The following is a 143518-nucleotide window of genomic DNA, read 5'->3' as shown; positions in this document are numbered from 1 at the left end:
ATACGGCGAATTTCGCAATAGGGCAAGTCACGCGCGTTTATTTCCCGGTGCACATAAAAGTTCTGTTGACACTATACTGCGGTCTACTTAGCGTGCAGTAGCATTTCCCATTAAAAAAAAAAAACAGTGTACATACCTTAATTTTGAAATATTTTATTGCTGAAAAGTGCTAACCATCATCCAAGTCTTCAGTGAATCATGAATTTTTGGCCATGGAGGGCCTTGCCTTCAGTTTGTTAAAAACACAGTATTTGTGACGTGAAATAGAATAAGGCTTGTCTGTCTATAAATGTGTGTGTGGCGTGACAGTGTGTGTGCATGCATGTCATATGATCCTGCACATGCATAATCATGTATAAGATATGTTCGTGTGTGTAGTGTATCGGAAACGAACAAATGTAGATGGGAGTATCGGAGTTTGCGGGTACGTGGTATGAGATTGTATGCTAAACTTTACATGTAAAGGGACACGTAGCATGAACCTTGTGTGTGCGGCAATGTGCATGGCATGTAACTGTGTAAATGTGTGTGCCTAGGTGTGATGTTGTGTTGTAAACATGTGAATGAGGATTTTAGCATGTATATCCCAGCTAAGGACTGTAGGCTCGATAAATGTGAACTATGCTAAATTGAAAGACAAACTGTTCAATCTGAAAAAAACCCATTAGCAAACTTTTAATTTTCTCATTTCTGTTCCCCTGAATTTACTCTTCTTCCTTCCTTCCTTCCTTCCTTCCTTCCTTCCTTCCTTCCTTCCTTCCTTCTTTCCTTCCTTCCCTCCTTCCTTCCATTCATCCATCCATCTATCCATCCATCCATCTACCTACCTACCTACTTACCTACCTACCTATCATCTATCTCTATTTATCTATCTATCTATCTATCTATCTATCTATCTATCTATCTATCATCTGCCTATCCACCTCTATCCATCCACCCATCACCCATGCATCCACCCATCCATCCATCCATCCATCCAATCTACTGTCTTAAGCTGGGCATCCCAGAAAAAGAACCAAGACAGGGATTCCCATCGAGCGATGTATGGGGTGGGGAGAGGTTGACTTCCCTGGCGTTCTGGCAGAGGGCAATATCTGAAGAAAGTGAACCATTAGCAGCCAACACTCACAGCAGGCGGGGGTGGGTGCAGCTGCCCAGTAGAGGGGATCTGGGAGTGGCACCTTAGCATCTAATGTACCTTCCAGGTTATGACTCAGAATTTCTTAGACTTGATTTTGGCGGGGGAGAGGGGGACTGACGGGCTTCAATCGGGTCCAAGATCAGAGCTGGACTTCAGGATGATAGCCCCGGGGGTGTTTAGGCCGGAGTGGAGGCGGCGGGGCTGTGATGGTCTAAGAGAGATATGGGGTGTTAATGGAGTCGGTGCAGTGAAGAGGACAACAGGCTTTGCTGCGCTCCCAGGTCCTGCTGCCTGCACCCTGGGCCTCCAGGGGCCGAAAGGGCCATGGCGCCCGGCGGGGCCCCAAGCACGTGGGCACAGAGCCCGCCCCAGCCCTGCCGTCCCCTCTCCCAGCATGCAGGCAGTTCTGGCCGCCGTCAATGGCAGCATTCAGCCAGATGGGTTCCTGTCCCATGGCCACAGAAATGCCTGGTCGCACTGGGAAGGTGAGAGCCTGGCTGGGTGCGTATTTATAAACCAACGTCCCTGTCCTTGTGGTAGGCAGCGACGCAGTGCCCGCGCGGGCAATCGGCCCCGGGCCTCGGCTGCAACAGAGCCGAGGCTTGTCTGGGCCGGCGAAGGGCCGCCAGCCCGGGCCTGGCGCGGGCAGGAGCGGGGCGGCAGCCACGGCGTGAGTCTCATCCTCACTCTCTCCCCGGGCCACAGGGGAGTCCAGCGGTTCCAGGCGCATTTCTGATGTTGTCTCGTGAAACCTGAGTCCTGAATCCTGAATTATGGCCTCGCTCTGTCTGCTCGACTTGGTGACTGGAAGGAATGTGAAATGGGGTGATTCTGGCCACCCCTGCCAGTTGTAGCTCGGAGAATGTAGTGTTTGCAGTTGGGATTAGAGGCAGCTTTCATGTTGACAAACTGAAATGAGCAGGGTTCGGTTTCGCAAAATAAACTCCTCTCGCGCTGAGCTGCACGGTGGCGGCCCAGGCTGCAGACACCCCGAAATGACTCACACGGCGCTGACACCCGTGCACACGCTCTCAGACTCACGCCACACACAACGCGGCCACACGTGTGTGCATCTGAAGAGAGGTTAAGGACTCCGAATCTGGCTGGGTTTGAATCTCAGCTCCGCCACTTAATGAGTGAGCCGAAGGACCTTGGGCGGGTCACTCGGCCTCGCCTGCAAATGGGCTGCGAGAGGCCTCAATCCACGGTCCTTACCCCCAATCACCCCAATCGTGCAGGTGCCCCCCACCCCCCACCCTTAAGCCACGCTTTCGCTTTCCACAGTTTCAGTTACCCAGGGTCAACTGTGGTTCAAGCACGTGAAATGGAAAATTCCGGAAATAAACAATGAGTGTGTTTTAAATTTCCTGCGGTGCTGAGTGTCCTGACGAGATCTGGGGCCATTCTGCTCGGTCTTACCTGGGGCATGGACCTTTCCTTTGTCCGGCGTCTCTGCATTCAGACACTTCCTGCCCGTTCGTCAGTCGGGATCCGTCTGGGGTTTCAGGTCCCCTGTCGCGGTATCACAGTGCTCGTGTTCAAGTCACCCTTATTTTACTTGATAACGGCCCCCAAGCGCGAGAGGAGTGGTGCAGATGATCCAGATACGCTGCAGAGAAGCTGTAAATCGCTTCCTTTAAATGAAAATGTTATGGCGGTCTGGGGAAAACATGGTGTATACATAAGGACTGACACTGTTCGCGGTTTCAGGCACCCGCTGGGGGTCTTGGCTCGTACCCCCGGCATGAGGGGGCAGTCCCGAACCTAACTTAGTGAGCAGGAGGTGCGTGACTCTTTGCGTAAACGCTTGGAAGGGCGCCCGGCTTATGTAACTGAGTGCCACTTGAGCCGGAACAAGAAGTCCCCTCACTCACATCTGAAGGATGTTGGTGACCGCCCCACCCCAGTCCCTGGGCCTCTCTCACCTGCAGAAGATCCTCCTCTCGCTGCCCCGCGGCTGGCGAGTGGGTGAGAGGAAGCGGCCTCGGTGTTCGCTTTCGACATCTCTCTGTCTCTCTGGCTCAAGGCAGGGAAGGTCTCATGACCCCTCCAGCCCGGTCAGCTCGGCGTCACACTGAGCTTCTTTCTCATCAAGGCTGAGAGGCTCCAAACGTGGCCGCGCACTCAAAACCCGACGTGGTCCAAGCAATCTGGACACCGTGGAGGGCTCGCCAGGTTCTGGGCACCGGGCTTTCCATCCGATCCCTTGATTCTCCCCACGGAGGCCCCATTTCAGCTCCGTCTTGGAGAGAAGGAATCCAGGCTCGAGGGCCCCGGCGACCTTCCCCACGCTGCTCGGCAGCCAGATGTTAAAGCCCTGCTGCATAACAGCTCGCCAGTGCCACTCGTGGGCTTAGAGATGATTGGGGGTGGCCCTGGCATATGACCCGTTACCCGCCCCCTCCTCCCAAAGCTCCATCCACCACGCAGTGAGTGTTGCTGTGTTTTCTTTTCTGGATGACATGGGAAGAGAAGTCACGGGCGCTCGAACGTCTTGACTCTTCCCCAACATCCCTGGAGCTTCTTTTCAACAGAGAGAGAGAGAGCGAGGCTCAGCCTTGAGCTTGGACCTCGAACAGCCCCAGTAGCTGGAATGCAAAACCGCCTCCTGTTCCCGCCGCGCTCATTTTTATCATCATCCGCCGTTCACGCCGAATGACATCGCTTTTTCCATTTCTGGTGCCAATCAAAGATTTCTTGTGAAAGTAAACTCAAGTCTAAAAACCGAGTCGATTTCATGAACGATATCGAGGCGAGGAGCGGTGGAAGCAGCCTGTGGACGCGGGGGAACTGGAGGGAGGGAGGTCCTCCAGCCGCTTGAACATGGCAAAGCCTGCGTTTTGCTCTAGGGCTTCTCCAGACCCGGGTGACCTGATCCCCCTGCCTCCATGGGGACTCTGAGCACCGGTGGCCCTAAATGGACTTTGCCAGAACAGTCAGTGGGGCCGGGACCTGCCCATCGCCCTGGGAGGGCCAAGGGGCTCCTTCCACGCCCCCCGCTGGCTGGGGTGACTATCTAAACAGCCAGCCGGGCCTCCCGCCCGGAGCTGGAATCTAGAAATTCAGTAGGACATCTAGCCGGAGGGAAGGCCTGTTTCAATGGATATAGGGGGTTGCAGTACCTTCCTGAAGTAAGATTCCAAATGTGAGAAGAATAAGAAAGGGAGACACAGAGGGAGGGTCCCCTAGACACCCTCGCGACACGACATCCCCACAAACACACGCGCACACACGCGGACCCCCGCAGTCTCCTCTGGGGACCGGACCCTGGGGAGGTCCATGCAGCGACGGGGCCAGCACTCCTTGAGGCCCTTGTCCTTGCCACCACCCAAAACGAAAACCACGAGTGACGTCACTCAGGGCCTGACAGGAAAGGTATGTGCTCCATTTCAGCCTAATGACAGGGCCATCCTGGGCCTGGCCTGCCCGGCCCCGCCTCCCCCCACCTCCCTGCCCGGCCACCTTCCTGTGCCCGGCGTCTCTGGCCAGGCCGCTTCCCGGACACGGCGTCCATTAGGCCTCAATTACCTGGCAGGGCTGTGGCCTTTGAAGTGGCTGCAGAGGCCGCTGGGAGGCTATTTGTCTCTCACCTGTCACCACTTATTTTCCTGGGCTCCTGGCCTGCGGCCCGGCCATTTTTAACTAATGGGGATTAAATAATCCAGCTGTAGTACGAATGCCCACTCCCAGCCGCTGGGTCCACAGCGCAGTCATTAAGAGCTCGGCCCGGGCTGGCAGGCGCTGCCTGCGGAAGGGGCAGAGAGAGGCTGGGCAGCACATTCTGGATTTTTTTTATTGCCTCCTCATTATAGCTATTATCCACAAACACAACCGCTAATGAGAGGGCTCAGGAATTCGGGAGAGGAAGGCTTTCATTTGGGCTGGAGAAGGAAGCCGTCGTCTGCCCTGAAATAGCAATGCCATGTCTGAGGCCAGCTCCGCCCCCTCCCCAGCACCCCACGTCCCAGGGCGTACGCGGTGGGACTCGGGGCAGAAGGGGGTGGTGGGAAAGAGACCTGCAACCTCGGGTCCTGCATGCCTGGAAAAAAAAGGGGGTGCCTACGTCTCACCTATGGGGTGGCACCACTCACTGCCAACGACAAGCGCCCAGGTCTGCGTCAAGCGCTGTGGGGTGACCATGTCATTTACCGTACAAACTGGGGAGACCGCTGAAAAGGAGCACTTTTAGCAGTTTCTCCTGACAAACCATGACGGTCCTGGGCCAGGACTCGGGTGACGAAATGCGAGGCCCTCCCCTCGGGTACGAAATTTAAGGGCGTGCCAAAATATTCGATAATCGAGATTAATATTTTAACGCGCAGTTTTTAAAATCAAAATAAGTGCAAAAAAATAAAAATTCCATGATGAGCAGACTATCCGAGCTTTAAATAAAGGTCGGCTTCCGCAGGGCTGGGATTGGGGTGAAGAAAAGGGGGTTCACGCGTGCCAGTGCAGGAGCAGGGCCTGCCTTTAAAATGTTAATATTCTGTTCACCGTGAATGTTTTAACTTAATTTTGATTACTTTAAAAGATTGCGTTAGAATATCATTTAACTCAATTACTGGGCCCTCTTGTATTTTGTACCCAAGGCTAATGCTTCGTTTACCTCACCCTAATCCCAGCCCCGCCACCCAGGTTTGGACAATTAAAGTTCTATCTGACCCCAGCTCTTGCCTCTGTCTGTCTAGCCTTCCGTGCTTGGACAGACGGAACTCCTTTGTTCTGGGTCTTTCTCTCACTCCTGAGCCTCTCTTGCGGGCTCAAACTCTTGCACTGTTTTCTCATCAGACGCTACAAAGGCCAGAAACTAGAACCCCATTCTCCGAAGAGCTGGGAGGAAAATGTCAACCCAGAATTCTATATTCAGGGAAAATATCCTTCAATAATAAAGAAGAAATAGAGACATTGCGGACGACGGAATGTTAAGAAAACTTGTCTCCATTAGGCGTGTATCTCTCTCACACACACACACACACACACACATACACACACACACACACAATGCTAAAGGCCACTCTTGGGCTAGAAGGAAATGATACCCAGATATGAATCTGAATATTCACAGAGAGTGAAAAGCATCCGAAATGGTAACTCTCCGGATAAATGCATGAGACTGGGTTTCCTCTTAATTTCTTTAACACACAGAGAATCGTTTAAATCAAAAATGATAACGTTGGAGCGCGGGCTTTGTAACTACACAGACGTGGCGCACATAACAATGACGGCTTTCAGGATGGGCGGGTACAGAGGTGGCAAGGTTTTCGCATTTCTCCTTGAGTGGTACGATGTCACCCTACGTACACTCTGGAGACTGAAGGGCGTATGCTGAAATCCTAGAGCGACCACTAAAAAACGTGGTTCGGCGGGAATTTAGCGCATAGACAATAGATAGATAAAAAAAATGGAACTCTGAAAATATATTCAGATAACTCAAAGGAAAGCAGGAGGAGAGACGAGGGACCAAACCCCAAAGGTGCAAATAATAACATAAAAATGATTAAGAAAAACAACAACAGAAAAAAAAGAAAAATAATAACGGAAAAGGAATACCGCGGCAGACCTCGATTCGACCACATCCGTGCTTTCGTCAAATGTTTATGGGCTGAACACTCTAACGAAAAGGCAGATTGTCAGTAAAGTCAAATGTCATCGTAAGACCAGAGAAGAACTTGGATGGGTACAGGCCTGATATTCTCGTCGTGGGAGCCGATAGAGCTTATTAGTCGTTAAAAGATTGAAATACTTCCACGCCAGTTGCTAACCGGTGCCATGTGCCCACTCCATGCTCAGCCCTGGCCCCTTCCCCATGAACCCACACCTCTTCCAGCCGGCATCGCGATAGCTCATGCCTGGCACAGGACAGGGATCCTGGGACCCTGGTCCAGCATGGGGGCCATTGTCCATTCTAAGTTGTCATTTCCAGTGCTGCACCAGTTGGCCTCATTTTGAATATTACCCCTGGATCAATGTCAAAATTCGAAACCAAGTGTTACAAATGTCTCGCTCAGGGTCTCGCCAGCCTCAGTGTGCGATTCATTTCAGTGTTTTGCTTTTTGTGCATTTTGTAAAGAGCATCCTGAATCCCACTGGAAACGAGTTTGAAACGATAACGGTTTTATTCTTTTATTAACGACCCACTTTGCTATCTCAGGGTACACTTCGACTTAACAAAGGCAGACGGAGAAATTTCATTCCGAGGCTGGCGCACGAAAAATTTAAAAATAAAAAAATAACGCGGCAATGATCTCCAAAAGATTTAAATTGGGGAATGCATCTTGACGTGCCTCTGATTTTTTAGATGTTCTACGCTGGTGCTTTTGTGATAGCTTTTTGAATACCTAAGGCCACATAAAAGTAAAAAATTTTAGCTAGACGTGTGAAAGGCTAAGGGCGGCATAGAGCATAACCGTGTGTGCATGTGAGTGTGCACGTGTGAGTGTGTCGCAGGTGCGTGCACGTGTGTGTGTGCGTGCGCTGTCTGGGAACACATTTGGAGTGACCAGTGCTGTCTCGCGAGCCTGATCTCCTAGGTGCTCACTGCTCTGCGAAGGGGGAAGGGAGGCGACAGCCCCGTCTCTGCCTGGGGCCCCCATCTGCTCAGCCGGGAGGATGGCGTACTCCCCACCAAGCCCCGCCGGCCGTGCCCACGCCCCTTCTCGCCGGGTGGCTCTGGCGGCCCCCGGGTCTGACTGCAGGAAGGTCAGAGATGGGGTTTTAGAGACACTCGTGATTACCTCCTGGGTGACCGCCGAGGCCAGCCAGTTTGGGGCTGACACCTTTCTAAACATAGCAGAGGGGAAGGACTGACATCCCGTTCGTCACCAAAGCCACTTACTTACCCGCCCAGACAGGCCCACGCGCCAACGGGGGCCACTTATAGCCACCTTCCAAAGGTCCCAGAGTGGACACAGTACCCAGAGAGGGAGGGCGTGACCCGGAGGCCAGGAGCCCCTTGACCAGAGAGGAGTCTCTGGAGCGTGACATTTAGAGGCCGAAGGATGGGTCACTCCCCTGAATCTCTTTTGTCCCCATTGGGAAAATGGGGATATCATTGGCCCAACTTCCTAAGGAGCAGAGCCTGCTGCCGGGACTGGCCCCATCGCCGCCCTTGGCCTCTCTCCGGCTTGGGAGAGGGTCTCGGCTGAGGCAGAGGCAGTCGGGACCTGTGCACAGCTACGCGTGTGTGGAGTTGTGGTTCTGATCCAACTCCCCACACGCTGTGTATCTTCGCGTGACTCGCTGCCCCTTTCTGAGCCTGATTTCTCTGAGCCACCTTCGGTCCTTCCAGACCCATCGTGAATACTGCTTGAGCCTCTGGTGCAAATAAAACCGCTTCATTGTGAGTCTGGTTGGTCTGAACTGTAGTCTAATCGCCCCAGAACCAGCCTGGCCCTGGGGCCCCAGGAGGGCTTGGCGGCCACTTTGCAGCGAGCAGAGAAGGCCGGCTCCCTCTCTCTGGGCCGCAGTTCTCATTTTCACCAGGGGCCCCGTAGCTTCCATGCTGCCCTCAGGCTTCTGTCGATGCGAATTAACTCACTCCGAGGTGGCAGGCACTAAACGCGACTCCAGACTCAGCGCTTTCTCAAAGGGAAGCCGAAAGGGGCAACGCTTACCCAGTAGTGTGACCTAGCGTGGGGGGCACCTCGGAGGCTCACGGGGAAGATGTCTAGGAGCAGAGAAGCCCCTTCCCAGAGTTCCTCGAGTCAGAACTAACAGCCTTGTCCCCCAGCGCGTCCAAGTGAGTGTGACTCTCTCCACGGATTCCCGCCTGCCCTGTCTGCCCCAGCACCACCCGGCTGCAGGAGAGAGAGGACCCAGGGGTTTAGATACAGGCACCCCAGAGCCCCATCCTCTTGGCTGAGGGACTGCTCAGGGTGAGCATGGCACCTTCCGGTCCCGAACAGCCCCTCTGCCGTTTGCTCAGCCTCCCGGGCCTCAGGCCCTGGAGCGATGAGCAGCCCCCAAGAGGCAGCTCGCGTGGGCTTTGGCGTCGGCCTTGGCGTCAGAGAGGCCTGCATGTGCATGTCATCCCTCCCCCAAACTAGTGTGCGACTTCGGTCAAGGAGCGCCGTCGCCGAGCCTCAGTTTCCACATCCGTGGGAATGGGACGGTACTCCTCACTGCGCGGGCTCGGTTAGGAGGCTTAACCGAGCAATTCGTGCAAGGCTCCTTGCACAGAGCCTGGGGCGTGGCCGGGCCCTCAGCAGATGGACGCTTCAGTGGGGACGGTGACGAGGAGGACCAGGAGGATGGTGCTTGTCTGGAGATGGCCGGGGAGGCGGGCGGGGCCGCAGGGGTGGGGGCTGCGGGGCTCCTCTCCCTGCCAGCAGTGCTGTTTGCCATCAGCGACATCTGGCTCTCGGCCCTGGATGTGTATTAGCAGTGATTACATGTCCCTTTAAATTTTGGGAGCTGTCGCTAACGGGTGCCGAGGTTTGTTTGCACCGTTTTTTTCGGCTCCGTGCAGCCCCTGCCCCTCTCTCCTGAGAGGGGGCAGGGAAGGAGGGGCCCCTGCTCAGTGGGTTTAATTTCCATGAAAAGCGTGCTTCCCGGGAAGGAGCCCGTTTGAAGTGCTCCAGCTTGGCTGGAAACGAGTCCCAGGAGGCAGCCGCCACCTTAGACACTGGGGTCCCCCTCCCCGAGATGGGAAGGAGGAGGAGCCCTTCCCAAAGGGGGAATCAAATTGGTTGAAAATTAGGATGGAAGAAAAAAAAAAAATGACGATGAGCCTGACCTGAGGGTGAGGACAGAGCAGGGCATCCGAGCCAGACAGGCCTGGGCTCTTGTCACGTGTGGGTCGCATGCTGGCAAAGCATTGGGGGCACGTTTCTTAACCTCTCTCTGTGAAAAGGAAAAAGTCGAGCCTCCCTAGAACACACACACACATACATGCACGCGCGAGTTAGGGGCATTAAATGTGCTAGGAAATGTTGGGCCCCAAATGCAAAGGTCGATAATGTCACGACCACCCAGAACGATCATGAAACCAAGGACAAGAAGCCTCCCCCCTCGACATCCCTCTCCCGATCCCGTGGCTCCCCGTAGGGGCTCCCCACCGCGGTGCGCACACTCCCCAGCCCGGCCATCCAGCTCTGTCCACGCACCTCCGCCTCTGACAGCTGCCGCTTGGCCACCCTTGGGACCAGGGGTGCCATGTACCAGGTGTGTAGGTCACCTGCACAGGGATGCACTCAAACAAGAGACCTATGCGGGCCCCGAAAGGCTGTTTGGGAAAGAATCGCAGATTTCCGGGTACTCTGAGCGTCATCTAGAATAGGGTGCAGGCTCCGAGGAGGCACCTCCCCTTGAGCCCAGAGATGCCTCCAGACTCCTCGCCCTGTGGGGTGGGGCGGGGCGGGGCTGCAAGGTGGGCAGAGTTGGCCCTCTGAGGTACGGGGCTCAGAGCAGGGACCCTTCTTACCCAGGTCTCTGTGTAGTACTGATATCAGAAGCTGGGGTGCTTGTGGATAAATGGCTGCCACTAGTTGCCTCTGGAGGGAGTGGCGGTGGGCATAGCTATTTTGGAGGGCAGTTTGGCAGTGGCTGCTGAAATGTCAAATGCGCATACATCCTATGACCTGGAAATTACAACTCTTCAAGGCCACTCCAGGAAAACACACCACCTCGTCTAAAGAGGTGTGTGCAGAGATGTTTCACGATGTAAATACTGAAAAGCTAGAAACAAACTAAGTGTCCGCTGGGGGCAGAGGGGCTATCTAATGAAGCCAGGCCACGGAACGCTGTGCAGTCATCGAAAAGAATAACGTAGTCCCACGTGTCTCACGAGGGACAATCGCGAAGACGTAGTTGGACGGGCAGAAGCATAGCACTTCGAGATGATTTATAGCAAAATCAAACAAAACACCGCCACATATTTCTAGAGGTACGCGCACACGTATGTAAACACAGAGAAACATGGCTGGACATGGTATCGACATGTGATACCAGAGGTTGCCTCTAGAGAACGGAGTAGGGGACCAGGAACTTAAAACTCATCTCTAATGTGTGTGTCCCCTCCGCATGGAGTCACGTGCTCCTCGCGTAATTAAAATCCAATCTAAACTTTAGCTGAACGAGCCACGTAAGCTCTCCATCTTTTCATTGTTAGAGACAGCGACTGTTTCCAAAGCATTTCTCACCCAGAGTTTGTCAGTCAGCAGGGCCAAGAGAGCCCCATTTTACAGACGGGAAAAACAAACTTCGGTACAGATATTGATCAAGAGCCTTCAAACCCCTTCCGGGGAAGACGTGACTCAGGAGCGATCCATCTAATTTCCTTAATGAGGTGGATGAAAAGAAACTCACGCCCTTCTTATCATCTCGCTCCTCAGCTGACGAAGTAGGATCATCTGAGCGTCCTGCCTCTGCGATGGCCTCTGCCCGAGACCCCCACCTCACTCTACTCGTTTTCATTGTTTCCAGCATAGCTCACGCTCACCTCCTCCAGGAAGCCAACCTTGCTGCCCCAACCCAATCCATCCACCTCTCCTTCCTCTGCTGCTTCTCGTTTTGTTAGAACTGGCCCTGTGTATCCACAGAGGTATTTATCATATACCTACGATATGCTGCCTGCCAGCAAAAATAAATAAACAAATTAATTAATTAATTAATTAAATGTACGTGGAATATTTAGGAAACAGCTAAGTGTTAAACAACGTGGTATTGAGAACAAGTTAGTCAAAAGCGTATTTGAAAAACCTCGCCAGTCCAAAATATGACTCTAAAGCATGGTCTCCTCGTCCGTACCTTTTTTCTTTACGGAAGAGTCGCAGGAGACACTGCTCAAGGCTTCATGACTCTTACCCGACGAACAATTCTAACAATCATAATGATGTGGTTTTCGAATCTAGAGAAATAACACAAATTGGGACGGGGACGGAGGTGGCGTCTCAGCGGCACGGGCGTCAGGAAGCAGCAGTGACAGCCCACATCCTGACAGGAAAATGAGAGAGACACGAAACGGAGGCCTGAAAACACGGCGTCCCTCCCTTGGGACAGTCGGTGTGCGGACAAACGGCCTTCCCCCAGCCGGGCGGGTCCGGAACACGGTCTCAGGGCACCGGTGCAGGCGACAATAACTAGTGTTCGGGTCTAAGTCACCCTTGCTAGAAGGTTCAATAATACTCTGAGTTCTCAAAGAAAATAGGGCCATGTATGATTTATTTCAGAACATGTTTTTTAAAAAGGAAAACAGTCCCATAAAAAAAACAAAACTAGAAAAAATTTAAATAAGTAAAAGTTATTTATAGAAAGGGGAACTTTCAATTACCTAAAAATTTAAATATCTGGGAAAGCTCTGTTGCCCCACGAATCTGGGTAACCGAGGCAGGACAGGTTACAGCCGGTCATTCACGAATCGGAGTCTATTTCTGTCCTCTGTTGGCTCCCTCCCTCCCATGTTCTGTGCCTGCCCTGGCGGACGGATGACCCTCGCACAAGAGACGATGTCACCCACCTGAGCACAGCTGGGAACCGACTTCGCATTCCTGACGGGCCCTGAACCTCGCATACAGCTCTGGTTCTAAGACTCAGATCGGGTAAGAGCGAGCTGGGAGAAAAAAGCATCTGAAATAGGCGAAGATAAGCCAGACTGTCAGGCATCCGCGCTCTGAATTAAATAGAGCCTGACAGGAGGCGAGTATGCGGACGTGAGAGAGAGCGAGGGGCGGACATCGAGACTCCGCGTCTTCGAATGTCAGAAAGTCTCAAACCCGCTGAGAACATCCGGACTCGACGTGGCCCGAAAGGCTTCATTTGGTTTGCGGGCTGCAATCATTTGCTAATGTCTGTTGGGGGAAGAAGAAGTCAGATCCAGACTCCATGAGAAAGCCTTCCGTGAGTGATTGGCCATCCATTATTGATGTCTGCCACAGGTGCGGAAGGAGAGCGGGGGAGTGAGCCTGCCCGAGACTGGCCATCTCTGCTCTTCCCCGATGCCTTTATCATACAGATGAAACAGGAATGGTCCAAAGAAGAGAGAAAGTTGCCAGCAAGAAGGAAGGAGATGGCTTGGAATGATGTCGTCTAGTCTGACAGCCGCCTGAGAGTACTGAGCCCTTGAAATGCAGTTGGCCCAAATTAAGACGCATAATCATAAAATACACATTGCATTTTGAAGACTTCGTATGAAAAACAGAATGTAAAGTATCTCATCAACATCGATATTGATTACATGTTGAAATGATAATCGTTTGGACGTGCCAAGTTGAATAAACTATATTAACAAACTAATTCCACCTTTTTCATTTACTTCTTTAAAAGTATAGCTACTAGCGAATTTAAAATTAAGACATGGCTCACATCACATTTCCATTAAACGGGGCCATTTCAGAACAAAGCAGAGGAGCTCTCGCAGGCAAAAAGGGGCGGCCTTTGAAGGACTCATCATCTTAATCTAGCAGGTCGTCCTCAAGGAGGGCAAGAGCCAAGATCGTTTGGTAAATCCATGGATCACGGCCTGATTTTATCTCCTTGCGATGATTAAAATATTGGGACAAATTGGCAGACCACCTTGGAAGTTCAAGTCACTTCCATGTCCCCGGCCCACACTGTCTTACCTACTTCAGTCCCTTCTACGTCTCAGTCACCTGTGCTTGCTTACCTCTGTTAATTGTTTCATCTTACCCAGAGAAGGAGGGCACCTCGCAGGTCCATCCTACAGCTGAGCCAAGAGGCCAGGTAATCTGCCAAGGTCACAAAAGACAGGAGCTGGTATGCCTTTCACCATGTGGGTGGGAGGGACAAGGAACGCCTTAGCGGGTGTCTATTTTTAGGGCCAGGCCGGGCCAAAGACTTGGAATCGTTCTTCTGGAAAGCTCTGGATGGAATGCAGCCTCACAATAAACCATAATCAAAACCGGGCTTTGCTAGGCAGGGGAAGAGGGGCCCCCTCGTGTTTGCCCTTAATTCAGACTTCCCTCGGGAGGAAGCGGGGCCGTGGCTGGGCCTGCCTACCGTGGGTGACGCTGCAGGGCACAAGCTCTGGGTGACTCTCTCTGGGCCTCGATGTCCCTGCTCCCGCCGCGAGGAGGGTCGAGGTGATTTTATTCAACCCCCGCAGCCTCTCCAATTCCAAAACACCTGCTCTGCGTCAAAGCCATTGACTCGGGGCCGCTCGATAGGCTCAGATCTGAGGATGATAGAATGAAGAGAGCAGAAAGCTGAGAATAGCCTCGGTGACGACACCCAGCTGTCCTGGTCCTGGGACCCCATGTTCCTCAGAACCGCTGCACATGGCCATGCAGGTTGCAGCAGAGTGTCCCTAACAAAGCCGACGGGAGAAGAGCCGCGGCCTCGACTTCACTGTCAGCCGAGCGCCTGGTACGCAGCCGCACCGGCCCTGGGGAAGGTGTACCTCTCTGAGGATCACAAAGACGCCGTGCAAGACAGCGGAAGGGTCCTTGTATTCCCCTCTGGGGCACGTCCACTCTCAAAATGACTCCACCCACCCTTTCTGGTCAATGCTCAGTCGATTGGATTTAATGCGCACTCATGGAATTGGTACACCTTGTGGCCTGAGGCCAGAGGGAGCGTGAGCATCAGCCGTGGCCGTGGGGCGAAGGTAGCCCAGGGTGCGGGGACGGGAGCAAGGGACACACGCGGGTTTGTGTGTGGAAGCCAGGGAACCAGGCCGGTGACCAAGGGACGATCTCTGGACCTGGGCTTGGACAGATTCATGGTCCAGCTCCCCATGCAGTTTCGGATAAGAGGTGACTGTGCCCATCCGGGCGCTTTCTCTTCCTGAGCCTGTTTTTTCACCTATCAAATGAGGTTCGTGCCCTCGGGGCCCCGCTGAGGGTCAGTAGGAAGGTGGACGTGACGGCACATGGTGGGTCACAGAGCAGAGTCACGGCCCGCCCTGCGGCCCCCCGGATGTCTCAGCCCACCCTGTGGCCTGGCTTCGCGCACACAAGCCACCTTTTTTTTGTCCCTCGGGACCTTCCCACTCTGCATAAGCCCTGCAGCACAGCCCACCTGCAAAGCTCGTCTGGAGGATGAGAAGACCTGGGGCCAGGGGAGGGCGAGGCACACTCTTCAAGTAATCAAAGGAACTTGAGGGCCTCCTTCGCCACTCAAGGTGGCCCAGCCGTGGGGGAATTTGAGAAGGCTGAGGCTTGGTTCTCGCTGTTTGGGAGCTGGCCCAGCTGAGGGGTCAGAGATTGGGCCTCAGAAACCTGCAGACAGGATGGCCTGGAGGCGGAGCTCCGGGGGGCTGCCACCACTGCCCACACCCCAATGCTGCGCAGCCCCTGGGGAGATGGGTGTCGCCAGGCCAGGCCAGGCCACCCCCGATGTCCCAGTCTGTGGACGTGTCCGTGACCTTCAGGCTCTACCCATGGTAACCGAGCCCTTGGCCCACTCCAGTGATCCCTTTGTCCATTGTGCCCGGGCTGATGAGGCGTGACCATGCCCATCTGGGCACGACTCGGAGGCCCAGGGAGGCCCCAGCTCTCCGAGTCAAGGCCAAGAGCAGGCGAGTGCTGTCTGAGTTTTAATCAGCTGCCATCTGAGGCGCTCGGATCATATGGATCATGCAAGGTGACGGCTGACCCAGCCACTTTCTGTAATTGGGATCAAGTACCCTCTTGGTGTCTGGAGAGGAGACTCTGGGGCACAAAAGGCCTGCCAAGGTCTGGCCTCTCCGCTCCCTGGGAGGATAGGGGACCTAGGCCACCTCCACTAGCAGGAACCCTAGCCCCCTCCCCCACCTGAAGCCCAGCGTGCCCTCCCCGCCTTAGCTGCCAGGCCCACAAGCTGGAGGGGTTGTGGGAGGGAGGAGCCGGGAGCCCACTTCTCCCCTGCACAAGGCAGGCCTTCCCTTTCCATAGGCCTCGCCGGCCACCTCTGGCACTCTTGGCCCAGATAGCAGCCCAAGTCAGAGAGAGCTGTGGCTCCATCCCTCCTGGCCCCAGCCTCCCAGAGCCTCAGCTTTTATATCTGCAAAATGGGCATCTTTGGGTCCCCCAGCTTGTGTGGCTGAGAGGATTAAAAGAGATGATGGCTATCTATTATATGTCCGGCTCAATAAATGCCAGCCTCCCCCCCCCCCCACCAAATCCCCTCCTGCGTGACATGAGGAGAATAGTGCCAACCCACTCAACTCCCTAGCGTAGCAAAGGGTGTTCATGTGCTTTGCTAGCTCTAAAATGCTATGCAAATATTTTATTATTATTATTATTACATCAATAATGAAAATTGACATTAATAACAATAGCCAACTGTATGTGCTAAATAAACACTTTTCCTTGCATTGTCTACTCGAATCCTCACGTTAATGCCATCCAGTGGGTGCGGTTGTTATTCCCACTTTACAGATGGAGAAACTGAGGCATAGACAAGTCGAGGGTGATGGAGCAGCCCAGATCTTAAGCGGGATCTGACTCGCTCCAGAGCCGGCTGAGTCCTGTGGTCCTCGTTAGCAGGGCGCCATCTTTTACCTAGGCGCCAGCCCCATGCTCAGGGCTCCCACTGTAGATGAAGCTACGCTTCGTCCCGGAGGGCCCGGTTCAGCCCAGGCGCCATGCACTGTCCCCTTACGGTGTGCGTCTCAGAGTCTGTACACCAAGGTGCTGGCAGGTGGAGAGCAAGTCAGTCCTGAGCGGGCCACGGTGGTCCCGGCTTCCACCAGCACCCGCCGCCTGGACTCCCTCTCATTCCCTGCTCCGTGGGCTGAGAGCCAGCCGTACCCACCACGCTCCCCACCTCCCACCGTCGCATGAGGTGGAGCTGGGTCGAATGGTGTTCGGCACGGTTTGGGGGAATGAATCTTTTCCCCACGAATACCACACCCCACCCGCTCCGCCTGGCATCCGCTGTGCCTGGAAGGATGCAAAGGCTTTTAGCATTTTACAGATGCTGAAAACTTAGTGGAAAAAAAAAAAAAAGTCATGTAGGTGAGAAAGCCCAGGGCATTTTGGGGGGGCTGGTGAGGTCCGGAGGGGGATGTAATGTGAGATGAGGCTGGAGCCTAACGGCTCAGAATGCTAAAGACCTCGCATGCTGCACAAAAGCGTTCGCCTCCACTCTGTGCAGGAGCGTTGGGAAGTCACGGAAGGGAGACTAACGGAGACGCCTTTTAGGAAAGTCACTTGGGCTGCGGCGATGAGGATTCGTCCATCCCTTGCACAGACATTGACCGTGCACCGACACCGTTCCAGGCTCTGGGGACCGAACGGTCGAGAAGGCCACCAGCGTCCGTGGCCCAGACGGAGTTCACATCCCAAGGGCAGAGCCCACCCCACAGTGGGGCGAATGGCGGGGAGGGTCAGAAAGGCTCTCAGGGGAGTTCCGTTCCCTTCCCGCTTCCCCGTTTCCTCCTTCCCAGCTCAAGCGGCGTCACCCTCCGCCTGGCCCTGCAGATGGCAGACTCTGCTCCTGAGACGGGTCCCGCCCTACGCAGGCAGCTTCCAGACGCTCTGAGCCTCACAGGAATGCCGACCCCGGGCCTATGCCCCCGGCTCTTCCCCTAACCTGCTCCATCCTTTCTTGTCCGTGACCAGCTCTTTCTTGCCAGCATCTTTTTTTTTTTTTTAATTGTGGTAAAATACATATAATATAAAATTTACCATTTTAGTTATTTTTAAGGGTCCAGTTCGGTAGCGTCAAGTACATTCACATTGCCGTGCAACCCACCTCCAGAACTTTTTCGTACCCTTTAAACAACAACTCTCCGTCCCCTCCTCGTCCTTGGCCCTGGCAACCAGCAGTCTCTTTTCGGTCTCCGTGAGCTTGACTAGCTCTTGGTACCCCAGAGAAGCAGAATCACACAGTAATGGTCTTTTAGCGACTGGCCAAGTTTCATCCCCTCTGTCGAACATGCGAGAACGCCTTTCCTTTTTAGGAACGAACAATATCCCACGTGCACCTTCCTCCCAGTGTGACCACCAAAAACATCTCCAACATCGCGAATGTCCCCTGGCGGGGGCGGGGCGGGGGAGGGGGGGCACTGTGCAGAATCACCCCGGCTGAGACCCACCGCTGTGGCCAGAGCACCCTCTGTCACGTGCTGCCGTGGACACCGATGTTATTTATACAGCAAAACCATATATACTCGAACTAAAGCCGACTCGGGACCCCAAGGTCAAGAACGTTTGTTGAAAGCGGCATTGACCGAGGCCCGGGTCTGTCCAGCGGGGGCTCTGCTGATGTCTCCTCTGGGGCTGCACTTGGAAATGGACTTGACGACCAAGACCGTGCACAAGACTGCAGGGGGCAGCTTTGGCCTTCAGAACGAAGCCCGCTTTGCAGGGGCCGGGCACGCAAACTGCCGCTGCTCTGTGCTAATTACGAACGGGTATGAATTATTCCTCCCCGCTCGTGAGAGCGGGTCTTCGTCACAGCCTCTGCTGCTCCCTGTGTGAGCTGAGATGAAGACGCCTGAATTTCGGGGGCCTTTTTAACAAGGAGGTTTATTTCCATACCCGCGACCAAGTCAGTGAGTCAGTTACGCCTCGGGAATAGGGCTGTCTCCGAGGCGGGGTGCAGAGAGGTGGAAACTGCAGGTCGGGCAGTGGGGGGAGTGTGGGCGGGACTGGCCGTGGTGGCCGTCTCGAGTCCCATGGACCTTTGCACCGGCTCGGGCTTCACACGCATGCTCAGTGCCGAGAAGTGCGGTTCTCACAGGAGCCTCCGAATTCCCGTTTCTGGCCCGTGTTTCTCAGCGTTAAGAAATCTATACAGCTGTTCAAACCAATTACCTGAGGTTTAACTTCATCAGATCCCGGGGTTGCCGCCGGCCCCGTCTGCACCGTGCAGACCACGGGGTGGCCTCCCCTTTCCCTGAACCCTGGGCCACCGAATCGCCAGAGCCAGACGCTCTGGGCTGGGCCACCACCACAGGCGTTTGTCATCCAAACACGCCCAGGCCCTCCGAGTGTCCCCCGGATGAAGGATGACACAGAGTCGTATCTCACGTTGCACTTCAGCAACCAACTGGGTGGATGGGCCAGCAGTCGGTCTCCAGGCAGATTCAGCCACTGGTTATGAAGTCCTTGGGAGAGGCAGGGGACTCTGCCCCATGGGACACGGAGCAGAGCGGAAGGGGCACTGGAGCTGGGGAGGCTGGAGTCGAACCCCAAAGGGGCCGTTTATTAAGGTTGCGTATAGCTCAGGGCTTACGAGCACTGACTCCTATGGCTCTGGGTTCGAACCCTGTGTGGCTTTGGGCAGGTCTACACCTCAGAGTCTTCATCTGTAAGCGGAGCTAAAGAAAGGCCTCATCTCATAGGGCCCTCGCGAGGAATCTGTGAGTTTACGCGTGGAAAGTACAGGGATGCTCGCTGGCAGTTCAAAGGGCACCGTGTGAGTCTTTCTTTCTTACAGCAACGCAGCCTCCCGCAAGTCCCTGGAAGGCCACCGAGGCTCAGTGGCCTTCCAGGGACTTGCAGGAGGAGAAAGGGAGAATCAGAGGAGACGGCACATCTGACGTGTCAAGTCCGGCCCCTGGCATATAGCAGGCATGCAGCCATTGGCGGGAGGCATGTTTACGCAGTCCACAAAACCACGTCCCCAGCTTCTAATTCCTCTTCACGGCCATCGCGTCGTTTCCTCTCTCCCTTCTGCGTCGGAGGAGCCGAGGGATGCTTGGGGCTCGTACTCACTCCTTTCGATAGAAGTGTCTGTGCGATAGGATGACCACCCGTCAGATCAGTACACTGAGTGAGCCCAGAGGTTGCTGCCACTTCCCACCCTCTTCTTGGCATTTACCGATCTGGTGACAATTTCCATGGGAAGCGATTATGGATGTTGAGCAGATCATTACAGGATGGCTCCGTCTTCCTCTTCCAGCTGTGCAAATGTCACTGCTGGTTTCCCATCCCTGAGCGCAGTGAGTTATCGGGAGACACTCAAGCTCATCGCTGGGGCAGGGATGGTGCCTTCTGATTAGTACCGAGAGGCCCCTTCTGGGGCGTGGCTCAGTCTCTAACTCGCAGAGTGACCCTGGGCAAGTACTTAATCTCTCTGGGTTTCGGTCTCCTCAGAGAGGTACTAGATAGTGTGAGATCCCCGTGTGAGATCCCCAGCACTGTGTTACGACTTTCAGGAGTCAAAACAAAGTGAGGGCGTGACCCCTCCCCTGTCATTCAGAAGAGGGCGAGCTGGTCTGGAACTCACGGGATGTGGGTTTTTGCCCAGGTCGTGTGACCTCAGACAAGCCACCCCACCTGCCCAGACCTTGTATTGCACATCTGTAAAGTAGGCATTACACACATGAATCAGTTGTTTGTGTTCCTAGCTATTTATACTCCGCCTGCTTCCAAAAAGGATTTGAGACAGCTTGTAATCAGACGCTGTGAAAATAGACATGGAAAATCAAAGACTATGAGGAAGGAGGAGGAAGAGGCAAATATACCGGCCACATGGCTCAACATAGTTTCGGTGGTCAGTCTGACCCTTTTTGCCTTGTGTCCCAGGAAGCTCGGCGCTAAATTTATTTTTCCGGAGTTACACAGTCCAGACAATTACCTGTTCAAAGGAAATCCACTCTTTACCAGTTGTTCAAGAAGCACAACCTTTTTCCCAGAATTAAAGTCTGAAAAGAATCAACAAAGATACCAAACCTCAGAAAATGTTCTATAAATGTCAGTCTTTACATTGAATCAGTCAACGGCCATTCATTGCACAAGATGCTGTGTGTTGAGAAAATTAGGGCAACAGGGCGAACCAAGCTAACAAAGTCGCTGCCCTCGCAAAGTGTATTTTGGTGAAGGAAAACACACGATATGTAATAAACAACACCAAGTAAATAAACAAGAAAAGATGAGAAAACGTGTAACTCTGAAAATGATAGGGTAGGGGTGGAGAGGGGGTGACGTTACCTTGGAAGGTAAAAAAAAAAAAAAAAAAAAAAAGCATCTTTGTGGAGCCGAGAGTGGAATGGCAAGAGAACAGAAGCCTCGGAAACGTTCGCAGAGAGACAATAATATTCCAAGCAGAGGGAGCAGCAAGCGCACATGTCCCGGGGGCCGGGGAAGAGCCTGGCGCTTTGCAGGAAAGGAACGCGGAGTGGCCAAGCACAAGGCGAGGAAGGCAGGGGTAGCAGATGAGAGAGGAGGAGCCAGACCACAGACGTCAGGGGTTCTCCCTCTGGGCCATGCACTAGGATCACACCGGAGCGGTTCACACCTTACCAGTTCACACCTTACTGCCCTCCGGGCCGCATCCTTAGGGATTCTGATGTAATCGGCCAGGCCGCGGTCCAGACCAAGCTCTCCCAGGTGATTGCACAGAGCACCAGCATGAGAACCAGTGGCCCGGGGCCTCCGTGGACCGTTGCAAGATGTCCACCCAATGCGATGGAATTCACGGGACGATTTTGAAAGTCTTCTTTGCTGCCGGGTGGAGTACGGATCTAAAGGAGGGCACGAGCGGATGAAGGAAGCAGGCGTGCTTAGGGAGCCATGGGTGTGCAGGGAAAAAGCATTTTTAGGGCCTCCTCTGTCTACATAAATAATTTGAGTCTTGCCAAAGCAATGAGTCGGCACCATTCAGGTGGCCAGAATCCGCGAGATGCCGTGAGGGAAATACCGCACTGGCTAGCAGGGGTCATGTGCTTGCCACGTCACCCTCCCGGAACTGCGGCCAGGCCGTGTGCCTCGGGACGGCCCCGTAGGTTTGCGTTGCGGCCAGGCCGTGGGCCTCGGGACGGCCCCATAGGTTTGCATTCCGCAGCGCCTTGGGGCATCTGGTCTACCCAATGTATTTGCTGGGATAGAGGATCGGAAGTGGCATCGAAACAAGTCCTTGTCTGGGCTCTGGGTGCCCAGTGGCCCCGCTGGCCCCAGCTGCTTCCAGCCACTAGAAAGGGACTTTGACTTACAAACTCATAAGAAAGTTACCCCAAAGCGTAGGAGCCACTGGGGTCCAGAGCCCAGGACAGGTCTGAGGATGTCACCGGGAGACAGTACAGGTACTGCGGGGGTGAGGTGATGGCAGCCGGGGGGAGGGGGGTGGCAGCGCAGAGAGAAAAAGGGACCGATCCGGGGATCTAGAATATCCTGAGAGGCAGAGCTGTCCTTGCAAGCAGAAGTGATGACGACCGTGGTCATCGGGACTGTCGACAGCTACTTGGCTTTCTGGTTTGGGGACACGTGATAGAATCCTACTTCTTTGCCATTCCGGACTGGCACGTGGCCTTTTCGAAGGCTCGAGTCAGTGAAATGGGGGAGAAGCGACATGTCACTTTGACCGGGAGTTTTAAAACGGCTCACGACATTCCGGACAGACACGGCCCCGCCCTACCGTGCGCACGGCGCGGGAGTGGAAAGTCGGCCGTGCCGTGGGCAGCCTCCGAGCTTGGGGTCTGGAGGGGTGTTCGTCACTGCGGCATCACCAAGCTTTTCCTGACTCATGCGGTGACTCCTGAGTGGCCGAGGCCGGGCTTTCTCCCACCGTTTCCTCTTCTCCTTGGCCCACTGGGTGGGGTGGGAGGCCTTTCCAGCCTTATCTGGGGCACAGAAGACGATGCCAGCCCCCGTGGTCAGCCGTTTTCCGGGCCTTCGGACCCGGGAATGAAATCGGGCAGGCAGAGAAATGTGCGTGGCCCTCACTCCGCAGCCTGGCCAGCCCGGGCTCCCGCGCCCCACCCTGGCTGTGGGTTCATTAGATGAAAGTGCTATCACCTGTCAGACAAACTGCTAGAACTGTGATAAATTAATGATCAAATGGTACAGTCGGCGCGGCTACTGTACTGCCTCGGCTGGTTACAAGCCTGGCCGGGCGCTTAAAAAATGCAGCCGGCATTAAAAAAAAATCAGGCGTTAAAGGAAAATGTCACCAGGCTTTTCAAAAAGGATCTGTTTTAAAATGACCATAGACGGCTCGGTTTCGGGGTCTTTATTTGATTCTCGTTCTTTGTATTTTGCTTTATCGCTCACAAGGAAGAAGGGGTGAGGCGTGGGGAGCGGGCAGCGGGGAGGCTGGAATGCCTGATGATCCCCACCAGCCTCCAGCCCTGCGGGGAACTCGGCCCCTCCTGACAAACACGGAGAGATTCTTCCCGGGGCCCAGCCGGCATGAGCATCTCTCCAGTGGTTACTGTACGAATATAGCAGTTACAGTTATGCGGTTCTAGGGTCTTTGTTTTCCTCTTTTATCCGTTCATCCTTTTAGCTCCACTAGGGCGATGGAGATATCCCCGTGTGTCAGGTAAGAAAACTGACGCTCGAAAAGGGACCGTGGTCAACACTCTTTGGGTGCTGGCTGTGTGCGTGTCATAGGTGGCATCTCACCCAAAGGCCACCAGAGTCTTGAGCGGGCACTAACATGACCTCCATTTTAGGGGAGCGGAAAGGGAGGATCAGAGAGGTTAAGGGACTTGCCCACAGCCACACAGCCAATCGGCGGTAAAAAAAAAAAAAAAGAAGGATTCCACAAATGTTTCAGGCTCCCGGAACCCTGGAATCTCATCCCCGAGGGCCTCTGGGGGCTATTTCCAAAAAAGAAAGAGGGAAAGGCTGCTCTCGACGTGAGAGAGTCTACGGCTGGACTCCCGATCACGCCGGATGCTTGCTACGTGAATGCATAGGCGTCCCCTGTTGGCCAGCCCCGCCTGGCCCTTCTTCCTACGGTTTTATGAGCTTAATTTATTCTTTTTAATATAAAATCTCATTACCTGAACATGATACCACCACTTTCTCTTTATCTTTGATATGAGAACAGAGAGAAACCTAAATCAAGCCTTTAAATAAAGTCTATAATCATGTTGCACTATCACCGGCTTTTCAAATTTCTAAACAAAATTAAGTCCAAATACCTTGAGGAGAGTAGCGAAGGGGAGGGGGAGATGGAGACACCCCCCCCTCTCCCCACACATGGCTCTCCCGGGCAGCCACAGGGGATGCAGTTACTCGGGGAGTAGAACCTCACCTGCCTGACGCTAGGCTCCTGCTACTTTCTGGCTCCATGGCCCAGGTCTGGAGAGGGGATCAGGAGAAGTCCACCCCACAACTGTGTGTGCCCGGGATTGATCTCAAAAAGCCATTATTAGCCTCCCCTTGATGTATTTTTCAAGGCACTTCCTATCCAGCATTAATTTTCATAAAGGGGAAATCGACAATCAGTTTAAAGAAATACGGTCAGGGGTTTTGATTCCCTGAAAGCTTGGGGTGGAAAAGTTGAGGCCAACGGGATTGTGGGGGGGTGAGGGGTGGGGTGGTCTTGGAGGCTGAGGGTGGCAAGACTTCCTGGGAGAAGGAGCTTCTTCCCAGCCTCGGATTTGTACGGGCGAAGAAGGGGCCGTTGCCCCAAACTGAGGAAGGTTAATTCCGAAAAGAGCTGTATTCCGAGTTTCTGAGAGGCGCGGAAGGGAAGAGGCAGTGAGCCCCACGAGTTCCTGCAGCTGCTCGGAAGGCCCGGGGGAGAGGGGCCACGGCTTCTTGGGAGATCGCCGGGTCCCATGTGCTCGCTTACGTGGGAGGAGCGACCAGGCCCCCCAGAGCTGGCCACCTGTCGAGGGTCCCACCGATTCCACCAATGTTGGTCACAAAAGCAGAAAAATGTCACAGAGGAAAACAAAGAAAAAAAGCAGTTCGGACTGAAGGTTTGACTGTGTACCAGGACACGGAGGTTTAGGCTTCAGCTCTGCTGCCTGCCTGTCGAATAACCCTGGGCAAGGCATGTCAGTGCTCTCTGGGCATACCTCAGTTTCCCCACCTGTGAGACTGGGACAAACATTCCCCACCGCACATAAATTTAAAATAACCTACGGGGAAGTGTCCAGCCCTGTGTCCACACGAAGGATAAGTAGTAACTGCTGTTACGTCTGAGCACAAAGAGCTGGATTCCGTCTCCCTTTTCTTCAGCACATCGCTTATCTCGGGACATGGTTGAAGCCTCCTCTCTTCCAGGAAGCCCTCCTTGATTGTTTGGAATGAAACTAAAACATCCGTGATTCGACTCGGACCGTGGTTTCCATTTGTGACCTTGGGAAAGTCATTTACTCTCTGGTGGCCCAGTTTCTTTTCTACGAAATGGGAACTTTTCAAAATCCCTGCTTCATAGTTACTGTCCAGAGTAGCGTTAATTGACGGTCACGAGCTTAGAAAAGTGCCAGATACACAGCCAATCTCAACAAGGGGTTAACTAAGAATCTTATCAACATTATCACCATCCTCTCCAAAGCAGGCCAGATGCCCATGGCGGTGTATGCCTGTGGGCGTACGTGTGTGTGTGTGGGTTTATGTTAGTCTCATACAGGCGATGCTTCCATTGACGCATAAGGTACAAACAGACATGCAAACATCTCAAAATGCACGGCTCCAAGGACTTTCCCAAAGTGAACACACCTGTATAACCAGCTTCCAGATCAAGACGCACAAAGGATAAATGATAACTTGGAAAAAAAGTCCCTGTGCCCTCTCACAGAAAATGGCAGCCTCCTGGAGGCCACACCGGAGTAGACGGAAGATGCCAGGAAGATGGACGATGTTACAACAAGCACCTTAGCACGTGGGCGGCTGGACCAGGCCGAAAGGGACCAGGCAATGGAAGCCCTGGCTCGCGTTCCCCGGGGACAGAACCCACAGATCTAGGCTCTGTCTCCAGTTGGCTGTGAGACTATCCCTTCCTGTCTCTAGGCCTCGATTTCCGCCCCCCCCCCTTGAGATGGCTGAGATAACTTCTTACATCTCTAAGGATGTATTTAGTCATTCATTTTCTTAAATATTCATCGAGCACCTGTTATGGGCCAGACACTGTTCTAGGAGCTTGAGATACAGCAGTAAACAAAACTGATACCCATCCCTGTCCTTTCAAACTCTACATGCTAGCAGGAGGAAGTGGATAATAAATAATAGAAAGAACAAAGAAGTAATTACGTATGAGTCCAGGGGAGTGCCCCGGCCAGAAGGCAAATGGCAGCTGCCCGTCACGACCGTCTTTCTTCTCCGGTTCCCATGAGTCTGTGTCATGCCGGGCCACAAGTGGCTTCAAAACTGATTTTCCCGAACCCCGTTCCCTGGAGGGTGAGCATCACAGTCTCTCCCAAAGCAGACACAGGTGCCGGGAGGGATTTTGCCACCTGTACGTGCTCTTGCCATTTGTCCGAATGAGGACGGAACGTTTCAGACACACAAAAGGGAGCATAATAGACATGAACGACCCCGACCCCAGCGTGTGAAATAGAGTCGAAGCTCCCTATGTCCGTCCCTGACGGCGCGGAGGCTGGATTTATCCTGACGGGAGCCATGCCCCCACCCCCTCCGCTCGGTGGATGCGAAAGAGCCGGTTCCCCACATCCCCGCTCGCCTGCCACTTTCCTGAAGACGAGCACCTTGCCGTAGGGGTCCCCTGCTTTCTGTCCAGAGAAAGAGCTCATCACACGCACGGAGGCCTTGGAGAACGTTCTCCCTGCAGGATAAAAACCCCACTGCCTCCCTCCCCCGCGGGCAGGAGCTGGTGAAAACGAGCCAAGCTGGGCAGATGTGGGCTTTTGCTCCGACCCAGTCTGGGTAAAAGAGGAGATAAAAAAGCTGGTGGATGGGGGACAAGTCAGTGGAAACCGGAAAGGGCCGACCTTGAGTATCTTAGGGAGGAGCTCGCTGACAAAAATGACCCTTAAGTAACAGGATCAGGGGTGATCTTCCAAACATTTAATGAGCACACTTCACAGGGCCCACCAGGCTTCCTGGAGTGCATTCTGGGTGGCCCACGCTGGGTCAGGCTCTCCCTTCTCCTTGCTCAAATTGTGGGAAATCGGGGATCTTAAGACCTAGAGCTGCAAGGTGGGAAGGTGCACGGGGCCTTGAGGAAGCAGCTACCTGCCAGCCGGTTGAGTGTATTTTAATATTTTAACAAGCAGTGAGACCTGGGCTAGAACAGCAGAAAGAGACGTGCGTGGGCCCTGGTTGCAAAGAGCTAACGATGGCCTCGGAGAAAGAACTTCGATGCAGGATGCGTACTTGGGTCCATCCTGAGTTTTGAGGGTCCTGCTTCATTCAAAGCACAGAGAAAAGGCAGTTTTCTAAGCATGGGAAGCCATGTCAAGTGTGGAAGGGGCCCCGACTGTACAAGGATACCCCACAAATGGATGTGTTGGAAACATAGAACGTTTTCTTTACAAACTGTCATTAGTTGCCACAATTTCTAAATGGAGCTGAACTTCCAGCTTCTCTTAGAAAATCAGAAGATAGGGCGGCTAAGCCCAGGGCCAGCCCTATGGAGTGTCTGGAGCAGGGTAGGGGCTGCTTCCCCTGATGGCGTGCACCCTTCAGGTCCCCCCAAGTCCTCTGCAGCCCACTCTACTTGTCTGTGTTTCTTGCCGGACCCTAAGTTTGCCACCCATGAGAAAACAGAAAGAGCAGAGGATTCGAAGCCGGAAGATCTGGGCTAATGTCTTCACTCGCCCTTCCCGAGCTTACGCGATCTCCTAAAATCTCAGCCACCCCGTTTGCAAAACGCAGGTCGCAATAATTTCTTCTTCAAGGGTGGTCGTGAGGATCAAATACGATTGCTCAAGTCGCCGACAGACGGGGCCGCCCGGAGGTAAAGAGCAGATGCATCAGAATCGGACTGCCTCGCAGTCCAGGATTTGTTGCCGCCAGGCTGCATGACCTTGGACAACGCCCTTGACCTTCCTGTGTCTCATTTTTCTCATTCGTAAAATGGGTGTGAAAAACGATCGACCTGACAGGTTGCTGTGAGGATTCTGCAGCGAACACGTGGGAATCGCTTAGCCTGGCGCGACATCACGTGCGCTCGATAAACGTGCATTATTATTACTATCGCTTCTGTACAACTTCCTCGTTGCGTGTGGCTAAAACTTACAGCCCTGGGTCGGGGCGGGAGACCTGTCTGAGGAATATCATAAGAGCAGTCTTTTTCTTTTCACCCAGAATATTATCATAAGGGAGGATAAAGTTTTTTAAGGTGGAAGATTTTGCTTTAAAATAATATTGAGGTCGACGATATAAAAGTCAGTCAATCAATAATAATTATGTTCAATTGGACTCTTTGGGAAGAATTTTTACACAATTTCTCAAAATGCTTCAGGAATCAGAAAGCCTTCTGGTGTAACTGCTGTCCATTCAACCTTTAGACATCTTCCCAGGACGTCCCCCTGCTGTGAGAAGCTATATATTGGGGACAAAGAGAAAGAAACCATCAACTTGGGCAGCTTCAGCGAGGCCAGAGCTCTTCTAGAAAGCTGCTGGACTGTGTGCTCAGACCGCTCTTTTGCTCACGGCAGTAACGTGACGATGTCTCTCGGATTCTGCAACAAAAACGAGCTCTCTCCCCTGCCCAGAGCAATCCGAAGAGAAGACATCTTCGTGGCCCACCTCGCATGGGTGTGAAATGAACAGGATGACACGGGCGGGGCAGGCAGCCTGGGAACCAATCACACGCTTCCCTCCGTGACGACGCCTCTTCCCCCAGGGTCTCAGGCCTCCTGCCTCGCCGAGGCCCCTCTTCCCAGCAGGCCGGGCCTGCAGCGGGTGCTTCTGGAGTCCAGCCAGGGGCCTCCCAGTCTCCACGTGCTTTATGCTTTCTTTAAAGCACTCCAGTGCCGGCAGCAAGACCATGACCATTCTTGCCTTGGGGAAGACAAGCAGAGACCTACACCAGCTCCAGGAGATCCGAACAGGGAAAATGTAAGATGCCAGAGGAACAGGAAATGGGGCATATGTTTAATAGGCCCAGTTTGTGGCAGCAACAGGAAGAATTTTCTGGGCGCTTGGGGCACAAGGGCCGAGGGAGCAAGCTGGCTCAGGGAGTGACGATGCTCCAGGCTTGAGGGAGGAGGGAGAAGAAGGTAAAGAGCGGTGAGCTCAGAAAGGCACTTGGGTCATTCACTGGGCACCAACTCTCGGGCGCACGCACTGGGTTCAGCAGGTCTGGGGCCCAAGTTTCGACATTTCCAGCAAGCTCCCAGGTGCCGCTGGTATCACGGGTGTGAAAACCGCACTCTGAGAGACGGGGCTTGTCTTGAAGCATCAGTTGCACAGTTTTTACTTAGACCGTGCCTTTATTTGGAGAGGTTGTAGGGTGTCTGCTAGAAACTATCGAGGGGCTGCAACCCATGACTTCCTCTGCCTTCAGAGTGGAGAAAAAAAAAAAAAAAAAAATATATATATATATATATATATATATATATATATATATATATATATACATACACACAGCCACTTGAGCTGCTTGCAGCCCCGGAAGGCCTCCACGCTCTGGTACTCTTGGGCGTTCGCACACGCTCTTCTCTCCACATGGAACCCCAACCCCCAACTCCCTGCGTGCTAAGAATCTCTGCTTTCCGATTTCAATGTGGATGACTCTTCATCCAGGAAGCCTTCCCTGACTGCGATGGTTAATTTTATGTGTCAACCTAACTGGACCATAAGATGCCCAGATATTTGGTCAAACATTATTCCGGATCTGCCTGGGAGGGTGTTCGGGATGATACAAACATTTCCATCAGGAGACTGAGTCAAACAGATGGCCCTCCCTGGGGGGCGGGCAGGCCTTGTCCAGTCCTGAGTAAAACGAACAGACTGACACTCTTGTGAGTAACAGGCAACTCTTCCTGCTTGGCGGTTCTTCCATCTGGGGCACCAGTGCTTTTCCTGCATTCGAACTTGAACTGAAAAAATGGGGCCTTTCTCGGATCTTGAGCCTGTCACGGCTTTCAGACTAGAACCACACCGTCGGCTCTCCTGGGTTTCCATTTTGCTGCCTGCGAATCTTTGGACTTGTCAGCTCCCATTATCGAGTGAGCCAATTTTCTTATAGTAAATCTCATTTTGTCTGTCTGCCTGTCTGTCTCTGTCTCTGTCTCTCTGTCTCTCTCTCTCTCTCTCTGTCTCTCTCTCTCTCTCTCTCTCATTCTCCCTCTTCTCATTCTATTGGTTCTTTTTCTCTGGAGAACCTTGACTAATGCACTGACCCACCCAAGATTTTTTCTCTTATTTCTGTGGTTCTTGTATTTTCATCTTATACCGGTAAAAATACGTTAGTTTTACTTTAGAGCGGCGCCACCCAGTAAGATAACCAGGAAGTATAAAATACACATCAGATTTTGAAGACTTAGTATGAAAAAAAAATGTAAGAAATCTTATTTATAGTTCATTGTATTGATTAGCTATTGAAATCATATTAACTTTGACCTATTGGGTTAAATCAAATATGTTATTAAAATTAATTTGACCTGTTTTTTCTTTCTAGTGTAATTACTAATAAATATGATATTACATGTATGACTTATGTTTATATTTCTTTTAAACAGTGCTACTCCAGGGCAGGGCACAAAGTGAAAAGTCCAGAACAAACGATGCTGAAAATGCTGTAAGTTACCAGAATCTTCTAAGATCCAGAAGTTGAAGTCCCTCAACAGAGTTTCATCATCAAATATATCTTAGGGCTAAGCTAAGCAAACTATGGCCAGCGGGCTGAATCTAGCCACAGCCTGCTTTTTTTAAATAAAATTTTTCTGGAACAGAGCCACACGTACTCCTTCATCTACAGCTGTCCCCGTGTGACAATGGAAGAGTCGAGTAGTTGTTACAAGATCATCCGACCCGCACAACTTAAAATATTTACATCTGACCCTTTATGAAGAAGTTTGCCAACCCCGGGTCCAAAGCAGAAGGCTCGAGCCTGCGTCTCCGGGAGGCAGGGAGGCCAGCGTTGGGCGCCACTCCACGGCCCATTACCTGGTGCCTCTGAGCGTGTTTCTGTGGGCCTCTGAGCCTCAGTTCAGCTGTCTGCAAAATGGGATAGTTTTCACAGTTACTTCATGGGCTGCTGTGAGAATTAAGCGACATAATACATCTGAAGTAGCTTGTACCCAAATAATAATCATTGTGTCCTACGTGTCTTTGTTTTTTGTTCGTTCGCTTATTATGCCGAGTTAGGGGGCCCTGCCCTGGGCCTCCGCAGGCCTCTGCGGGGTTGTCTCTCTGTAAGATATTTCTCTGCTCCCCCGGCTGTCTCCTCGCCCAGACTGTGAGTTCTCCAAAGGCATAAGAGTCTGCATCTTCTTGCCTCTTACAATCACAAAAACAGGTGGCGGGGAGTGCTTGCTGGCTCCCCCCGGCCGAGGCCCCTCGCCGCTCACTCCTCTCGCTGTGTGGGCAGCTGAGAGGGGCCTTCCCTGAAGGAACCGGGTGAGAATGTGGGGTCCCTGAGACCTACCCCGCATCGCATCCTAGTGGCGCCCCCATTTGGCCCTGGGGGCTATGCGACCTTGAGCGACTGGGGAGCCCGTCTCTCCCTACAGCGCTTTGCCAGACCTGTCCCGTCGGGTGGTTTCCATCCCAGCTCCCTCCAGGGTGCCTCTGAGTCATCTAGGAGCCCAAAGCCGGTGTCCAGATGGGACGGAAGCCTATTTTTACCCACTATTGATCTCTCTTGACCAGAAACCATCATTACCCGGGTGTGAAAAGGCAGCTCCCAATGGCAGGAACCTCTTGGCCTCTCTGACTGATGGGTGCTGAGCAAATTGCTCCAAGTCACCGGGCGAGAAAACCAAAATAACTTTACGAGACAGTCGTGCGGGCCCAGCCCTGTTGGGGCTCTCGGAAAAAGCTAACTTGGACCCTTTCTAACATTACCCACAGCTTTTCTTGATTTCTCTTTTTTGAAACAAAGATGAAGCTAGCCTCTAATTGATCTGTGTCTGCAGCTCTTGGCTCTGCCTGCAGCTGGACAGAGGTGCAGAGCCTTTGGCAGGGTCAGGCCTGGAGGACACTCTTCCTCATGGGGCCCTCTGTGGCCTAGGGCTCTGGGCTCACAAGGAATCGCAGTGACCTCTATTTACCAAAGGACAGCTGGGGCCAAGGAAGAGGGTGCTGTCTTGTCCTATTTCACATTAAAGCCGAGGCCCCCCTCCCCGTCTAATATCTCGAAAAACAATCCTGCTCTTCTGAGTGGACGAGGGAACAAGCTCGCCTCTTACTCACCCAGAACCAGCAGGCGTCAGCAGTGGGGATGCACCTACGCCCTCACCCATAATGCCGGGGGCAAAGGCTTGGGAGCTGGGCAGCCCGAGTCCAGCCCCGTGGTGCGCTGGTAAACACTTAACAACCAACTGTCTGGGGGGATGGGAGGCACCCAGATTCCTGGCATTTGCTGATTCCTGCGGTGTGAATATTACGGCTCTGGCTGATTCCGAGGCATCAACGTGACTAAATGCAGAGTCGGGGAAAGAGGCGCACAGCCAGGTCGCAAGCCATGACATGCTCCAGGGCGCCGCGGGCTCCAGCTCAGCCACGTCCTGCTCTGCGGCCACAGACGAGTTACTCGACCTCTCTGTGCCTCAGTTTCCTGCCAAATGGGAACAATAATGGTGCCTATTTCTTAGGATTATTGTAAAATTTAAATGATAAATTCCTGGGAAACTTTTAGAGCTGGGCCTGGTACATAGTAGGCACTCAGTAAATGCCGGGTGTCATTACGGTCACTGAGTTTATTGTTATTATGAAGTTCATAACTCGGCGGACAAGGCAGCGCTCGTGCTCACATATGTGACTTAGAGACGGGTCCAAGAGAGTGAATCCCTACCTTGTAAAAGGCCAGGTGAGGAGAGGTAGGCACTGAGGGGAACAATCCCCGAGGCTGCCTGGAGGAGGTGAGAAGAGAAAAAGAAGTGAGCAGGAAACCGAGGACCAAGACACAGAGAGAGGGACATGCGAGGGCTCAGGGATGATGACGGGAGGCCAGGGGATGAGAGTGCAGCTCGGAGCGCGGGCCCGGGCCCACCCTTCGTGTGGCATGCCGGAGCGTGGGCCGAGCCTCCTGGGGCTCCCGACGGCCCGGCCAGAGGGGAAGTCCGGGCCAGGGCTGGTCTGGAGCAGGGCACCAGACCCCTGACAGGCTCTCCAGCAGACAACGTAGTAGAGAACTGGCCTGAGCAACAGACATCGGACCCCCCGAAGCCCGGAGCTTTCAGAAGTGCCTCTCTCTATGCCTGCCGACCCAGCAGAGCCCGGCTGCCCTGACTCAGTAATTGCAAGTGATAATTATTGAGTGCGCACAAAGGCCTGGCTTGTTTTCTCCAGCGGGTGGGGGCCCGGGTGGCTTTGTTTGGGCCAGGAATTGTCGTGGGGCCTCTGTTTAGCCAGTGCTGTCTCCTGTTTGTTAACATTCCTCACTAACTCTGGCTCCTCCGGGGCTGGCGAAGAGGGAGGAAGGCGGCGCGGGGGCCCTCCAGCCTCCGCGGCCCCGCCGCCAGCTCCCGCCGCCCCTGGGAACGCCGGGCCCTGCTTTCCTCTCACCAGACCCACCGGGGACAGGAACATGGGGCAGATGGCGGACAGGCCCAGAAAGCACCCAGCTCACCTGGCAGGTGCAAGGCCCACATCCCGGGCAATTGCCTTAAACACGGGGCCTTTCTCGTTACCCGCCGTGGGTTGAAAACAGTCATTAGCTGTCACTTTCTATGGCGGCCTTCTCTTTCTTTGGGGGCAGAGGGGATAATTACACACCCGGGCCCTTCACTATCTTGCACGGCCCCCAGGACAAACGCTACCTAGGTCCTCTCGGCACTCGGAGCCCCTTCCCACCCAGCACTTACACGGCCGACAAATGAATGTTTTTGCCTGTCCTCGGTTCACATAAATAGCCACAAATTCCTATAATTAACTACAGTAAGCCAGGCTGGGATTAAAACAAAGACGGGCTTGTTTATGGGATGTTCTGAAACGAGCAATTTTCAACATCACAGTGTCAACTGCTGTCTCTGTCTTTGTTAAGCAAGGCATCGGGGTGAGGGGGGCGGGCAGGCCTGAACGGTGAGGGCCGCGGCCGGGAGCTGGAAGGCGGGGCGGGCACGATCGCGTCCACGGGTCGTCGGGCCCCTAAGACTCCAAGACTCCCTCGATCTCTAGTGGCAGACAGCAGAGCCGAATACAAGCAAGGGGACACCCTCTCCTCTCCCCAGGTGATGGGGTTCGAGGGCCCCCCCCCCCAGAATGGCTTCTTCTCTCACTGTCGGCAAAAGCATCTCCTTCTACTCATTCCCAAAATTCTCACCATTAGGTATTCAAGTGAGCCAGGGCTTTAGAGACCATCTGGCCCAAAGCTTCCCTCTCCAGATGGGGAGACCGAGTCCCCGAGAGGCTGACAGAGCTAACTGCTCAGGGCTCCTCGGTGACCGGATGACCAAGTGGGACTCAAACCCAGGTCATCTCGTTACTAGGAGGGCCGGCACACCAGGGCCCTTTCTTATAGCCTGCGAGCCAAGAAGAGTGTTTCCATTTTTAACTGGTCGGGGGAAAAAAAACAAAAACAAAAAACCGAAAAGGAGAAGAATACGACATGGCTTGTGAAAATTAAATGGCATCTAAGTGTCCATAAAGTGAAAGTGTTGCCAGGACACAGACTCTCGTCCATTTCCATGCGTTTGAGCTGCAAAGGCAGAGCCAAGAGGTACCAGAGACCACGTGGCCCACAAAGCTTAAAACATGTGCTGTCCGACCCCTTACAGAAAGAGCCTGCCGATCCCTGCACTAACACATCATACGCGGCTCTACTTTTAAAAACAAAATAAAGAACAAAGGTTTTCAAGGGTTTTTTTTTTTTTTTCTGTTGCATGATACTCTTTCTTGACACCAAATCTTGGGCAGACACTCGGTGCGCAAAGCTCATCATGGGACCTGTTCTGCTCCGTTAAGCCGGGTCGGGGTGGGGCGGGTAGGAACCCCAAGGAGACAGGGGACTCCCTGAGTGGGTGTAAGAGTGTCCGAAACGCCCAGGTGGAAGTAGGGTGTCCTGCCAAGGCCTCGCCATCACCCCGGAGCAGCGGGGTGTCTTTAGGCCTGCATTACAATCCTCAGAGGGGGAGCGGGGTCCCTGGCGGGCCCTGAGAGAGGAAACTGCCCGGAGACCTTTTAGATAGGGTGGCCTTGCTCCACAAACACTGAGGAGAATAGATGGGACGATGGCATGTCCCTTACGGAGCTGACGTTCCAGTAGGAGAGACAGAGAATGAAGAGACTAAGGAATTGATGTTAAATAGCTACTTGTCACAAGGGAGAGAAATTAAGGGTTGAGAAGAGACAAGCGTGTAACACTCGATAAAGGAGGAACGGGAGTAACGTTTGAGCAGGGAATGAATGAAAAAACATAAAAGAGAGACAAACCTAGGTTTCAGGCAGGGCTGGCGCAGGCTGGCCCGCAAAGGTCGCTAGGTAGAAGCTTCCGGGAACTCGAGAGAGAGAGGCAGATGGGGCATTGAAAAGTGACCTTGAAAACCTAGAGGTTTGAGCTGGGCAAGGAGTGAGGGGCGGTCACCCCTACAGACGCTACTTTAAAAACCTGCGTCCCATTCCTATGATCTTAGCCAGACCCCTGGAGGAAAACCCCAAAGCACAGATACTTGTCCCTGTTGGCAAGATTGGGCATCCAAAGACGTCAGCGGAGAGGGCCCCAGAACCCAGGTCCCTTGACTCCGGGCAGAGGGTGGGCTACTGGAGGCCGCGGGCAGGGGTTCAAGGTCACGCCCTGCCGCAGCGTCATGGGGAGACAGGCGCCCAACCCCCGCTATTTTTATTTGTTGCTCTTGATGATTTGCCATCACGGTGCTGCCATAAAAGCCACACGGAGCGTGGCAGGGTGACAAAGCTCGTAAAAAGTCAAGAAGGTGTTTAATAGCTACCGGGTGGTGATGAGGCTCCTGCAGGGGCTGCCTCCTGGGCCAAGAAGCCAAGCGGCTGCAAACGCATTAGCCGGGGCCCCGGTCAAAACCAAGGAAAGGCACGGAGCATGCGCAAGGGGGGCCACGCGGGCCGGCGGGACGCTGCCCGGGGAGGCCTCTGTGACCTCTGCTGCCACCTCTGAAAAACGGGGGTGAATGGAGGGATGACAATACCACCTGTCAGGGGTGCCGCGAATTGCGAATGAGGTGACACGCGTGAAGCCCTTTTACACACTGATGAAGGAAAAAAAAATGCAAGCGCTGCGAACGATAGCGCTAACGGAGGGGGGCGGGGCAGGGCGACGAGAGCGCGCGGGCGCGCTGAGGGACGGTCACGACCTACGTGCGCGTCAGGGGCCCCGTGAAGCAACGGGCTGTATGTGCAGAAATTAAGACAGGGCCTCTGGGCCCAGGCTGCCTGGGTTCAGATCCCAGCGCTGACCCCTAAGGGCCATGCGATTGGGGCCAAGTTGCTTCATTTCTCAGGATCTCAGTTTCGTCACCTATAAAATGGAGATAATCATGGGTCTTACTTTTCAGGGTGTCTGCCAGAATGGCCTGTTACATAAATAAAGCAGTTAGAAAGTGCTTGGTTCGTGGCTCTGATCAGGGAGCCTCTCTCGGCTGCGGGTTCTGAAATCACGAGATAGCCGGCGGCATGGGAAGGCTCGTTCTCAGGGGTGGCTGGGCCCGGCTGGGCCTGGCTGGGCCTGGCTGGGGGAACTTGGCACTGGGGACCTTGCCGAGTGGCGATCTTGCTTCCTGATTCTCCCTCTCTGGCTTCTCACCACCCAGCAGAAGTCCAGAACGGGTCAGATCTGCTGTAAACCACGGTTGTCTTCTTCATCCAGCTATTTGCAAATGTTGAATTCGCTGAGCTCCAGGCGTGAGCTTAGGTGCAGAGGACGCAGTGGGGGGCCGGGAGCCGGCTGGTCCGGGGAGCCGACTTCCCGTGGGGAGGGCAAGAGGTGCATCTGTGAACAGATACACGATGTCCCACCAGCAGCGACGGGGGCTCTCAAGAAAACCACAGCAGCTAGGGAGCCGGTGACTGGGCCGGGGTGGCCAGCGGAGGTCTCCGAGGAGGGCACAGCCCAGCACACATGCCCTCTCTCCCGATCTGTATGACAGATGGGACAGGAAAACCTGGGCAAGACGTTCTCTCTGGTCCCCTTGCCTGCCTTGCTGCCGCCTTTTAGGGGGGGCAGTCCTGTTCCAGACTCTGAGGCGCCCCTCCCTGGGGAGCCCGGGGGCCAGCCACAGGCAGGCACCTGGGTCCTCTGAACCGCCGCTGGAATCAGCCCTGAGGAGAACTACTTTTTTTTTTTTTTCGGACCAAAGGTACAATTAACAGCCTCCGCTTGGGCCTCGCCCAACCCCAGGACCTCTGCTCACGCCTGACTGACCAGCAGGAGGGAGGGGACCCTCCCAGTACCCCTCAGTCAACTGCCAGGGCTATTTTGGTGACTGTTATTTGGGCAAGGAGTGGGCTAGTGGCTTGTGGGAAGGACAGAAGGAGGGAAGATGCTAAAAATACTGAGGCCAGCCTGAAGCGACTGGCCTCTACCCTCTCTCGGGCCTGGCCTCCCTTCCTGGACGAGAGGAGTCTGGTCCTCGTTCTGTCCTAGGGACAGGCTTCTGAGGGCTCATATCAGCCCAGGAGCTCTTTTCATTGTGGCTAACGTTAGTCACGGCCACCATTAGTCAGGAGGTCCCAGGGGGACTCGGTGACCTGCTGAGGACAGAACACTGGCAGCTGTGAGTGGAGCAAAGGCCAGCCAGTCGGAGCGGCGTCCTGCCGGGCATACAGTTTAGGAGGAATCTGCCAGGCCTTCCCCACCTGCGCCCCTCCTCCACACAGCCAAACCCCACGAGCCAAGGCCACCTCGCCCCGGACGGCAGACGGAAGACCCCAGTCGTCTGCGGTCTCCCTCTGCCCTCCGCCTTCTCGTCTGCTAGGCCGGCGGGCCCAGAGGACCAGGAGCAGAGCACTCCTCCAAACCCCGGGTCCGTCCCACCTCGATCTCGCGTGGTCTCGGACACGTCACCCAACTTCCCGGCCTCGGATCTCTGGCTGGGACCACCTTGTAAACAGCTACCTGGGTGAATCCCCACGGCATCTTCCAGCTGGGAGGTCCAAGGGAACAGGGTGTGTGGTGTCTTCAGCTTGAAGGTCTCCCGCACGAGTGAGCCCGCCTGAACCAGGGAGATGGGGTGGGGGAGGGGTGGGGCGCGTCAGGGGAGGGGCCCTAAGGGGCCCCTGACGTTGGACCTCGTCATTCATTCATTGACCCACCTGTTCCTTCATTCAGTCATTCCTTCAATGCTGTTCAAGCAAGCTCCATCGACACCTAAGCATTCTTCCAGGCGCTGCCAACTTAACGGGGAACAAAGCGAAGCCCCGCGTACGTGTGCGCGTGTGTTTACGTGTATCTGTGTAGGTGCGCGTGTGTGGGTGCATGTGTGTGCGTGCGTGTGTCCGTGAGAGAGAGATTGTGTAGAGGGCTGGGAATGCTGACCAGCGGAGGTCATAACTGATCCAGAACTTCAAGGACGTGAGAGCGTGAGGCACTCAGATACCTGGGGAAGGGAGAGCACCCCGGGGAGGCCGCAAAGAACGCAGGTGCCGAGCGGCCGGGGTGCCTGGACGGGCGCGAGGAAAGGCCTCAGCACCCTCCCTCCGCCATGCTGCCGTCGCAGGTCCTGGGCGCCGAGGTGGCCCCGGCCCACCCCAGCACCCTCTCCCCGGGGCGGCCCTCTCTCCCCTGCGAGCCCCTGGTGAACCTTCGCCCTACAATTACCATCCTCTGCCCAGGGCTATTTCCTGCAGACTTGTAAATAGAACCTCTTTCAGCTCCACACACATTATGGTTTGTCTAAAACGGTGTCAAAGGAGCCAATTTTCCTGAACGGGGACCATTGACGAGAGGTAAAGTTTACAGAGGACTCCCGCAGGACCGGGGTCTGAAGGAGTCGAAGACAACAAGGGCCTGGGGCTGACGCAAGGGACAGCCGAACGGACAGGGGCGGACCTGGGGCTTCTCTCAGGGTGGGTTTTCTTTGGGACATAGACATACGGTGGCCGGTCCCCAACCCGGCCGGAGTTATCAGGGAGGCCCCAGTTCAGACGCAGCGCCTGGTCTTCGGCCTGCCTCTGCCAGCCACTCTCTCCTTCCCTCTGGGCCCGTTTACCCTTTGTGAGCAGATGACAATGACTCTTGACCATGCCGGCAGTGACAAGCCGCAGCCACTTTGCGGAAGTGAAGGTGGTTTATTATCGGAGAGAGGCAAGAAGTGCGAGGAAAAGGTGAGGTGGTCCCGAGGCTTGCCCACTCTCCACACCAGCCGCTAGTGACCGTCTAGGCCCGTAGGACGTGAGCAAACTGAGAAATAGCGCCCGCTCCTGGCAGACGCAGCCCACAGGCACGGCGTCTGGTCGGGTGGAAGGCAGGCCGGACTGGGGTCTCCCTGTGAAGTGGGGGGTTATTACCTCCATATGCTACAGATGAAGAAACTGAAGCCCAGAAGGACATCGCACATTTAATGCTCAAAGTCCCACATTGGATAAGTAGCAGAGGCCCCACTTGACCCCAAAGCACTTGAGTCTTCCACATTCTAGATGCTTCTCAGTCCTGGCCCTGCTCTGCTTGCTTTTGCAAGTCCTGGGCAGGGCCCTCTGAGCGGGAACCTCTATGGACCGTGACCTTTCCGCGGCCCCAGAGGGGCGTCCCGTGCCAGCTCTACAGCTCTAGCCCTTCCCAGGGCCCAGGCCTGAACCCTACATGACAGATGCTGCCCATGTTGGCCCAACTTCCTGCTTCACTTATGCTACTATGAATAAAGGTTCAGAGAGCATTTTAGGAACCAAAACCACCTAGTAATCTTCCTGGCCTTTTTTTTTTTTTTTTGCCCCCCCCCTAACAAAACAAAAAGCTAGAACAGATGTTCAAGGAACACTCTAGCTAGAAAAACACACTCAGTTGGATGATATAAAAAATGGCCGAAGAAACAGAGGTCCAGAATGGGGTTCTGGACCCAGATGTACCTCTAAGTCGTTCAACTTCTCTGAGCCTCAGTTTCTTCACTCACCGGATGAAAAAAGTGTTAATATCCACCCTGTCGATATCCCATGGGCCTGAAGGAACGGCTTGGGTGGGAGCCAGACACAGTGCTTAAGAACGCGGGTTTCAAGATCAAGCTGACCTGGGTTCGAGTTCTCAGCTCCGCCATTTCTGGCGACATGGTCTCTGGCATCCGAGAGTCTCCTCTGTGGGTCAGCGTCTCTAGCAGCAAAATAGAATGAGCGCTCCTTGCCCTGTCTGTCTTCCAGGACGTGTGTAGGGGGTATAATGGATCCCAGGGTTTTTCTCCTCCTTCTGGAGATTTCCAGTTGCTAAAGGATTTTTTTATATATATATTTAAAAGGTAAAATTGCGACTCACGCGTAAACATAAAACGAACACGCACCGAAGGTTATTATTTAACTCGTTAGTTAACGAGACAGCTAGGAAGATACTACCATTATTCGAAGGAGAATTTAAAGAACCCATATCCATAGGCAATCAAGAAAGCCGAAATGAATTTAGAAAAAGACGCAGAAATAATCTACCCGCACAGCATGAATCAATTGCATTCCCGCCAAACACGATTCATTTGCATGCCTACAGAAAAAAAGAATCATTTGAAATAGTATTCGTTTTCTACAACTTTCGGAGATGTTAAATAGCTCTGAGACTAAAGAATGTGGAAACAATCCAGGAGGATGAGCTAGGCAGGCCACACAGCAATTTTTTTCTACCCATTTCAAAGCCTTTCATAAGTATTCCTGACACGGTTATGGTTTCTCTGTCCCCCTGCCATCCAAAACAGAGTAGCAAAGAAGCACGTGTCGCTTGAGCCCCTCAAATCGAGGTGGCAGAAAACGTTCATTTCAGGTACCGACTTTAGTTCATCTGAAGCACCTGCCAAGAGTGTGGAATGGAGAAGCTTCCGTAGCCTCTTAGCGTGGCTCTCCATAATGCATGGCTCATAGGACATGCCTCTCCATAATGCATTCTTGTGTGATGGTTAATTTTGTGTCGATTTGGCTAGACTCTGGCGACCAGTTGTTTAGTCAAACGCTAGCCTAATCCTTTCTGTAGAGATATTTTTTAGTTGTGATTAACATTTATAGTCAATTGACTTTAAGTAAAGTAGGTGACCCTTCACGACGTGGATGGGCCTCATCCAATCAGTTGGAAATCTTAAGAACAAAGACTGGAGTTTCTCAAAGAAGGAATTCTGCCTCCAGATCGCCACGTAGAAATTCTGTGAGTTTTCAGCCTTTGGATTCAAGACTGCAGCAGCAGCTCTTACCTGGATCTCCAGTCTGCCAGCTCTCCCTGTGAACTGAGACCTGCCAGCCCCCACAATCATGTGAGCAAAGTTGTTAAAATAAATCTCTCTGTAGATAGATGAAAGATAGGTAGGTAGTTAAATGATAGATAGATAGATAGATAGATAGATAGATAGATAGATAGATCTTCATCAAACAAGGGATATAGGTAGATATAGATATAGATGAGATGAGAGAGGGAGGGAGGAAGAAAGAGAGAGAGAGAGAGAGAGATACAGAACAGACACATATATAGATATAGATAGGAACTAATACGTATAGCATTAGTATATATAGAGTGATATATGTGTACACTCAATTTCAGCCCAAATAGCTTGGCAAGGAGCCCCGGGCTGGAAATGTTCAGGAACCTCTAGGAAGCACTTGGTTCTCAAAATGTGAAACCAGAATTGAGCTCCGAACACCCAATGATTGCTGCTTCGTTTGAAGAAAACATGAGTTTAATTATGCAACCTCCGCCTGCTTCCAGTCGCATCCCCTCCCCCCACATCATCCTGTGGGGAGCAACCGTGAGCCTTGCAGTACACCCTGGCGTTTTCCTGAGCCACCTGTCTTATAAGCCACTTCATCTGCCTCCAGATGAGATGCTCGCTTCTCAAGCGAAGATGGGCAGAGCCCCCAAGGCAGAGAGTAGAGTCCCTCTCCTGTAACCTGCGCGGCCCCCCACAGGCCTGGGGATACACATTGCTCCTGCGAGCGGCTTTAAAGCCTTAAGACGACTTTTTGGAATAGGAGCTCAACAGCTTCCTGAGCATCTGTCATCTTGTCGACCTCCCTGGCTGTTGGGGGGAATTCGAGACACTGTGACTTTTTCAATTTAAATATTCAGAATGCCTCACTGTTCAAGTTGGGAGACTCTGAAGTGGAAATGTGCCTGGCACTCAGAACAGCCTCTTACTCAGGTGGCTCTGAAAACTTGTGCTCCAGCCACCAAGACATGACACGTTTCCTGTCGGCCCTGCTTGCCGGTTCTAAAGCCTCTGTCTTCTCAGGCATGTGAGTCGCTGGAGGAGGCATGGGATTCAGGATGACTAGGCTGGGATTTGAGTCCTACATCTGAATTCTTCTAGCTGTCTGACTTTGAGCAAGGTCCCCAAACTCCCTGTGCCAGAGTTCTTTGTTGTATAAAAAGGAGATAACAGTGATTGTAATTCCTACCCCACTAAGCGTATCAGTCAAGACAGGCTAGACCATGCTGCATAACAAATAACTTCACACTTTCAGTGGTTTAAAACAAGAAGGATTGCTTTGCTCACTCAAGCAACATGTCCATCACATGCTGGCACAGAGCTCAGCTCCACGCCCTCCTCATTCACATCGGTTGACAGAGGCACCCTCTGGAATGTCACTGGCCACCAGGACAGGGTGAAGGGAAAGTGGAGAATCGGGAATTAACTCTGAAGTGCTTCCACCCAGAAGTGATGCTTTCATTGGTCTGGGCAAGTCACAAAACCACATCTAGCTGTAAGGGGAGAAGGAAGAGCCATGCCTCTGTGTGTCTGGAAGGCAGGGGGAAGAGGGAGACTAGAAATGTTGTCGAGCAGGACTCAATCTACCACACCCACGTCTGATGAAGAGCACGTGAGAGAATCCCTTAGATCATAGCAGATCTCAGGCTGTGAGGAGCTTCCGCATTTCTAACTGTTCTCAGACTATTCTGGCCACTGGGATGACCACCTTATAACTGAGAAACTGCCACACATTCCAATGTCACATCTACTTTTGTGTTTATAATCACATTGGTGTCAGGAAGTCCAGCTGTAATCACCAAGAGGCAAGAAGAAAAAAAAAGAGATAGTCTTAATATGAAAAGATACAGCAGTGCCAAATAAGAACTAATTGGCAAATGTACTATGGATTGTTTCTAGAATTCAAGAGAGCAGTAGTGAAGCAGTCAGCACTATATTCTTATTTCAAGCAATGATCTGGTTTTGATAAAACAATATTACTCTTCCTCTTAAATATTTATATTTTAAAATTTGAGCATAAATATTTTTAAGTTTGAACGTTACTATTTTTGTCTAAGTTTATATTGAATTCATCAACGTGTTAGGATCACATACCTGTATAAGGGCTATAAGATAGTTTTGTGTGTTTATTTTACAGGGGATACTTACTGACCTTTTTGTCACCCGGCATTCGAACACTCTTCCTAGGATAGAGAAATCCCATTTTATGAATCGGGGTCTACTTCTGAATGGAGAAGCTGAAAACACCAGCAATCTGCTTTCCCAGGCTCCCTTGCAGCTGTAGACAAATCACATGACCTGAGTCCACCAATCAAATGCACTCTTACCAGACTCATTGGAAACTTCTGATGGAAAAAAGGAGCGAGGCTACGTGGAACCCTGTCCTGTCAGAGGAAGTTGGTGGCCGTGGTAGCTGCTGTACCTGAGCACAGCACAGGTGGTGTCTGAATAAACAGCTCTGGCATCCACGACAGCTGTGGTCCCACGCCGGGCTCTGTAGGACCAGTTACACCACTTGATTAGGTGATACGAGGCCTCCATCCTTTTCCTCTAGTCTTTAGGGAGAGTCTATTAGCCACTCTACAGACTTCCACGAATATGTTTTTTCTGCTTATATTAAGCACTATTGTTTTCTGTTGTTTGCAACATGCATATAAATACTGAAGTGACATTAAATTAAAAGTAATCTGTGTCAAACCTCAGCATCCACAAAGCAGTACCTCATCCTAAAAGAATTGAAAAGACTGAAGACAGGGGAAGGAACTTGCCAGTGGGTGAGTACAGCGTCCAGACCAAGGACCCATATTTCTTGCCTTTGGTCTCTAAATGTCTTCCAATGGAGCAGCCCAGCTGGGGCAGTACTGGCCTTCTCCAGGCCTGTGGCATCTGTGTGAAGGGGTGTTGGGAGGAAGCTTGAGGCATAAACAGGGAGCTGATAATGGAATCTAGTTAAACATCTCACCCCAGCAGCTGTTCCCCCCAAGCATCCTGGCAAGGGACACCCCAAGACTGAGCGCTAGGATTGCTGGCCACAGGCCCAAGATCAAGCAGGGCATGGGGGCGAGCCCTTGCCCCTGCAGCCAACAGACAATCACCTCGCAGTCCACATCTCTCCTGTAAACAAGCTGCTGTGCCTGAGAGAACATGATAATAGCAGGCCCTGCCATCCTGCCCTCTCCCTGTGTCGGGGAAGGTCTGCAATTACCGTCTTAACCGACTCAGATATGGCTCAAAAAGGGCATGCATTTCCCGACGCTGTATACAATTTCTGCAAACTTTCTCCTCCTCTCCTTCTTTGAGGGCTGAAAGCTCCCACTCCCTCCTCCCATCCGCACCCCTCCAACTTCTGCAAGGCCAATGATAAGACATGATCAGGAGAACATCGCTGTGGAGTCTTCCTCACCCATAACTCACATCCGTGGCCGCCAACGTAGTTAAGCTGGAGGCTTGAGAAGTAGGTACAGAAAGGTCTCCATTAATGGTCCCAGCCAGACCTTCACTGTGCCTGGAATTTTTCCATCAAAGAGGCAATCCTTTGGTAAAGCATGGCTCTCATCAAGTTCCTGTTTTACAATGCTTATCTCTGGGGACACCAAAGAGACTTCTTCAGAGAAAGCCAATGGTTCAGATTCCTTAAAAAGCATATACCGAAAAGCATATCTGCCCAGGCATGAGCTGGGTGACAAGGGCTAGGTTGGTCTGGACGTGCCCGCCCTGGGTCTCCGAAAAGCAGCTCTTGGCACCCACCGCTCACTGTGATGACACAGGCCCAGATGGTTTCATGGAGATGCTGAAGAATGAGGAGAGAGGGTGGGAAGTAGAACAAGCTGGAGCCATGACTTCTGAACTCTACAGAAATCTACTGATAGCGCCCAAACAGGACTCAGGATTAGGCATTTCTCTTTGTGTTTTAGCTTCTTCATCTCTAAAATAGAGATGATGATTCTACCAATCAGGACAAGCCAGGTTATCCTGCAGGAACAAACAACCCCAAAAGCTCAGTGGCTTCCAACGACACAGGTTAATTTCTCCCTCATACTCCAAGTCCGCTGTGGGTTGACTAGGCGTTCTGCTCATTGAATTCAGAGCAGCTACCAACTCAAGTGTTGCTGGTTGATGAACCGGAGGGGAAAATCATGATGGAGATCTTGGACCCGCAGTCAGTCATGCTCTGACCTATAAATAACATGCGTCACTTCTGTCCACACTCATTGGCCAGAACTAGACTCCCGCTACATCCAACCACAAGGGCCCAGGAAGTGCAGTCCCACCACGTGTCCTGGAGAGGAAGAGCCGGAAATATTTGGCGAACAGCATCAGCGCTTACCGCAATACCTGTGGGACGTACGTGGAGGATTGATGAGACAATTAAACGAATTAATGTGTAACAAGTTCCATCTAAGTAGAGGCCACTCTTGCCATGATGATGATGATGGTGGTGATGTCTATCATTAGTAGAATATTAAAATAAGACTCACGTGACCTATCAATGAAGGAATACTCACTGTTTTGAATTGTTATTAAAATGATATTCAAAAATTTGGTGCGATGTCAAGAAGGGCCAGGCCTAGCTCTGCCACCAATCGCTGTGTGATCTAATGAAAGATGGTGTCTGTCTCTGAGTTTCTAATTCCTCTTTTGTACAATAGGGGTCTTGGGTTCGATATCCAGGACCAAGCTTGAGGGGTAGGTACAGTATAAATAAAAGGAGTTAAGGCACTGACTTTGGCTCACCCCCGCTAGTGAGGGTAGCGTACACCCCTTGGTGCTGAGCCCAGGAAAATCTTCGACTTCGGAGCTGTCTGCATCAGGCTCATGAATCTCAATCCCTAAATTATGGGTGACAGTGGCTTCTTAAAGAGGAAATGAATTGTTGCAACACAATCCAGCCATGTTGTATCGATATGATTAGCTAGTTATCCATGGAGTGCAGTAATTTGCTTTGATTTTTAAGTATCCGTTAGCAGCCAAGTCCTAATGAGGCGGCTCTAAATTGATTAGATACTCCAAGATACAGCACGGTTCACAGATTGTTTCAGAAAACTGTCAAGATCCTGAGACTGGCATTTCATTGGATTTAATGATTGCTGGAGAAGGTGTGCATCCCAGCCAGATACAATCACATTTGTCAGCATGATCCTTTTAAGCACAATTCAATTAAAGTGTTATTCTCTAATTTTATTAGAACCGGAGCCCAGAGCTAATGCAAGCTCCCGTTATTTCGTCAGGAGGGAAGTGTGCACAATTTAATTTCCCTAATTGGAGTTTAGTGATCTAACATGCTTTTCATATCTTAATTCTTGGGATAATCTCCGGTTTTTGCACCTGCTACAATTCCTTTAATGGAAACGAGGAATTAGATGCAACGGTTACGCCTGGCTTGGAATCACTGGGTCACATCTGCCTCATTGAGGGGAATTTGCACATCTGGATCCTTTGCTTTGACCTGATTCTTTCACACCGATCTTGGCCTTGCCTCGGATGAGGAGCCTCTCTAGCCCAGACAGGATCAGCGTTTCCAACCAGGCTTGCAGTCTGAAGGTGGTGGAAAGATTGTGGGCTAGCCTTGGCTCTTGGTTCCATCAGGCATCCATCCATTCATTCATTCACTCATTACGGAGCGGATGACGGTTACGTGCCGGGCACGTGTTAGGTGCTGAGGGTACGAACACGAGCAAATCAGACATGGCCTTCGACACCAGGGAGCTTAGCGACAGCTGAGAGAGGGGATGATGAGAGAGTCACTGTGTAAGTAACGAAACAATGGCCATTGTGATAAAAGACAGGAAGGGAAAGAACTGTGTAGAAGAGACCTTATCCTACCCCAGGCTTAGTCGTTGGGAGGGCCTCTGAGGAGTTAAGCCAAGACTCTAAGGCGTTTTCATGACCCGAAGATCTTGGACAAGGACCAAGGGAAGTACTGTGAAGACCTCGGGCAGGACCCTCTCTCTGGCCACAGCGCCCAGCCCCCTGCCCCAGACAAGTCTAACCCTTTCGGTCTTGGGCAGCGCCCCAAGGTGAGAAGAAGCTTGGGACATTTGTGGAGCCAGTGTGTCATTTCATTCAAAAGAGGTAGAAATGTCAAGAAATTAGGTTACAGAGGCCGATAGGGGAACAGATCCCACAGAGACCTCTGGGTCTCCGTTTACTCCTGTTTTCCCGATGTCCCAAGCTGGGTGACAAATTATAAGACCATCGTCAAGATGGGGTGGAATATTTATTACTGACATTGTCTAGAATTGCTAGTGCATGGCAATAAAAAAAAAAAAGAGAGAAACCTTTACTGGGTTTATTGTTTGACCTTCCCTCCCCCAGGGCAGGCTGCTCTCTCCCGTGGTCCCCTGCCGACCTCGCTTGTAGCTTTAAATTTTATCCTATGAGCAAAGGAAAGTGAGAAGACCATGAATGTAGCTGGCACTGCCCTGTTCCTCCCAACAGTCCCTGGTAGGTACTAGGTATGACGTTTCTGCTGTTAAAGACCTCGCTGATAGCAACTCTGCCTCTAGTCGAAGAACTGCGCTAAGACCAAATGGCACCCAGCAAGCCCCCACCCCCGCCTCTTCCCACGAGCACCCACACTCCACAGAGTCCTGCTCTTGATGTTACTATGACGATAAGAAAAAATAGCTAAAATGTATGTATTGAGCTCTGTGCGTTCAGCCCTTCTGTGCATTATCTCATTTAATCCTTTCCGTGGCCATAGGAGGGCGCTGTGATTATATCTTTTATACACATGGGAACACTAGGGCTCGAGAGGTAAGTACTTTGCACAAGGTCGTCAGCCAGCAAAAGAGGATTCGAAGCCAGGTTAGCTGTTCCTTAGCCACCAGAGCGAATTGCCTGACATCATAAGGCTTCTCCCCACTGCCAACCATGAGGCACTGGGTTTCAGAGCCTCATCCAGGCCCGGATGGATGTCTAGTCCTGTGGACCCCGCACGCCCCTCCTAAGCTCTAGTCTGGCCTAAGCCAGTCTGGCCCCCAGCCAGCATTCAATGGCAAGATGCTCGGGGCCTCCCTCATTCCAGGACCTGGCTTGGGGACATCAGCTGGTTCTGGTCTCTGTAGAGATATAACAGCCCAGCAGTGGTCACGGCTAGATGACATGCAAGGCAGCTCCTCGCTGGTCAGAAATAGCTTCCCATTACACTCAGAATCAAACCCCGAGTTCTTCCCGTGGTGCACAAGGTTCTGGAAAATCTGGCCCCATCCTCTAATACGCTCCTCTTCATGTGCTCCAGCTACTCTGGATTTCTTTCTGTTCCTCCCTTTCCACTTTGTACCTTCGAACTGGCTGAACCTTCCTTCTGGAACATTCTCCACGCCTCCCTCCCACATCTTTTTTCAATCTGAGCTCCAATGTCAAGCTTTCTCTGGCCAGCCACTCTAAAATATTGCTCCGCCCTATCCATCAGTTCTCTTTTTCTTATAGCACTTCTCACTATCTAAAATTACATGATATAAAAAAATAATAATAAATACAATAAAATAAAATGACATGCTATATGTGTTTATTTGCTTATTTATTATCTCTCTCCACTGACCAGAATGTATTTCTATTAGGGCAGTCCAAGTCTGTCTTATTTACTACTTTATTCAGTACCTACTACAATGCCTGGTACATAGTAGACGATCAATAAATATTTGTTGGATATTTATAATATAAGTAGATGGATGGCTGGCTGGCTGGTTGGATGGATGGATGGATGCATGGATGGATGGATGGTTGGATGGATGGTTGGTTGGATGGATGGGAGAATAGATGGACAGATATCACACAAGGAGTAGCTGCAGAATCATAGACCATCAGGCCTAGAATGATCCTCAGAAAAACAAGCCTCTCCTCTTTCAGAAAAATCAGCTGAAGTCCTAAGACCAGAGTAGACTCATCCAACTCTGGAAAACTAGGTCATGAAATTGCCTTTGATTTTGAACAAAACAAAAACAAACAAACAAACAAACAAACAAACAAAAAAGTGCTGAATCATTAGAGGAAACCTAACCGATAAAGTAGAAAGAGCACCAGACTGGGATTCAAGCCATTTTGCCAAACGGACTCCACGCCCATTCGGATAGCCGGCCCTTTATTCCGTAATCAACTGGCTTGTGTCCCAGGTGACCATCCCCAACCGTGGCCGCGTGGCCGGATCCATTGAGTGCCCAGTGGCCTGCCTTACAGACACGCGCCAATCGACCCCATCCCCCTCCGCAGGGTCCGGCCCAGGAAACACCAGGAGAAGGAGGCGGTGGCAGAACCGCTGGGCCATGACGCGGATCAGAACTGCTGACCAACACCTGTGCACTGGCCGGCTTCACCCAGCCTTCAGAATCAAAGCCGAGAACTGGAATCGGTCGCTCAAGTCACGTGAATTTCCAGATATCTATCTTTCCCTGAGACGTCGGAAACTCAGACGACGCTGGGCCCACGTGTCCCGTGGGTAACAGTCGGCTGGCCCTGAACAGCGGCTGCCTCTTGTCCCTCGAAGCCCATCCGGGAAAACAAAACCCACTTCAAGAATTCAGCAGGGAACTGGAATTTAGTTCAGCTACTTAGCTACAGAGTCGTTAGAAGGGGCGGTGGTGGGGGGGGAGGCAGTGGTTGTATTATAAGCAGGTGAAGTATCTGAGGCGCAGAGAGTAACTTGTCCAAGGTCACACAGCTCACAAGTGGCGGAGCTTGGCTTCGAACATCCAAAGCCCGGCTTTAGAATCTTTGTTTTTAATATGCATTAGGTCATTTCGCTTCCCAGCGCTTGTGATGCACGTACCATGAGTATCTGCACGGCGGAGATAGGAAAACCGGGATCTAAAGGGGAAAAGCGATTTGCCCACGGTTTCAGCCTTGTTAGCAGCAGCTCGCAGGCTCGTTCCATTTGGGTCCAGGCCAGACAGCACGTCCCATCCACCCCGCCTGGGTGAACACATAAGATGGCAGACGCAGACGATAACTCACACTGCACGTGTACTCGCAACGAGTCAGTCACCGTTCTAAGTGCCTGGCGAGTATTAGCGCATCCTTACGTGAACCCTGCAAAGGAGATGTGCCTTACCTACCCCCTCATACAGATGAGGACACTGATCCCAGAGAGCTTGCTCAGATCACACAGCTGGGAACTGGTACAGTCTGGTGCCGGAGCCCGTCTGCGTTTCTGCCTTGTCTCCTGGCCAGGGACCCTTCTTCAGCCTGACGGGCATTGAACACTATGCAAGCATATTACCTAGGTATAGCAGAAGGCAGCTGGAGAAACGGCGGCCTCCCCGACTCTGACCAGCACCAAATGAATAGTCAAATGCTCTCTAATGGAGCCCAGATCCGGGACGGGGAGCTACCCTCAGCTGGGACAGCGAGGACCAGAAAATGAGCCGCTCCTGGGGGAAGCTCTCCCGAGACTGGGCTCTCACTAATGCAAACCCACAGAAGGTGCCCGACAAAAGATGCTGCTGATGGAGGAGGTGAGCTCCTTGCTCTGCACGGGGGGCTCTCACTGTCAGAAACCATTAGGGGTCAAGTTTGTGTGTGAGCCTGGCTGGAAGCTGAGGCAGGGAGAGTAGGAAGAAGAGCGGGGGGGGGGGGGGGTCTATTAAAACAGAAACAGAAGCAGACAGAGAGGAGGGAGGGCGAGAGAGATTGGGAAAGAAGAGGAAAAGAGGAGAGAGACATATTGAAGCAATTGGGGGGAAAAAAGTAAAAGGAGAGAGGATAATTTTGAGTGAGCACTTCCCCTCCAATACTCCTCACCCAATCCTCGTTTCTCCCCCCTGCCCCCCCCCCCCGAAGTCGATGATTAAGTTATCTTAGAGACTACAAACAGAACGAGACTGGAGGCTCGGAAAATGATTTAGGGAGATAACGAAATCATTGTCTCCATGAACGTTGACTAAATAAAATGATTCTTTCCAACATTTTCTTCCTACGATGGGCCCCGGTGGTGAGGGACGGGAAGGGGGACCAGGTCACAGGCCGGCTGGCGGGATTACCTCTCCGTGTCCCTCACGGGTGGCGAAGATTCATTTCATCTCATCATCTAAGTGTCTAAGTCTCCTGGCCAGGTAAGTGCTCACGACAGTGAAAAATGACGAGTGGCTCCAGAAAGTCCAGGTGCTGGTGCCCAGGATGCCAGGGAGCCCAGCACCCCACCCCCGCCCCCCGCCCCCCGCGAGACACCAGCAATGTCTGCAGCCCTTTGCCTCAGTTTTAGGGCAGGGGCCTCTGCTGCCTTCCTGGACCCCAGAGAAAGAGAGGTTCACCCCTAATTATGCTCCCGCTTCAGCAAAGCTGGGTAGGGGGGGTCAAGGGTTAGGATGCTGCTGAGTTTCCTTGATTCAGGCCGAAAGGTGAGCCGTCCCCTCAGAAGGGCGACTTTGGATAACACACTTTCCTCGATGATTCTGAAGCCTCAGTTCAGAGCTCCTTGCTAGGACACCTCGCTAGAGATGAGCAGGCCCCATGAAAGACTTTGCAGATGGTACCTGGTGGGTTTTCTTTCGTCTTTGTATTTTGTAGCAACAGTGCTGAAGCTACATAGTGTCACCGTGTGCGCTGTGGTCTCCTGCTTGGGTGTGGCTTCTTCTTACCTTCTTTCCTTCCTTCCTTCCTTCCTTCCTTCCTTCCTTCCTTCCTTCCTTCCTTCCTTCCTTCCCTCCTTCTTCCCTTCCTTCCTTCCTTCTTTCTTTCCTTCTTTCCTTCCTTCCTTCCTTCCTTCCTTCCTTCCTTCCTTCCTTCCCTTCTCCTTTCCTCTCTCACTCCCTGTTTTTCTTATTTCAACAAATCTTGTTCTAAGCTCTGAGAATATAGCAGCGAACAAGACAAACAAGGTCCCTGCCCTCATGTAATTCACATTCTATAAAGAAATAATGGACAATAGACAAACAAACCTACGAACTGCAATACTATAAATATTGTCATGCATTATGAAAAAAAATGGGCAAGGGTCATGGGATGGGGCAGGGTGGGCATGGGCCACCGTGAGGCTGGATAGCCAGGGAAGGTGTCTCTGGGGGCGGGCGGGGGGGGGGGGTCTGCGAGCAGATGAGAGTGGGAGGAGGTGAGGTCAGGACGAGAGGACGTGTGGTCAGATCAGCCAGGACCCCGAGTTACTCTGGGTGAGATGGGAGCTGCCTGACTGCTCTGTGGGGAATGAGCATCGAGCTAATAATCCAGGTGATAGGTGGGCCAGGTGGAAGCAGTAGAAATGGTAAAACTGGGGTGTGGGGGAGGAATTACTGTTGTATTTTGAAGGTAGAGCTGGCTGGATTTGCTGAGGAACAGGAGAAAGTATAGAGTTATCCTCGGCTGGTGTCAGGGTGAGAGCAGGGTGAACAGAATGCAGGGCTCTACCTGGGAGCGCAGACGAGGGACCCCCCACCCCCCGAGGCACAGCCGGGGGCAGCTGAGGCAGACGTGGACCCACCTCCCAGAGCTCCCTGGTGGCCTGCGGAGTTAGAAGGCTCTCCTCACAGAACACTGACTCTTGCCGTCCCTGCCGGGTGCCTCTCTGCAAAGTGTTATCACCCCCTTTTTGCACAGGGGCGGGGGGGGGAGGAATGCCTCGATTTCCATCGATCCATCCTGAATCGATGCTTTTAAAAAATCTCACGCACATTTGGCTTAAGAGCCAAAGCATGCATTTTATGTTTTGACATGGTGTCATCGATCGGAGGCACGCGTGTGCGTGTGCATGTGTGTGTGTGTGTGTGTGTGTGTGCGCGCGCGCGCGCGCGCCACCTGCCAGAGCCCCCTGCCCACCCTGGCGGCTGGCCTGGTCGCAGTGCGTCCTTAATGGCCTTGCCCCTGCCTGCACCTTTCATGCCTCCCCTGGCCCTCAGCGAGGGGCCCTTTCTCAGGGTTTTTGAAAGGATCGATAAGGTGCCGAGGCCTCCTGCTGCTGCCTGTCACTCACACTCCGCCATACCATAAATTATGAATCTGCCTCTCTCTCTCTCTCTCTCTCCCTGGCTCTAATTTCTATTGCATTCGTCAATGGCTCTGCGACGGTTGACTCTTCGCGGCCTCAGAGGCGGGGGTGCAGTTGAACTTTAGCGAGGACGCGGGTGAGGGTGGAAGGCGTAGGAAGAGGGACCGTGTTGGGGGAGAGGGAGGCAGCAGCCACTGGCTCTGAACGGAGGACAAGGAAGGGAGAGGAAGGGCTTCGGGCTGGGTGTCAGCAGGGAGGAACAGCGTCCTGTGGTCCTGGGGCTTCCTCAGCTGGTGGAGGTGAAGCAGACCCCAGCTTCTCAGCTTAGGAACAAGGAGGATATTTCTGAGGGGAGGGGAGAATGAATTGGGCATAAAATGTCATCTGTTGAGCACCCCCTTCCGCCACCCCCCATCTCCTCCCGCTCTGGCTTTTAGGACAACAAGGAACCTTGTTCGGGCTTGGCAAGCCAAGGGGGGTGCGGATGGTGGGCGCAGCATCCGTCTGGTGGGAAGTGGGCTTTTCTCACGCGGGAACCTTGGCTATTGAGTGACGCCTTGGAAGAGCCGTGGGCTGGAAGGCTGGAGGCCCAGACTCTGGCCCTCATTTGCCCTGTGACTAGCAGACCAGCCAGTTCTCACGCCTCAGAGGTATAGCTGGAAGACCCAAGTAGCCGACACTTGCAACAGCGAAAAAATTGTTAAAAGCACCTACTAGGTGCTGTCTTGGCTCGCGTTCACCACAACCTGAGGACGATCACAGCCCTGATTTATTGATGAGCAAGCCGAGGCCAGAGGTGTTAAGTCAGTTGGTCAAGGTCAGACGTCTACAAGAGAGGGAGATTTGAACCCAGGCCTATCCAGCTCCGGAAGCTGTGCTCCTAGTCATTGCCCTGCTCCTCTCTCTGTTCCTCTCTCGGTTTGAGGCCCGGTCCTGCTCCCTAATGCTGTGATTCTCTTAGAATCTGTTCCCATGGCCTTCGGGCTCTCACCTCTCTACTATGATTCTCACCTTCCTGCTATGACCTCAGGGTCTCCCCCAGCTACACTCTAACCAGGCCCCTCCTCCCTGCACCTTCTCTCCGGGTCCCTCCATCTACAAAACCACCCTGCTCTCTGGTCTCTTGACACGTCAGTGGTGACTAATGGATTGGGATGTTTTCCCTGCCTCGTGTAGTTTTACAGTCAAACATAGACAAAGACCGAAGCCAGAAGTTCCGAGTTATAACCTCTGCCTTGCAGTGTGACCGAGAGCAAATCCCTTCCTCCTTTACGACCTCGATTTTCTCACCTGTAGAATGGGTATGAGGTAACGCGTGTTTTACGCGCCACGTAACAGGGATGGGGAGGTGGGAGAGAAATGGGGTCATTCTCCAAGACCAAAGTAGATAAGGAAGGAGGAAGTATCCAAAGCTCTAAAACATCATGCACGGGACACAGATCGGTCCAATTATTTGTGCAAATGTGAAAGTGCTTTACTCCTACCCCAGGGAATAAGACTCAGACACGCGCTCTGGGTGACGTTGGAGGGGAAACTAAAAGACTGTCTAGCTCTGCAGCTACAATGACCTCCGACTACCGGTCTTAGGGCTCCACTGAGGCCTGCCTGGGCAGCCCTTTGGACAATGTTTTTAGGTTGGGGACAATCATAGTCTCCCCTACTCCCATTCCATTGAAGCGAGTGGATCTCGATGAGACTAAAAACTAGCACATGGACAGAGCCCCCAAACCTACCAGGCTCAGAGCTGGTCTTCTAGAGAGGAGGGGTCCCCAGCCCTGAGCAGAGAACCAAGCAGAGGGATTCATTCCTTCACTACTCATTCATACATTCATTTGCACGTGAATAAGTTAGTGACTTGGTCCACAGCAGGTGCTAAGGAAGTGCATGTCTTTACCATTCATTCATTTTTTCCGCTCAGTCACAGGGTTGGTCTGCACCACTCCCGGGGGGGCGGGGCATCCACAGGTGTGCAGACATCCTGTTCACTCTCTCTCTGAAGCCAGACACTGGCCAGCACCTTTGGGCTTCACAGGTGAATAGCAGAGTCCCCCCCCTCCTCAAGGAACTCACATTCTGTAGCAGAGGAGATGACGATGTCTATAAACATACTGTAAAAAGCAAGAAATACCCCCTACGAGAAAAAAGTAGAAAGAGGAGGAAGGCCTTCAGGGCTCATGCAGGCAAAGCGCATCAGGGAAGCATCAGAGGTGGAGAGATCCACGAAGGCCTGCCCCACCTGCAGAGGGCAGCAGCGACCCGTCTCCGGACCGTGGCGTTTGTCCAGCAATGCAGGGCCAGGGTTATAAAATCCTCTGACTTTCTGTTTAGAGAAGCTGGAAATCCAAATTATTTTGCAATATTTTGCGATTTTTAAAAACATAGCACTGGTCCATCAAAAGGACTACCAGTTTGCAACTCTGGTTTAAGCTTTACAGGAAGAAATCGATTCCTCCCCAGGGAAGGCTTCACGGTGGTGTTGGAGCCTGAGCTTGAACACTAGGTAAGATTGACATTTGAGATGGGAAAGAAAGGATTGATAGGGACCTTTGAGAGAATCTCGTCCATCTATCCCATTTCCCGGATTAGGAAATGAAGGCCTGGCCCCTCAGGGACTAGTTCCTTTTGGTTGCTAATTAATAGAGGACAAGAAAATAGGGAAGAGTTTGGAATAGTGGGTTGGAGACAAATTGTGGAGAACCTTGAATGCCAGACTAAGGAATTCGGGTCGAAATAAGCAGGCATGCCTAAGAGCGCATGTTTCTGAGTGCTCACTGTGTGCCAGGCTCCATACCCCATTTCGTTTAATCCTCACAATACGATCACTATCGTCCCCTTTTTACAGATGAGAACACTGAGGCTTGGCTTAGCAAAGTTAAGAAGCTTGCCAAGTTTATACAGCTGGTGAATGGCAGAGCAGGTCCTCCGATCCAGGCCTTTCTGACCCCCGAATTGACCACCATGTTACCCTGCAAGAGAAAAACTGAAGCGGTGGATTTTCTAAAGATGTTCTATTGCCCGGACGTATTTTTAAATTCTCTAACTCGTTGACTCCTGTTTCGTTTTATTGACTTGAAGATTGAGTTTCCACATTTCTCGAGAAGTCTCTCCCCTCCCCTTTTAAAACACAGCTGTCTTTTAGGGCGGGGAGGAGGAGTGTTTTAAACAGGAGTTGTTTAACTAATTGCCAATTATCTCTGAATAGGGTATGGTTTCCAACAGCTGTAGGGGATTTTGGTCTCCATCCACTGCCTGCTGTTGCTGGTACTTGGAGTGCGTTGAGATATTCTTGGCCTCTTGCTTCAAAGAGACAAACCAGTGTCCCACCCCCTCCTCCATTCTCGAAGACTTGCTTTTATATGGACTAGCTGGCTTAGGGCATTGATTGTTTCTGACTAGAAGAAGATGGATAAAGAGGATCTCTCTCTCTCTCTCCGTGCGTGCCCCGCCCCGCATTTGTTGGGGCCGAATTATCCCTCAGGACTTGGTCCCACGCTGTCATTTCCCAGTGCATTTTCACATCTCCCTCTGTGGATGGATGGGTTTTGCTCAAATGTGAGAGCAGACCTTGCCTGCTTCCTCCCAAACCTAGCAGAAAGCGCAAAAGAAATTCTAGGATGAGATGCCAGAAGACCCCAATGCAGATGGGTGATGTTAATTGCCCCTCCTGGCTCTGTCTGTTGGATTCCTGGGAACAGGCCGAGGGGCAAACCTTTGTAAATGTTAATCTCCTTATGCTTAAGATATCACACTGTCTTTGATGTTCTCAAACATGTTGACTCCTATCTGGGTTGAGAGTGTGTGGCCCAGACAGGCCGAATGCTTGTTTTGTCTTTCGTCTTCCTCCAGGAGGGCTCAGTGATAATGTATTCACCTCCAGCTGAAATGGCACAGTCCTTCTTCAAGGCGAGGTTGTTGTGGGCAGGGGGGGCGGGATGCAGGATGCACCTAGGCCCGCTCCACTCCCGTCCCCCGAAAACCAAACTTACTACGAATTATTTTCTCACCCGAGTCCCGCTGGGTTCAAGTAGATGACCCTGTTACGAGCTCCTCCTGCCGATACAGGGGGAAAAAAAGATTCTTAAAAGTCCATGTGTATTTCTATGATTAAGGTAATGCTATTTGGTGAAACAAATAAAGCCAAAACAAACAAACAAACAAAATGTATAGTGGCTCAGACACAGCGCGAGTTGATCTATCCCTGATGTCAAGCCCAAAATGGAGGCTCTCGAATGGAGGCGGCTTTCCTCCAAATGATGATTCAGGAACGCAGATTCATTGTCTTGCGGTCCTTTTATCTTCAACAGCGGTTGCCAAGGTCTCTGTGTTCCTCAGCAGCAAACTGTGGAAGGAGAAAGAGAGGGTGGGGAGCGCTCCCCTATGTCTTAACTGCAGGTACCTGGAGATAGCATGTCGCTTCCTATCTGATTTCATTGGCAAGAACTAGTCACGTGACCCCATCTGGAAGAGGGGCTGGGAAACGCTGTCCTGGTTCGCGGTCCTGGTTCGTAGCTGCTCCCCACTGACGACCTGGCCTACAAAAGTGGGGGCAGGCTCCTTTGGTGGACAGTCGGCCTCTCTGCCACGCACTTGAGCTGTGAGAAAACAGCTGTGATATAGAAGGAAGAGAAAGCCGTTGAGTTGGAGCTGAAGGGTGTGGATTTGAGTTTCAGAGTCTGGCTATGTCCTTTGGGGTAAGTCACTTCACCTCGCTGAGCCTTGGTTTCCTGATCTGTAAAACGGAGGGGACGCAGAGTGGGAAGAGATAATAAAGGTGACCGTTACGTACTATCCAACATTCTACCCGTGGTGGCCCACTAATTTTGGATGGTACAGTATTTTAGGGAAAACGTGATGCAGTTGATGATTTATGTGGATTTTAACTCCCCCCCCAAAAAAAAAAAAAAAAACATTTGAAAGAACTAGCAGTACCAGGTCTGCATTCCTGTATGGTGACTATCAGCTAGAGCTGAATGGAGAAAAGAGGGAAATCCCACACAGGTCCCACCAGCCCCATACGACCTGCTTTGTGCCTATCGACGTGGCCTTTCTGGCCCTCGTCAGCAGGCAGGTTTGTGATGCCTGAGCCATCCCATCTATCTTAAGGATGGTGACCACGCTCGAGCTTCAGGGATGTTTTACTTCTACTTTTCTGCTTTTCAAAGGACTTAGTCATTGCCAAGCCTCCACTTTAGCTGCAGAATCTTGTGTATTGGCTTAATTAGCCGATCAGCTCTAGAAATTGATTATTAACGATTAAGGCCAATGTAATTTTTTTAATGCTTGATTTTTTTTTTTCTTTAAATCTTGGCAGAGCATTACGTAATGAATACCATAGCACGATGTTCAGGATCTTGTTAACTTTCATAAGATAATGAGTGGGAACTCCTGGAGAAGGTTTTATTCCAGAACTCAGAGCCCTGTGAGTCCAGTAATATGATTAGGAAGTGGGCCCGCCGAGGCCAGTGCTGGGGAGGATGACTGACTGACGGCTAGGATTGATTGGCACTGGAGGCGATGCCAGGGGCGTGGCTTTGTCGGGGCAGGCTGGTTATCTCCTGCCAATATACACTTGGACATCACTGGGAAGGCAGGAGATGGACAATAATGGATGCCTTCTAACAGTCTGTTGACAGAAGATAAGTTAAGAAACAGAGTCATGACTACTGGGCAGAGCATGGCAGAAATGAGAGGGAGAGAGAGAGAGGAAGGGCGAAAGGAGGAGAAGGAGGAGGCAGGAGAGGAGGAGGAGAGGAAGAGGGAGGGGGAGGGGGAGGAGTGTAAAGAGAAGAATAATTTTGGTTATATTATTCAGGGTAGACTAAGGCGTGCTGTTATATAACAAATTACCCACAATCTCAATGGCTTGAAACAACAAAGGTTTTATTTCTTGCTCACGGTACATATCCATTGAGGGTCAGCAGGGGTCTCTGCTCCACGTCGTCCTCAGTCTGGGACCCAGGCTGACGGCGCCTCCATCATCTGAAACATCATTATGGGAGGGAAAGAGAGGAAGTGGTGAATCAGGCACTGACTTCGGAAGGGCCCCCCCTGGAAATGACACGTCTCACTTCCATGCACATTTCATTGGCAAAGGAAGTCAGTGAGGAAGCACAATCCCACCGCAGGCCCGGGAGGGGAAAAACTGGAAAGTTTGTGAACGGCCTTCACATCTACCTCTCAGAAGACTCCAGGGTTTGGGGTCTGGAAAGGATGTGCACTAATTGGGACTCTTTGGGTTACAAAAATAGAAGGTGAAATTCAAAGTACCCAAAGAAAAGGGAATTTATTGACTCACAAAACCAAAAGTCTGGCAGTGACTCTGTCTGTCTTCAGGCAAAGCTTAATCCGAGGGTTCGAAGTCTCTAGGATCTGGTCTCTTCTCATCTTTCAACTCTGTTCCCGTCCATGTGGACTTCATTCTCGGGTTTTATAGTCCCAGGGTTCATGTTCAATGGGAAGAGGAAGCCTCTAACTCTCCTCAATTTTAATAAACATCCTAAGTCTCAATCTCATTGGACCAAACTGGGTAATGTGCACGTTCCTGAACCAATCACTGTATTCAGGGGGATGGGCAATGGGCCAGACCTAAATAGTCTAGCCCTAGCATCAGAACTGAATTAGTTTCATCAAAAGCATATAAACTCAGAGTAGGAGAGAGATGGTTCCTGAGGAAAATTAGGGATGCTGGACTAGAATAACTGTCCGAAAGTATACACAAATAAAATTACACTTGTCCACTATAAGATGTAGAGGTGCTCCAACCTGGTTTTCCAAGTGTTGTTTTGTAGATGTGATTCAGGGTCTGCCTGCGAAGCTAAGATGGGGTTCCTGCACTCTTCAATCTCCCTTTTGATTAAAGCAGTTGTGCTTTGTTTGTTATAATATATTAAAATTCCACGTAAGATAACTTCAGAACCAGAATGAGAGAGAGAAGAAGAGAAAGAGGGAGAGGGAGCAATCTTTTGCTAAAAGAAAAAAAGAAAAAGAAAAGGATGAGGTGGGGATTAAACATCATTGATCTTTAATCTCACCACCTCATTTTGCAAGATTCAGAAAGATTCGTAGATGTCTCCTTATATCCCATTGGCCAGAAGTGGTCACATGAGCACCTAGCTGCAAGGGAGGCTGGGGAAGTGGGCATCTGGCAAAGGGGAATGGAGGGATCTCAACGGGCCTAGACACAAATGGTTCGTCCCCTAAGGCTGGGCACATTGCCATCCCAAAAGAGAAGGAAGGCAATGGCTCTCAAAGAGCTGTTTTAAGATTAGGGTTGAGCCTCATGCCTTTGTTTATTCCTCCATCGGCCTATGAAATTTGCCTGCAATGATCTCCTTCAGGCCTCACAATAATCCTACAAAACACTGACTCATACATTGGTTTTTAAAGCATCCACTTAGAATGGACTCTTATCACCATGATCGTGTCCCAATTTACGGATGGAGAAACTGAACCTCAGAGGTGAATCAAATACCTACGGGACTTTGCTTACCCCTTACTTTATACCTTTGGCACAGATTGGGGCAAAGCACTGGGGGAGGAGGGAGTTTTAAGCATCTACCTTTTACTATGTAGGCGTCGACTGTAGAAAAGTGTGGGGAGAGAGTGAAAACAGGCATGCCGGCCAGAGGGAATAAAACGGGCGAAGGCCCAGAGGCAAAATAGTACATAGAAATTGCACTATTTTATAGGGTTAGAGCACGAAGTTTGAAAGAGCATCATACTTGGGAGTCCAGGTCAGAATGATGCAGAGCTTCGAATGACATAGAGGGGAATGAGGGGAGGCTTTGATTTTTATCATTCTCCTGCTCTACAACCTCCCATAGCTCCCCCGGCTACTGTCCCCTGGCTAAAATGGACACAGCGTGTAGACGGAAAGATCGGGGGAGAGCCTGGAGACAGAGAGGCCCATTAGGAGGCTGATGCCCCTCAAGAGGGAGAGGACAAGAGCCTGGCGGGGAGGAGAGGAAGGAAGAGCAGGCGCTCAGGGGCAGGGTTTTGCGGGATGCACCCCGCTCCCGGCCCGCATCCTACAGCTCGCGTCGCATTGAGGATCTCCGCTTTCCCGCAGCTGATGCCTAAAGCAGCAAAGAGCGGCCGGCACCATCTGGGTCCAGAGAATGGGAATCAGACATTTTCAGGTTCACGTCCCACTTGGACACCTACTTACACACGTAAACCTTTCAGGGCCTCGGTTTTTTTCATTTGTAAAATAAGGATAATAACAGCACCTACTCCATAAGTCCGATGAGACTCTACTGAGGTCATGTACGTAAAACCTTTAGTACAATAACTGGCACGTACTAAGAGACCAATAAGGTAGCTACAATGAGTGATAACAAAATCACGGAAGTTTAGATAATATGTTGACCCATGAACTGCATGATTGGGAGATTTTGGTTAAGGACCGGGTGTCGGCATGCTTGGACATCACTTATTTTACCCCCAAAGTGGCAACGCGGGCCTCACAACTAAGAAATGTCAGATGAAACAGATTCCATCCAACGCGATTCGAGACGTTACGGAAAAATAAACAAGTAAGTCATGAACCATCATTGCTCCTGCTCTTGCTAATTATAAAGTGATGAGATACAGAGAGAGCATATCATAAATACTACACACATACTTCCCGTGATTGAAGTACTAATCGCTATGAAAAAAAAAAAAAAGAAAGAAAAGGAAAGAAAAACATATTCTCCCTCCACAAGCCCCCACTCGCGCAAAAGAAATCCACGGTGTCACCTCTAGAGGTTTTCATCATTCAGCAGTTTTTGGAAAGAGTGATTGATGTAATTAAAGTTATTGGTAAAGAAAGACTCAGTTACCAAGGAACAGATGCGTCAGCAGAAAGTTTTAAGTAATGAAATGATGTTCCAAGGAGCGATTTTTAAAATAAGCTTTTTTTTTTTTTTTTTGAACTTTACACATCTTAACCATCGCCGGTCAGCAAAAAGATGTAAAATAATTAAGAGCTGGGGGAAAACGCACTACGCAATTTTAGAAATCCTCAGTTGGGGTCATTTTTGAGAAGACGAAACCGTATTTATTGAGTAACAATGATAAGAGGTTATATTTACGGCGAGTCACACGTGTTCTTCGGCGGGCTTTGCTGACGTTATCTCATTCAATCTTCACCCGCTGAGGTAGATGCTATTATTCTTCCTGTTTTATAAAGTGAGGGCACTAAATTTCAGAGAGGTTAAGAAACCTGCCCAAGAAACCTGCCCAGGACAGCACAGCATGAACGGCACGGATGGGAATGAAACCCAGGCAGCCGGGCACTGGAACCCACCTTCTCCATCACCAAGGGGCCTGGGCCTCTCTGTCTAGATTTCGTGGTCTTTTAATCTGGCTCACTAAGGACACTTCGAGATAACAGGTTGCGGTCAGAATTTGAACTCATATCCATCTGCCCCCAGAGCTGTTTGTTTCAAAGTTCATATTTCTGTGGGAAGAAACAAACAGGAACATAGGCTTGGGGGGGGCGGGGTCCATTCATTTGTTTTCATCTCCACCGACATGTAGGGAACGGTCAGGACACTCCGGGGCTTTGCATCGTGCGTTGGTGCCGCAAAGCCGGGGCAGGGACACAGTCGGGAGGACGTGCCACAGCTGCTTGACAGACGACAAAGGCTCAGACCAGAGCAGGGGAGGGAGGCGGTGGAACGAGACCTCTCAAGAGGACCCGTGGGACTTGGGGAGCGAGCGCATACGGGGCGTGGGTGAAAGAGAGGCGTCGGCCCGTTTCTACTGGGCGATCGGATGAAGGAGGGCCAGAGAAACGGATCTGGAGTCAGAGTTGGAGTCGGGGAATGGCTAGCAATGGGGAGAAGGCGACCTCGGCTGGGACGTTTTGAATTGGAGTTGCTTGTGGTCCTTCCAGCTGGAGATGCACGTCAGGTGGTCAGACGCGTGGCCTAGAGCAGGGGTGAGAGCCGGGGCCGGATGCAGGCCGGGGACGCGGCAGGACCACTAAGGGGTCACGGCAGGCCTTCTGGGGCTGGGGCAGGCGGTGGGAACCGCTGGGGTAGATACCTCTTAAAGGGAGGTAGCATCTGCCCCATCAAGCCTACTAACCCCTTCCCCAAGCTGTTCTCAGAACTAGAGACCCCTACAGGGAAGGGAGAAGGGCCAGAGTCCTTTGTGGTGTCAAAGAGCGGACTGGGCAGCGGGGCTTGGCCTCTCACCCCGAAGAGCGACCCAGAGACAGGCAAAAGGCCCCGGGCCTTGCAGAACCAGCGGGCCGGAGAGAACAAGAGCCCGGCGGGTTTGCGAGGGTTCTCCAGTTTCCGTCCTGCCTCCCTAGCAGCACGCACACACGCCCCAAGATGGGGATTAGAGGGCAAAGGGTCATTAAGAAAGGGGCGCACGGGCAGCAGGGTGGGGACAGCCAGCCCCGCCTTCGTCACCAACCAGCTGTGTGACCTTCCGCAAGTTGCTTTACCTCTCAAGGCCTCAGTTTCCATAGAGGTAAAATGAACAGTTACTATTTCCCAAAGTGTGGTAAGTGCATCTTTGGGGAGGGACACGTGATGACTTGAAATGGGGGTGAAGAGATGCTCGTGCGGCCCACAGAAGTCAGGAGGCAGCCGGCAAAGCAGAAGGGAAAGGGGTTGGGGAGATCCCTAGGAGCGACGGGAGACATTGAAAGCTGCCAGTCACTTTCGAAGCCCAGGGGGCCAAGACTGTCAAGTAATTATTTTGTTTTTTATAATTATCATCTATTGATGGCAAGTGCCACTAGTTTCTTAGTTACAGTAGAGGTATAAATATTCCTTTCAATATAAGTAAATGGTGACAAAATTCGAAGGAAATCATTCTGTATATCGTCTCAACAGTGGAGGCCATGACAAGGATTTGGAGGGTGAGCCCGGATGAATAAATTTGGAGGAGCACTGAGTAAAGCGAGGGCTTATTTCTTGCAGTGTCAAGGCATATGGAGGTTTTTAGACATTCCTACATGTTCTAGGATCTGTCAGGCGTTTACCAGATTAAAAGGGAAAATTAAAAAGAAAAAAGGGAGTAAGAAAGAAAGAAAAAAAAAAATCTGAGAGCAAAACAAGTCCACCAACCAAAATAAACCAGGCTGACAATTTTTCTACCACATTTTTCAAGAGAGCAAAGAGGTGGTGTTTATTCCAAATGAGCCCTTTTCTCTAAGTTGCCACTAATCCACTCTTTTATGTCATCCAGGAAAATCGGCCCTCAGCGACCAAAGAACATCTGCACATAGGCGTCTTTGGAAAAAAAAAGAGCCACAGGGTTTGGATTTAGATGCTGGCTACAAATAGAGGGCAAACAAAACAAACAAACAAACAAAAAAACCTTGTGGTTTGGATCTAAAAAAAAAAAAAAGAAAAAAAAAAGGTCTCAGAAATGACAACTGTCTGGTTAGTCTGATGTCAGCCCGTGTTAGCTGGGCCGGTGTCTGGGCTGCTCAGGAACTGTGAGGATATTTGGAATCCAAGGCGAACAGATGTCTCACTCTGCTTGAGAGATGTCAAGACGCTGCTCCTAAGGGCCTGTGGGTTCCCTTGGGGACAAAGCCACTGATAGTTTTATAGAAAAAAAAATTCCCCGAGATGACAACCATATAGACAACACAAGCAAGCAGTCAAGAAAAGGATGAGGGGAAAAAAAAAAAAAAAAGTCACGCTGAGATATGAAAAAAGAAAAGGCAGGAAGGAAGGAAGGAAAAGAAATTCAAATAAATGCACGGAAGACCCATAACTCGGAAACTGGTCCCCGAGTCAAACCTTCGTTAAAAGGAGTTGCTCTATGAAATGATGGGACGTTGATTTCTGCTTGTATTAGGCGAGATAAACTGCGGGTGGGTGAAGGGTCCCTTCCGGCAGGAGAACCGAGCACATCATCTCTTTGAAGCGCGATTGTGGAGGGAGGCACAGGCTCCCTGGCAGGCGTGGCAGCCCCAGTGCCTCCTCGCCTCTGACCGGCTCGGAGAGATGGCACGCTCCTCGCTTCCCCCTCATCTGTACTTCACACACGGAGTCCCGAGGAAGCGGCCATGCTCCAGCCGCGTTCCAGGAGGCCTAAGATGTTTCTCAGCCCGGCCTAAAAATATCTCCCTTGACAGCCTGTCACAGTGTCTGAAATTCCACCATTATAAATTCATTCCTCTCTGTTAAGGCATTTTGTTTCCAAGACTTCTCTGTTAAAATAGAGATATCCCAGAGAACTTAGCTTGCGTGAGGCAGAGGGAGAAAGCCTAGGAGTCAGGAGGCCTGGGTTTCTGGTTCGGTTCTGCTGATAAACTCCCTGAGTGAGCATGAGAAAGTCGCTTTTCACTTCCTGAACCCCAGTTTCTCCACTGATTAAAAAAAGGAAGGAAGGAAGGGAGGGAGGGAGGGAAGGAGGGAGGGAAGGAGGGAGAGAGAGAGAGAGAGAGAGAGAGAGAGAGAGAGAGAGAAAGAGAGAGAGAGAGAGAGAGAGAGAAAGAAAGAAAGAAAGAAAGAAAGAAAGAAAGAAAGAAAGAAAGAAAGAAAGAAAAAATGATTGACAGTTATAAAAGGAAGACGCAGTGGTCAGAGCTCTCTGGTGTCGGGAGGAAGGATCTGTTCACTGCAGGTTTTGCTCTGGGTGCTGTGAACTTTGCCACTGAATGCCCAGCGTGTCCTCTAGAGCAGGGGTCCCTAATATTTTTGGCACCAGGGACTGGTGCTCCTATGATCTGGGGTGATCTGGGGTAGAGCTGAGATGGTGATGCTAGCACTCAGGAGTGGCTGCAAATATGGAAGAAGCTTCACTCGCTCACCTGGCCCAATGCCGCTCACCTACTGCTTTACCGGTTGGTGGCCCAGTACCTGTCTGCAGCCTGGGGGTTGGGGGATCCCTGCTCTACAGAAACTCCTTTGGGCCAAAGGGCTTAGGGTCAAATCGATGGATATCTTACTTCTCCCCTTTCTGAAAAAAATAATCCTGCTTCTCTCTTATTGTTTGATATCTCAGCAAATAGCAATCCCCAAGCTCCTGGGTGCTCGGGCTCAAACCTTTGGAGGCAGCCAGACTCCCCTCCTCTCATCCCTCACACCCAATCCATCGGCAAAGCCTGTTGCCTCTCCCTTCAAAATACAGTCTGAATCTGACCACTGCTCCTCACCTCTCTGGCTACCTCCCTGGTCCAAGGCAGCATTACCTGCTCCTGGATTCACCATCAGCCTTCTAACTGGTTATAGCTTCCACACTTGTCCTCCCAGAGTCTCGGCTCCTCACACCTGCGGTGACTTTTAAAACATAAATTAGGTCCCGCCACCACCTCAAATCCCTCCCCCTCTTCTTCCCTGTCTCGCTCTCATCATGAAACTCAAACATCTCATGGCGACCTACAAGGACCTATAACCTGAACCTGGCTTTGCTCTAGCCTCATCTTCCCCCACAAAGATCTCCTTGCAGTTGCTCGAAACTGCTTCCACCTCGGGATTTTTGCACTTGCTACTTCCTCTGCCCAGAACTCTCCCCGCTCCATCCCCAGAGATCTTTACAGCCTAGTCTCTAATTTCTTTCAGGTCTCTGCTCAAATGCTACTTTCTAAGGGACACTTCCCAGACTGCCCTTGTTAGTTAAACAAACACGCTCCCTTCCATATCCTTGCTCTCCTTAATTTTTCTCCTAACGCTCATCACTGGGACATTGTGACAAACCATTGTTACTTTCTGTCTCCTCTCTAAAATGTAAGCTCCGGGAGGACAGGGCCTTTGTTTTGTTCATGGCTGCATTAGCAGCACCTAGAACAGGGAGGCCAGCCTCAGCATGCCACTGCAGAGGTCAGTGCCAAGGGCTTTCCTATGCTCTGTTTCAGCAGGGCAGGATGTGCTGCAGGGTCAAAGGCAGAGCGGACTGTTGGGAGATCTAGGTGAGCCTGCGTGGGGGGAGTGAGGTAGGCAGGGGACGTAAAGAATTCCAGCTGAATTGATAAGTTCATGGGCTTCAGGTTCTGGATTGAGAGCAGAGGAAGCAGCTAAAAGGCCGCTGTGGGCAGATTCCACAAGGCAGGAGCCTGCAGACAAAAGGGGGTTATAAGCTGAGGTGTTCTGGACTGTCCTGGGAACTAACCTGAAATTCAATTCTCCTCCAAGTCAGGTCCAGTCCATTCCCCAAAGCTCAGCTCTGATCAGGTCATTCCCCGGTGTAAGTGCCTTCCCAGGCTCCCCGTGTCCCCCTCCCCCCTCAAGCCCCAGGCTGTGGTACAAGGCCAGAGAAAGTGGTGAAGAGGTAGGGAGGAGGAGGGGCGTGCTGAGGAATGTCAGCTATGCTGGTAGAATGGTCACCAAGTCAGAACCTCAAGCCTCACTCCCCTGCCCTTACCCAGGCCTTGGCTAGTGAAGTCTTCAGAGAGCAAGACCCTAATAACCATACTGAAGGACAACTATATGCCACCCACTAGAATCCTCACAAAACCAGGGTCCCTTTTTACAGGTGAGACCACTGAGGTTCAGAGAAGCCATTTGATCTGCTGAAGACGCACAGCTCGGTAAGTTGCAGAGGTAGGACTGAGCCACCAAGGCCCAAGCGCGCAACCAGGAAGCCGTAACGCCTCTGGACAACAGACCACACCTCCTTCTTCACGCTGCCTGCGCTGCCCTGGTCACACCGGAGTCCCCGCTTCTTTGAGGCCTAGTCTGGCGAGACTGCCGCCCTGCCCTGCGCCTGCAGCTAAGGCGGCCCTGGCCTCGCCCCAGGTCTGCAGCCGGCCTGCAGGGGGCGATGGTGGCACGACTGGAGCCTGCGCCCCAAATCAGGGCGGACCAGCAGAAGGCAGTAAGGTCAAGGAAAGCGCCCAGGGCCAGAACCCCGCGGTAGAGGAAACCCCTTTCGGGCGCTGAGCCCCGGGAGGCCGAACCCCAGCTGTGTTGAGCGCCGCCGCCAGGCTGCGGGTGCGGACCGGAGCTCTCCAGCCCTTGTTTGAGGAGCGGCGGCCAATAAATTCATTAATCATCATTTTATGCCTCATCAAACCCCCTCCAAACCCCTCCATGGGAGTTACACAAATTAGCCCCTGAAAAGACAGTAATTTCAGTTTAGCGAGGTAAGTGCTTTCTGATGGGCTCAGCGCACAGAGCTCTCCTGACAAGCCAATCCATCAGCGCGCTGGGGACGGGGCGCGGCCCGGCCGCCCAGCCCAGCCAGGCCTCGCCCGGCGCGGCCCTGCCCAGCCCCGCCCAGCCTTGCCTCCAGGGGCTCCTGGGCGAGGGTCTCCGCCTAGGGCGCTCCCTTTGGCCCGCTCCTTTGCACCCATCCTCAGGCTTTCTCGCCCGGCCTCTTGCCCTCGCCCACCCCGATCTCCTCTCCAGCCCTTAGAAGAGGGAAAACCGAGGCCCAAAATCGGGGAACGAACTTGAGGGTGAGGACGCGCTGGCGCTGAAGTTGTGAACTCTAGCCCGGGCGAGGGAAGAGCTAGGAAGCCCTTTCTCCTCCTAAGGTCTGGATGTTGAGGTTCCGCGACCCCTCGAAATGATCGAAGGGCCGTGTGTATCGCGTGCGTACATCATTGGGGGTACGGGGTAACCGACAGTTTCTCCCCGATTCGGAAAGAAATCCCAGACTCCAAAGGAGAGCCATCTGGGGAAAGATGGAGGTCCTTCCGCTTGCAGGGCGGAGCTGGGGCGCCCCGTCCTTTTCGTGGCCCTCGCTGCTTTTGCTCTGAACCCGCCACCTGGAGTGAAAGTCGACGCTTGGGAACAGCAGCAAGAAAGAATTTTCTATCGAATGGGCCTGGGGTATGCCTCCAGCATGGGGAGGTTGAGTAAGAAAGAAGAAAACAAGCCGGAGAATGTGTGATGAGAGGCGGGGTGTTTGCAGGCGCGAAGCCCACGCCGCACCTTCTCACGTTCGCGTCCTGGTGCCACAGAAGGTCCCACGGGGATCCTACCCGGCGGGCAGGGCCCATGTAAAGGAGGTTGACCAGGACCCGCAGCTGCGGCCGAGCGGACGGGCCAGCGCTCTGCAGCTCTCGCGGGGAGCTGGAGCGCCGCGCGCCGCGCCTTCATTAGCTTCCCCTCCACGCGGCGCTGCATGCTTCGGAAAATAAGTTAGCAAACGGGGAGCCGTTTATCTCTTTTATCTTGGGGCCTGATCCAATTAAATAAGTGCACATTTACATTTGCATCCATCAGGCGGGAGCGCTGAGAGCCCGAGGTTTGCTCGGAGCAAATAAAAGCAGATTTCACTGGGGAAAGTGGCGTCTGGGCGCGCCGGGCTCCACCGGGCGCCGGAAACGAGCGCAGCCGGACCGGGCCGGCGGCCTGGGAGATCCAGGGCTGGGGCCTGCAGCCAACAGGAGGTCAGAGACCCCCAACGGCCCCGAGGGCCTGGCCACAGCAGTGGGTGCAGCAGGAGCTGCAGCCCGGCCCTAGAGGCGATCCCCAGTTAGGCCACAACCTGGGCCCCGCCTTGGGCGCGGGACCCAAGTCGCATTTCGCGCGCAAACGAAAAGGAGACCAACTCTAGCCTGGTCACAAAGGGGGATCCGCGGGGTGGGTCTAGGGACAGTCCCGCAGCTTTAGCCAGTTTGCGGGGAGAACAGGCGGCAAAGTCTTAGCCAGGCCCGATTTTCCGCCTGTTCGGCGGCGTAGTGGCGAGGGAGGCGAAAAGCCGCGCGGAAGGCGCTTCCGCGTCGCGCAGTGATATCCCCGCGTTAGGGGGAGACGGGTTGGTATTACCCGTTAGCGCTTCTGGGGAGGCGGGGGAAGGGGGACGCCCAGGTGAGCGCCTCCTGCCTCGCCACTTTAAAGGTCTGGTCGATACAGGAGGGTTTGAAGCATCGGAGGTTAGTTTTGCTTTGTTGTTGTTGTTATTGTTGTTGTTGTCCTTGTCCTATAGATGGCCAACACACAGGCCAAAAGACAGAAACGATCTTTGGGGGCAAGGTTGCATGGTAGACCCCAGATATGCCAAGCCGCAAATTAAACAAAACTGCACGGTTCCAGAGCCCTGGCCAGCAGAAACACAAGTGCATGCACCTGAAGCCGAGCGGGAACACCTGGGCAGTGCGGGAGCTGCTCGGGGCCGCGGCCCCCACCCTCAGGCTATTTCGGCCGCGGGCACATTTCTCAATAGCCTGCCGCATGGTTTCCAGGACTGTGCGCAAGTCGTGGCGCGAATCCGTAGGGTTAAAACCGTTTCGGTCGCAGATCCTGCTCTCCAAATCCCCAATGCTAAGTACGTCCTGGGTCCCGGGCAGCGGTGAGCGAGGTGGTGCGGCAGTTAAAGTTCGACCTGCTTGGGGTTCAGAGCAAAGGCCCAGTGGCGGGTAGTGGGGCACAGACCCGTGTCACCTAACTCCTCCTCTCGGCGAATGGCGTGGCGCTCGGGGACCAGTAGGCGGCGCCCTTCCTAAACTGCATCAGCGTCGAGCTCCCTCTGGGGAGCCCAATCACATTCCTTTCACTTTGGGCTTTTTGCAAAGCACTATTTCGTGCCTCCGCCGAGTTGGCAGCTGGGATAGTTGTGGGAGACAGGTGGGCTGGGAGGCATGACCCGTTATGAAACCTCACGCTCAACACCCCCACCCCCGCCCCAACCTTCCATCTTCCGAGAGCTGCGCACATCGCCGGGAATGGGAGACCCCCGAGGGGTTGGTAAACCAGGAGACCTCGGTATAGGCCCGGCACCCAGGCTGGGGAGCAACACTCTGAGCAGAGGACTTTGGGAAGAAAAGGCCTCTCTTCCCGCCGCGTCCCCTCAACGCCGGCGTACGTGCCCTCGGGTATTGACTGGGCTGTTCGCTCCGCACCCCCAAATCCCAGGAACTGATTCCGCCCCGCACAGAGGGGCGAGGGAAGGAACCCAGCCTGTGTCCGGTTTGCGCTGTCTAGGAGGCTGATTGCATAGACCCTACTTCTATTGCCAGGGATTCAGCGCCTCCTAGTCCCTAAGTGCCAAGCTAGGCGCTCCTTGGGGGCCGGAACCCGTGCAGCCAAGCGCAGGTGGCGAATGCCCCCGCAGCTCCAGCACCGAGGTGTCTTAGGCGCTGTTTGGAGCCACTTTCACGGCCCAATCCAAGCCTGCGAACAAACCCGGATCCTTGCGTTCGCCGGAAGTTTTTCTCCAGCTCCTCCAAGGCGCATCGCCTTCCACACTGCCCAAGAGGCGGTCCAGTGGAGGCTGGAGAGGCTTAGGACCATACAGACACGCAACTACTTCTGGGAGTAAAAGCCAGAGACATTTCCTAAGTGCCCGAACCTCCATCTGCCCGGCAGGCCGCCCCCAAACTGGAAAGACTCTAGACACTAGAGAAACCACTGGCCACCGAAAACCCAGCTCTGCAAAGGAGAAACCCCTTACTTAATTGAGGCTTGTACTGAAGATGCATTACGCAAAGAAAACCGAAGACCCTGCAGAGGCCAAGGGCAGGGGGGATGTGGGGAGGGGGCAGTGACTAGGGCACCAGCCTCCCAGCCTCTGGCGGTTTCGCTCCCCAGTCGGGAGGCTCCTTGCAGAGCCCCACGTTGGGGAGAAACGCCGCGGGCTCCCGGGTGCGCGGTTCCTGTTCCCAGGCAGCGCCGCGGGCGTTCGCCTTCCATTCCGAGCCTCTGCAATCAAACTGGTGAGGCCCGCGCCGCGCCATTTGCATACTCCCGGGAGCAAGGAGGCCTGTAATTTTCTTTTTAAAATCTTTGGGCAGGGTTTACGGCCAGTGCTTCCAAAACCCCGCAGAGTTGATGGCGTCCTTAAACTCTCTCTTTAAGAGAAGGGGACTGGTCTATTCTTCTGACTTTTTTAGAAGACAAGGTGACTCCTGGGGCTGCATATTGAACGGGGGGTAGGGGGGGCGGGAAAGCTGACTGTGAACCAGGCTGTTGCGGGGGGCGGGGGGAGGGCTGGGGCGCGGGGATGGGCGTAGGGCAAGTCATCTCTGGAATTCAATTGTTTAAAAAATCATTTATAATTAAAAGGACAAAATAAAATACGACCGTCTCATGCATATTTAAGCCTTCACACTTCCAGCTTTGAAACCATTTTCCCTGCGTGAATTTTCTCACTAATTTGATCTCTGAAGTGGACTGCTGTTCGGAAAACAAAACAAAACAAAACATCTGGACAATGCAGCTTTCAAACTCGTTTAAATGCGAATAAGCAAAGGAGCCCCGTTGCAGCTTTAAAAAAAAAAAAAAAGGAAAAGGAAAAACTCCGATGAAAGTTTGGGGGTATATTTTTTAAAAGAGCAAGTAGGGTTAAAGTTGTCGAGTAGAAATGCAAATAAGTGCATTTTGATTTAGCCTAATTAAACCGATGTTATGTGCAAACACATTCTTTCTACACTCAGGTTTGGGCTTAACAGAGCAAATTAATTCCCCCCGCTGGACTAGGTTTTTGTAGTAAACCCTCCCTCTTCCCCGGTGACCGAAAACTCCCCACGAAGCCAAACGCGTCCCCGGCTGCACCTCTTCCGCGCAAAAGGAAGACACGAGCGCCCACAGTGTCGGCGCGCCTGGGTGCAGGGCGGTGTCTCCTCCTGTTTGGGGATTGAGAAGCATCCTGACCTTTCATTTCGAGATTAAATATGCGGGATTAAAATGAGAAAAAGAAAACCTCAAAACTATTTTTTTTTTTTTTTTTTTTTGGAGCTACTCGGACGCTCGAATCTGAGCCGGGAGAAGTGCTAAAGCGACGACAAGCCTGACCGAGTCCACAGCGGCCTCATTATCTAGGCAAATTTCCTTGAACTTTTGAAGGCCACTTGTCCAAAACGGGGCCCGCGGTGAGGGGCGGGGTGTGCTCTCCGGGTCCTTTCAGGGCTCCCCTCGCTTCCCCCAGGAGCCTGCGGCGCTCCCTCCCCCACTTCCACTCTCTCTCTCTCCAACCTCCGACGCTGCAGAGTGCAGGCTTGAAATTCAGGACAAGTGTGACACCTACCTGTGAAAGGGGGGAACCGTCCCCTCGCCAGTTCCGCGGTGCCGACCCCGCGGCTGCACCGGCATCTACGGGGCCGCCTACTAACCCGCACGGCCGCGGATGGAACACTTACTAATTTAATCAATCCCACGGAGAGATCAATGCCCGATTTTGAAGGGGTAGAGAAGACGGTGGGTTGGGAAGGCCTTCTCCTTGGCACCCCCTAACGCTCCCCGCCCGCATTAGCCCACAGCACCTTTGAAATAGTAATAAGGACTAAATCCGGCATAAAATCGAACTCATTAGCAAAGTTCACCAGCTGATTGCTTTGCATAAAACACGACACTGATTGGAAGTAATTAGGTTAAGCGGTGTAGCTTGGGTGGTGCCTGTCTCTAGCTGCCTTTGCCATCTTTCCCCGCTTCTGGGCATCCACTTGGGTCTCTCTCCTCCTTCCTCCAGGGTCCAATCTCCCCCAACGGCCCGCATCAGTGATCCAAACTTGCATTTGGGGCAGGGCCAGATTCCCCCCACCCCCGGGATTGCAACCTAATTATGAATCCCCCGGCTCACTGAGGTTCTGTGAAACCTTTCATTTCCCTACTTCGAAAAAAAAGTTGCAGTTTGCACCTTTTGTCCAAGGCAATGGACAGTTTATTGAGGCTTCTAAAAAGTAATGAGTGGCTCTGATTCTGTTAAAATCTCTTTTAATTAAATATTTCGCATTTTACAAAGGCGGCTGCAGTTTCACTTTTTAAATCTAAGAGTATAACCTGTTTCCTTTCTGTAATAATACTTTATAGTTCATACCCAGAAAAATCAATAGGTGTAAAAAAATTAAATTAAACTTGTATTTTTAAACTATGAAACAGTTTTGGGGGAAACACAAATGTATATATTTATATTACAAAAAAAACATTAAATGCCTGTACAGGTGTCTTAATTTCATAATTTACTTCAAAGATATTGAATTATCAATTTAAATACAAAATGCTACATTAAATATACAGAATAAGATTTAATACAAATCCTTTTTTTTTTTTCTTTTCTGTTGGTTAAGACATTTTTTGTGTATGGAGATGTTTGTGTTTTTATGTTATCCATCTCCATGAACTATAAACTTTTTAATAGAAGGGGTAGGTTTTTTTTTTTCTCTCTCTCTCTCTCTTGTTGATGGAAAAATAACTGCCAAGGCCATGTTTTTTAATAAATTAGCGAAGTCCGGGACCGACGCAGCCCGCGTTAAATGTCGGACATACCTTTCTTCAATTCATAGGGAGAGTCTTTGCACAGGTCTAGCTGGGACTGGCTCCGCAACATTTTCGGGTCTTTAGCCAAAGCGTCCGCTCGGTTCAACACGGTCTGGTTTAATCCATTGAAATGCGAGCCCGGACCGGTGGTGGGGCCCGGCCCGGGCCCCGGGTGGCCGTGGAGGTGTCCGAAGGAGCCATAGTTCGTGTAGCCCGGATAGAAGGGCGCAGTGTAGTAGAGAGGCCGGGACAAGACCGTCCCGCCGGGAAAGGGGCACTGCGCCGAGGGCGAGCGCGATGGGGCCGGGGCCGGCGACGCGCGGCTGCCTCCTAGAGCTTGCCCGGCTACGGGCCCGGGGCACGGCGGGCACGGAGAGCCCTCGCTCCCGCCGCCCCCGTCCTTGACCTTGTCCGAGGATGTGGCGATCTCTGCCAGAGACCACAGTTTGGGCTTGGCGAGCACCGCCTGCGGTGGCGGCGGCGGCGGCGGCGAGTGTATGACCGAGGGCCCGCCGGGACCCGGGGGCAGCTCTCCCGCGGCCGGGTGCGGGCCCGGAGCCGGCGCGCCCGCGGGGTAGTGAGGGCCCGGGTCCTCGGCCAGCCGCGCCACGGCTGGCCCCACCGGGGAGGGCCCGCTGGCACGCGGGGGCCCGGGCAGCGCGTCGAGACGGCCCTCGGATGACGGCTCCTTAAAATCGGAGTCGCTGAGGCTGCCTTCGGTCTCCTTGCCGGCGGGAGTGGGCGGCCCCTGCAGCCGCTCGCAGCCCGGAGCCGCCTTCGGTTCCGCTCCTCCTGCGGGCGAAACCCAGGCAATCAGAGGCGCAGAGGCCGCGCGGCGGGGTCCAGGTCCCCCACCGCAGCGGCAAAGACCCCGGCCCCCAACCCCCAGGTCCGGTGCTCCCGCTCTCTAGATCCCCCTTTTCTTTCTTACTCCTGCTCAACACATCCTTGCCCACGTCCACCAACCTGCTTCGGGGCCCTCAGGGTCTCCCTTGTCCTCGGGCTTGGGGGGCTCATCCTCGTCGTTCTTCTCCAGGTCAATGTTCTCCTCCTCTTCCTCGTCCTCGCTGCGGTTCCTCGGAGTCCACGTCATCTTGTTCTCCTTCTTGAGGCGCCGGCGCGCGTTGGCAAACCAGGTGGACACCTGGGTGAGGGTCATCTTGGTGATGATGGCCAGCATGATCTTCTCGCCCTTGGTGGGGTAGGGGTTCTTGCGGTGCTCGTTGAGCCAGGCCTTGAGTGTAGCGGTGGCGTCTCGCGTGGCGTTCTTTCGGTACGCGGGGTCCCCGTACGGGTACGAGCCCAGGGGCGCTGCGTACGGGTGGTACCCCAAGGAGCCCGCCATGCCGGGTGTATGGTCATAGGGAGAGCCCTGCAGGGAACAGGTAGAAAGAAGGTGAGAGTGGGCCGTGGTCCCCACTGCCACCTGGGAGGCCGCAGCACACTTTCACTGCGACCCGGGGTCTGCGGGCGGCGAGGCCCGAACTCCGGCTTCTGCTGGACTAGGACTGGCGGGCTCAGACCCAAGGGCAACCCCTCCCCCTACTCAGAAGGCAGCTGGGGCGCCAACTCCTGAGTCCGGTCCTTCGGGGGTGCTTGAAGCCGTCCTGGCCTCGGCGGCACCCTGTAGGCCCCAGTCTGCCCGGGCACGTCGGTCCCCCGTGCACGGACGCGACCACCGTGGCCAGGCCCTCCACTCAGAGAGAGGCCCGGGCGCGGCGGCGACTCTGCGCTCCGCGCCCGGGTGGCTCCACTTTAGGCGCAAGAGAAAGAGCGTGGAAAGCAAAGGCATTTTCTCCACTCCAAAGAAAGGCAAACGAAAAGTTAAACCTTGCCACAGCACTCCCGCCCTTCCAAAAATGGTATCCCAAGCCGAAGCCACGACGCTTTTCCAGAAAGTGCACCCGGCCGAAAAATCCCGGATGCACCGCAGCTCGGCCGACTTTTCAGAAATTTAATACCTCCAAATCGGATTGCGAAGATAGGATTACGGATTTGCAACATTTTGGAGGACTAATTAAAAGCGAAGCCAAACACATTTACATAGATTTCGCACTCTTCTGCTCACATTTCGGGTCTCTTTCTTTAGAACTACTTTTCCGAAATTGCCGAACTAAAAAATAAAATAAAAATCGCAAGGCGGCCTGGAGCTCACGTTTGAACCAAAGGCTGCTCTTTAATTGCAGCGACCTCTCCCCCCAAAACACTTTCCGCCAGCTCGGCGATCGTAGCCGGACGCGGCTCTGAGCTTCTCCGAGTCACTCCGGAGCCCCAGGCCCGGGCGAAGCCGAGCGAGACAATCGCCCAAGTTTGCAGCGGCCGCGAAGCTTGGCGCGGCCAGTCCGCGGTGGCGCCGAGGCCGGGGTTCTCGCAGCCCCCGCCCGCCGCGCGCGGCCCCAGCTGCCCTCGCCCGCCGCGGCTCCTGCTCACTCACCACGTACGAAGAGAAGGCGGCTGCCGCGGCCGCCGCGGGGTCGGCGCCGTACTGGAGGTGCGAGTTGTAGCCCGGCGAGGGCGCCGTGAAGGCGGTGGAGCCGGCGTAGGGCGAGAACGCGGAGCCCGACGACGAGCGGCCGAGCTCATCCGTGCGGGGCCCCGAGATGACGCTGGTGCTGTACGCGGGGCACGAGTAGAGCGCCAGCGAGGCGGACGGCTGGTACAAGTAGCCCTGCGGGTAGGACATGGCCACACACGGGCATGGGGCGCGCCGCGCCGCGGCCGCCAACGAGCCGGGCGGCGCCCTGCGAGGGCGAGCGGGCGGGCACCTGGCCTCCGGCCGCCCCGGGCCGCCGCTCCTCGGGCCCCGGCTCCCGGGCCCCGGCTCCCCGGCTCCGGCTCGCGGCGCCTCCTCGCTGGCTTCCCGCGCGTCTCCGGCTGTGACCGCCGAGACCGCTCCTCTGCGCGTCTCACTCGCCCCGGCTGGGTAACCCCCCCTCCTTTGCTGCTTTCTCTTTTCCCCCTCGCTCTTTGCACTGGGGGGCTCTGCTTTTGGCTTCGCAAAGGTCCTGCCAAGATGCTAAGTTGGAAATTGAGGATTCTGACGCCTTGTGCGCGCCTGAAGCTCCTCCTTCCCAGGGTGTAGTCGGTGGTTGGACTGGCAGGAGCCTCTGGGCGGCCGCAGCCAACCCGGCCGCCAGGCGCGCCTCGCCCTCTCCCTCTTCCTCCCGGCTCCCTCTCCCGCTCGCTGGCGCTCCCCTCGCCCCTCCCTAGCGCCCGCCTCTCCTCCGCGGCCCTCCTCTACCCCTCCCCTTTTTCTGCCCCCTCCCTTCGCCCGTCTCTCTCTCTCTCCCTCTCTCTGACTCTAGAGCGCCGGCCCCAGGATGACAATCATATCCAAGGCGCGCCGATCTCTTCCAACTTTCCTCCTCTGCTAAGTCCGTGTGCAACGCCGGTTCCGACGCACCGTGGGCCCTGGTGGCTGGTCCGGCCGTCCCTAAGCACAAAAGGAACGAGGCGCGAACGCTCTGCTATCTCTTCGCCACAGTATATCGAGTAGTTAGCGGATTTCTTACTCGCCAGGAGGCCGGGCGCTGAGGCGGATCGCCTCCCACCCGCCCCTGGCTTCTCCCTCAAGTCAGCGAGTTGAGGACCCGTAATGAAAGTCGCTGGGAGAGCCAGATGAATACCGCCGTCCAGGGCGCAGGGAGTCCGGGATTCCTGTCCCTCTCCGCCAGCAGCAGCAGCAGCAGCAGCAGGTGGGCGAGGGATAGGCCTTGGACAACTACACGTAAAGGACCCGGCCTTCTTTCCACCAACTCCCCGCCAGACGGCGAGGGAGAAGACACTGGGGGCCCAGGACGTGTCAGGGTAGCCTTTCGCTAGAGTGGCGGTAGTGGGTAAGAGCTACAGGACAGAGAAGCGTCTACACTGGAGTAGGTCTCCGGACCCCACTCCCTCCACCCAATGCCTCGTTGCTGGGTTCTCAGCGCTTTCCGTCCGCAGCTCGCCCCGCCAGGCCCGGGGCGGCGGCGGACGGCGCGAGTCCCCTTCCCCTTCGCACGCGCTTTCGCACCCGCCGCTGCGCCACTGTAAACACTCCGCAGGGCAGTGCCCAACCCAACTACTGTTTGTTCAGCGAGGCGCTGGCAAGGCAGACACACACAACTGAGTCACAGGCGGAGCCCTTTGCCCACGACGGCCCCACAGAGCAAGAAACAGACCCTCTGCGCGCCTCTCCACCCCGAGTTGCTGCTACAGGCGCACGCGATCTCGGGGACAGACAGGGGCGCTGGTGAACCAGGACAAGGGCTGGCACGTTGTCGGGCACTGCGCTGGAGCTCGGTCTATCCGGGACTTTGTGCCCCTGGATAACGGGGTCACGGGCAAGCCGAGGCACGACTGTACACAAAGTGCCCCGCGGTGACTTTGACGGGCGAGGTACACTATTTCCTAAGACCCGGCCCCCGCACACCGGCCGGCGCGGCACCCCCGTACACGCAGGGCGGCGCGGCTCGGCGCATGCGCGCTGGCTCCTCCCCGCAGGCCCCGCCCCTCGAGCGGACCTTCCCCGAGACCCTCTCGGTCCTCACGGCCCTGTCCCCGCTGCCTTCACCTCTAATTGGACTCTGGCCTCCGTTGACTCCGCCCCCCGAGGACGTGAGCCGCCTTCCCTCCGAGTCACGGCGCCGAGAGGGGGGGCTGGGCGGGGCGTCGGCGCACTATTGTCATGGAGACGGGAAGCCGGTGGCAGCGGCGGCGGGTACAGCCCCGCCGAGGTGGCTGCGAGCCCCACCGAGACCGAGGCGAGGCCGCGCGGCCCGGACGGCCCGAGGAGGAGGGAGCGCGCAGCCGGCCGGCGGCGGCCTCTCGGGCGGCGGCGGAGCGGCGTCCTCCGGCGCGCGTGCTCGGCCCGGGGGGTCGGGGGGCGGCGGCTCGCCGCGTCCCCCAGCGCCCCGCTCCGTCGGCTCCCGCCTTTCGCGGCCCCTCCGCTCCGCAGCGACCGCCCCAGGCTCCGCCCGCTGCCGCCGCAGCCCCTCGCGGTAACGGTCGGTAGCGGCCCGCGCGCGCCGCCCGCCGGGAGCTCGCGGCGGCCACGAGGGAGCGTCCGCGGCCCGCGCGGCGGCCGAGAGGTGAGCCCCGCGTGCCGCGCCCCGCCGCGGCCGTGCGTCTCGCCCCTCGAGCCGCGGCCGTGCCCCCTCGCGGGCCGGTCGGACGCGGCGGGGCGCCCCGCCTGCCCTCGGTGTCGCGGCCCGCGGGCGGGCGGGCGCGCGCGTGGGCGTGGGCGTGTCCGCGGCATCCACGCGCGGCGGCTGCATGCTCGGCCGGCGTCCAGGATGCCGATTCCCGAACGGAACCGTGGAGGTTTGTGCCACCGAGCATCTGAGTTTGTCACCGGCATCCTCATATCATCCCGCCACTCTGGGCCGCTGGCTGTCCACCCTCCCCCCCCCCCCGCTTTTTTCTTCCACCTCCTTTTCTTTTACTGTCTTTTTTTTTTTTTTTTTGGTCTCAAGACGGGAGAATCCTGAAAGATTGAAGCATTCAGAATTTATGGTTCTGTTGCTGTGGTTGTCACCTCCGCTCTACGTCAAATTTAAGGCTCATTTTTTTAAGGATGTCTCTATTTTCTGCTTTATTTGCACGTTGATGGCTCTGCAGCGCGGCTGGCCACGGCCGCCGGGCGTCAGAGATTCACTTGTGTTAATATGTGGAAGGGAAGAGCTGGTCATTGGCAGGCGCGAGGATTTCAGATCGCACCCGGCCGGGTTTTCTCCGCTTTCATATGAAAGCGTTCACGGTTGTTTTGTTTTGTTTTCTTTTTTTTTTCTTTTTGGTAAACATGAGGTTTTAACTTTTTATCTTGTGGTGGTGACGATAGTTTCTCCTCTCCCCACTTTTCCCTCCTTTGTTATCAGCTTTCCCGTCTGGGGACCCGCTTGCTTGTTAGTACTAGTTTCCCTGGGCTCTTGTCACTGAAGCTTTCTCCCCCAGCAGAGGTGGCAGCTAGCCATCTACCTCTTATTTCAGGTTACCAAGACGACTCATTTGCGGGGAGGGAGCTAACTATTGCACTTGTATCTTTCTGAGCATTTTCAATTAGACTAGGAATGGGTATGCCCTGATCGTTTTTAACGTCGGGCTTTTAAAATTCTAATTTTAAAAGTTCATGAGGATTTATTGGTTTCTCGTGTCTGCACGGATCCAGCTATGCATAACTCTTAAAATTTAAAACTTTAAAGTAAGACCCACAGCTGTATTGCTAAGAAATGGCAGAAGAGCTTGCTCTTCAAGTTTTGGCTGTACAGTTGTCATTGTTTAAATCAAGTGCAAAAGAGGTTATTCCTGTTTATTTAGTGTAATAACTGTTTACAGTTAAAACTTTAAAGACTCATAAAAGTAGGTCTGCTGTATTTTAAAGATCTCATCATTCTTGAGGGAGAGACACAACACTGACACTAGGAAAGGCAACAGATTGCTTCTGTCATATCGCTTTGCTGTTTTGGAGTGTACTTAAAGGATTATGATTGATAAGGCTGTCTTTCCAGAGAATGTTGACACAGGTGTGCATCGTTATCTTAATTAAGATCCTGAGAAAATGTTGTCTATAAAATGGTGACATAAGAAGGGCGGCATATTTTTGTACAGTTTTGCTTTTGGAGAATTTAATTGCACTTGAAACCTGTCTTTGAGCTTCCAGATTTTGTGAGCACTTTGGCAACAGAAGTTGTAGAGAGAAATGATAGTTTAACGTTAGGTGTTCTGGCATGTCCTAATACTACTTGTGGCTTTTTTGGCCATGCCTTTGTCGGCTTTCTTTGTGCTCTTTGTGGAATAATGGTTACTAATTTAGAAAGAAAAGCATAAATAGAGCAGTATATTAAACACATTTATTAGTGTTCAGAATATATAGAGGAAGGCATGCTTGATGTGCAGAAACAGGAGTATGATAAAAAAAAGGTAAATATATTACAAATGTTTGCCACTTCGTTTTTTTGGGAAACAGTCTCCTAGAATATTTTAATGATCTAAAACAATTTCTTTTTTTCATATCATCAGCTACTTAGCTACATTGCTTGTGGAATGCCTTGTTTTTCCAGACATAGAAAAAAAGGCTGTTTTCTTTCTTCCAAAATATCGTTCTGCAAATTTGAATTGATGAGCAAGTGAATAGTGCATTTAGCCTCTATTAGATTAAGGATATGAATCATAACCTGGGTGACCACTTAATTAATATTGCTGTCTTTGACTTCAAATCTCTGAATGCAAAAACAATGGCAAACGGATGCCGTTCATCATATTACACTTGGCTTACCCAGCACCTAATACCCTTTAACATAAGTATTGCATTATGATCCTCCCGCCCCCTTTGTAGATCATGATTTCCTGGAAGCTGGCTGTCCATCAGTCTGTATGTAAGATGTGTGACTGTTTTTCTTTAATATTAAAACTCATTGTAGAAAGAGGAAATGAAAGTGGAGGAGGCCATAGGCATATGATCGGAGAAGCCAGGTGTAGAGTCACAGCTCATTCGTGACTCCAAGGATAATTAGCTGGCTAGAATTACATGGTAAACTAAAATCAAAGAAAGACTTATTTAGATTTGTTTGTTGAAACTAAAACAAGAGCAATAATTTCGAGATAAATGCTTTACTGATCCTCCAACTCCCCCATCAGAATTTTTTTTCTGACAGCTAAGATCAGCTTCCCCGTGCTATTATCCATGTACTATTTTCAAATTCGATATGCTATGTTAAAAGAAATGAAGTAGCAATGTGAACTAATAACCTATCATGTATTTTAATGAATAACACTAATAATTAATATATTTTTGCATTATAGGAATCTTAGCAAAATTTTAAATGTTCTTCAGTTGATAACGTGCAAGTGAATGAAATCATGTCATCGAATGAATTATAGATTATGAAAACTGTCATTCTGGAATAATGTTTTAACTGAGATAGCAGAGCCTGTTTTGTGTTAATAGTGCCATACCTTTGTATATTTCCCTTCAGTTTTGACATTGTACTGGATTCTGGATTCTTGACTTCTTTTTAGTATAATTGTTATCTGTTTTATAGAAAATAATTGTTCTTAATAGAATAGCAGCTGATGCAACTCTAAGAAGATGTAAAATCTCGGAATTATTTTTCTTGCTCAGTAATGACTGGTTTGCTTTTATAGCACTACTGTGAAGTGTGATTCCTATGCTTTATTTCTGCATAAATCTGCAATATTTTTATAGCTCGAGTATACTTGAGCACCAGTTTAGCTTGGTAAATTAACTTAGATGCTTCAAAATTGAAAACCAGTATATTGTAATGTAGTTTGAGTTTAAGTCTTTATTAGTGAGGGTGCACCTAACATTTGTTCAGGAGAAGGGAATATAATTTTCTCCTGCAATTGTCATTTATGTAATCCATTTTTCTAGCCTTTTCTCAGGCTAATTATATCCCACACCTTGATACAACCCTTTTTATTTTTTATTTTTTATTTTTAACCGTAATATGGAGTGATACCTTGGAGAAAATTAGATAAGATATTCATATCTAATATCTCAAAAGTATTTAACTGGCCTTCTGTGTTTCCTTAAACAGAATCATTTCCATTTTCTGTGCAGGTGATAAATATGATGCTTCCGTAACACATTCGGATGTTTTCAGCTCAGTTGACTTCTGAACTATGGGGTTCCTCCAAATGTTGACGGAACTTTGTCCTTGCGCATCGCCAGGCTCATCGGCAAGTGAGTGTCTGCAGTGTGCCTGTGTGTGGAGTAAACCTCAAATAGCATCGCTGTTAGTTTCACCAAAGTGTTTATATTGATAACAGGGACTAAGCACAGAATGTAGGGAATGTCACTTGGAGCTTTTGGTTATTAAAATTTTACTAATGCATTAAACAAAGCCTCAGTAAATGGAAAAATGTTTGATTCATGAAAATACCCTGAATAATTTATTTTTAATGATATCACTGGATAGTGAAATTTTTAAAGTTGGTGCTTTTCATAAAAATTAAGACTAAGGTTATGATCTTTTCTAGAAATTGAATTGTTATTTAAAGGAAATAATCTGTTTATACCAAATTACAATTTTTGGTTATTTTCATTGCCCAGTTCTTTTCAGAATAAATTTAGTGGGAGTATCACCTCCAGTCACGAGCACTAAACTCTGTTAATGACAAAGAAGATACAGTCGTGTGTACAACTCGTCATTTCTCATCAGAATTGGGGCTGCTGAATGTAAGCAGGTGAGAGAAGCTATGAGAAAAAATTGTTTTGTGGAACATTTGTGTTGTGGATCGGGGAGAGCAAGGAGCTGCATTTAATGATAGAGAACATTTTGTTAAGTCGAAAAGGGTGGTCTGTGACCAAAAAAAAAAAAGCTAATTTTACAGAAGGCAGTGGAGACTGAAATAGAAGAAATGCTTCTCTGTGAATACTTCCAAAGGCATTAAAGTGAATCTTACTACGAAGTACATAATTGTTCTTGAATAGCACACTCGCCTTCCTCTGTCACTAATGATGTCTTGTGGAGGCGGGCTTTCGTGTACGACCGAGAGTGGAAGCATACAGTGAATTAGCAAATACGCAGCACGGATATAAAGAAAATGTGAAGCAGCGAGCAATCCGATTTCTCTTTGTTCGTCTTTAAGGTTAGGGCGTTTTTTGTTTTTCTTTTTTTAAACCAGGTATAAAGTTATTGCATTTAAAAGATAAGAGGATTGGTTTTTTTTTTTTTTTTTGCTCTCGAGGGTAAATATAAGAAAAACCAAAACATATATGTGAATCGGTTGTCGTATATCTGTTGTCAGCCAAAATTTACTATTAAGATGTATATGTCATGTATATTCATGGTATTCAAATGTATTAAAACTCATAGCCTTTTATATAAAATAGGTATGGGGGGGAGTGGAAGGTTCCCCACTCTTTTGAGAATATGAAGAAAATGTGGCCTTTCAGCAGTACTAGGTTACGCTTGATTAATTGAGAAGGTTGTACTAAATGTTCTCTGGTGGAAATAGGCAGAGTATCCTCTTTGAGGAATGTATCGTTCAGGAATAAAATCAATTGAAATATCGGTAATTAAATTGTAATTCCGTGAAGGAAGGAAGTGATAGGAAAGATGAAGCTAACTATTGCTGTTTTTCTTTTTAAGACTCTACAGTTCATAATGGAGCTACTGTACTGGCTGTTGGAAGGAGGAGATTCCGAAGATAGGGAGGTAATATTATCTCTTTTAAAAGAATACTTTCCTCTGTAATCCTAAGCCTTTATTACATATAAGAACTTTATCTAGTAGACAGCAATTTCTTTACATTCGAGATATGAAAATGATCTGATTTTTCCGCGCTAAGGTTTCGAGCTGCTCCTCTTAGAGCTGGGGGTTGTGTTGGGAGAGCTGAGAAATCTCATCTAGGCATACTCAGCACCCTTAAAATAGCGTCTTTCTGAGAATTCGCTCTGTGATGGTTGCCTGCACAGTTCTAGTGAATGTCATTTCACTTTGTGCTTGATGTGCGTGCATTTAGCAGGTTGCTGAGCCGTCCTCATTTATCTCCCAGTCTTTGTTACCTCCTCTGGGGGAATGCTCTCTTCTGCAGGCCGATTTATTGCCAGCCACGACCAAACTCCGAGTGGGAGACGTGGTGGCTGACAACGGGTTCCAGAGCTCTGCCAGGGAGTCAGCGGGTCCAGCCCCTGCCGCCCGGTGCACCGCAGGCCAGGGGCTCACGCGCACGGGGTCTGTTCCTCGTTCACAGCTCTAAGTCCCTTTCCATTTTTCGCGTAATCCTGGGCTGCGGGTCATGCTTTCCTTTTCTTCTCATTAGGTTGGCTTACTGCTCACTTTGCAGCTGTCGCAGGGATTCAGATGGAACGGAGGGCTCCGTGTTATTCTGGATATCTTCGGTAATTTATTCGCATGCTGTTTCATTTTCAAAAACCTGATGTCGGTGTTAAAAGGTTGAATCCAAGAGTCTTGAAGAATAAAAGTAATGTTTATTTTGAATCAATAAGAAAAGCTGTCTTCTAAAGCTAGATCGCAACATTGAATATGCAGGTTACATTAAAAACCTAAAACCCTTTTATAAAAGACTAGTTACTACATCTAAGAATGTTTGTTTATGCAGGGTTGATTGTATAATGGCATTTATGGGTTTTTTTTTTCCTTTTCAAGAAAAATCATATACTTTTCTAGTCACCAAAACTATCTACTCCCTGAACTCTATCTGCGGAGGAATATTAGTACAAAATAAAGGGCTTCGTGGTGGCTAATTATATAATTAGGAAATTGGTAAGCAATGCGATAGAATTAATTTCTTCTATTAGAGGAGCTGGTATGCATTTAAAAACAAAAATCTTCAGGAAAAGACTCTTTAATCTTTAAATCAAATGATGTGGTTAACACAACAGGAAGGGGAAATAATACCAGTCTCAGATTCTTCGATTCAAGCCTAGGTGGAAGGCTGTAAACAGCTGAAGAAGCCATTAAAATGTAGCCTAGAAAAAAAATGGTGGTATCAAAGTGATTACTTGAAAAGCAGTTTACGTTTGCAAAACAATCCAATATTATGACCTTGACCAACTTTTTACACCTCATATACTTGGGCTATCACTCCAGCTTTTAGAACATCACTCTGTGGTGTAGCGTGTGTATGGAATGCAAGGGTATTTTTGAATCGACCGATAAGTCTTACTGGCCATCTTAAAATATGCTATAATATTACAAAGTTGAAATTTAATATTTCTTAATAGAAGGAAAATATAAAATTTAATATCTGGGCAACTGAGACCTTTCGACCTACTTTAAAAGTATAGTCTTGACATCTCTGACACTATTTTTTGTCTTTGTTCTATAGATCCAATTATGGGCATTCCATAATCCAGATGTCCCATTTATTAACTCCAAATTTTATTCTCTAGAATAGACTTTTAAAACAATAGGTAGACATGCGTTAAGGAGTAAAATTTTGAGTCATGTGCTAATTTAGTAAGCATTAGTACCTAGAAAAGCAGCCTTGATGAATTTAGAACTCTGACAGGGGGTAGGTAAACCAGTTTTCAGCTGGATTTTTCTAATGCAGCAGCCATTTAAATTAAATGTTTGTTAACATAATAGTGATGGCATTTCTCCTCCTCCTCCTTGTGGTTTTGTCCAACTAGATGTTACAGTGGCAGTTGCACTGACTGTTAAGTGTTTAAATGATGACACCATTATGTGAAGTGATTTTGAAATGAGAGATTCCAGCCAAGAATTACATCTGCTCCCATCTCCTTCACATCATACTCTCTGGCAGTACAGATGATGATTGATTTGTTTGTGACAGATTGCAGGAAACAGTCATTGATTTTTCAATATTTTACCTTAAAATTATTTACAGTTGTAACCATGGGGAGGTATTTCCATGGGCTGTCAGCCCCTGAAAGACTAGGATAATATTCCCTGCTCTCTGACAAGACAAATTACCTGTAATGAGTGCAGTAGCTGAAGGGTATACTTTTATTTTAAAATATGTCAATAACCCCAGTGACTAAACGAATATTGATTTAGCATAATGAAGCCTGAGTAATGTGAAAATGAGCTTTTTCAAGGAGCATGGTAAAGACTTTCTTTTTAGCTGGTTCTAAGAAGCTTTTCATTCTTTTCAACTAGCTAGTGGAGATAAGGAGTTTTATATGCAAACCATCAGGAATGATAGTGTTGTTTGTGATAACCAGGGTCCAGATATTTTGCCCTTGTTTTTATTGATTCTTTTTCAAATTTTATTTGGCATCTTACTTTTAGCCATAGAATAGCTATTGATTTCCTCGATGTTATCTTTAACCTACTTAATATTTTTACAATTTCAACATATTTTGCATTAGAATTTTCGGTAATGAATATTAAAATATAACTATATATACAGTCATTCGTAGGTGACATAATAATTATCCTAAGACATTTCAAATGGGTTATTGTAGTATTGAATGTGCCGTATTTTATGGTAGAATAATTCCCAGTCCCCGGACATCAGATTGCTTTCAGTGGGAATGAAGATTAATTTACTTAAGTCCTGATGTTGTAGGCATCGGTGCGTGCTTTCATTTTTGTCAGACTTCTACCCCCTTTTTAAATGTAATTCTCACCTTTTTATGGATTAAGATCTCAATACATAATCAGGTCTTTCAAACGAATGATAGCAGAGACGGATATAGCTTTATTTTATAGTCCATCAAGGAGCCTGAAGATTTTATGCCCGAATAAGCATCTCCATATCTCACTTGGCGAGGGGAGAAGAGTAATATATGGCAGAAAAGTAAGTGTTTGAACAAGATGTCAAACTGATATTTCATGGGGACCTAGCACGTTTTATGATGACTAATAGTGATACAATCTTATTAAAAGCGATAGGTAAAACCCCTTTAGAAATTAAAAATTAGTTATGATTCAGAGGAAATTCAGATGGCTCTTTGAGAGTCCTCGTCCTCTCGTAGCATGGCATTGGAAATGTTGCAACGTAAACATAGCTTTTAATGGAAAAAGGGCTCGACTCTAGAACAAAAATTTATTTTATTTATTTTTCCCAGGTATTTGTCTGGGACACCAACAGTCTCTGTCACTCATCTCACTGTGTCTTGCAACAAACTAGATGCTTTATAAAATCGTGGTCCCATGGTTTCAGATGGCGTAAGATTTTATTTTTCCACCACCCCTCCCCCAAAATTCTTTCTCTTTTTCTATTAAAAAGACTTTTGAGAATAGAAATATGAGGGATGTACCATCATCACGTATAAAACTGGTAGTCCAAATTCTCCAACGATTAATTTGGTTTCTGGTTTTTTAAGTCGGTGTAGTAGTCATAGAGTGTATCTGTGGATATGGCATATCTAGAGACATGCCTTCCAGGAGAAACATGGATATAGAGTTTTTGAGAGTTATTTTTAAATAAAGCATATTTTCTTCAGATAAATTATGCAAGGAAAACATCTATATTTAGTTTATTTTGGAATAGAATAATAGATGTATTATGGTCAGAACCTTTACTTAGTTTAAAGCTGTATGTTCATTTTACAGTACATGTGTAGAACTATTTGTGAATTATATCTAATAAATATGTAGATAAAGTAAACCTTTTTCTGGGGAAATTCTCTTTCAGATATTATGCCCTTCTCCGTCTCTTTTCTCCCCTTGAAAAAAAAATAACCTGCCCTTGTTCTCCTTTAGGGAAAAACTTTATGCAATGTTTTTAAATCATGCAAGTCATTGCCTGGGGCTGGATAAAACATTTAGTTTTCGAAAAGGTGAAAATACCCTGGTTTTAAAATTTTTTCATGGATTTGTATCTATTAAGATAAACAGTTTACTTTGCTACAGTACATACCAATCTACTTAATTTTTTTTTTTTTTTCAGAATTCATTTTACTGTGTTTGGTCTCATGCTCTAGGATAACTTAATATAGGAACAAATTAGCATATAATTCTATTTCCCATGTGACCTCACCAGTTGCAGAATTGTAGTACTACTTTTAGTGGGCAGTTTGATAGTTTATGTAGACTGTAGCATTGTTTGCAAATGTTCAGTACATCCTGACTCATGGGTCGTCCAATATGTTTAAAAGAAAATAGGAAATACTCACCCCTGCTACAAAGTTATCGAAATGCCTCCTAAAGGTAGCATTTTTAATTAGTGTACATAATCAATTAGTGATTTGTCTTCTCCCAAGCATAAAGCAGCATGGCAAAGTTAAGTGCAGTTGGCGAAGTGTAGGGTATTAGGGATTGATGGCGACAGTGATCGTGACAACTAAATGGATTTTTTTTCTCTTTCAGATTCAGCTGTCAGTCTTTGAAATTTCCTGTGGTCTGTTCAATCTAGATGCAAAGGACGTGGAAAAATCAAGTGCTCAAGTGGTTTAAATGTTTTGGATGTTCCTATTTATGGACTACAGTATTTTTCTAATTAAAATCCTCAGTTGTCCTTCCGAAGAAGGTTTGCGCTCCTTGATCGCCAGTTTTATTTGAAATGCTTAGCGTTGTAGAGTATCAGCAAACATTTTCTGTTTCAATCAAAGTTTAGAAGAAAATCAACTTTATATGTTGACTTTTTTTCTAAAATGGCTTTATTGGGTTGAATGAATGTTCAGACCTGAAAAAGAGGTCTCAAAAAAATGCCTTTCTCCATCATAGTTCTTCTGGCAATCTATTGTCATTAGAGTAGGTTTAACATTTCTTTCTAATGTGACCTTATTATGTTTTGGGGAGAAAAAAGACTTGAAACATGTCCATATATATTTTAATTATATTAGTCCTCTGGAATAGAACATTTTCTCCTCAGCAAGTGTATTAGCTCAACTCGTGTGCAAGAAACAGTTGCCTTGACTGGCTGGGCGTTTGCTGTGTGCTTGAACGTTTGATTTACGTAAAGCAGGTCGACACTCAGTTTTCACAGAGTTCTTACATTTGAGGAGCCTGAATAATCATGACTTGCCCTGCCATCCGAAGTGCCTCGTTGTGGCCTTCGTGGTGACGGTAGGAAAACAGGATTCCTGTGGCAGGCGGGCGTCCGGCCCCTGTGGCGTGAACACTGCGAAGGGGTGTGTCTGACAGGACGGGCCTCTGCCGGGAGTGGGGGACTGGGGGGATCCGCAGGTGCCCATACCACTCGCCGGAACTGCCGGGGCTTCAGAGCTGCGAGTAACCCAGTCCGCGCTTCATCTGCTCCTGTAGCTTTTACAAAGAGTCCAAGTGCCGTGATGACTTCTTAAGCTCCGATCTCAATACGGCAGAGTCAGTTTACTACACTAGAGTATTTCTTTCGTATTTTAATCTTAAATGCTGTGCTTTGAGATAATTGCAGATTTCACGTGCCGTCGGACTGCATCATGGAGCGTTCCTTTGCCCCCTTTTCCGGTCGCCCCAGTAGCGGCCTCTTACGGCGTGTGGTTCAGTACCACGGCCTGGACGCCGGCTCCCCTTCGCCACAGGGTCTCTCGCGCCCGTCGGCGTCGTCCTCACTTCTCTCCTCGCCCCTCCCTTAGCCCTGCCGGCCATGGTCTGTTCTCCATTTCTATAATATTGTCTTTTCGAGAATGTTACATAAATGGAATCATAGAGTATATAACCTTCTAGGATTGGCTTTTCTCACTCGGCATCATTTTCTGGAGATTCAGCGTGCATGTATCGATGATTTGTTCTTTTTTCTTGTTGGGTAGCATTCTGTGGTGTGATTGGCCTGTGGTTGGTTTAACCATCACCAGTTGGGACAAGTTTCCAGTTTTGACTATTACAGATAAAACTGCTGTAAGCATTTGTTTACGGGTTTTTGTGTGAACATAAGTTCACACTTGCCTGGGATAAATGCCCAGGAGTGCAATTGTGGTTCATATGATAATTATATAGAGTAGTATTTCTTTTTAAGACTAGAAGTGATTTCATGTGTGTGGAAGGGAAGACAAGGAGGACTTCTGCATTTTTGTGGGGTTTTTGCTTTAACTGGATTTGTTTAGGATCTTAAATCATGCACACTCTCATAAATCATTTGTAGCCAGATACCAAACAATCATTTTCTTATTTTTAGAGAAATACCTCTTTAAAAATCACTTCTTTTGCAGGGGCGGGGGTCGGGGGGTGCCTATGTAAAGGAGTAAAGGTGGACATACTGTAGAAAGAGGTTGCAAAGCTGACAGGTTGCTTGGAGAGACTTGGGAGGAATTTTCCAAGTGTTCACAGAGACTTGACATTCAAGTATCTGTTGTAATCATTTCTGAATTTATAGACGCTTTAGCTTTTGTTGCTATCATCTTCCCTGCAGTTTTTATTTATAGAATTAATGGATTATCTTTATAATTTGTGATCAGTGGTGTTGCATTTAATGCTTATTTAATTCAACTGTATGTATTTAGTAGGAAGAAGAAAAATGAAGTATTTTTCCTTAGTACATAGCTCCTAAAAATGCAGCTATTTTAACAGGGCATTTAATGCAAGAAACAGCTCTATTCTAAATCCCGGCAGAAATTATATGGTTAAATTGAACTTGCTGAGATAGGGGTGTGTATAAAATCGTTTATGCTATATTTTTGGAGAGACCCACAGAAAGAATATTCAACAATAATTTTTACTCTGATCTTCCACCACATATATTGGCTTTAAAATTAATGGAAGATGTAGCTTCAATATTTTTTTTTTTTAAAGAAACATTGGATGTGGTTAACTGGTTATAGTGATCCTTCTAATAAAAGTCAGTGTTATAAATCTGTAACTTTTCTGAGTGCAGCGCCAGGCTCGGGGGACCCATTTTTCAATGCTAGTAACTATAGTCTCGTCTTCAGCCCATTATGGTCATGACTGTAGTGACACAAATGACATAAGATAACACAAAATCCCTGCCCTTTAAAGTGACCTGGGCGAAAGCCGGTGTGCACATGTGGAATCTTCACGTACCAGTAGTCATTTCTCCTCAAGCAGCCGTTGAAGCACCTCGTTATCTAGCACTTCTAGGCACTGGGAACCTAACAGTAATCTAGCCAATCCGTCTGTTCTCTTAGCATGGTTCTCACAGTGTTTACCTTGGGCAGGGGAGACAGGGGGAAAGCAGAAGGAAACAGATAGAGACCAGCGTGATTATGCCCTGCTGGAAATTAAGAGCCTTCAAAATCCTAGGGAACGAGGAGAGCTAAACGGCTGAGCAGGCCTCACAGAGCACGGCGGGCTTGATTCTGAAGGCGCTGAGATGTGCTGAGGCCGAGGGCATCAGGCAGGGGGCGGGCAGCGAGCCGGGATGCGGTTTGTTGGAAGTGGGGTGGAATCTGCTCTGGCTAGAGTTTCCTGGGGTGTCGAAGGGGTATGTCACTGCCCCAAAGTATATTTAAAGCTTCCTATGTTTTAGGAACTCATCAGAAATGAAGCATGCTTTTTCAGAAAGAGTAATGTTTGAATTTAAATATGTGAGTTTGAATGAAAAAACAAGTGGATGCTCATTCTCCTAAAACTAGGGCTTGGAGGTATCTTCTGGGTTATGATGTTCGATCTGTTTGTGTGTGGAAACCAAAATGTTATTTTCCTTCTTTTATGTTAAGTAAGGAATGTGATATTTTATACTTTTCTGGTATATTAAATGCATCATCTTTAACACTATAATACTTTAAAATTTTTAGTTTATTTTAGGGTTAAAATAGTGAAAGAACTTAAAGTTCTTATGGAAGAACTCCAAAATTAAAACAGCAAGATCACATATAGATAAAAAGTTACATAAAGAATGCATCTGTAAGATTACATAGAGGGCTGATGACTTTACGAAGAAACTATATTGAGCGACCTAAGAAAATACAGGCATTTCTGTGCATTACTTTTTAAAAGTATTCAAGGTGGTAAGACAGCTAAGCGCTTTTCCTAAATATGCATCTACTTTTAGGTGGCTAAACTAGGAAGCTGTATATGACTGAGGTCCCTTTATCTTGGGAACTTGGAAAAAGGAAGAGCTATAGGGTCTATTAGTGTTTCTTTAAATGTACATAAATCATAGATTCCAACAGTGTGATTATGAAAGGCATTAAGACACTCAGGATTTCGTACGCCTGATACTGGTTCCAGCGTCCCCAGTGCGGACGCCAAAATGAGCCGTGTGCTATGAAAGGGCTACATTAGGTCAGTGACTTGAGAGTTCTGAGTATGTACAATGGCCAGGCATTGTGGAATCATCTTGTAATACTGTTTATCTAGCAGTTAAAGAAAAAAATAAAAGAAAGAGAAACAGTGTAATTTTAGACAGTTTAAAAAAATTTTTTACAAATACTGCAAATCATAGGTTGGTTACCACTAGACTTCCTGACTCTGGCGTGATTGCTGTATTCTCTGTGTATTCTTTTAAAATACCAGGCACTTTATAATTTTGTCTGTAATTGTTTATATATATTTTTCCACAAAATGTTTTTAGAACAACTTACTGCTAAACTACCCTACCCTACTTGTCATCTTTAGACTTTGTGCATGAATATACTAAAATGCCAGTTGCAAACACATTGGTAGACTACTTAATTTTTTTCCAGGAATTTTCTTATTCAAAATACCTTTCAAACTTAATGCATAAAAATAGCAGGCCACTTCCACTTCTCAGACTCTCGAAGCTATTTTAGAAGACTTGTTTTGCATGTGAAGAAAGTAAGTCCCAGGAAGATGAAATGACTTGCTAGTAAGTGATGATCCGATGCTTTTGCCTCCAAAGCAAGTGCTCCCAACTTCAAGATGCATGTACCCACTTCCAGAAATTCAGTTTACAGGCAGTTGGATCACAACCATATTCTTGGTAATAGTTTTACCAAGACTATGGTAGGAATTAACATCTACACTCATCTGTACATGTCATAAACATTTTGGCACTGAATATGGGTATAAGTAGCAAGTTAAAGTGTGTTAATCTCAGAACTGAATTTTAACCAATAGAATTCATTATCATTTATGCATACCTACTGTGTTTTAACATTGTGATAAATCCAGGGAGTCAAATATGAATGCAACGTAATTCCTGAATACGAGAAAGTGGGCACCAGGCCCAGGCCTGGAGAGAAAATGGTGAACGGCATGCAGTGTTTGCCCTCGTGGAGCTTGGAGCTTAGCGTCGACTGGAGAGAGAGGTATAAACAGGCCACTTCAGCACAGCATGGTGAGAGGGGAAGGCCAGGTACTGTGGGACCATAGGGGAGCTGTCCGTAACCGGGCCTGACAGGCTGGGCAAGGTCCAAGAAGGCTTCCTGGAGGAGAGGGGCTTTGGGGTGAGCCCTGAGGAAGAGAGCTCCAGGCAGGGAGAGCAAAAACAAAAGGCAAGGCCCAGCATGGTGCACTGGGGGTCAGTGAGTGGTCTGAGAGGAGCAGAGATGGGAAAGAGAGATGACAGCAACGGGCCAGGCCGTGGAGGGCGTTTCATGCGCCTGACAGAGGAGCTCACCCTTTGTTGTACGTTCGCCTGATTCAGGTCTGGGTGATTCAGCTCTGTGTTCTAGAGAGACCCCTTTTGGTGATGGCGTGGGACGTGCACTGGAGGCCAACACGATTCGATGGCGCAAATCCAGTGAGGTGGTTTCTGCCAGCAGTCGTCCAGGTGAGAGCGTAGTTGCCTGAGCTGAGAGAGTGGCCAATGGCCAGAAGAAAGAGAGAGGTCAATGGCTTGATGGACACTAAGATGCTGGAAGTAAAAGGACTCGGTGACCCGTTGCATACGAGGGTAGAGGAAAAGCATGTCAACGGCGGCTTCCGGAGAGCTCCAGTGGGCAGGTGTTTTGAGACGGAACCGAGGGGAAGCGGGACGAGAGGGGAGACGGTCCAGGGCGAGCCAGCCGAGCCGTTGGCTTCAGGTGCTAGTCGGACGTCCAGGGCCCTGGGACTCACAGTCCAGTAGCAGGCAGGGAGCACCACCTGTTCCTTCATCGCGGTGTGAAGTTTATTCTCTCAGAGGCTGGATTTCTCAAAAAATGTGTGTGTGTGTGTGTGTGTGTGTGTTTAATTACGTGATATGGTTGTAATGGTCCTGTGAAAAGCAAGTCGTCAGAGATGAGCTCTTCACTATGACTGCACGGTGTTTGTTTTGAAAAAGATGATGTTCAAAAGTAGGTAAGGTAAGGAAGGCGAGTGTTCCTAGTTATCTATCGTTATCCCCTGAACGTTTCAATGAATTAAGTGTACTCAATTTCACTTGTGCACAGAAATTTAAAGATAGGGGCACAACATTTCCAAGAAAAACACCGAAGAGTATTTTTGTTTTTAGAAACTGGATGAGTGTGGATTACAGCATATGCTTGAGTAATTAGTGTGTAATGTTATCTGGATCTTGTTACCTCAGACGTGCACTCCACAAGCACTTACTCAGCACCTACCAGACACGGTACCGCAGCGCTGGCCGTGGGGTGGGGGCCACCGTTCCGTGGGCGTGACCCCTCCGCCCCAGAGTTTATAGTCTAGCCGGTGGGTTAGAAATCCTGAAGGGGGCTCTTTAGGGCCCCCGACTCTTGCTTTCGCTGGCCGCCTCCCTCGGGGAACCCCCAAAGCCTGCTGCTCCCTGGGGCCCTGCCTTTCACGGCGGCATTGCTCCCTCGCCTGAGCCCTGGCCTTGGACTTTCAGCTGTCTGCTGGGGCAGCCCCCGGTGCCCCTGCTTCGTCCTCCCTGCCCAGCCCCGCTGCTCGTCCGGCCTCCTCGACATTTCGTCTTGCGTCATGGCCTTGCTCTTGCCCCAGCTACCAAGTCAGGTCCGCGTTACTCTCCTGGCTTCTCTCAGATCAGGTCAGTCCCACCTTTGAAAACCTCCCCAATCTCACACCGTTCCCACTATGAGAGGTACTTGGGGACATAGGGTTGAGGAGTCAGGGTCTTTGTACCTAGAAAGGCCACAGTCCACGGTAAGTGTGCTTCAGGGACCGTGGCGGACCACAGACTTTTCAAATAGATGTCGTTTTTAGAGCAGTTTTAGTTCGAGTGGAACGCCCAGAGATCTCCATGTCCCCCCACGCCCACACATGCACAGCCTCCCCCATATCAGCACCCCCACCAGATGGCACATTGTTACAACTGATGCGCCTGCAGTGACGCGTCATCGTCACCCGGAGTCCACGGTGGGCGTCAGGGTTCACCCCGAGTGTTGTTCATTCCGTGGGTTTGCACGATTGTGTGATGACATTTATCCACTGTTACGGGACCACACAGAAGAGTTCCACTGCTCTAAAAACCCTCCGTGCTCCACCTCTGCATCCCCCCGTCCCACCAACCACTGGCAGCCACTGATCTTGGGTCTCCATGGTTTTGCCTTTTCCAAAATGTCACGTAATTGGAATCACGTGGCCTTTAGCCTTTTCAGACCGGATTCTTTCACAGGAATGTGCATTGAAGGTTCCTCCATGTCTTTTCATGGCTCAGTAGTTCATTTCTGTTTCGGGCTGAGTACTGTTCCATCGTCTGGATGTGCTGCAGTTTATCCATTCACATAAGAAGGCCATCTTGGTTGCTTCAGAGTTTTGGCAATTATAAATACGGCTGCTGTTGACGGGTCTTTGTATGGATAAAAGTTGTAAATGCATTTGGGCAAAAACCAAGCAGCATGATCACTAAGTCATATAGACTTTGTTGTTTACAGTTCAATATATATAACTACTTATTTCTTTGTTTCTCCTTGTCAGTTGTTCAGAAAGGTATTAGAATCTCCCACTGTGATTATGGATTTATCACATAAGCATATGTAAGCTTGTCTGTGTGTATATTCACACACTCACACAAGCATCCATAACCAGATACATTGTTCCTCTTACTGTTATTTTGAACAAACTGTCAGATCAATTAAAAAGAAGTTATTTTACCTTTGCTTACTCCTTTTCCTGTGTTTATCTTTTATGTAAATCTGAGTTTCTGGATGGCATCATTTTTCTTTAAAGAACTTCTTTTAACATTTCTTGCAAGACAGGTCTACTATCAACAAATTCTCAATTTTTGCTTTTCCAGGAAAGGTTTCACTTCTCCACTTTTGAAGGATAATTTTTTAGGAAACGGAAAACTGGATTGATTAGTTTTTTCTCTGCTAGGTATTTCTCTCCACTCTCTCCTGCTTGCGTGATTCTGAAAAGTCGGATGCCATTCTTATCTTTGTTCCTTTCTAAGTAAAGTGTTTTTCTTCTTTTATTTATTTATTTTTTTTCAAGACTTTATCTTTGCTTTTCCATTATTTAATATGGTATACCTACGTGTAGGGTCCCTCCTCCCACCCCCTCCCCCCCTTGGCCTATGTCCTGTTCTTGTTCTCAGTCTACTGTATCTGTGGTTTGGTTACCTGACATTAATTTGGGGACATTCTCAGTCATTATTGCTCCAAAGATTTTTTCTGTTCCTTGTACTTCTGGTAGTCTCCTTATGCATACGTGCACCTTTTGTAGTTCTCCCACAGCTCTAGAATATTCTATTCTGTTTTTCTCAGTCTTTTTTTAGTTGTAGAGGTTTCTACTGAGACATCCTCAAGCTCAGAGATTCTTTTCTCAGCCATGTCCAGTCTACTAATAAGCCTATCAAAGGCATTCTCAATTCGTTACGGTGTTTTTTTTTTTTTTTTTTTTATCTCTTGCATTTCTTTTTCGATTCTTAGAATTTCCATTTCTCTGCTTATATTACCTATTAGTTCTTGGATACTGTCTACTTTAGCCATTAGAGTTCTCATCACATTAATCAAAGTTGATTGAAATTCCTGGTCTAAGATTTTCAACATCTCTGTCATATCTGAATCTGGTTCTGATGCTTTGTCTCTTCAGATTGCTTTTCGCCTTTTAGTTTTATTTTGTTTTGCGTTGTAATTTTTCTCTTGGCATCCAGACATGGTGTCCTGTGTAAAAGGGACTGTCACAAATAGGCCTTAGTGATGCGATGGGGCGCGGTGGGCGGGGAGGCCTCAGTAGCCCTGTGATCAGGTCTCAGTCGTCTCCGAGTGGGCCTGTGCGTCTTGCCCGAACTTCAAAAGCGCTTCTCAGTCACCCGGCCCCCGTAGGTGGCACAGGATGCCTCGAGTGGGCGGGAGCTGCATGTTTCCCTTCCTCTACGTGCAAGGCCAGGGCCAGCTGGAAGTGGGTATTTTCTCTCCGGCCATTTAGGCTCTAATAAAACCCCAGCAGATTAGGCGCTGTTAAAATAGTTTCCTCTGAGAGTGTGTCTTGCTAAGAAGAACAGAATGCTCTGGAACTCTTCACAGTGATTCCTTCACCCCTCCTCCTGCCGGAGCCTCAGAAACGCGAGGGGATTTTTCTCTGATAATCACTGTGAGAAGCTGGTTGAACTCCAGGAGGGGAAACTCACAGAAGTGTGGGGAACTCCCTGTGACAGCCCCTCCCCGAGTTCCTGACTCTCCGAGCATCCAGCAATCTGTGAGTTACTGTAGGTTCCTCTGCCGAGCCCCGGGCCCATGAGGGTTAATCGATCCTCTGGATTCACCTGTCTGTCCAGTCTGTGGGGCAGTGGTTTGCTCTGCAACCCCGCTTCTCTTACAGACCTAAGATTTGTTGATTTTTCAGTTTGTTCAGCTTTTTACTTGTCACTAGTGTGGAACGATGACTTCCACACTCCTTATGTGTCAGACCAGAAACTGGAAGTCCACAAACTTTTATTTTTTATCGGCCCCTTTCAAGATAAGTATCAAAAATAAGGGAACGCATTTAGAAACTCGTAAAGCAATTTGACATTGCCGTGATATCCAGGGGCACGCCTTTGTATTTTACAAAAATATTAGTCTGTAGAAGATTGGGATTTAGAAACAAAACAACAACGATTGGTCCTGCACTGCAGATGGATGCAGAAGCATGGGTCTAGGAGGCCGTCAGGGAATTGATGACCCGGGGCGGGAACGATGCCATTTTTGCAGTTGTCCAGAAAGTACCCTGAGTTCCTTGGGGAAAAGGGTCAAACTGCCTGGGGTGTGTAGGGGAGCGTGATGAGGGGTTTCAGTACACCTGAGGGGGAGGGCACAGACCCCTCTCCCCCCCTCGGCCTCCCCCAGCCATCAGAACGATGTCATACCCTCACCCTCCTGCCTAACGCCTCGACCTGTCGGCGCGGTCCACAGGGCCCCTCCCCACCCGTCAGCGGACTCCCCCAGCTGCGTATCCGACCGCCCCAGCTCACGCAGCCTTCTCTCGGCAGCCGGCTTTCCGAGGGGTCACGCCGGTGTGCGCGGCCGCCTCCGTCCCTGCGCGTCTCCTGCCTCTTCTCTTCAGAAGGCCCGCCCTCCTCTCACCCCTTCCCGGTGAAGCCCCACATCCTTTACCATCCTCTTCGGGGCTTTCCTGTGCTTGACGTCAAGCGCACAGGTAGGGCAGGCCTAGGTGCTCATCAGCGCTGAGTGAGGGTGACGCTGGGCAGTGAACTTACATTTAGTCACGCCTCTGATAACTTCATGGCCCTGTGTCTTCACTGGGCATCTCACAACCGGAAAGCGGGATGCATTTTAGACCCATAGTTGGAAGGAATTAACCAAATAACAGTGAAAGCAGCATCTGGACAGCTCAGGGTTGGGGGAGAGCGCGGCGGGGGCCCCCGGGGGCAGAGGCAGAGTCCTGGGATTTCCGTGCTTCTCGGAGCCCCGCTAAAGCCGAGCGTGGCAGACTTCTCCGCAAAGCCGAGTGGTGAATATTTTAGGCTTTGTGGGCCAGACAGTGTCTGTCACAACTATTTTGTCATTGCCACGCAAAAGCAGCCTTCGACAAGTGGGTGTGGCTGTGTTCCAGTGACACTTTTTATAAAAGTGTTCCAGTAACATTGTGAAAGCAGGCCGCAGGCCGGATTTAGCCCACAGGCTGCCGTCTGCCAAACACTGTTCAAAAGGTAGAGAATGCACCCCTTCTTCTGCCCTGTCTCTAAATAGCCTTTCAGAGGCCTTGCTAAGTTTACCTTTAGAGTTTCTAAATCCCTGGATTTTTCCCCTCTAAAATAGCATAAACACTGAGTAATCTGTCCCTACTTGCCAATCAGTTGCAGAGGCCTGAAACCTGGAGCGCGAGAGGCACGGCGCGCACCAAACGGGGTGTCAGTGCTTGTAGAATTAATCCCGAACCCGGGTCTTTATGAGACAGACAGATGAGGTTCTCACACGCCACTCGGAGGAATAAAACCTTGCCGTCAGGTGCGTTCGCACTGTCGGCGGTGTCTGCCTGGGCTTTGGTGGGCCGCGTGAACTCCGGATGTAGAGTTAAGCTTTTCATAAAGGGGTACCAGTGTCCAGGGTCTGGTGTACCGTCCAGGAGTCACACCCAGGGCGAACTGGCAAAGGTGATTAACACTGAGCGGTTGACAGAGTGGCAGTGCATCAATTCAACCTGTGGACAGTAAAGGCAAAAAAGGCCTGCCTCTGTGGTCATGTGCTCTATAAAATGCCCAAACCGAATAGCCATGTAAATTAAAATCTAAACGGGGTCGCTGAAACCCTGCCATAACCAGCACCAGGGAAGGAGGCGAAGAAGACTTGCTAATAATACACGTAGCCTCTGTCACCTTCCTCTGCTCCAAAGGGCTCCATGGAGGTCACGCTGCCACCCTGTTTCTCCAAGTCACAAATGAGGACATCTTTTGTCTCCCTGACTAACTGGGGCCACCTAGTAGCGGCGCTAGAGCCAGGGGAGCAGTGAGGCTGGCCTCTGACTTTGTCCTTGTCATCTCCTGGTGCTACTTTGAGTGTCTTCAGATGAGCCACGATGTCCTCTGTGAGCTGACCGGAGCTGCAGCTTTCGCCGCAGATGCGGCGGTCAGCGTGTGCTTTGTAGCTGTCCGTGAGGGGCTGTCCTGTAAAATCTCACACTCTTTCTCACCCCTTTTCCTTATGTCTTACATCTCTAAGCACCACTGCCCCCCAAAAGCTAGTGATATTCCTGATATCCCCCGTCTCTTATTTATATGACATCCAGGTCCCTTGTAAGTTGTACAGTTGAACAATTTGAGCACCTACTACGTCTTTATGATGTGAAACCAAACAAGAATGGTGTAGGATATTACCTAATCATCACACAGATGCCTAAGCTAGGTTCGTGTTCCTGTAGCCTCTTCTCATGAGTGTAGTGTATTCTTTGGATTTTATCAAAAGTGTATAAATGAGCAATTTTATGCCTCTTTTCTCGCCACTTACCTTTGGACGTTTAGTTTTCCATTTCGAAGGCCCATTTTGAATAAATTCATTGCCAGTTTTGAAGAGGACTCGTTTTAGTTTCTTCTAACGTTATATACTTTCATCCTTGAATTATTTACTTTGGGTTTGTTTGGTGACCTATTTTGTCACTTCATGACACATGTATTTTCAGTGGAGATGCGTAGGCTAAGCTATATTTATTTATGCCACATTATGGTGCATTAACCACAAAACTGTCTACAGTAAAACCATGATGATCTGGAATCCTCAGGGAGCGGGCTATTCAAGATAGCCAAGTTTTTAAGAATTAGCATTAACCGTTTGTGATAGAAACCTTCTAAAAAAGGATCACACTTTTTCCTCTTACCTGGAAAACCACAGAGTCTCATTGAACTTTGATCAGAACTCATGGTCACCATTGAGGATTACACTGTATAGTTCAGCTCCCATTAAAGGACTTGGGTGTTTTGTTTGAGTTTTTTGTTTTTTAATTCTCATTGACATTTCTTAAAATAGTTCTGTTTCTTCAGTTGCTATCAACCAGATCCTCACTGCGCTACCTGTAACCCTCCCTCTGCCCTTCAAACCGCTGTTACACATCTGTGGCCTTGGAGACCAGGCGAGGATGTCATCTGGCAGGCAGGCAGGCGTGAGAAAGGGCTCCCCCGCGCCCAGGAACGACCCGGGAAGGGGCAGCTGTGTACCAGCCTGGGAGCAAATCTTGTCTCCCTGAAAAGCCTTGTTCTCTGCGTTTTAGCCAGACTGGGTGACCTGACGAGGGAAGCCTGCTTGACGACTCGCCTCAACTCGCTCTTACTTCACAGAGCTCTGCAGACGCTCAGTCCAGCCCGGGATAGGGAGCCTGGGCCTTGTGTCTGGGAAATGAGGCAACTAATTGAACATTCCTTCATGCCCACACACAACAAAAAGCAGATTGAAAACAGTCCTCATCTTAAGATCACAGTTTATGAAATGATGCCTATATCTTGCTAATTTATCCTAGTGTTTTTCCTTTTTTGAATAAATCTCTAAACATATGTTCTTTTGGCTTGTAATTTATTGGAACTAAAGCTAAAATGTTAATTCTAAAAATAGCATCTCTGGCCAGAACCGTGGAGTCCTTAATGATTCATTGTGATTCTAATTTTATTTTTTAATGCACATTATTACGAATGAGTTTTTTCTACTGTAAGTTTTTCGTACAGTAACACAATGCAGAATTCATTGTTGACGCCGGCAGGCGAGGGTGAGACCGGAGCTTTGGGTCGCTTGCCTGCCCATGGTTCTTTTGGCTTCTCCAATGTTTCCATTGTATTTTCCTATTGGGTCTTTAGAACAACCCAGTAGTTATATTATTCCGCACGTCAGGACCAGGAGACCAGAGGTTCAGAGGTATCCAGGGACTTGCCCGAGGTCACACCGTTGTTAGTGTTCTCGGGATCGGGCCCACATCCTCTGCTTCCGAGACCGATGGGTCTCCCCGACTAGCTCCTCAGTAGTCATTGGTATGTAACAGGGGCGACTTAGTACTCGATGTGCAGACACATTAGTTCTCGGTTTGCAGACTGGGGCTGCTGACTCCTCTGAGAACAGGAAGTGGCAGATCTTGCAGAGAGAGAGGAGGGGAGTTTGACTGGCACGTGATCCCGGAGGGAAGAAGTCTGTCGTCTTCCACTCTCAGCGATCCTGTTACTGCCGGAGGCAGGTGGAGGTGGCCTGTTGGGATCTGAGGATCAATAGATCAGTTGGGTACAATAATTTGGGGATCCTCAGACCGAATATAGTGGCTTTAATTATGTTGACCTTAAACAAATAGCCAGATATTTCTCCAACAAAAAAAGTTTATTTGGGAAAAACAAAGAATTGCAATGCAGGCCGTGCATTCTGAGGGTGAACCACACACAGGTCCAGCGAGACAAAGGAGAGCGATGCTCTTTGGTGGCCTTGGGAGGGGCTGTTATAAACGGAGAGCCCATTGGAGGGAACTAGAAGTTTGAAGTGTAGCGATTTGCAGCGCCTGAGTAATGGCAGCCTCCCCTGGGCTGAGCTGTTACTGGGGTAAGGGGAATCTTTTCTCCACCCCCAGCCGGGGTAGCAATGTGGTATCACTTCCTGTGTGTTGTATTGAATGTAGTATTGCATTCCTTGGAAACGCAGGGCACTTCCTGTTGAGCTCAGTAGTGTGTGTCGAGTGACACGTGTGTGAGACTTCTCCCGACTCCATTTCCAATGAGGTTTCTGTTTATTAATTTTCACATTTCCCCTTTCTGATCAAGATCTTTCTCCAAAAAGTGGATGATTGAGAGAGTTTTTTTCTGGATTCAGTGGCCTTTTGCCCTCGATGCCAGGAAGGTCCTTTTGTGGGTGCCATGTCCCATGTTGGAGGAGAGGCGCACAGACTGGAAACCTGCCGTGGTCCCGTCTGAGTAACGAGAGGGGGCGGGAGGGAGCGCTCACAGGCGTCGTCCATCTGAAGTCTGTAGCTTGGAATAGTGAATCCAGCAAAGGTGAACTCGGAACTGAAATAATTAAACAAAAGCTTTGAGAAGACAATGCAGGGATAAAATATGAAGCAATTAAACAGTCTTGCCATCTCAGAAGAAATTGTTTGGAACAAAATGTGTTACCAGTATTACAGCCTGGAGGTTGTAAAATCAGAAACTGTGACTTTGGATAAGAATCTCGTCAGGGACTAGTGTAGATGTAAGAGAGACTGAATTTTCACCCTTCTGATTGGCCTGGTCCGAACAGCTTGGGAAAGCTGCCGCCTCATCAGGCGTCATCTGCTTCCGTTTGGGGAATTGGGGGAAATGCTCACTCTCAGGTCTCCAGACGGTGTCTGATCCCGTCAGGCTCAGGGGATTGCCATAAGTGTCTATGTGACTCCAGGAGTCTCTTCCCTGCAGGGGTGGCACGGCGTTGGCTAGCAGGACCTGGTCAGGGCCTTGCCAGCGCGGTTGGGGGGAGCCCTTCTGGGGGTGTCTTTTCCCACAGACACAATCCCCAGCTTGCTTGAGGTCTTCACAGCACCGAGTGCACCGTGGAGAGGTCGCTCTACCAGAACACGGGGAATCTTGGTGGAAGCAGTTGGGCCTTTACAGGACTGAAGTATATGCCCTTTTATCAGCTGCGGATCAAAGAGGCAGGGGCCAGGGCATTGGGCGCCCTGGGACTGTCTCAAGGGTGAGAGTTTGAATTATGAAGCGGGCGGAGCTGAGGTTTGGGAGAACCAACGGCTATGCTTTTGGCTAAGGTACTTAGACAGTATCTGCAGATTTTGTCAGTTGAATCTTTATAATGCCTTTAGCATGTCTGACTAACCCTGAGGAGTGAGGGTGGTAAACGGCAGTGAACGTGTCGTGACTGGTCGAGAAGCACAGGCTCGTCCAAGTGCCTGATGGGCCAAACGGGTTTCCTGATCACTGTGGAGTCCAGCGCGGCTGGCCAGGCAGGGAGAGTCTTCTCCAAAAGGACTTTAGCCACAGAAGAGCCAGTAGCCTGTCTACGAGAGAAAGCTGCAATCCGGTGAGAGAACACACAGACCAGGACTAAAACATATCTGCCCATGAGCTGGGGGAAAGTGGATGAAATCCATTAGCCAAACCTCGAGTGGTCCGCCAGGCAATTAACACAGTTTCCCCCGCAGTGTGGATGCGTGGTGCCGTCATTTCATCGGGACTGGTGTGACGCGAGCGCAGTATTAGGGGCGGGAGTTAGAGTCGTAGGTGGCACTGCTGGGTAGGGGTGTTGTTTGGCCCGGCCCAGAGCTTTCTCTTTTCAGCAAACCGACGGCTGCTGGATTTCCAATCCCGGTCTTCCTTTTCTGAGGCCAATCGTTGGGCGCCTCCAGCCAGGTGTTCTAAGTGACTGCTGTGGGTCCCTCTGAGGGCAGCTTTCCTCCATGGCGTATCAGCAGGGCGTTTTCCCTTCGGTCCCAGACAGTCACGTTCAGGATGCTCCGGGCTCTTAATAATAGCTGAGCAGCAGGTGAAAGTCTTGCATCCGATCATTCCCGAACACAAAACAATATCTGTACCATTCATATCCAAAGCATAGATTTCCTTTGTTGTTACTTTTAGATTTTAGAATATAACTGTTCTTTGGGATGGGAAAAAAATAGTCTTTGGCAAAAATAATTTGCATAACTAGATTTAATGTCCTTTAGAAGTTTTATGGCTTTTCGTTTTAAGAATTTTTGTTAATAGGCTATGTTAAGCCGATGATTTTGAAGGTCTGTTAAGATGTCACATTGCATATAGAATAACATTTAAATAAACCTTAAACAAACGCATGCTTTTCTTTTTATTTATGTGTGTGTGTGTGTGTGTGTGTGTGTGTGTGTGTGTATTTGCTAATGGACTGAAGATTGTTTCCTGAGAAGTCTAAAATGTTTGAAGTACAATTCTAAAATGTTTTTGTTATTTAGTTTGGTTTTTAAAAAATCAGAGATTTAGGTGGATCTATTTATATGAACAGACTGGTACTATCAAGTTAATCTTGTCATTAAAATTCATTTCTCAAAGATGTTGCTAAAATCTTAGAAATAGTAAAACTCTAAACCCTAAAAATGTGTATGGAGATAATTAAATTTCCCCTATTATTTTTGTCCTTTTCTCCCAGAGTGATTAATTTCACTTCCTGTGTCTTGTTCCATGAGCCATAATGCTTTCGCCGAGATTCCTAATTCAGTGAAACCTGTTTAGGGGATCATCTCTGTTAGGAAGACAGCTGCCGAAAAGGCATCCACTTTCCGAGCATGGATTTTAGATTATGACCAATCAAGACGCGGAGCTGTAAGAACACCTGTCAGAGACGTTTTTCTACAAGGAGATGGTCTCTTTAATCAGATTTCATTGCACTTCAGAAAAAGGTTCATTTTTAAATGTGGGTAAAATAGCATCTGCTTTTATAATTCATCTTCACCATACTTTTAAAGGGGAAAAACCCATTTAGAGCTTATTTATGACATTGTTCTATGGTAAAGGGAGAAATTACAACGGTGTTTAAAAAGGAAGGATTTTCCCAGATGTTTAATTTATAACTTTGTTGGGAAAGAAATGTAAAACTTTATTTTCGAACTTTTTTACATGAGTGGAATTAATGATAGGAACTCTGACGGCAAACTTTTAAAATGTTTAAATCGTGAATACATGTAATGAATGAAACCTAGTAAATTTTCCTCTGTTGAAATTTGTTGCACTTATCTGGGAACAGCACCAAGTATTATTGATACTGACTGGTGTTTAGAGAAACTACACTCGACTTTCAACTCTGCTCTAATTCGAGGTGCAGTTAAGTACATAAAACACAGGTACTTTCTCAGATCTGCAGACTATATTGAGAGTAACTGTTAGAGGACAAACTTCATTTCGCAAACCGTAATTTAATGGCGTAACAGTGTGCAGACCAGAATATCCGTTAATTTTCAAAACATTTTATTCTACCCCAATTAGCTCAGGTCCTGGAGGGCAAAATGACAAGAGGTTACTCATTCACTATGTATTTAATTAATTGAAAAATGCTCAAATTGCTTTTACAGTTGTTATTAAAAAGTAGAATCAGTGTTGCCAGTGCTCAACCATAATTGGAACCCCAGGGAATTAAATATTTAGCATTAGTAATGTAACAGCACTTAGGACACAAATTTCTATTTTCGTAATGAAAGCTATACACCGTGAGTGCAAGCGGCCGAAACGACAGCTGTGACAAGTGAAACGGCCTGGGATATTTCAATAAGACACCTCATTGGACAGCGAGTCTTACCACATTACTGGCTCGTAAGAGATCTGCAAGTTTAATTCCCCACAGAAAGCCGTTACCCAAGTATTTAGATTTCTAATTGCACGCAGGATGAACAGTTGGGCAAATGTCTTGCCGTTAAGTGGCTGAAACGTATAGTGCTTTCTAAATAATCCTATATAAGTTCATGCCTTTGTCAATTTAAAAATAGCGGGACTGTCAGGGAATAAAGATCTTGTTTGTTTTAAGTTTAATTACATTTTAAGCATAAATGCTTTCAGTGTTACAATGAGAAAAGTTGGATATTGGGCTCTAATGAGCTGCGGTGGTAGACGGCTGGAGACCCTAAGGGATTCCCTTCGTAAATTAACTGGATAAAAGTACTTGGTTAGGATACGGTTGATGGCTGAGCTGTTCTTAAAACCCAGTTATAGAGCTGTCTCTCACTCCTGTTTTCATTCTAAACAGCCCTGTAGAGACTTTCACAGCCGCCTGTTACAACTGTTCAGCTTGTCAAAATGTATTATATTACTCCACTAATAAATAGTATTAAAGGGTATTCGACTTCATTTCTCGTTTTCAGAGGGGATCAGGTTGATCAACACAACTGGCTTAGGTCGGCCTTATTTTAATTTGTTTATGTCATCTAAGCAGTATTGAAGTGCTACAATTTGAATTTCGAGCACATTTTTCTTGGAGATAGAAAACTTGCAAAATGTTATGGACAGTGAAAACAATTAATGGAGGCTATTTATTGTAGACACTTTGTCCTTGAAAGATATATGACTGACATTTTTAGCCCACATTCAAAATATTTGAAAAACCATAGCTAGACTGACATTTTTCAAAGGATAACTAGACCAATTTCTTTACCAATCATTCTTGAAAAAAAAAAATAGTTATAGAACAAATTGACTTTTAAATTTTCTTTTGCTTACCATTGTCTCTCTGTCAGTTTTTTGGGAATTTATTCTAACAGATCACGATTTCTATTTTTTTTTTAGTAATTTTTAGAACAATGCACGCTTATGTTAAAAGAGGAAACGAGATGTTTATTTGATAAACTCCCCCTTTTACCCTCTCACCCATCACACTTCCTGATCCTTTGATCACCTTTGCAAACAATTTGATGACATATCAAACATTCATAATATGTTCCGTGCATATTATACACATGCACATACAGATATATATTTATGTGCATATATTACATTATCGTATTTAAAGAACATACTTCGGATATTTCTGTAGATGTCTGTGACTTGCTTTATTCCCCACTTCATTTATCAAAGGCATCTTACTATATTGATGCCCAGATCTTCCTCATTCTTTTTAATAGCTAATTTTGGAGGTAAAAAATTAATTTATTGCCTGCTGATGTCATTTCAGGTTATTTCTAGTTTTTTTGTTGTGTCAAATAATGTTACAAGGGACTCTGAGTGTGCCTAGGTGTGCGTGTGCAGCATGTATGTGTGCACGTGTCGTAATAAAGGATGGAACTAACATTTATTGGGTGATTACTCTATGCCAGGGATTATGTGAAGCACCACATATATTAAATCACCCCATCTTTGCAACAAAGAGTTAGGATGTGTTATAATCCCTACTTTACATGTAGGGACCCTGAGGCACAGAGAGTTTAAGTAACTTGCCCACGTCTATAGGGGAGTAATCAGCCAAGCTCAGCCCCACATCGAGGAGTGGCATGCTAGAGTTCTTAACCCACACTTCGTGCCTGCACAGATACCTTTTTCTTGCAATTCGCCTTTCCTGATTGAGTGTGAATGTGTTTTCGTATATTTATTGCCATTACATTTCTTCTGAGAAGTGGCCTGTTCAGGTCTTTTGCTCATTTTCTTGTAGTGTTTTCTTCCGATCAAATTACAAAAGATCTCTTTTGACTTTGTTATACTTTATCGAATATTTTTTCTGTTGCTTGTCTTTTTACATTGTTTTGTTTTACTATTACCAAATTTAGCTTTATGGATGGAAGCATAAAGAAGCCTTTCACCATTCCAACGTTGCAAGTATGTTTTCCTACATTTTCTTCTATTAATTTTGTTGCAAGTTTTAATCTTTAACCCATATGGGATTTATTTGGGTGTATGGTGTGAAAAAAAGGTCAAACCTTATATTTCCAGTAATATCCACAGGTTCTTTTTATAAATTGTTACTTTATTTCTCCGTGGTTTAAAAATATGGCCTTTGTCCAATACTATATTCCATCTATACTGGATTGCCAGTTCTTCAGAATATTCCATTTTTCTAATCCTGCAATATAACACTTTTTATAATTATAACATAAATGTAAGTTTAAATATTTAAAATTTTGAAAATATCTATTAAATACTCAATCTTACATTATAAAAGCAATACATATTTATGTTAACAAATACAAATATTCTAGAAAGGTATAAAGTTGTGGTAAGGGGAGATGCCCAAATCCTAACTTCCAGAACCTGTGAATGTGCCCCATTACTTGGCAAAGGGAAATTCAGGTTGCAGATGGAATTAAAGTCACTAATCAGCTAACCTTAAAATTGTGAGAGATTATCCTGGATTATCCAGGTGAGCCCAGTGTAATCGCAGAGTTTTTAAATGTGCAAGAGGCAGGCAGCAGAGTCTCAGAGCGAAGGCACATGAGAAAGGGTCCGCCGAGCATGGCTGTCTGCGGGCTTTGCAGCGTGAGCCAAGGATGGCCGCCACCACTAGATGCTGGAAGAGTCAGGAAACAGATTCTCCTCTAACACCCCCTGGAGAGAAGAAAGCTCTGCTGACTGACACCTTGGTTTTTGCCCAGTGAGACCCAGTTTGGACTTCTGGACTCCAAAACTGTGAGAAAATAAATTTGTGTTTTTTATACTGCCAAGTTTGCGGTAGTTTATTACAGCAGTAATAGAAAACTATTACAAAGGTGAAAAGTAAAAATTCTTCTCCATCTTCTACTGCCCTGTCTAGACCCCCACCTTCCAGGTCCAGTCCCAACAGTTTATGACTCTGAGCAGACTCTGTCGCTGTGTTATTGCTGTTCCTCCGTGTGGGGAAGGAGGCCCTCTGCAGAGTTGTGACTGCGGAAATTTTTATAGGATGTTTTGATATAGTATAGTATATTTAGACTTTGAAAAGTCAAGTCTCTTTATTTTACAAAAGGAATTTTAACCTCTTACATGTTTGCTTTTTCAAGTGAGCAGTTGACTCAGTGTGCAGATTCTGTCTTAAAATTCCTTGGAGATTTCTGTTGGGAATACAGTGAATTTATAGATTAATTTGGGGGAAGGGAATGAACATCTTTATGTGATATCTCAGAATAATAGTTGCTAAATATTTGTTGAATGGATGAATGTGTACTTTGTTTTGTTTTTGGAGAAGAGAAAGGAGTGAATATTTGATTATTTTCTGAATATTTTGTATTTTCTTAAAATGATCCATTTCATTTAGATTTTCAATTTATCATTGTAAAGTTCTACATAATATTTTCATTTAAAAATCTTCCCCATGTCTGTAATTATGTCACTTTCTTAAACTAAATATGATTTACTTTGATCTCTCCACTTTATTTCTTTCCGGGCTTGCCAGAGTTTTATTTTATTAATTTTTGCATACAAAAAGATTTTAATTTAATCGTTATGTTCTTTTTTTTCAATTGTTCAATGTTCCTTTCATCTTAATTCTTCCTTTTACTTAGTTTTACTTTACATGAGTGACTTTTGCTTGGATCTTGTAGCTAAATGCCTAATTTGTTTATTTTTATTATCTCTCTTGATAATAAGTATTTTTAGGCTATAAATGATCCTCTGTTTTGGCTTTGTCTAGTAGTTGCATATATATTGCTTTTATTGTCTTTTATAACTGAATAGTCCATAATTTTACATTTTTATTGTTTCCTAACCAAGGAGTTATTGTGAAAAGAGCATTTTTTAAAAACAAAATGGTTGGCTCAATCCCAGGTTTTGGCACACACACACACAAAAGTGCTTAGAGCAATTTTGTTGTTGTTTGGGAGCAGTTGCAGGTAAAGAAGAGAGAGCTATCCATTTATTTGTTGTTTATTTCTTGTTTGTTTGTTTTATATATAGCTAAAGAACGAAGCCTGTATGATTTCCACCTGGGGTAATACATTGAGATTTCCTTTGTAGTCAAACACTGTTAATTTTTGTAAACATCCACGCATGTTTAAAACGAAAGCATATTTTCTCCTTAGGAAAAATATCTTAAGTCTGGTTGTTAAATCAGCCTTGCTAATTGTGTTTTCAAAGACTCTACATTCTTATTTTCCACATACCTCACCTGTCAGTCTCTGAGAGCTGTGGTTTTCAGAAGTTCTCCTATATCCTCAATAATTTACTTATAAATTTGGATGCTGTTTTTTTCCATGGAGTAAAGGTTTAATTGTACTGTATATCTTCTTGGTGGATTGCACCGTTAATCGATGTAAAATCTCTCTCTGTGTTTCCGTTGATTACACAGGGGAACCTTCGCCTCGGGGTGACACTCCTTCCTGGGTTAGGCTCATGGCCAGAGCCGCCTTGTGATTTTCTTGTCTTTCTTTTATTTCTGTGTAAAAATGTTTATTTACACTAACGTTTAGAATACTGGAAAGAAAGACAGGCAGAAAAAGATAAAATAGAAAGAGAGGAACAGAAAGGGAAGAGAGAAAAGGAAAGAAGGAGAGCCTGATGACTTTCTCTCCTTCGCAATGTCAGCGGGTCCGGCACCGTTTCGGGTTCGTCCTCCTTGCTCCCGCGCTGCCCCGTCCGGTCCGCGAGCAGCGCCCCCCCACGTCCGTTTCTCCTGTCTGACAGCAATTAATCGTCCGCGGCACACGCTGCAGCCCCAACTCATCGTGCGCGGGGGCGACCGTGGGCTCCGCGGAAGCAGCTGGGGCGCGGGGGAGCAGAGGGGGCCTGGCCGGTGACGCCGAGGCCCTGGCTCTTACTGTCCGCGGGGCTCGCTAGGGGGCCGCCGAGGGCACCTGCCGTGCCGAATTCGGCGCTCTGGCGCCTCACCTGGTCCCGGCCCTGCCAGCAGAGGCCGTTGTTCTCCAGGTAGGCCTTTCTTAAAAGATCACGCATCACTCACTCTGGGTTCCGTATTTGTCATCAGGGCCACGAAATGCTTACCGCTGAAGCATCTCAGAGGGAGTGGTTTTGGGTGAGCCGTGGGAGGAAAAGAATATGTCCGGGGAGAAGGAGGCTAGTTCGAATTACTTAACTGCCTAACCGTCATTCGTGTACAACTTAGACCTTCTGCACCTACTGAATCCCGAGGAGCAGAGCCATGGAGGGACCGGCTGTGGACGAAGCAGGTAAGCTTTTCCTGGTCTCCCACTCCGCTTTCCGACCGCTAGTCCTCACGCCCTCTCTTTGCCTGGGACTCTCGTCTGCTCCTTTGGATCTGAGCTTAACTGTCACCTCCTCAGGGGGCCCTGGCGGTTCTCCGTGTTCTCCGTCGCGCATCGCCTCTACTCTCCGGGCTGCGAGTTTTGTCTTTTACCACTCCTAACTCGAAGTTTGGCACCCGCTTGCTACATATTTGTTGGCTGAATAAAGAAGGCTAACCAAAGCGGGGCTAGATTGTTCTAGATTGGAGGAAGTGTGGCGTTTTCCTTCTGTCTGCCCTGGAGGGAGCCGCCATCACAAACACCTTGGTTGCTTCGTAATGTGCCAGGTCCATGCTGTTTTATGAAGGAGCGAGATCGGGATCCATGCGGAGAGGAAAGTTCTGTCTGCTCTCACTCCCCCTACCGCCCCCCCCCCCATCTGTGTTCCGGCTGTGATGACTTAGACTCAGTCCCTCGTGGAGAAAAGCTTGGAGATCGGTGGTCCGGGGCCGGCAGCGGATGTTAATGACAAGCGCTCGCGTTGACTGGACGTTCACTCCGTGCCAGGAACCACATTGCGTGCGTCACACGCGTGACCTCATTTAATCCCCATAAAGTGGGTAGACGTTCCCCATGAGTTCTCCTTCTACAAGTGAGGAAACCGAGGCCCAGAGGAGACCGAGTTCGTGGGATTCGCGAACGAGAGAACAGGGACTCGGACCCAGGTCCATGGGATGCCGAAGTCACACCCTCCCGTGTTCTGTGGGGGCCCGTCCCTCTGCAGCACTACAGAGCCGCTGGCTGGGGGCACGACGCCTCCGAGGAAGAAGAAGAGATAGAAGTCCCCTCTCTGGTCCCGCTCCGGTGGCACTAAAGGGCACACGTCAGTCCGATGGGCCACCGGATGAGTGAGCGCTGCCATTCTGCTGTTGGCCGCTCACACGGAGCAGTAGGGGGCTCTACCCTGCAGCTCCCCGAGGCACAGGGGAGCACGGAAGCCGGCCCCCCGACCGCCTTCGTTTGGCAAATGCACCCAGCCCTCTCTGTCCACAGGCTAAAGGAAGCTGTGCTCTGGAGAAACTTAAATAAGTACAGCGCTTGGCCTGAGAAAGACACGTTGCGGACCTCTTCTGGCATGTGTCTCCCTCTGACTTCTAATTAGTGTAAAACAGCTACTGTTCGAGTGGCCGGCTTTCCTGTCCCCCGTGCCACCGGGCTTTGTGTCAGACGCAGTGCGCGGCCCCCTCCCCCCCCCCCCCCCGCCCCAGCCTGAAATCGCAGACTCGTGGGACAATGCGGGCTAAAAACAGCAGGACGTGGTTCCAAGATTTACGGCACAATGTAAATTTGCTAAACAATACAGAATCCTATCTCGCTGCCCACCCCAAGCTCATCCACTCCCACGGTTCCTTAGGTCTGAAAACGATTCGGGGTCACGGGGAATACCATCGAAGTCAGTAGTAGATTTCACATCCCAGCGATGTTTTCGTAGCTGCCACATGCGGCCCCGCGTTAAGTAGCTGAACATTTCTGCTCGCTGCCCGCCAGTCAGCCCTCGCCTCCTAGGGCGCGCCTTCTGACTTCAAACGGCGTTCCATGGGGTCGCAGGGGAAAGGAAATGTGGGAGGGGGTTACCACTCTGGCTGCCCAAATCCGTTTTCCGTCTTCGTGCCTTCTGGTTATTAGAACCGTGCAGGAGACGGAAGTGCAAAGGAACTGGGGGGGGGGGGGCGGAGTTCTTCAGTTAAGGTGCTAGAAACCCGATATTTGCATGAGAACTTGCATTCTCTTAGCAGCGACATTTTTAAAGCCTAACGAAATGTTATTTCAGTTGGGAAGGAAGGTCCGTAGATCAGACGTGCATGGGATGCCGAATCAGTTAAGGAAATCCTTGTTCTATGTAAAAGCTCGTCTCTGCATTTCTTAGGAAAAAAGCAGTCACTCCGAGTGTTTTTCATAGTATGACAATTCTGCTGGTGGCGGGCAAAGCCAGCCTGAGAACACGCTGCTTACAGATGGCATAGGAAACGCGCCGTTTACAGACCCTCACTGTGCATAGCTGGAAAGCGTGAGTGAGGCTGGAGTAGGTTTCAGCTGGCCGGGCACCCCCGATCTGGGAGATCGTAACAGCCTGTCAAATTTTTAATTTTTTTCTTTTGCTTATTGGACTTCCTAAGAGCTCGCAGAGTTCTTTAAAGTCTTCTAGATAGTTTTCTCTACAGAAAATAGACCAACATAATCCTTATTTTGTCCTCCTTCATATTTCGAATAAAATTTTAAAGAAATATCATGAATTGTTTTTAATTCGCAAACTTTTGGCAGAGTTTTCAGCACAGTACAATAGGTTACTAGAGGAACCAATTCACTCCAACCAACTCAATAGAGATGTTAGCATAAATGAATAGTAAATAATAGGCTAATATTTATTTTAAAATGTAACCAACGAGTCAACATATTTATTGCCCTTCGCCGGGTGTGTAGCACTGTGTGCCGGAAACTGTAGGCCTCCCATGTTTAGGAGGAAATGACCAACTTAGGACATCGAAGCCCCTCCTCTGCTCTCCCACTGCGGTGGTCATACTGAGTCTCGACTCCCACTTGGGTACGGTTTTCCTGGAGAAGCAGGGGTGCCCCCCGTGTGCCGAGCTCGGCTTGAGCCAATCTCTGTCTCACTCTGTTTCTGTCGCTCTCCCTTCCTAGCCCACGGGAGGGACTGTGGTTGTTCTTGAGCTGGAGATTTCTCTGTGTGAGGCCAACTGACCCCTTTGGGGCTTCGACCCCGATTCTTGGACTTCGCACCTTTCTTTAGACACCTGGGCTTGGCACTTCGGTTGCGAATGCTATCTGCCAATCCTTGGCCATGGCTTTCCCCAGTGGGGCCATAGTGGGAGGAGGCTTGCTGGGCGCTGCCTCAGCACTGGCTCACTGAAGTTTGGGCATTACGGGACCAATTTGTCCCTCCTCGCATTCCAGGGGACAGCTCAGTGGGCAGCACACCTCCAAGCTAGCCTACTCCACAGTAAAATGCAATTATCAGGAGTTTCACGGTGCCTAGAGATTGAGAAGCTATTGATCCAAATGTGTGAGCTACAACCCCATTTTTTGATGATAACCAGAAGGCTGCCATAGTGGCTTTTGGGGGGAACCTTGACTTCCTCTGAAAATCTGTGATTTTTAGGGTTAGTAAGCTCAAATTTTAGAGTAATACGAAAAGTGATTCAGCTGATAGACTTTGTTAGCTCAACAGAATGTTTTCCTTACGTTCTTAAATAAGAAAGCTTAAATGTCACAAGAAGTACATCCATAAAGAAAAACATTTTCTTTTTCGTGACTCCAGAATTGCTGACTTACGGTATTGAAATACATCCAATATGGACAACAGCCTGAATCTCTGATGGGCCTTACACTTAAAAGATGAGCATCAGAGGGGCCCATCAGCCAATTTCCAGATCCTGAAATAGTAACCAGGTCGCACACTTACCCTGTTCTTCTCCCCCCAAGGTCAAACCAACATTCCTCATCTGTTCGGCACTCTTTTCTGAGCCCAGACGTGTCATCGGAACCTTTCCCGACATAAGAGTTCAAGTTGAGTGATTGGAATGGGCCCTCGAGATGACATTCGTGTGCCCATCTGACCCGCAGGGATGTTTCAGTGTTGTGCTTTTTTGGGGTCTATGCGGGTTTAGGTTTGGCTAGTCCCTCTCCCTTCTGTTGTGACATTTGTGTATGACTGTCGAGACGGGGTCAGTTTCCAGCCTCATCCATGTGTCCTGATGGCTGCCAGGAAGGAAAAGAGCTTCCCTAAGTCACACTCAGTTTAACGTCCCAGTACGATGCGGTAGAATAGTGACTGACCCTTAACCAGTGTTAACCCCGTTAGTTTGAAAGGTGAACCTTACTCAGACTTTTGATTTTCAGTATCATGAAAGCTCTATTGATTGGAAAAGAAGAATGTTTCCGATTGTATTTTAATACATGTGTAAATGATTAAATACAGATTGTGTTTAATACCTTAGGGTATATGTCTTTTAAGCCAAAATAAAGGCCGTGTGTGTGTGTGTGTGTGTGTGTGTGTGTGTGTGTATTTACAACTGGACTAATAGTGAAACCATTTATTGAGCACATACTATTTGCCAGATACTATGCTAATTATTTTAAATATATCTGTATTAGTTTCCATAACAAAATATGACAAACTGAATCACTGAAACAACAGACATTTTTTCACACCTCTGGAGACTGAAAGTCCAAGGTCAAGGTACTGTCAGGTCTGGGTTCTCGCGAGGCCTCGCTCTTTGGCTCGTAGGTGGCTACCTTCTCCCTCTCTCCCCACAAGGTCTTTCCTCTGAGTGTGCACATCCCTGGTGTCTCCTGGGTGCCCGGATCCCCTCTTCTCATAAGGACACCAGTCAGATTGGATTAGGGCCCACCCTAAAGCATCATTTTAACTTGATCACTTCTTTAAGGCCCCATCTCCACCCACAGTCGCATTCTGAGGTACTGGGGGTTAAGCCTTCAACAGATGAACGAGGAGGGGGACACAGTTCCGCTCATTACAGTGTTGGAGACTCAGAATTTTCAAAATAATGATACCATCATTATCTCCATTTAAGGTATAGAGAAACAGGTTCACAGAAGCTGAGTCATTTGCCCGTTGACCTTCATGTAGCAAGCCTAGCATACCATTCACATGCTCCGTATTTCTTACCCAGCTGTGTATGTCAGAGATATCGTTTAGTTTACGGGGTGAGTTTTAAAAGGCCCACTAAAATGTCTGGGTTCTTTTCAAAGGAAATGTATGTAGCGAGATTGTCAATGGTGCTTCTGCTACTTACCAGCTGTTTGACCTCCAGCAGGTTACTTCACCTCTCTGGCCCTTGATTTTCTCATCTATAAAATAGGGATATTAATAGGACCTCCCTAAGAGGGCTTTTATGAGGAGGATGTGAGATGCTCTACGTAAAGTCTTTATAACAAACAACGGCTGTACATAGAGGGTATTAAATCTATGTTAATAGCTAGTATTCTATATGATTAGTATTCTGAGAAGGACGCATCTTCATAATGGGACAAAGCGGTCATGATCATTTCATTTTAACATCCGAAAGTGTTATTACATGCTGGTTATTTGGATCTATGTGTTATCACAGTTTAAAGTATCGTTTTCAGTGTGTTATGTCATTTTACGTTGGCAACATGTCAGGGGCTGGTGTAATATGTCAAAGTGATTGAATTCGTTGGCCGTGTGTCACAAATATGACACAGCACCGAGAATCAGAGACCAACACCGCCTGCTGTTAACACATGTTGGTCATACCAGAGGAATTTCCTTGGAGTCAGGTGACACGCCGAGCTCTCGTAGCAAGCAGCTGAACTGTTTTCTGGAGAGTCCTGAAAGACCGTATAGAGTTGTCGATCATTATTTCCCCAAAACTACTTTTCAAATGGCCGACTACAAAACGGCTCCGTAATTACTCTATAATGCAGAGGCCTATGCGGGGCAAATAGGGTAATGCAGAATGAGGTCCAGGAGAACCTAAATGCTGGGAAGGGGCTTATCTTCCCAAGCAACGCCTTTGTGCTCCTGCTCATCTTTTTTTTTTTTTTTTTTTTTTTTTAAAGAAAAACAAACTGAAGTCAAATGAACTGAATAAAGGAATTAAAATGCATTGTCTATTCTTAGATTCGGTAGGCTACTGGAGGATCTGGATGCTTGGTTATCACTCTGTGAAGGTTGCTTTTTTACTTAGAGAAAATCATTGAAATAAATGGTCTAACGTAGATAAATCGTTTAGATAAAAAAAGACGCTGCTTGTCCCCAGACCTTGAGGTAGCCAGGCTCTAAGATACAACAGAGCTCGCTGACACTTCCCGCTTCTCCTCTGGGCTTATGATCCGACAGCACTTAAGCGTGCGTATGCACATGCTTTGTGTATGTCTCTATATTTCTGCTTCCTAGAACATTCATTGAGAAATAGGCCATTGTTATAGAAACCACAGTGAACTTCATGGGTACAAAGGCAGAGCATTGACAAATTGATACTTTCTTGCTTTGTCATGCCCGATTTAAGGAAATGAACCCAAAACAGGTTATATGAATTGGAAATTGACTTCGATCACATTTAAATTGTTCTCTTTTAAAATATTAGCAACCGAGTGTGTAAACCAATATTTATTTTCTAATCAAAGGTATGCAGAAAATGGTTTATAAATGAAAGAAATGAAGGAACAATGCTTCGAAATGTTTCTAGTAATAGAAATGGAAATAGGATATTTTACTTCTTTAAATGGCAGACACAGGCCTCGAGTGCAATTCATCCTGCTCTGGGAAGAGGAAATTGTATGAAAAACTGACCATTATATGAAAGTCCGAGGCCAGAACCTCTCTGCCAGTGATCATAGTAAATATAATTCAGTGGAAAAAGTTGAAGATCAGCTACGTTAAGGGAGAATCTATTAACAGAATAATTGCATAGAGAAGACCGCTTAAGAAAAGCTCCGAAATTCCATTATCTCGACTGTCACTCGACACTCTGAGTTGTCTCGGTGCTGCATGTTTTCATGAATTACCCAGGCTGTTTGTTTTTCCTTTATCAGTCATCACCCTGTCAACTGGGCCATTCATAACAACTTTTGGCAGCTCATCAGGGGAGTTCAGAGCTTGAATAGGACCCTATCAGCTCTCACACCTCATTGTGTGAAACTGTTTACCAGCATTGCCTTTTTCTGTAAATATTACAAGCGGAGCCCTGAAAGGAAGGATGTGTGAAAACAAAATGGCCTAACCTCGCAGCAGTCGGCTGAGCCGGCGGATCTGGGCTGGCCGAGAACTGGCAGGTCCTTGTGTTTCATTTATTCCACTGAATAATACCTAGTCGCTGGTCTTCAAGTGTTGAGTTTGCCCGTTAATGAGACAGCATGTAATGCGACCTAACATTTGTGTCAGTTTGGCGAAAGTGAGACTTTGTAATTAGGGAGTACAGATTGGGTTTCTGTCGCAGTCCTACTCTCGAATGCACACTTTTCCAGCACGTTGCCACACTTGATGCGCTCACCCCGCCCCCCGCCCCCACTGTCTTTTATGCTTGACTAGGAACAAGGTGGCCCCTAGTGTACACCCAACAGCAAATGGCCTCAGTCACCTGGACCCAACGGCCGGCAGGGTCTGCCAGAGCCGCCCATCGGAAATAATTTCCTAGTCAAAATGAAATGTCAACAATTCTCTGTTGACGCTAATACCAACCCGCAAATGGGCAAGATTTCTTTTGTGGTCTTTATTTTTACTGAAGTTATGTGTCCACGGGATTTTAAAGTGTCAAGTAGTCCCTAGCTGTGTGAGAAAAGCAGTAGTCTTCCCAGAGGCAACCACCTTCAGCTCTCGTGGTGGCAGATTTCTTTAGAACAGAATTTCACAGTGAGAAACGGGTTATTTTGCTTTGCCTGTTTTCGAATGTTATATAAATGGAACCATATTGTTGTGATTTGCTCTTTTCACTTACTATTAAGGTCTTTTTAAAATTGCTTTTTTAAAGATCCGGATATCAATTACAGACAATGAAATACGCATATTTTAAATATACAGTTCGATGGGTTTTCACAAGTGAATACGCCCATGTAACTGTCCACCGATCAGACTGTGGAACGTTTTCATCACCCCAGGAAGTACCCTCGCACACCTTTGCGGCCCGTCCTCCTCCATGAGGCAACCACTTACTTCCCGTTATATCTATGGTGATAGTCTCTCATCACAGGTTAGATTTACCTGCTCTAGAACTTCCTGTATGGCATCATACAATAGATGCTCTTTTGTGTCTGGCTTCCTTTGCTCAAAATGGTGTCTTTGAGGGTCGCGCAGAAATTTATTCTTTTTAACTACCAAACAGTATTTCCTTGTGTGAGCATACTACTGCCGTTTTATGAATTCACTTGTTGGTAGCGATTCCAGTTGTAGGACTTCTTGTCTATTCTAGATAGCAAGTTCTTTGTCAGAAATAGGTTTTGCAAATATTTCTCCTAGTCTGTGGCATTCTTTTCATTTTCTTCATGGTGTCATTTGATAAGCAAAAAAATTTAACTTCAATTATGTCCAATCTATGATTTTTTACGGTTAGTGTTTTGTGTATCCTGTCAAAGAAATCTGCCAACCTCCAGATCATCAGATAGTCTCCTGGGTTTTTGTTTGTTTGTTTGTTTGTTTTTAGAAAACATGAAGCTTTATAGTTTCAGCTTTTACATTTAGGCCCTCCTATCTCAATCTAATTTTTGTGTATGGTGTGAGGTAGTAGGCGTGGTTCTTTTTTTTTTTTTTTGATATGGATATCGAGTTGTTCTACAATCATTTGTTACAGAAACTTTCTTTTCCCCATTGTGCATGTGTGCACACGTGTGTGTGTGTGTGTGTGTGTGTCTTTGTTCAAAGTCAATCGATCACAAATGTGGATCTTATATGGTTAGGACTTTATTCTGTTTTATTAACTATTCTTTCTGTCTATATGCAAAAACAGTGTCTTACTTATTGTAGTTTTATAGTAAGTCATGAAAACAGATAGTATAAGTTCTTCCAAATTTTTTTTAAGGTTATTTTGACTACTATTCATATTTTGCATTTTTATATACATTTTACATTTTTCAATCAGCTTGTTAATTTCTACTAAAAGCCTCCTGTTTTTTTTTTTTTTTTGATCTTACATTGGATCTATAGATCAACGGGGAAAATGGATACTTTAGCAATATTAATTTTTCCAATATGTTTTTTCAGCATGTAATATGTGTTAAGTTTTTATTTAATATATTTCTGCAAAATGTAGTAGTTTTCAGAATACAAGTTTTACATATCTTAAACTTATTTTTGAGTTTGTTTGTTTCCTGAGACTATAAATGAATTGCATTTTAATTTCACTTTTTAATTGTTTGCTGGTAAAAATTGAAATGTAGTTAAATTTTGTACATTGACCTTGATTCCTGTGACTTGACTAAATTCAATTCTCAGTTGGGGGATGGGGTATTATTTCTGTTAATTCTATTTGGGGGGATAGATTTCTTAAGATGGCTTACATATATGATCATATCATCTGAAAAAAAAGACACTTTTGCTTCTTTTTAAAAAAATGTGTATAGTTTTTATTTCTTACATTGTTATACTAGATAGGACCTCTAGTATAGTGTCGAATAGATGTGAGGAGAGTAGCCATCTTGCTCCTGAAACCAGAAGCATTCACTATTTTACCATTAACAACGACATTAACTTGATTTTGGTATATGCTCATTTTGAGGTTGGTGAAATTCCTTTCTTTTTTTTAGTATTTTCAGAATTTTTTCAGGCATGTGTGTGAAATATTGTCAAAAATGTTTTTTCATCAACCGAGGTATTATTTTTTTTCTCTTTGATTCTGTTAATGTGATGAATTACAATTGATGAATTGATTTTATAATGTGAAACCCATCTTGCAATCCTGGCATAAACTCCATTTATTAATAACATTTATCCTTTTCACAGATACTGAGTTTGATTTCTTAATATTTTATTGAGGGCTTTGTATATTTATTCATGCAAGAATTGGTCAATAATTTTCTTTGAATGTCTTTGGTATCAAGGTTATGCTAGCCTCATAAAACAACTTAAAAAATATTTTCTTCAATTTTCTTAGAGTTCTAGTTTTTTTCTTAAACTTTTGATAGAATTTATGAGTAAAGACATCCAGGCCTGGGGTTTTCTTTGTTGTGAGGTTTTTAATTATGAATTTAATTTTGAAAATGCATATAAAGCTATTTGAATTTTTCCATTTCTTCCTTATGTAATTTTGGTAAGATATGCTTTTCAAGGAATTCGTTCATTTACTCTAAGCTGTTGAATTTATAGGCATAAAATCATTAACGTTTTTGTCTTCTTGGGAAATTGAATTGCTTTTCATTATGTAATAGCCTGCTTTATTACTGGTAATATTTCTATTCTGAAACCAACTTTAATTTTAATAAAGCTACTTGAGCTTTCTTTTGAGTAGTGTCTGTATGGCTTATCTTTTTTCATCCTTTTATTTTTAACTAATCTATGTCTTTATATTTAAAGTGCTATTTTTGTAGGCGGCATATAATTAGGTCTCGCTTTTTATCTAATCTAACAATATATCTTTGAATTAGTGTGGTTTGCATTGAGTGTGATCACCGATACGGTTGAATTAAAATTTGTCACCTAACCAGCTGTTTCCTATTTGTTCCTTTTGTGCTTTTGCCTCCTTTTCGAGTAATTGAAAATATTTTATGATCAAATATTATTTTCACTATTGGATTATCACGTATACCTCTCTTGAAAAAACGTAGTAGTTCCCTTAAGATTTACTGTATACATCTTATTTAACCAGAGTCTACTTTTAAATAATAGCCTGTTTCGTATCTAAAATAAGGACAACAATATATTCTTAATTTCTCTCCCTTATTCTTGTTCTGTTGTTGCCACATATTTATTCTCGCAGAGGCTATAAACACACTATACTTCTGTTTTTATTTTAGATAGTTATCTTCAGAACAATTAAAAAGAATAAAAAATGAATCCTGAACTTTATCTTTAGTTATTCCCTTTCCAACGTTGTTATTTTCTTTGTGTAGATTCAGATTTCTGTCTGCTATTATGTTCCTTTTGCCCGAAGAGCTTTCTTTAACATTATTTATCGTGTGGGTCTACTGGCAATGAACTTACTCAGATTTGTTTTTTTTAGCTTTTGGTTTGGGTTCAGGAAAATATTTCCTTCCCCTTCCTTTTTGAAAGACATTTTTGCTGGCTATAGGATTTTGTTTTGACAGGTTTGGGTTGTTATGAGGCAACAGACAGAATTCCATTGTCTTCTGTAATTCCATTGTCTTCTGTCTTGCATAGTTTCTAAAGAGAAGTCTACTATAATTCCTACATTTAATTTTTATTCCTCTTATATGGGCTATGTCTTTTTTCACTGCCTTCATAATTTCCTCTTTGTCTCCGATTTTCAGCAGTTTGAATATGATACGCCTCTGATCTGGGAGTCCTTTTGGAAGGGGAGCGTTTATTCTGCTCGGTGTTCTTCGAGGGTCTCGGAACTGTTGTTTGGTATCTGTCATTGGATCTTAGAAAGAATTTCTGAGTGTCGTTTATCTTTTCTTCCAATTACACACAGGTGGGATCGTTTGCCTTTGTCCATTTCTCTTGGATGCCTTGTTGTGTTTTCCCGTCCACGTTCCATTCTTCCCCACTGCTCTGGAGTCAGTGCCAGGAGTGTCATGAATCCGGTTCCCATGTGTGTGAGGATCTGACTGAAGAAATTTTGTTGCTGTTGTCTCCCCTTTTATTCCTCAAATTCTTGTGGGTTTAGCCCTTTAAAAAATTGTTTTCTGCCATTTTAGGGGTCTCGGAAGGGAGTGAGAGTAGACGCATGTGTGAAACCTACCGTTTTACCTGAAAGTGTTTGAATGTATTATTTAAATCAAACAAATGGTGAAAGGAACTAAATAAAGTGGTGACAAGGGCTAGATTTCCTATCATCTTTGAAGTGAATTAATCTATTATATCTTATTTTCTCATCGTAATGTACTTTTGCCTTCTCAAAAACAAGAGAAAAGAATCACAAATAATAATAGCCAACATTAATCAAACGCTTATTGTGTGCCAATGTTATAAATGCTGCTCTTGTGTTAACTAATTTAATTCTTACAACTTTATAATATAAACACTCTTATTATTCTCAGTTTTATAGGTAAGAATAAACTTTAGCACAGAACGATTAATTTGTCCAAAGATGCTGAAGTAAAAAATGACAGAACTTGGCTTCTTAACCACTGTATTCTAACTTCTTTCAACGAATGGGAAGACAATGGCTTTTATGTAACATCTTCATTCTTGTTCTCTGCAGTTCTTCATGTATTACTGTTACCTCTCCAAGCATCTTAATTTGTTATTCAGCAAGTACATATTTAGTGCCTATTAATGTGCCCACAATTATTTTGTTTTCTGTGAAGGTATCAAGAAATAGGTCAGGGCTGTTTCTTCCTCTTCCAAAAAGATGACCCCCACAAACCTGAAAATAAGCTTTATGGTACAGAATGATATTACCGTTCAGACAAAGGAAAACTTGATTTGATCTGGGTGCTGAAAAACCATGGAAAACACATTAAAAACAATGATGTTACTCAAGAGTTTGCTTAGCTTTCAGATTACCCATGCTGCTTTTCAGTTCTCCCTTTAGCTCTTTTTTGCATCCAAATCTTAGCTATTAGACTGCTTATAAATACTTCTTCCACAGAGCAAAATAAGAGGATTGTTTAAAAGTTCAAAAGATGTTCATAAAGCTTAAAGTGGGAAGTCTCAAATTCTTGAGGCATACACACACACACACACTTATTCCAATCATCTTCTTTTCCCATCAAGATGGGTCACCGAGAATTAACATATATTAACATTAGGTGTTCTATAGTATTTCTTGAATAGCTGTGAGTAAACAAAAGGTTTATAGATGCAACATTATTTTTAGGTTGGTTAGCATAGGATTTGACTCCTAATAGTCACCTAACAAATATTGTTGGTTTCACTGATTGAATGAATGAAAATAAGGAATCTCTAGGTGAACCTTCATATAAACAATGAAGAAAGTCTTCGTGAGTTCATATTTTAATTTGAAGAGATTTTCCTGACACAGTGCACATTAACATATCTTAGAGAGGAGGTTGTAGTTGATTCATTATCCTTACTTGGAAGCTCTGTAGAATTGAGGGACTAGATTCATTCATATCTTACGACCACTGCCTACCCAGTGCAGTACCTGGCAGACAGGAAGAACGCAATAAATAGTTATTGAAAAGAAAAAACGAATTATTTGACAGTATCAATTTTGATGCTGAGGGAAGTCTGTTTGCTAGAAAACCCATCCCAAGGGTAGATTCTAGACAAAACTAACAGTAACAATAGAACAATTTTTCAGGAAAAACTTGATAGCGTAGTGATCAGATCACGTTCTTGGCAGCCATGCAGACCTGGGGTCTAGTCCCATCTCTGACACGTACCAGCTAGCTGTCGACCCCAGGAAAGCTATTTGGCTTTCCAAATACCAGTTTCCTCGTCTTTCAGATTGTTGTAAGGATTAAGTAAGATGTTCCACAGCCAGAGCTTATGTCATGACCACCTACAGTAAGCATTCAACAAATGGTAAAGAAATAGTTATTGTTATAGAGAGATTTCAGGAGTTGAGGCCGTGGCCAGTAGGATCTATAAAGAATCTTGACAAAAGCGAGGGAACCGAAAACGGGGGGTCTACAAGCTTCCTGTGGTTTTCTTGCTCTAGGAATTTTGAGTGACATTCATTTGGGCATAAGGATATGTGGAAAGAGATGGGATGGGGACAGGGGCTGGAAATCTTTCCTACTTTTAGAGGAATGGCCTCTACCAAGGATCTATGCCGACAGGGAAACATAAGCTAACCCTATCAGCTGAGGATGAAGGCGGCCAGAGGCAATGGGATACGACACGGAAATGAGTTCTCCTTGGTCAGGTGTCAGTTTGCTGCTATGGTCTAAGGAAATGGTGCTCAATAATTCTCAGAGATGGGTAACAATACCACTTACATGGCAGTTCCTCGTACAATTTCATAGCACTTGCACGCATACTATCTGTTTCAATGTCTACCACAATTCTATGAGGAACCTGAAATAAATATTATCATTCCCATTTTATAGATGAGTAAATACTTTCTGAGAAGGGAAATGACCATGCCCGAGGCCATTCAGCTACAGTAGTTGACCTTAGCCTTGAACCCAGGTCCTCACTTTGGGTTCATTATTTTTTTCTCATGAAACTAAGCAGTGTGTCTGTTCTATAAGAATCTGTTTTGATTCTTTCGTGCGCTTGCCCACGTGCTAGACCCTTAAGATTTTGTGTTTATAAGATCATTTAGTAATTAGCAGCAGCAGCTAAAAGAGACAGCCTATTTTTAAAACATTATCTCTCCTTTTGGTACAGCAGGGAACAAAGTTTGTCCTCTGGACACACTGTATCTTTAATGATGCCTATAAGGTGATGCCCCGGCCCTTGGGTTAAGAGACCCTGACTCTTCCAGGACTGCTGGTCATCCAGAGGAGGTCGTGATTCTTCTTGTGACGCATGAGGCTCTGCTCATTCCCATCAGTCACTCCACGAAGGGGCCAGAGCTGCTAAGCAGAATGAACCTCAGGACAGACAGCAGTTAAAATCCAAAAGATGCAGCCTCACCAGCAGATGAGGTGTTGATTATGGAGTCCTTTTCATCTCTCAGTTTATATTTCAAGTTGGCACTGGACTCAATCTTACTATCTCTGGTTAATGCACTCACTGTCTTTGTTTTAAATGGAAAAAAAGGGGGAAATATATCGACACTCTTGCAGCAGCATAGGAAATCTGCCTAAAGTGGAATCTTTTTCTTTATCATGATTAACATTAATCTTTACAGTCCTCCAAAGTAATTAGTGTATAATTGGCTTCCTATTCATATGGATTGGTGTTATTCTTTATGAGTTTCCAGGTGATAGTTTGTTTCAGGAAGAATCCTCTCCAGAAACCATTTTCAAGATTATTATCGAATTCCTTAACGACGAATTAGAAGCCAAATTGGCTAGGCTAAATGCACAGCCAGCCAGCTGGCAGCAGGCTGATCTCGTCTCTCCTGGATCCTGAACTGTCAGAGGTGTGACTGACAAAGCTACCGAGGGCAGCTGTCCGTTCCAAGTCTTCAGGGGGAGGGCGGCAGCCACGCCAGCCTCCCGTTCTCATCCCGAGCCCGGCTCGTGCACTGCAAAGCCCGCAAGGATGCGGCTCTCATGCACGCCTGTGCTCTCTGACGCGACCCTGAACGTGAGGGGGGGGGGCGGGGCACAGGCCCTGCGCCCCGTTCCCGAAATAATGTCATCGTGTTCCAACAGCAATTCGAAATGAAGAGAATCATCGCACGTTACGCATTTTGAAACGAGGTCGTGTACCTCGTCCAAGGTCACACAGCTATGGCATGGCCAAGTCGGGACTTGGACCTAGCTGTCTGCCCCCGACCCAGCGCTTCCAGCTGTCACCTTTACTGTCACTGCCGAGACCGCGGCTCCCTGCCGTAACTGCTACATCTGGAAAACGCGGGCCCGAGGGAACTCTCAAATGTGAAATTATAGCTCTTTGCCTTCTGAGATTCTAATTTTAAGAAAACCCAGAGGAAGATTATATTAATATATTTATTCAACCGTCGTGTGCAATGTTTACATTGACAAAATGCTTTCTACTGTAACAGAACAGGCGGAAACTTTTCTTTGGCCATATAATTGCCTTTTCTTTCATATTCATTTATGCCTTTGATGTATAGAGTATATTTCTGACGTGGTCTTCGGAGACCGTGTACAATGGTAACGGATTCAAAATAAGATTAACAAAAGATTATTTCCTGTTACTCGCAGGGAAAACCGACCAGGGCCGCGCCAGTCTCCGTGCCCCGTAGATGTGATGCAGAAGAGCCCGATGTTGTCCCCAGCCGGGCGTGTTCGTGGACCTTTAAAGCCACACGCGGCTCCTGTTCCCGGCTCATTTTCTGGCGTTCAGGGGGTCAGGGCGCTCGGCGTTTTGGATAACGAGCTGCCGCCAGCATCGTCTGAAGGACACGCTCGTGCGTTCCCGTCGATCATCAAGCGGGAGCCCTGCACGGAGCTTTCGTGCTGACCATTCCCTTTGCCCGGAAATCGTTCTCGCCAGATGGTCACATGACTGCCGCCTTCTCGCCATTCAGGCCTAAAGTCGGGCGGCACCTCCTCCAGGAAGCCTGCCCTGACCGCAGATCCAAAAGCGCCCCTGGTCGGTGGTGTGCCCTGGCGTTCTCTTTCATTTCTCTCTTCAGCGTGTAGTAAATAGTCTTTTAAGTCTAAAGGTCCAGGGTTTGGTGAGAATAAATCTTTTAAAAAATACTGATAACCTGATATTTTGTCATTTGCTCAGTTCCTGTGATCTGCTGTAAAATAAATTAAGGATTTTTTAAAATTTAAAATTATACTTTATTGAGGGTGTTGTCGACCAATTTAATATTTCAAAAAATAATTGGAAGTTTTTTTATTTTTATAATAAGCGGAATTATTGATAATGTAATACTTCAGTTTTGGTCTTCAAGTCAGTCTCACTGTGGCTTCTTCTGTAGATCCTCAGGAATCTCTTCAGTGTAGCGTACCCTGAAGGCTTACAAGACACTTCTTGTCTTTTTAAAAAATCGGAAGGTGTGGAAGGCGTGCGCATACTGAGCTAGGGCCAACGCCTATATCCGGCCACCTTACATGTCCTAAATAATCAGTAGATTAAAAAGTTATTCTCAAAAAAAGTTTGTATACAGTCACATGTCTCTTAACCACAGGGATACATTCGGAGAAGTGCATTAGGCGATTTTCTTGTCGTATGAACTTCATGGAGGACACTTAACACACAGCCAGGTGGCACAGCGCGCTCCACACCTAGGCTCTGCGGCATGGCCAGCCTATGCCTCCCAGGCCACAAGCCTGTACAACGTGTACTGTGCCGAATACTGCAGGCGGTGGTGACACAAGGGGAAGTATGTGTGTATCTAACCATAGAAAAGGGACAATGAAAATATAGTTTAAAAGATCAAGAATGTGGGCACATATGTTGGGAGACGGGGAGGGCTGTGGAGGGAGGCGTGGGGGGTGGGGGAGAAGCATCAGAAAGGAGGGAGGACGGGGGGGGGCGCGGAGATGGGAGATCGCAAGACCCTGAGGGATAACACTTGTGACAGAAATGATGAGAGAGAGAGAGAGAGAGAGAGAGAGAGAGAGAGACAGAGACAGAGAGACAGAGACAGAGACAGACAGAGAGAGACAGAGAGACAGAGACAGAGAGACGAGGAGAGAGACAGAGACAGAGACAGAGAGAGAGAGGAGGGGGGAGGCGGGAAGGGAGAGGGAGGGAGGGAGAGGGAAGGAAGGGTGTGGGATTGGGAGAAAAGACAGAAATGCGGGGAAGGGAAGTGAGTCTGTGGGCACGAGCGTGCATAGTGCGCGTGGGGCGGGGCCGGTGGGGCGTGTGCCCCCGACTGCCCCTCTCCCCAGCCGCTCCTCTCCCTCACCTGGGGATGAGGGTGGGGGGTGCACAAGGCGGGAGGACTACACGCTGAGCCTCCTACGCAGACTACCCGGAGCGAGCGGTACTTTCCACATCTTAGTTCGGATCCAGCGTATTCTCTCAGTATTTCAAATAAATTTTTTATGATAATCCATTACAATCTTATAATCATACATGCGGTCTGTCACTGATGGAAGCGTCTTTACATGGCGCATCACTGTACATTTGTGTGAATATTCGTCTTTTTTCTTCAAAAATTGCAGGCAGCGCGCCTAACTATGCCGTGACTTAGAAAACCAAGTGAGGAGGCTTGAATTGGGAGGGACGGTTGAGGGACAGGCAGACTGGTTACGGGGTCCTCAACTCAGGCTACACATTATTAAGAATGATCTATCCTAGCAACCAGGACCAATTGGAATCTGGGGCGGCGGGCGGGGGGAGGGGTGTGGAGCCCAGGGACTGGTACTTTTTAAAGTGAGCCAGGTGACCCGATTTGCAGTCAGGGCTGAGAAGCACTAACTAGATAAGCAGGCTGTTAGTAGTTCAGTCTTGGGAAGAGAGCCATCGAGGTGGCAGTTGCCAGACCCCCGCCTTCCCCAGGCCTGCCAGGTAGAGGCACCCGATCGTCACCCAGCTCCGACTGAACCTGGGCAAAGCTCAGGATCCCCCTTCCCGCCCATCCGCGGATCCCTGCCACTCTCATCAGTGTCCGATGAGCCTAGAGGTGCCACGCAAGCACACGCGCCCTGATTCAGAGCAAAGCCTTTGGATCCACGGAGAAATAAACCCCACCTCTTCAGCAAGAGGCCACGTACAGCCACATGGCAAGGGGCCCGAATCCAGGGGCGGGCTGAAAAATGGGGACCATTAGCGCCATCAGTCAAACCACAGATGAGAAGCAAATAAGGGAGATATTGATTGAGCATTTCTGAGAAAGGAACAAACACTGTGAACATCGCCTGTACAGGGAGTGTAGTCTGATCCGAGGTGAAAATAAGGTGTGCCCGGTGACGAGATAATTATGATCCCACGAAGCGCCTAAACGTGTGCGTTTTTTGTGACTTGAGACAAGCGTACAAATTATTTAGATGGGCTAATGCTGGGAACGTCAGAGTGCCACTCACAAGCATGACCGGGGGAGAGAGTGGCCTTGGTTAGGTCCTGGCAAAGATGAGAGGGCCGGCAACGCCCAGCCGCCTTCTGGGACAGGAAGCAGGGTGCCGGGGGCTGCGGCCCCCAAAGCTGGCGTCGGTCGAAGCCCCGTGGACGTGGCTGTTGCTAAGCGTGCTCACTTCGTCAATTCGCCGCCGACATGTGGGCTTCCACTCTCCTGCAGGCACAAGGCATGTTGTACTTCCCTGCCCTTTGAACTATGAGTGAAGGGTCATCCGTCGCCTCCTTGTGGAAGCAGTTAAGAGCCGCTTCTCTATTTGCGTTGATTTTCTCTTTTACTCTGACAACGAACCATCGACCTCGTGTTGAGATAGTGGCGTCGAAAGATGGTGGAGCCTTGGGTCCCCGAGTGACGAAATGGAGCACAGCTGGCCCACAGATGACACGAAGACACATAAGCTGTCTTGTGTCAAGCCACAGAACATTGGGGGTGATTTTTATTGCAGCAGAGCCTAGCCTATCCCGACTACTTCAAGGACTTCCCCATGAACGCGCCACTGTTAATACTCTCTAGGACTTCACGTCTAGCCTGGTAAAGGAGAGGGAAGCAAATTGTTCATTACAGGCAGTTTCTGGATCTATCTTTCTACGCTCATCTGAGTCGGCAGACTCAAGGGGATGGCGAATAAAAGAGAGCTAATTTTGTCGACTTCCTAGTCGAGACCCGGCATTGCGCTAGACACTGTGGCTGCTATCAATCTTTAAAACAGCATGCTTATATTTATATTATAGATGAGGAAGAGTTGCTCAGAAGAGGCTTGATTACTCGCCTGAAAATTAGATAGCTAGTAGATGTCAGAGCCGGGACAAGAACCCAACTTCATCTAACTTCGAAACCTACGTTCTTTCTCCATAGTATCAACATATGAGTGATGAACTTTTAACCCCCTATAGCCTGTTGATATCTTACTCCTAACCATGATCTCTTTCAAATAATCTTTAGTTAGATTGATTTACTATTTAAGCTTTTATTCTTAGAATTATTTCCCTTCATTTCACCCAGGTTTGTTTTTAGTGATCTTTGACACCTGAGGTGCTACAAATCTCTGTGTTTGTTTAAACTCCAACCCAACGCTCACGTTTGTTTTAAGTCAGGATTTCATCGCCAAGATGGCTGGACATGGCTTCTCTGTAGCTACAGGTTTTTAAGCGTGTGAGGTTTGCCCTCTATGGCCAGGACCTTGGAGAGAAATAGAATGAGACGTAGAAGGAGCAGGCTTCTTTCTGAAGAATGAAGGCTGTACTCAAGTGACTCGGGTCTTTTGGCTCATAGGATCTTTCCAGCCGCCATCTCCATGACCATTTGCAACGCACGATGCGTCTACTTTAGGCGAGTCCCAGTGACTCCCTCTGGGCCCCACCGGAAGAAGAGGCAATCGTGATGCGCACCCATGACTCACCCTCTCCACACTCACGGGATGGTTCAGTTGGCCGTGAGGGTGCAGCCAAGTCGCTCTATTCGACGTTCGGTTGAGGGCATGCCTCCACCTGCATCCTCTGACTCCTGACATGACTTCTCGATGCAGAGCCAGGATTTTTCTCAAGTGTAACAATATTAATTATCAAGTCACTTGAAAAGCACGTGTGATGTATGTGTGCATTTATTTCACAGGAATGGTATAAAGATTAAATACTTAATGAATCCATTTTTCATATCAAGGATATATTTGCCCTACGCCTAAATATATCTCTCCCTTCTGTTTCTCATGAGAAATATAGCTATCTTTATTATGTAATCAGTAATATATCATTCCTTATAAGCAGGATCTAATTTTAGCAGCATGATGAATGGCCCTGCAATGTATTCCACTGCCCTCTGCAGAGAGGAATATATATCAGACCTGCTCAGGTGTGTGTCATTTCTTTATACTGGGAGCTTTCAACTCCCCAAGTGGCAGCCTGGGTTTTTCTGGCCGAGAGCCCCAAGTTCTGACTCTGTTTTGGCATGCTCAGGCAGCGTCAGGAAATGGCCATGTGTGAACAATAACTAGGTTTGCGAGTTCCAGCCGATGAGGTATGTGGCTCTTCTGTGCCTGGGTTTATTGAATCAGCTAGAAAATGACCACTTAGGTTTCTCCTTCATTTACGTGCAGGACCTGCCCGTATAGGTCTACGCTCGAGTCCCTCAACACCATCTCCCATTTTTCCCCATTTTATTTTTAAGCAGTGACGTTTCTTGAAACGGCAGGAATCATTCCAGTTTGACGAGCAGCAGAAGCAATTGGCGACTTTGTTTTTCTTGAGCTTCTGAGGATAAAACTTCATTTTCTTTGATGCTCCCTCCCCCTGAATTTTATAGCTGCTTCCGCACATTCAAAGCAACTTACAACTCCATAGCATTTTAATTTTAAAGCTGTTTTGAATGTATTTTTAATAGATCTGTAGACGAGTCAAAGCAGTGCTTATCTACATTTCAGATGTGAAAATTGAGGCTCAGAGCGATTAAGTGATGTGTTCAAGTTGTGGGACATGGGCTGGTAACGACTAAAACCTAAAGCTCTCTGTACTGCCTTTACTTAATTTTAAATGGCATCTATATAAGATGGAAGGTAAATTTAGAAGTGTTTGTTTTTGCAATAGTCGTATACATGAAGGTCTGAATTTGTGCAACTGCTATGTTTGTTGATTCTAAGATGTACTTTTTTCTCATATTCGTGTCTCTGATACTGTGACACGTCTTGTAACCAATCGGGTTTCATGATCTAACTGGCTGTGTTTTTTCTTTCTTAGTGGTCACAGCTGGTTGATTCTTAAAATATCCCGAGTCTTCACCCCTCTCTGTCTTCAAGCCTTTTGCAATGCCACTTCGCAACATCTCCTATCAAATGGTCAAGTCTCCTTACCTTGAAAATGGCCTTATCTTTATTTATCCCTATGGAGGACACTGTGGGTGCCCCCACCCTTTCTCTTTGCCCTTACCATTTCAGCCTGCCTGACTCCCAGGTGCACCTGCATTTCTTTGCCCAAGGGCTGTCTGTGGCTGCCAAAGCCTGTTTTGCCTGCCGTGATGGCTTAAAAAATATGTTCACAGATACTTCGACACTCCTCCCGCCTCTCCTCTTGAATATGAGCCAGGCTTCATGACTTGACTCGCTTCCGTCAAGTGGAATGTAGTAGAAACGATAGTTTGGCTTTCGAGACTAGGTCATAAAAGGCACTGTGGCCTTGCTGTCTCTCAGATCACTCGCCTTTGGGGTGAGCCGTATGCCTTGTCCTGAGGAAAGTGAAAGGTCAGATGGAGAGGTCTGCATGGCGAGAAATTGAGGCTGCTGGCCACGAGCCAGCACTCACTGGCCAGCCATGTCCGTGAGCCATCTCAGAAGAAGATCGTCCAGCATTCATTCGGTCTTCAGATAACTAAAGTCCTACCGGTTCTCACCTGTCGTCTCATGCAGAACCGTAAGCCAGAACCAATGAGCTAAGCTATTCCAAAATCCTGACCCTCACGAACACTATGAGATAATAAATATTATATCAAGCCACTAAGTTTTGGGGTAATTTATTGCACATCGATATATAAATAAATGCATCCATGCGGCAGGCCGGAAATGTTGGGGGGTTACCTTTTAGAAGCATCTCTTAACCAACGACATGCAGCAGCTCACATAAATACCACAGCTTCCTCGTCCCTCAGGTACGATGACGGAACTAGCGTTTCCCCGGGGGGCTTAAGTTCTATTTTCTCAGGGTGGTAACTGGATTGATAGCTTCCTTTATTGTCCGCTTTCCCTTTTCTGCCTAACTTCTTCACTTCCCTATCGGCGTTTCCTTCCCCATGCATATTAATTAGTTGTTCTTGAGTCCTTGTTTCAGAATCTCCTTTTTTTGGGGGGTTAGGGGGAAGGCAAAATGAAAACTAGGGCCATTCCATGTCATCATTTGCCGATGCATTATTCATTTAAATTTTTCTTTCCATGGCTGCGGTTCGAAAGCACCAGCCTGGGCTGAAGAAAAACGAAAACTAAAACAAAACAACCACCCGTCTGCTGCACACATGTATGAATATTGATGAACGCATACCCTCTTCCCCAATTTCTAATACAGTGTCAAGCTCAAAACCAAGAAAAGGAAGTTCTCAAGTGCCTGAGATAAAGAGAAGACTCCAAGTCACAGCGCTAAGAGGGCGGCGAAATGAAAATGTTTGCGTGTGAGTCAAGAGGAGAGAGGCTGTAGCAGCCAAAGTTGTGAAGCTCCATGAGCAGAATTACGTATGCCTGGGACCCACAAATGCCAGGAATGAGAACCAGCACCCTTACAGAAAGCCAGGGGCCCTAAAGAGCTTATCTAGTATCTTCTGAATCAGGGACTACAGAAACCATCCACTAGCCTAGGGAAACAGCAAGGAAGTTTGTACTTTTCCTAGGCCATGATGATAATGATGATGATGATGATGATGATGATGATAAAGGAGGAGGAGGAGAAGGTGGAGGAAGGCCGTGCCACAAATCGTATAAGGCCTGAATTCTTATTACTCGTGTGCTACAAGGACCCAAAACTAAGACATTATCCTAAAATCTTGCCCAGAATTGGTGAATGTAAAAATAGTCCCATAGGGATGCTCTGGAGAACATGAAACTTCTGTGAACTCCCCTTTCTCTCTCATCTCCATAAAGAGTTTACAGAAAGAAAAAAAGGGAGAGAGAGAAGAAAAGAAAAACAGAAGGAGCCAAGAGGTGAAGCAAGTGGGGAATTTACATCTCGAGAACTGGGAATGATAGATAGAATGATCTTAAAAAGACTTTAAAGTAGGTCTGTTAAGACACTTCCAGAAACGGATAAAGGAAAAGTAATCACGAAGCAAGAATACGACTATTTGAAAATAGGTAGATGACTGGAAAAAATTCTAAGAATGAAAAATATAGTAATTGAAATGAAAACCAGATAGGCCAATTGGGCTCTAAAATAGATACGGCTGATGAGATAATAAGTGAATTGGAGAGAAGATCTGAGAAAATCACTCAGAGTATAACACCGAAGATAAAGAGATGGAAAATACGAAAGCTGATCAAATGAGAAGGTCTTACATACATTGATTAAGAGTTCCAAATGGGAAAAAAAAAAATAAGAGGCAAAGAGATAATAGCCAAGAATTTTCATTAGCTAATTTTCATTATCTAAGACATGTGCCTTCAAATTGAAGCGCGCCAGGTATAATTGAAAACAAACCCGCTTTTAAACACAGTAGTTCAATGTCAGGGTATCAACCTTGAAAACTACCAGAGAGAGAAAACAAATTGCCTACAAATAGATGATAATTAGGTGGAGAAGCCTACTTCTCAAAAGCGGCAAGAGCTGGCAGAATATAGCTTTTATGTTATAAACGTAGTTCTAAAGACACAGAAATGATGCATTTAAATTTCTGAGCGAAAAACTAGAGTGAAAGTAAAACGGTCGATTTCAGAAAACAAAATACTATTGTGGCAAGTAGTACACGACGATTTACTTAAAAACACCTCTGTCCAATTTGCTTACGTGGTTTCCCATTTCACAGAATGTTAGAAGCAAAACACTTGAGGAGATGCCACCAGAGGTAGGCTCTGACCCCAGTGAGAGGGGGACCTGCTGGACTGTTCAAAGAAAAGTTAGGCAAAATGTGAACAGAAGACAAAGGACTCAAAAAGCATTCTGATCTGTGGCCATTTATGGTAGGTGGAAATAATGATTCTCGCTAAAAAAAAAAAAAAGCCTTTGAAGACATCTCCATATCACGGCAATGCTCTTTTGGTTTATTATAGTTTCATCGCATGTTAACTTTGCTTATAAGTTTTATTTACTTTGTCACACATTTATTTTCTACTACACTTCTTCGCTTAACATCTCCCAAGCATCATGCCGAACTTTTTTTTTTTTTTTAATAGCCGGTCATTTAATCCTCCCAGCATTTCTCAGGGGCAGCAAGTGTTATCCCATCTCTATGGATGGGAATCTAGCAACTCGCAGGGTTTCCTAACCGCCCAATTAATCGCGGTCGAACGCGGTAGTATCTGGGTTCCTCGCGAACCCGGTCTGTCCGACTTCCGAGTGCCTTCACGCCCCTTGTGCATCCGCAGAGCGTGGTAGGATGACCCTCAAGAAGGGCTAAATTATGTTTCGGGAAAGTCTGTTTTAAAAAGCTGGGAAACATGTGTGACATTTGAGAAATTTTTCTATCCAGGAAAAAAAAAAAATCAATTTTAACAAGTGCTGGTGCTTCAAAGGGCATAAAGTGTGGGTTATCAGGAAAAGCCACATGTGGGGAGCAGCTCTTTCTCCAACTTTGCTAGATAAATGAGACAGCCTTGAATTTCAATGATCTTATAAATGCAACATGAGTGATAAATATAAATCTATTAAAGCTCTTTCATTTAGAACAAGGAACCCGTATTCTTTGACCATATAACTTTTTTTTTTTTTTAATGCATCTTTCAAACAGAAAAATTTGCTTGCCATTGATGAGTCACTTCCTTGGTTCTTTACGACGTGCAGAGAAAGGGCCAGAGCCGGCGCGGGGGCGGGGTGGCGGGGAGGGAAGGCCCTCTGTGTTTGCCAGAGAGTCCCCAGGATGCCGTTTTGTGTAGTTGTTTCCTTATGCGAAGGATGGCTGCCGACACCCAGGGTCTTCCCTGTCACTGAAAGAGCAGAGGACAATGACGTTTGGAACTCCAGGGACCTTTCCTTCATCAACAGGTGTTTGGCAGGGAGCATTTCTGGGAAGATAATGGCGTTTCACTCCTCATTGCCAGAAGTATCTCTCCGGGGCGCAATCAACCTGCTCTGAAACCCACATCCCTCCACCCCTACCCCACCCCCGTCCCTATACCACAATCAAGGTTTCGTTCTCTCTGTAAATTGGATTTATTTTTATTTTTATTTTTATATGACCATTCGACAGGTAAATGAACATATCTGTCACGGAACTGTAGCGCTATTGTTTAAATGTGGGGATGACGATTCCAGTTCTCCAGAGGGACCGCCAAGGGCGCAGAGTTCCTTTCCTCCCCGAGCGATGTGTTTGTCCCCCGTTACTACGGGCTCGGTGCAGTCACATACCTTCAGCGTAGTCCAGATCTTTCCAGAGGGGGGGTGCCTGCAAATGCTTACTATCAGGCTACTTCTGACAATGCCTAATGTAATCCATATACTACACATACATTCTAGTTACACAATTTATGAGGTATAACAAGGGGAGAGAAGTAAAGCTGGGATATAATTGTGACTGATGTGAAACAGACATGTGGAATGAATGGCCTTACAACATTTTCTTTGAAGTTTGTTAAAAGCAGTAAAGTGATATTCGCTCTAAGTGAAACCTGCTGTTACAGATAGGCACTGGCTTGGCGAACATTTTCTTTTTACTTTATTTCTTGAATTTTAATTTGCCACTTAAAATTTTTTTTTTTATTCGATGTGCAGTGGAAGAGAAAGAGAATTTTAAAAAGCTGTGGAGCACCTACTACGTGCTCATCCTGTGTGTCAGGCATTTGACGTCAGGGCAGACTTACGGGCTGTATAGTAGGCACGCAGCGCCTAGAACCCACTGAAATATTTTAATTTCTTTGAAAACCAGAAGAAAACAATGAATATAATAAGAACGTATGAACATATTAATTCATAAAATTAAAAATTAATATCGTAATAATGAATCCAATATGGATTATATTTGTCCTTTAATCATTTTATTATGAAAAAAGGGGTCCATAAAGACAAAGCGCCGAGGAAGCCACGGTTTTTACCATGTGGCCCCAGCTTATGTAAATGATCTCAATTTTCCTGAGCAATTCTAAAGGACTGGAAGGCGTGGGCCAAGTAATACTTCAGAGACAAACTCTCCTGAGGTCCTGCATCTAGGAAATGGTAGAGCCAGGCCTTGAGACTCTCGTCTGACTCCTTCCACTAAAGGATTGCTTAATGGATAGGCCGTTCTATGTCAGAACACCTGGCGTTGAGGATAAAAAATGTCGTTTGTGCATTTGTTCCCAAAGAAATGAATGGAAAGTCAATGTGTTTTTCCACAAAATGTGGGAAGATGTCTAGAAATATGTGTAACCCAGATGTCCCTAAGCTCACCCGTTTCCAGGTCAGGACTTCTCTTTAACATGCAAATAATACTCTAAGCCCCTCTGGGAAGTCCGGGCTTCGTCCCTGTGGTATTATCTCCCCCGTCTTTCTCTTGGGATCTCGGGAGACAATTTAGTTCCTCAGTAATGCTCACAGTCTCAGATTAGGAAAGTCACTTTTCGGGAAGGTTGCCACAGCTTTCTCCTCGTGGCCGTATGCCCCTACCTATATTTTCCAGAGCACAGCGAAGACGGAGCTGGAACTCCGAATCACGTTTTCCTGAAGTCTTAGAGTTACCGGCTGGGCGAAACTGAAAGTAACATTTCGCTAATACCTCGGTTGACCACGTATTCCAATTCTGCCAGGACTAAGGCTGTTTCTAGGATCTTTCAGTCTAAACCTGGGACAGTCTGGGGGAATACCTGGACAGGTTGTGAAACCTACCAATGTCACAGGTGTCTCCTCTTGAACCCACATGGCTGACATGACCTCACTTAGGACCTTGTCTTTGCCATCAGCCGATCTCGGCTTGGCTCAGCTGGTCTGTCCCCATCCCCGTAATCACCACGCATGCTCCTTCCTCTGATTCCTGACCCGACTTGATTCCTGGCCTCAGAGAGGGGAAGAAATCTCCCCTCTAGTTTAAGGCCGGCCTCCTTTCCTGCCTCAGCCTAGTCCATATTAGGAACATCTCTTCCCTTGCTGGGAAGACCTGTATTCCTTCATTAGACTGCCATTAAAACCCACGTGGCCTGGACAAGACAAAATCAGAGGTCCACAGGACCTTTCTCAAAGTCAAGGTCATTTGGTCTTAAATGATGCCATATACAGTATCTTAATGGGGAGTGACTGCTAATGGATACACAATTTACTGTTGGGGTGACAAAAATATTCTGGAATTAGATTGTGGTGATGATCGCAAAACTTCGTGAAAGTCCTCATTTAACGTCATTGATAGGTTCTTAGAAACTGCAACTTTGAGCAAAACGACTCTCTAAAATGAAACCAATTTTACTATAGGCTAATTGATATAAACAAGAGTTAAATTCCCAGGGCATATTTCTGGTCACAAAAGCATCGGTCAGGGTGTGATTGGGGACCGACAGAAAAGACAGGAACTTTCTGGAATAACGGGAATGTTCCATATTTTGTTAGGGGTGTGAGCTATATGGCTGTATGCATTTTTCAAAACTCATCAAACTATAACAAGATCTGTGCATTTCACAGGTAAATTTTTGCCTCAACACAACAACAACAAAAATAAAAGTCAAAAAACAAAAACCCTTAGTAAAATTGGAATCGAATACTTCCATCTAGGTATGACAATTTTATCATGTATATAATCTCAAACCAATAGTAAATATATTACTTACTACTTAACCCACTAGAATCATATCATTATAGTTAGAAAAAAAATCGACATGCTCTGTTATGGATGATATGCTTTTAAAAGGTGCTCACCAATGTAATTAGTGAAAATAAAAAATGAGGTTTCTGTATTAGAAAGGAGGAGGCAAAATATTGTTATTTATAGTTATTGAAATTTTCCACCTAAAAAATTGAATAAATACTGATAAATTGTTAGAACTAAGAGGGTTCATTATCCTAACTGTAAAACAAATAACTTTCCTGTATAATAGTAAATACTGGAAAATATAATAGTTAAAACAATCTCATTTTAAAAAATTAACAAAATCACGATGCCCAAGACCAATGTAAAGAAAGTTATTAAGCTCCACAGAGGGACACAAAAATAACTTTAATAATTCAAGGGTCCATCTCATCTTTGCACGGGTGGACTCAACGTTATAATGATATCACTTCTCTCCAAATTCATATATACTCAGTCCCACACAAATCTCAGCAAGGTTTTTATGAACCTTAAAAAAGAAAGTTATTCTAAAGCGAATCTAGAAGTATAACTGCAAGAATGGCCAGAGGAAGACGGAAGAGGATGAACTTTCTTCCACCAAGTGCAGGAATTCACTAAAGTCGGTGCCGAACTGGTGCCGGAAGAGAGAGGCCATAATAGAACATAATAGGGACACGACAAAAATCCAGGCGTGAAGATGGAGTAAGACAGAGCCAAGGTAACATTGAAATAATTAGAAAAAAAAGACTGGATCGTTCACCAAATAATGTTGGGAGGTACCTGATGCTCTCTTCATGGGGGAGCCAATCTGGTTGCCTGGAGCCCGGTCACTCCTTTCCTACTGGCTTACTGGTCCCCCAGCAGAGAAGCTTGGGAAGGGATTTTGGCCCAATGTGTGTCACAGGTTTATCGTTGGGTAATCCCTGTATCTGGAAGGTTCCTTTCTCCTTTGTTCCTGCATTCTAGTTGGTTATCCACTGACATTTCTGGCTAGGCGTGGATCATGTGCTGCTTAACCCTTTAGCCAGGAAAAGGGTAGGTCAGAGACACATGAAACAACTGGAATTCATTTTTCATCGTACAGAGTCATCCCGCCACCAGAAGGAGAAGAAGGAGCGCTAAAGGGGGTAAAACTAGCAGATTTTCACTAACATATGTAAAGCATTCTCACAGAGTGATAAGAACTAGTATTCTCAAAAGAACATGAAAAATCATGAAGATTTCTCCTTAATTATAATTCGCTTTTCCTGGGTCCTATTCTTTTATATTTCTGCTGGATGCTGCCCAAGGTTGTAGTTGACTGGTCTGCAAATTAGGCTGGAATAATTTATCACAAGATGATATATGTTATAAGGAGCTTCCTCTTAAGTAACATGTAGACTATAGAGACCTTCTGATGACAATGTTTTAATTCAAAATAATGTCTCTAGTTGTGAGAATGTGAGGCATGATGACTAAGATTCAGTCCCTCAGGCAGAATGAACGCTCAAGTCTTTATTTCACTAGAGTTCAATAAGGCTTTCTTCTTTCATCTTTGAAAATTAAGGGAGTGCCTTGTTCTTATGATTTTTCTTAAATAACCTATAATTTTGCAATGATTTTATGTGCATATTTCTTAAATGTAGTTAGGGACCTAAACTTTGCTGTTTTGTTTTAAATTTGGTTTTTCTCCTTGAAAGAAAAAACGGATTATTACTTTTATTTTTTCACATACATTTTTATTATTATACATTTTCACCTGTTAGATTTCACATTACTCTTTTTAAAAAATATAAGCTGTATGTGTTAGACCTATGTGAGAGGATTCATAGAAGATAAAAAAGCTTAATTTTTGAAAAAATAAAACAGAATTCTTATTAATTCAGAATCGTTAAACACATGAAGCACAATTATTTTGCTTTTTTAAAATTGCACTTTATGTTTACACTAGAGAAAGTGGCGTGTGTGTGTGTGTGTGTGTGTGTGTGAGAGAGAGAGAGAGAGAGAGAGAGAGAGAGAGAGAGAGAGAGAGAGAGAGAGAGACCGCGCATGAGCCAGGCTATAGCAAGGAGTTAGCTCAAGAGAGCCCTTCTAGGATGTATTCCATTGCATAAATAAAATTATAAGCTCTACTATTTAACAACTGTGTCTTGGGGGAGTTATTCATCTTTGGGCCTCAGCTTCATCATTTACAAGTGAGGATTACAATAGTAACTACCTTATGGGGTGGTTTTGAGAGTGCCATGAATTAAAGCGCTTTGAACAGTGCCCGGCCCAAAGTAAGCGCACAGTTGGCTACAACCACGATTTGGTGCCGTGAGTAGCCACAGCCCAGCCTGCAGACTGCTGTGTAGCTAACATTGTGGGCTTCGTGAGGTTAAGGATCTCCGGCATGACAGAATACAGTTAAATAGAATTGGATAAGCTTCTTTCCTTGAACTCAAACTCTCTGTAAATAGGTGTTTCATCTATGGATAAATGGTCACTACCGTTAACTAGAAACATAAAGATTTCTCAGAGTTCCTCGTCACTCCCTGTGGCCCTTATTCCATGGTGGTTTATCCACTGATGTTTCTTTTTCCCCTGCCAATCTGCGGACTTCAAGGAGGCTCCGATATTTACTACCGATTTCCCTGGATCTGCTGCGGGCCTGTCACAGAAGGGTCCACTGAATATTGTTGAAGGAATAAATGAATGAATGAGCAAATGAAGGAACAGGCAGATGACACTCCAACCCTCTTATTTAAATGTGACTCCGCCGTCTGGTTGGAGTACCATGCAAGTCAGGACTGGAAGCCCCACGGGCTAACTACTTGGACTGCAGCGAGACATGTTTCATCTCCTTGAAATCTATTAAAAGATCATCCTTCAAAAATTCTTTCGAGCTTCTTAAGAAGAGGAAATTCCATCATCGTATGTGCTTCAGCCATGAATTTTAAATTTTCTCCTTTGAGAAAACATGAAATATTATACCAACTTAGATAAAATCTTTTCGCTACTTTTGTTGGTCATTCATGCATATACACTATTAAAGATGAAACAGAATTGAAAGGTGGTGACCAAAAAAAAAAAAAACGTGATTTAATTTAGGGGAATTAAAAGGATGAGAGTGAAGCGATAAATACAGTTAAATTTCCTAAATGTTTTTCTATGCCTGGCCAAATAAATCACCTGATATATATTTGATATTTGAATAGAATAAAATATCGGTTTGATTCAGAAAATATTTTCAAGATTTGATTTCTTTTGCTGTACTAGGTGAGGTTTTTTGTTTTTGTTTTGAATATCCAGGTTCAGTTCGGTTCGAATGATCCTTTAATTCTATTTCTCTTTAGCAAAACTTTGCTTATTTCAGATCGAGTCCAGTGAACAGTTGGATTCAGTGTGGCTGGTAGTTAACCAAGGTGGTGTATTTTATTCTGATGTTGTTATCGCTGTTGCTGCTGCCGTGAGTGTCATTTATGGTTTGGTTTATTTCATACCTCCAGCGCCGATGTGGGACTCAGGGTTTTCTTCCGGATCGATAAACGGAGATCCCAAATGAGACTGAGTGGAGCAGACTCCTTATATCAGAAATGTCAGCTGAAGGAAGGAATCTTCCATGGGTGTCTGCTGTGGTCCGGGGGCCCATTACTCAATTCAATGCTGAAAGAAAGCAGGCAACTTCCTGGGCTCTCAGAAGCGGGTAATTGAAACCCTTTGTCCTCTAAGTTCAGAATTAATCAAGAAATAGCTATAAGAATTAGATCGATGGAGATCAAAACATCATTTTAATGCAGGCATTGCTCGGTTAGAAAATGTGACTGGAATCTGTGGCCCAGTAATTGGGCGTCCACATCTTGTTTCTCGCCCTCCTCTCCAAATAAGGCATTAGGCCACCCCACCACCTTCAAAATAAATGTTTATTGAGTGAATGCGCTATATACAGAAATCCTATTTTGTTCTAGTTACATGTGTATTGAATGTGTACTTTTAAAATTTCTATCCCCCAACTGCTGTGTATCTATGAGTCTGTTTCTATTTTGTTTATTCACTTTATTTGTTCATTTTTTTAATTTTTAATTTTTCCAAACATTTATTTATTTATTTATTTATTTATTTATTTATTTATTTAAGCAAGGCAACCCTCGGC

General features: G+C 48.2%; 1 protein-coding gene and 1 pseudogene across 2 annotated transcripts; one reads left to right on the top strand and one right to left on the bottom strand.

The window, feature by feature from the left end:
• Positions 1 to 58899: 58899 nt before the first annotated feature.
• IRX5 (iroquois homeobox 5) lies at positions 58900 to 77321 on the bottom strand. 2 transcript variants are annotated; one of them, XM_036231283.1, is made up of 4 exons: positions 76573 to 77321; positions 75105 to 75510; positions 74148 to 74930; positions 58900 to 59019 (listed from the first exon to the last, which is right to left on the bottom strand). In XM_036231283.1, the coding sequence occupies exons 1-4, from the start codon at positions 76819 to 76821 to the stop codon at positions 58955 to 58957; spliced, it is 1503 nt and encodes a 500-aa protein (XP_036087176.1). In that variant the 5' UTR covers positions 76822 to 77321; the 3' UTR covers positions 58900 to 58954. The 2 variants fall into 2 exon arrangements, with proteins under 2 accessions (XP_036087176.1, XP_015997866.2); XM_016142380.2 differs by lacking the exon at positions 58900 to 59019 and having other exon boundaries at positions 73525 to 74930; positions 76573 to 77320.
• Positions 77322 to 78813: 1492 nt separating this feature from the next.
• Positions 78814 to 126518, top strand: LOC107509670 (annotated as a pseudogene).
• The last annotated feature ends 17000 nt before the right edge of the window (positions 126519 to 143518 follow it).

This window comes from Rousettus aegyptiacus, unplaced genomic scaffold (genome assembly GCF_014176215.1).
Source record: "Rousettus aegyptiacus isolate mRouAeg1 unplaced genomic scaffold, mRouAeg1.p scaffold_m13_p_14, whole genome shotgun sequence".
In the NCBI taxonomy this organism is placed as follows: domain Eukaryota; kingdom Metazoa; phylum Chordata; class Mammalia; order Chiroptera; family Pteropodidae; genus Rousettus; species Rousettus aegyptiacus.
This window is presented reverse-complemented; position numbering and strand designations above follow the sequence as displayed.

Bases quoted from the DNA above. Each gene is read 5' to 3' on its own strand.
- IRX5 (XM_036231283.1), bottom strand. From the start codon at position 76,821: ATGTCCTACCCGCAGGGCTACTTGTACCAGCCGTCCGCCTCGCTGGCG. The intron at 75,511-76,572 runs GTGAGTGAGCAG...TGTTCCCTGCAG, and splicing joins CCGCCTTCTCTTCGTACGTG to GGCTCTCCCTATGACCATAC. The intron at 74,931-75,104 runs GTTGGTGGACGT...TTTCGCCCGCAG, and splicing joins CCCTGAGGGCCCCGAAGCAG to GAGGAGCGGAACCGAAGGCG.